This window comes from Carya illinoinensis, chromosome 13, assembly GCF_018687715.1.
Source record: "Carya illinoinensis cultivar Pawnee chromosome 13, C.illinoinensisPawnee_v1, whole genome shotgun sequence".
Taxonomy (NCBI): Eukaryota; Viridiplantae; Streptophyta; class Magnoliopsida; order Fagales; family Juglandaceae; genus Carya; species Carya illinoinensis.
Window position 1 is genome coordinate 33,956,755 of NC_056764.1, and position 126,110 is coordinate 34,082,864.

The 126,110-nt window shown below is 36.7% G+C and overlaps 8 protein-coding genes, 3 long non-coding RNA genes and 2 pseudogenes across 24 annotated transcripts; 5 read left to right on the forward strand and 8 right to left on the reverse strand.

Moving 5' to 3' along the window:
- Positions 1-2,110: 2,110 nt before the first annotated feature.
- On the reverse strand, positions 2,111-13,669 carry LOC122292282 (annotated as a pseudogene).
- Positions 7,946-9,755, reverse strand: LOC122292289. The gene is made up of 2 exons (XR_006236896.1): positions 9,405-9,755; positions 7,946-9,253 (listed from the first exon to the last, which is right to left on the reverse strand). It is a non-coding gene; the product is annotated as an uncharacterized LOC122292289 (long non-coding RNA).
- A 12,256-nt stretch (positions 13,670-25,925) lies between the features above and the next one.
- On the reverse strand, positions 25,926-29,744 carry LOC122292288. 2 transcript variants are annotated; one of them, XR_006236894.1, is made up of 3 exons: positions 29,274-29,744; positions 27,281-28,397; positions 25,926-26,347 (listed from the first exon to the last, which is right to left on the reverse strand). It is a non-coding gene; the product is annotated as an uncharacterized LOC122292288 (long non-coding RNA). The 2 variants fall into 2 exon arrangements; XR_006236895.1 differs by having other exon boundaries at positions 25,926-27,206.
- Positions 29,745-44,835: 15,091 nt separating this feature from the next.
- Positions 44,836-45,645, forward strand: LOC122291187. The gene has a single exon (XM_043098826.1). The coding sequence runs from the start codon at positions 44,836-44,838 to the stop codon at positions 45,643-45,645; it is 810 nt and encodes a 269-aa protein (XP_042954760.1).
- A 15,338-nt stretch (positions 45,646-60,983) lies between these two features.
- LOC122292284 (GPI mannosyltransferase 2-like) lies at positions 60,984-68,261 on the forward strand. 13 transcript variants are annotated; one of them, XR_006236891.1, is made up of 7 exons: positions 60,984-61,428; positions 61,540-61,645; positions 61,952-62,044; positions 62,134-62,329; positions 62,819-62,985; positions 63,603-63,665; positions 64,184-68,261. XR_006236891.1 is itself a non-coding variant. In XM_043100536.1 (5 exons), the coding sequence occupies exons 1-4, from the start codon at positions 61,095-61,097 to the stop codon at positions 62,291-62,293; spliced, it is 693 nt and encodes a 230-aa protein (XP_042956470.1). In that variant the 5' UTR covers positions 60,984-61,094; the 3' UTR covers positions 62,294-62,329; positions 62,819-68,261. The 13 variants fall into 13 exon arrangements, 4 of the variants coding, with proteins under 4 accessions (XP_042956470.1, XP_042956472.1, XP_042956474.1 ...); XR_006236892.1 differs by lacking the exon at positions 63,603-63,665 and having other exon boundaries at positions 64,184-64,282; positions 64,436-68,261; XR_006236885.1 differs by having other exon boundaries at positions 62,819-65,517; positions 67,970-68,261.
- A 75-nt stretch (positions 68,262-68,336) lies between these two features.
- On the reverse strand, positions 68,337-69,814 carry LOC122292286. The gene is made up of 2 exons (XM_043100541.1): positions 69,404-69,814; positions 68,337-69,041 (listed from the first exon to the last, which is right to left on the reverse strand). The coding sequence occupies exons 1-2, from the start codon at positions 69,454-69,456 to the stop codon at positions 68,516-68,518; spliced, it is 579 nt and encodes a 192-aa protein (XP_042956475.1). The 5' UTR covers positions 69,457-69,814; the 3' UTR covers positions 68,337-68,515.
- A 2,254-nt stretch (positions 69,815-72,068) lies between these two features.
- LOC122292281 lies at positions 72,069-77,150 on the reverse strand (annotated as a pseudogene).
- A 3,748-nt stretch (positions 77,151-80,898) lies between these two features.
- LOC122290710 (non-specific lipid transfer protein GPI-anchored 6) lies at positions 80,899-82,105 on the forward strand. The gene is made up of 3 exons (XM_043098314.1): positions 80,899-81,478; positions 81,557-81,652; positions 81,782-82,105. The coding sequence occupies exons 1-3, from the start codon at positions 81,136-81,138 to the stop codon at positions 81,925-81,927; spliced, it is 585 nt and encodes a 194-aa protein (XP_042954248.1). The 5' UTR covers positions 80,899-81,135; the 3' UTR covers positions 81,928-82,105.
- A 765-nt stretch (positions 82,106-82,870) lies between these two features.
- On the reverse strand, positions 82,871-84,451 carry LOC122290711. The gene is made up of 2 exons (XR_006236542.1): positions 83,748-84,451; positions 82,871-83,670 (listed from the first exon to the last, which is right to left on the reverse strand). It is a non-coding gene; the product is annotated as an uncharacterized LOC122290711 (long non-coding RNA).
- Positions 84,452-89,447: 4,996 nt separating this feature from the next.
- LOC122292674 lies at positions 89,448-92,155 on the forward strand. Its single transcript, XM_043101140.1, has 2 exons — positions 89,448-90,200; positions 91,857-92,155. The coding sequence occupies exons 1-2, from the start codon at positions 89,715-89,717 to the stop codon at positions 91,899-91,901; spliced, it is 531 nt and encodes a 176-aa protein (XP_042957074.1). The 5' UTR covers positions 89,448-89,714; the 3' UTR covers positions 91,902-92,155.
- A 1,581-nt stretch (positions 92,156-93,736) lies between these two features.
- LOC122292916 lies at positions 93,737-96,815 on the forward strand. Its single transcript, XM_043101478.1, has 2 exons — positions 93,737-94,375; positions 96,558-96,815. The coding sequence occupies exon 1, from the start codon at positions 93,847-93,849 to the stop codon at positions 94,372-94,374; it is 528 nt and encodes a 175-aa protein (XP_042957412.1). The 5' UTR covers positions 93,737-93,846; the 3' UTR covers position 94,375; positions 96,558-96,815.
- A 2,205-nt stretch (positions 96,816-99,020) lies between these two features.
- Positions 99,021-104,917, reverse strand: LOC122292336 (F-box/kelch-repeat protein At1g55270). Its single transcript, XM_043100634.1, has 2 exons — positions 104,471-104,917; positions 99,021-100,671 (listed from the first exon to the last, which is right to left on the reverse strand). The coding sequence occupies exons 1-2, from the start codon at positions 104,519-104,521 to the stop codon at positions 99,418-99,420; spliced, it is 1,305 nt and encodes a 434-aa protein (XP_042956568.1). The 5' UTR covers positions 104,522-104,917; the 3' UTR covers positions 99,021-99,417.
- Positions 104,918-108,073: 3,156 nt separating this feature from the next.
- On the reverse strand, positions 108,074-115,754 carry LOC122291655 (DEAD-box ATP-dependent RNA helicase 37-like). The gene is made up of 7 exons (XM_043099487.1): positions 115,596-115,754; positions 114,281-115,154; positions 114,094-114,177; positions 110,873-111,115; positions 110,183-110,350; positions 109,800-109,913; positions 108,074-109,127 (listed from the first exon to the last, which is right to left on the reverse strand). Exons 2-7 carry the CDS (start codon positions 115,034-115,036, stop codon positions 108,636-108,638), a joined length of 1,857 nt encoding a protein of 618 aa, XP_042955421.1. The 5' UTR covers positions 115,037-115,154; positions 115,596-115,754; the 3' UTR covers positions 108,074-108,635.
- Positions 115,755-126,110: the final 10,356 nt, after the last annotated feature.

The window sequence follows — 126,110 nt, forward strand, 5'->3', positions numbered from 1 at the left end:
TTGAATATTTGGGCATTGAGGAGAAGTTTACCTCTCTAGGGTAGGATATCCTGGAAATTGATCAGAAATGTTAAATCAAGCACCCATTTTCAAAAAGGCATAACCTGACCTAACCTTCCTTAGCTGACCTGGAGAGAGAGAGAGAGAGAGAGAGAGAGAGAGAGAGAGAGAGAGAGAGAGAGAGAGAGAGAGAGAGAGAGAGAGAGAAGATGCTTGAAAATGGTAATGATGTGTGTGTAGCGTGTGTGTGTATATTATAGATAGACATAAATTTGAGAGAAAACTAAAGCAAGGGAGTGGAGGTGGCGGAGGAGCATAACAACAGTAGAGAGTAGAGATACCTCCCTCATTTCAGACGTTGCGACGGAGAAACAAACCACAACTAGCGAAAATGGATGGAAACATGAGCTTCGACAACCGGCCTGATCAACAGGGGTAAGTACATACTGAGTTTTACCAAATTAATCATTTCCCATAACTACTTTGCTTTTACTTTTCCCTTTTTTCACCAACGGTTTTTTCAATTTATTTGTGCTTCAATTAATATAATTTATGCCATAAATCTTTCATAAGCATTGAACAATGGAGAAAGGTTTTTGGAAGATTTAATGCTTATGTAGGTGATTAGGGTGGAAACTACTAATTAAGGAGGTAATATTAATCTTGTTTTGGTTTATAATGATCAAGATCAGCCAACTGGAAGATTCTCCGGTCTATCCATCCGATTCCTAGACACCATCTAAATTCTCATTTAAGTTTTGGTGAACTTTCTTCATGTACGGTATCATAACTTATGCTCCTCTCCATTTGAGACACATCAAATAATCATGTATTTTTTCATTAGAGTTATATGTGTTCACTTCCTAGCATTGATGAAATTATTTGGTCCCATTCCAAATGCTATCTACCGCAATGTCGCTGGGCTTATTTGCTATATCTCTGGTGTTCTCGCGTGTATTTATCTAGTATTGATCATCTTCCCTGCCTTTGGATGAGCTATTTTATCTTTATTTACCATAAATATATTACTTGATCCATATATTGAATTACTCAATGGTATATCTACCATATTATTCAATTTATATGATTCAATCTATTAATATTTCAATATCCCAAACAATCTTGAAGCATAATCAAGCTCTCCAATTGTTAATGGCAACGTCTCAATGGAGCAAGAGGAAGGTAGCGGTGAGCAGCAGGAGGTTTGATGTCGTATTCTGGCTGTACTGTTATTGCCTTCTATCTAGCTGGCTCCAGGTGGATGGGATATTCTTTTATTTTTCAAAAAAATACCCTTTTCATACACCAGTTACTTCCACTTTGCGTGTTTATTCTATTCTTTATATTATTATGTTTTGAAGTTTCTTGCTGTTATACGATGTTATGCTTTGAGAAAATTTGCTAAGCTCCAAACTTTAATAAACATGTTCATAGGATTAAAATCTTTCTTTGTCACAAATAGACTTGAAATGAAAAGTTTTAAAGGATCTAAATCTTTGTTTGTCACTGATGCTCTACATATATGCCATGTCTGTGTGAAGTAATTGAACAAGATGAATGCAAATTAAAGGTCATTCTAAACATTCGGTAAAAACTGATTCCGAGATCTAGTTTTTGACTGACCACCCCCCAGGTTCCCCATATGAGTCATTGGTACACGAGCTATTCCTACCATATTAATCGATTTTCTTGAAAATAAAAATAAAAATCATTCAAAACGGTTTGATAAGTTTACCAAAAATTATCTAACATATTTTCCTTTATACTATAAAAGCTAATTCAAGGGCCCTCTATAGAAACCAACTTTTAGGAGACACTTGAGTCTGGGAGACAAGTTTTCATAGCAATTAAATTAAACCTCCTGCCTTTCATGCAGATATATATTATCTCTCGCTGCTTCATGAACCATAACATTTTTTCAAATATATATATAGGACTTACTCACCTTCTAACTTTCTGTCGATAAACAGAAAAGAAAGTCTTGTTTTCCGTAAGAAGTCTCCCTCCTTATTCCTGACATTGGTAACCCTCCTATATAAATATATAAATATATATATATATATATATATAATCTGATAGATACGTACCTAACATAGAGTGCCTTCAGATGGACGCAAGAATGAAAATCTTCATACATAGACAATAATACAAAAGGGATAAATGGATAATGCATTCTGTCAACCTACAGGATTCACTTAATGCCATTTACATGGACCAAGAGCTTCTTGCATTGATGAAACGGTTAAGAGTTTTCTAAATTTAGGACACGCTGAATGCAGTTGTTAATAGGGGAAATCTCCCTTATCTTCATACAAATCCTAAATATTATCATCATCTTCCTTCTTGTTATCTGATGAAGTTCTTAATTAGGACCACCTGGTTACAGAACGAGCTGACAGCTGAGCAGTAATAATCATTGTAAGGGAGAGATGTAAAAGAAGGAACTCTTGACAAAGCCTAACCCCCTTTTTTTTTTAAAAAAAAAAAAGAAGAAAAAATCTAAATAAATTAAGAGATACAGAGCCTAGCCCTTGATCATCGGATTGCATGAAGTAACATAGAGGTAAATGATGCAAATCCACGTGCATTTAGACCAGCTCTTAGGTAAGAGGGCCACTACCGACCTTATCATGTGAAAGGGTAAAAGTTTGAAAATAGCAAACTGCCAAGAAGTATGTAGGCTGCAGAGTATGCCCAAATCAGATATGCCCATCTCTTACGTTGTACCATTAGCTTTGAGGCAAACCAATATAGGGGAGGGCTGGCAGACAAAAAGCCTGTAGCCACCTGCCAAAAACCAAATCTTCAGAAAAACCCTATCTTTGAATAATGGCAATCCAGCAAATTTAAAATATACTTGAAAACAGCTAATTCAAAATATACTTGTAAACAGCTAGAAGCAAAACAAAGAACTACTTTTTACTTCTAATGACGAACCAGGGTGCAGCACCCCAAGTGTATGTCCAGAAGTAGATTGTTATACGCAAGTTTTTATTAATTGAAAATTAGCAACATTTTCAAAGGATCCATACAATGGGATTGTTATTCACAAAAGATTATAAGGTAACATCACCGAAATTGTTAAGCTTCTTTCCGAAGACACCAATTAAAAGATTTTTATTTTTATTTTTTATTTATTTATTTTTTTTATAATAGACACCGATTAAAAGATTGTAGTTCCAAGGCCTGCATTACGAAGCACTTGGAAGACAGTTGCAGAGTTTCAGTTTTTTTTGGATAGGCAAGTTTGAAGTTTATTTGGGAATACTCCATGCTTCACAAACTATAAACAAATAAATGCAAGTTTATTTGAAAGCATCTTGTGCTTCACAGAAATAAAGAAATAAAAAGAGACATTTATTTGCAATGTTTTCTTGAGTTATAAGTGGGATATATATTTGCAAAATGGTGCTCAATTATGTAGAACTCAGGTGTTTTTGTTCATTCTCTTTTGTTATTCTATTAGGGGAGCATAAATCAATCAAGGTTCTGTGCACCTCTATTGGGCACCCAATAGACAACCACATATAGCAGGTCAACTTTCTTGCGAGCAAGGAGATGAAATCATGAAACTCTGCATGGGTTATGTAGTCAGTTCCAAACCTATGAAGCTGTAGACATAACCCCCGCGGACCTCCCTATGATTATCAGCAAGCATACCCTTTACATGCTCAAAACTAAGTTGAACCAACACGAGAAAGCAACCAGTGCAAAATAAATTAGTAAGGCCGATTTATAAACGGTATAATCTTCAACAGATCAAAGAAAAGTATAATTGAAGTTAACAGATGAATGAGTCTAACCTGCACATGCATGACAAAAAATGCCGTGGCTGCCATAAATGCCAATTGCAGAATAAATGGGAGACAAGAGACAGTCAAGTATCCCAGCTTTGCTAATGAATCATTTTCCAGTGGGAGAGCAACAGGATCCCCTCTAGTCATATGCTTCCTCTGTCTGAGATTGTGATGCCCTGTTGTAATCAATCATTGGCTGTAAATGTTGTTCATCATAATGAAAAATGAAGGATCACACCTCTAAAGAATATAGTTAGCTCATGTGCCCAATTACACACCGCAAGCATACGCATGAAAGTGTGGGCCACAGTATAAGGTAGAAGACATTAGAATGAGCCGAACACTAAAAATGAAAAAAATATGAGTACGCTTCTGGGCACTCTATAAAAAGAGACCAAAACAAATGTCTAAAGACAGGTCCACTGGTTATCTAGACAGTGACTTTAACTATTCATGATTTGATGTATGATATATTCCCTACAGTGAAAGGATAAGTCAATCAGTGTCAAGAAACACAATTTTTTTAGTAATACCTTGAATCTTAGAAGAAGGTTTACCTGGAAAGCGGGCAATACTTGATCTTTGAACCGTCTCCAGAGAAAGAAGCACAGCTGAAGAATTCTTTTCCTCAACAGAAGCTAGAAAGCCCAGTGAGAAAAAAATTTCAGGCCTTGACTTTGCATAATAGACAATAGAACAAAGTGCCAAAGACAATATAGGAGACGCAAGTAAGAAGTTTGGCAACTGTTTCAGCTGAAAATATCTCAAGAATCCTACCCCCCTGGCATCAAAAGAAACCATCAGTGTGTATAATATTTATATATATAAACGTCTTGTTTGTGTTTTATTATTTAAATAATAATAATATTACGTGAAATAACAGAAAGAGAATTTAAATATGCATAGAGACGTAGTTCACTGCTGCAAGTTACATGGACTTAAAAAAATAACCATTTTTTTTCTTTTTTCTTTTTTTCTTTTTTTTTTTTTTTTTTTTTCCTGAAAGCTAGAGAAGGCAATAAATTTTATGAGGCTCAGAACAGATATGAAAGAATTGATGATGCTCCCAGTGAAACAAGCATTCATTTCGAGATATTTCTGTAAAGCAAGTCTCAACAAGCAAAAGGAAAATTTTAAATCTATCACCCATCTATCTGCATGATAGGTAAAAGAGTTTCAAGCATTACAGCTGCATAAAACGCAATGAGGCAATTAGCAAGGTGAAAACCCATCAACAATAGAAAAAAAGATGGGCATGCCAATAATGACTTTGAATATAGTTGTACAGAAGAGGTAGTCTTGCTTTGCACCAGGGCCTCATTTCATCTAAGGAATGTCCTAGACATATATTGTAGTATCCATATGCTTGAAACGCAATAAATGGAGTGAAAATACATATGCAGTGCAAAACACCAGAAATAAGGACCTGTACCGCCAACTGGAATAGAAATAAGAATTACCAAAATCACCATCTTGCCGTCTGCATCAATGAAAAAACTGAACATAGCCTTGCACAAAAAAGGGAGTAATTTCAAATCAATGATCTCAGACTGTACTACTTTCTTGATAAACATAAAAGAATAAACCAAATAACCTTTGATCAATTGATTTCTTGGTCTAAAATGGTGGATGCTTTTGGCTGACAAGAACTACTCTTTCCATTGTGATAGAGCCAAAAGAGTCTATTGAGATGCATGAACAAATAGTTTTATAAGTTTTCTTTAGACCTTAGTCGGTAAATGTAAAATGATTATATGCATATGTCAAGACTAGAACAGTCGATCATGTAAACTTGTTTTGTAGGAGACCGATTCAAAAAATTCGGTTGCTTGAGCCAGTATCTTACTCCACAAAAAGAAACAATAGCCTCAACCATAAACAGAAAATATGTCAGAGAAACAACACGGTATCTCACATAAGCATGTTTTTTGACAAATACAGAGCCTCATAAGCTTGATGTAGCGTCTGAAAACAAAAATAGCCCGCGTTAAGCACTCCGTTCGACCTGGCACAAGTAGAGAGAGCAAGCAGAAGAACAGCAATACTATTTCCACCTGTGACCAGGTGGTATATCCCTCCAATAGAAAACAGGGCATACAGACTCTCTGAATATCTGTCATAACGGAGAAAGAATAACAACTACACTTAGATTCATCATTTATTTCAAACATCGACTTCAATAGAATGGGCCAGAACATTACATCGCCAAATAAAATACCGATGCTGGATTGAAGCAAAACAAGATGGAAGCCCACAATGCGGAGTCAGAATCCTTCAAAATAATAACTGAAAGCCTGTAAGAGTGCAAAGAGAACGAGAAAAACAACACGCAATTAGAGGAGGGAAAAAAACAGATATAAATGTGAAGAAACCATGCATGTGGTATGTTAAGATAACTCCAGAATCAGATTATGATTAGAAGCTTATCTTCAGTTTTTGTTTTGCTTTGTTATCTTTATCTTAACAGATTGTAGATTGTATTTATCTTACTCATATAGCTTATCGTGTAAATAGATAACTCTTGTAACAAACATTATCTGTAAACTTCTTTATATAGAGATCAATACAATCAGAGTAATTATTCTGGCCTTTCATCAAATCTGTTTTATAGTATTTTTACATGGTATCAGAGCCCCTAGGTTCACACCACCCATCCATGGCCGAATCATCAACTGCTTCTGCAAACTCCTTTTCAATTCCAAATATTGCTCATCTTGTTTCCACCAAACTTGATGACAATAACTATATGATATGGGTCTATCAATTTCTTCCCATCTTGCGCACCAATGATTTCTTGAGCATTGTAGATGGCTCAAAACCTTGTCCCAAAAAACTACATACTATCAACCTCAGATTAAAAGGATCCAACTGTTAACCCTGCATACATAACCTGGGAGTGAAAGGATCAATATATACCGAGCTGGATTATCTCCACACTTTCTTAGAAAGTGATATATACTATCTATGGTCTCAACAACTCACATCAGGTGTGGACTGCACTGGCCAACAGGTTTGCCTCACCCTCAAGGTCTCAGATTAATCATCTACGTCGCCAGCTGCAAAACCTATGACAAGGTAACAAGAGCTGCTCTGATTTTCTTCATGCAGCCAAGACACGTGCTGATCAACTGGCTCTAGTTGGAAAGCCAGTAGAAGATGATGATCTCATCTCCTATATTGTGGGAGGCCTTAACCCACAATATACTCATCTTATCACTACTATCTCATTTGCCACACAAGATAGATCTTTATCTATTGAGGAATTTCAATCAGAATTGCTCAGTTATGAACAACTCTTGGAACACCAAGCTGCAGGCTCAGACAACAGCAACTCTATTGCCTTTTATACTCAAAGGCCCTCAACTCAGAAGAAGAAATCTGATGAAAATCAGGGCACTTCCTTTAGGAACTCTAGTGCACAAAAGGCATTCAAAAGGAATTATCATACTGGGGGTCATTCAAATCAAGGTAAAAGCACTCCCACTTATACAAACCAGAAATCATCTAATCGATCCCCTTGTCAAATCTGTGGCAGGAATGGTCACCAAGCTTTAGATTGTTTTCATCGAATGGATTATACCTTTCAAGGCAGACATCCACCTACGGAATTAGTTGCAATGGTTGCCCAAACCAAGGCAATTCAAGAGGAGGAAGAATGGATGGCTGACGGTGGAGCTAATAGTCATATCTCAGCTTCATTGGAGAATCTCACCATGCAGCAGCCTTACAAAGGAAATGATCAAGTTGCTATTGGAAATGGTAGTGGACTCAACATAACTCATACAGGCACCTCTTCTTTTAAAACCAGAAACTCCTTGCTTCATCTGAAAAATATTCTTCATTGCCCAAATGCTTCAACCAACCTACTTTCCATACAAAAATTCTGTCATGATAATGACTGTTGGTTTAAACTAACATATACTTATTTTCTTGTCAAGGACAATGTAACAGGGAAAATCCTACTGCAGGGACCCAGTGAGAATGGTCTTTATCCAGTGAAGTTGAAGTAGTAAGTCTTCATGAATAAAGAGAGAAGCCATGTAGCCTTTGTTGGAGCTCGAACTACCTCAGCAATTTGGCATAAAAGACTAGGCCATCCTCGTGATCAACTTTTCCAGAGAATAACCACATCACATCATTTACCTGTGTCCCGAACCAATAAAGAATCCACCTTATGTAATTCTTGCCAAATGAGCAAAAGTAGGCATCTGCCCTTTCCAATGTCAACTCATGTAACCAACTCACCTTTAGAGTTAGTTCATAGTGATATCTGGACCTCACCAATCATGTCAATAAATGGATTCAAGTATTATGTTGTGTTTGTGGATGACTACTCTAGCTATACATGGTTGTTTCCTTTTAAATTGAAATCAGACCCCTTTATTTGTTTTGCTAAGTTTAAATGTCTCATTGAGAACCAACTTTCCATTAAGATTCACCAACTTCAAACTGATGGAGGAGGGGAATACTTATCTCATCAAGTTTCTGTCTTCTCATGGAATTCATTATAAAATCTCATGTTCACATACACCTCAGCAAAATGGCATTGCCGAGAGAAAACATAGACACATCATAGAAACAAGTCTCACTCTCTTAGATCAATCCAAACTTCCTACAAGTTACTAGCTTGAAGCCTGTCAAACTGTTGTGTATCTAGTAAACAGATTACCCTCTTCATCCATTCAGTTCTCAATCCCATATACCAAATTGTTTAACCTTAGAGTTGATTACACTCACTTAAGAGCCTTTGGTTGTGCATGTTACCCCTATCTTAGGTCATATACCAAGCATAAACTTGAATTTCGCAGCAAGCAATGCATTTTCCTTGGCTACAGCTCCAGTCACAAAGGTTACAGATGCCTTGATCCAATCTCCTAAAAGATATTCATCTCAAGACATGTGATATTTGATGAACTTCTATTTCCTTCACTGGACAAGACCATTTCTGGATCTTCTGTCAGTAACCATCCTCCTCCAAGTATATTTCTTGTTAATGACTCCCAAATTCATATTGATCATTCTATTGTTGATTGTTCTGGTGTTACTATAAATGATAGCATTTCTTCTCAAAATTCTCATGCAATACATATGCCTTCTTCAAGTAATTCACCAGAGAGCACTTCACAGATCAATACACTTCCTGAACTACTTGGTCAACAATCTCAGCCTACATTAAAAACTCTACCATCCACAAATACCACCTCTCTAAGCCAAGTCCAACCTCCTGAACAACCATCATCTCGTATAATCACTAGGTCCCAAACTGGCAATCTCAAACCCAAAGACTTTTCAGATTTTCAATTATATTATTCAGCCAAGCACCCATTAAAAGCCCTTATTGCAGTTTCATTACCTAGTGAGCCCACTACCTTCCTTCAGGCTTCTTCAAATTCCCTTTGGATGGCTGCTATGGAGAGTGAATTCAATGCCTTGCTGGGAAACAAAACTTGGTCTCTCTGTCCAAGACCACCCAACAGAAATATCATTAGCAACAAATGGGTTTATAAACTAAAAAGTAAACCGGATGGGACCATCGACATGTACAAGGCAAGGCTAGTTGCCAAAGGATTTGAGCACAGAGATGGTATTGATTTTATAGAAACTTACAGCCCTGTTATCAAGCTAGCAACTATAAGACTTCTCTTGGCAGTAGCTTTTCAGTTCAAGTGGCCACTTAAACAACTGGATGTTTCAAATGCCTTCTTGCATGGACAACTTTCTGAGGAAGTATACATGGAACAACCAAAAGGTTTTGTAGACTCCCATTATCCAAATTATGTGTGTAGACTTCACAAAGCCCTTTATGGCCTCAAATAGGCTCCAAGAGCCTAGTTTCACAGTTTGTGTAACACCCCGTTCCCGTAGGATAGAGACGTTACTAACAAACATGATAAAATGCCCGGTAAAGAGACTCATTACTCTGAAAGACCTCATTTATTAAAAGAAACTTAATTGAAATGATATAAATAGTCTTGAAACTTAAGACTAAATAAAGCAAAACATGAGCTAGTCTTAAACAAGACTAGTTATTGAAATGACATAAAAGAAACTTAATCCTTGTGTAAAAGACACTTATTCATCTCTAAGTCCTTATACTAAATCTACTCCTGGCCATCCAGCTCTGCATCATCATAATCACCATCTGTGGCAATCAACATAGAAGAAAACAAAAAGACAAACAACAAAAATGAGTCGAATACTCAGTAAATAATACATCATACCGTAAAATACTATCTAGCTTAGCATAAATTTTGTTTTTAAAGCCTTATCATAACTTTCATATAACATTCATGGATTAACATGGGTGGAAACATTCATAATCATGGCAAACATGAAGCGTGAATGCATGAGTAACTTGTTTATCTTGAATTGTACTTATTTCATGGTGAACCACGCTTGAGTCCATGGCACCACATAACTTGTCATGTAGTGAAACACGCTTGAGTCCGTGTTTCACTTAACTTGCATAACATGAAGTGAAATACGCTTGAGTCCGTATTTCACTTATCCTGCTTGACGTGGAGTGAAACACGCTTGGGTCCGTGTTTCACTTATCTTGCTTGACATGGAGTGAAACACGCTTGAGTCCGTGTTTCACTTATCTTGCTTGACATGGAGTGAAACACGCTTGAGTCCGTGTTTCACTTATCTTGTTTGACATGAAGTGAAACATTCTTGGGTCCATGTTCACTTAACTTGCATGACATGGAGTGAAACACGCTTGAGTCCGTGTTTCACTTAACTTGTGGTAACCACGCTTGAGTACCGTCTTAGCATAACTGTGGTAAACACGCTTGGATCCGTGTTACCTTAAAATGTTTATCTTTCTTGATGCATGATAATTTTCTTGGACTTCTTAGACTTTTCTAGCATGGCATATTCTTGTACATGGCATGGCATAACATGATATATTCTTGTACATGGTATAGTATAGCATGACATGGCCTAACATGATTTAATCATTTTATGACATTTCATGGCATGCATGATCTGAGAACTAATGAACATGTCATACATGATTAGGCTATTTATTACATGGCATGCTTGACTTAAGTTATTGCATGAACAATACATGGCATATATGGTCTAAGTACTACATGAATGAAGCATGCATGATCTGGCTATTTTAATTCATAGAATACCTATCTTAAATTATTATATGATCATATCATGATTTCCATGTGATTTTTGTAACATTCAATCCATCAATCAACAATCCATAAAAGCATAACATATATAGGCTTACTTTCATGTAAATCATCATAATTCATAGAAGTTCGTGAAAGCAATCCAACCTTGACTTGGCTCTTAGCGCAAAGTAGATAACCATCAAAACCATATCATATTATCATACCCAATTATAATATTTACATTACGTGTACATTTATATGAACATACTATTTACCTCTTAGCGCTGCTTCAGAAATCTCACGTCGTAGCTCGTGACCTATACGAGGCACTAGACGTTACTAATCTTTCTAGAAAACGTGTCGTAGAAATCTAATTACTTAAAATCTTACCATAGAGATAATTTAATAAATAAGTAATTAATAAAAAGAATAAATATAATCATAACATAACTAAATAATTTCTAACTGACTTAACCTAAATTCTAGGTTCGTATGTTACAGTTTGTCTCAAGCCTTGCTAGCTCTCGGGTTCACAGCTTCTCTGGTGGACACCTCTCTCTTCATGTTGCACAAACCACCAATTCATTTATTTGTACTGGTTTATGTCGATGACATTATTGTCACAGGCACCCATTTGACTCATATTAATCAGCTTATTCAGCAATTGCAGGTTGAATTCAAGTTGAAAGATCTTGGGAACCTCTCATACTTCTTAGGTATACATGTACATAGGATTGATCAAGGTCTTCACCTCAATCAATCCAAGTACATTGTAGACCTTCTCCATCGGGTTGGCATGGTTGGAGCCAAACCTTATTCAGCACCTTGTACCTCAGGCAAACGTTTGACAAAGTTTGATGGTGATCCCCTTGAGGATATCTCTCTTTACAGACATATTGTAGGGTCATTACAATATTGCACACTTACTAGGCCTGACATTGCCTTTACTGTGAATCAACTCTGCCAATTTCTGCACTGCCCCACAACAGCTTATTTCAATGCAGCCAAAAGAGTTCTCAAATACTTGAAAGGGACAATAGATCATGGCCTTTGGTTTACTCCTGGTTCTTTAACTCTCCAAGCCCATTGTGATTCATATTGGGCTGGGGATCCTATTGACCGAAGGTCTACAAGTGGTTTTGGGGTTTTTCTTGGCAATTGCTTGATCACTTGGCAGTCTAAGAAGCAACCAGTTGTCTCTAGATCAAGTATTGAGTCAGAATATCATTCAATGGCCATTGTCACAGTAGAATTATATTGGTTAAGAATGCTATTCAAAGAGCTTCAGCTACCACTCTCTTCTCCACCAGTGCTCTGGTGTGACAACTTAGGAGCTATTTCACTTGCTTCCAATCCCATCTTTCATGCAAGAACAAAACATATAGAAATCGACTATCATTTTATTAGAGAGAAAATTCTGCATAAGGATATTGAGCCCCAGTACATCTCCACATCTGATCAATGTGCAGACATCTTTACTAAAGGACTAACGTAAGCTCAATTCCTGTTTCTGAGAGACAAACTCATGATCACCCCACTTCCCATGAGTTTGAGAGGGGCTGTTAAGATAACTCCAAAATTAGATTATAATTAGAAGCTTACCTTCAGATTTTGTTTTGCTTTGTTATCTTTATCTTAACAGATTTTAGATTGTATTTATCTTACACATATAGCTTATCATGTAAATAGATAACTCTTGTAACAAACATTATCTGTAAACTTCTTTATATAGAGATCAATACAATCAGAGTAATTATTCTGGCCTTTCATCAAATCTGTTTTATAGTATTTTTACATAGTAGACTTTCACGGGTAGAGTACTTAATTTGAGTCTAAGCAATTGTATATCCTAATAATCCAATGAATTATACATCAACCTATATACAGAAAAATCAGACTGAATAATTTGAACTACAATTCATATGACAAAAAAATGAAATTCTCATACGAGGAAAAAGAAGAAGAAGAAATGCTTTCAAAGAAAAAAATGTAAGTAAATTAAACTCACTTGTAAAAGTTTATTGCCGCGAAGACAAACGTGACGTTATTGATCACATAGCCAGACAGCCCTAGCATCGCTCTATATCCGATTAAAGGTACCAATGGCGCAAATACTGAAAGAAAAAAAAAAAAAAGCTTATTTTTTTAAAATGATGATAAAATAAGATCATTATCTTTGGAATTGAAGGGGAAAAGAAGTCGAAGTAAAATGAAGGAAATGAACATCACAAACCCGTGCAAGAGAGGAAGGAAATTGTGAGGGGGAGGAGAGGGAGGAAGGCATAGGACTGCTCGTACTCGTAGCCCCAGTGGGTGATGCGGAGGAAGTAGATTGAGTCTCACCAATTCTCTTTCCCTCTATGGCAGAGGCCATAGAGGGAAAGAGAATTGGTGGGGGATCGCGGTGGTGGGATAGACAGGAAGGGTTGAGTGGGGCGGAGGTGTCGTAGGGGGTGCGAAGTCTGCGCTAGACGATGGTGGGAGCTAAAAGGAGAAGCCTGGAGAGGATTGACGATCTAAGGACCAAGGATCGGTGGCACTTAGAGCCGAATGTGGGGGTGATTGTCATGTGGGGGCGGAGGTCCGTTGCTGAATGTTTAGAACTACGAGTGAGCACTGGGAGCATGACTATGGCCTCTAGGTCTATTAGTAGCCACCACCTTGGCAGCCATGGAAGACCAATGGACAGCCTCCCTCGAGTCCCTCTTAAAAATAAATAAATAAATAAATAAACCACCAATGTCACTAGACTCTTGCTCCTTTGTGTTGAGCTTTGAACCTCTTGCATCCACATTTTAACGGGCTATTTGCCACTTGTTGGGCCAGAACATTTGGGCCTTATGCTCTTTTCCTTCCGTTTGGGTGGCCTTTTCATTTGACTTTTTTATTTGACTATTTGGTGTTTACTATACTCTTCATCTAAAAATTATTATCTTTTTATTCCTTAAAATTCAAAATTATCAGAAATTCTAATTTATTCCGCCTTAAATTATTTATATTTTTCAAATTCTATCATCCGTATGATCAAACCATCCATATAAATGAAAAACTGATTACACCACACAATCTTAAAGGTCAAATTTTAATCAAATGCACAAATTAATATATATATATATATATAAGTAATTTACTTAAAATTTAGATAATTTGGGTTTTAAAAGGAAAAAAAATGTTAGTTTATGGCTACAAAGAAAAATTCAATTAAAATACATGCAAGTTGTGTGAAGTACTCATAGTTTCTAATGCTACATTCATACTTACTATTCCAAAAATTAAATACATGGAGGCCCACCGCTCAAGAAGTAACAAATAAGTACTGGTATTGATAAATTTCATAAAGAGTTTTTTTATTCACAAGTCGGTAAGGAAGATAAATCATCTATACTATTCATATGACAAAACTTGATTTGTAAGAAATATAATTCTTAAATTTCTCTTCCAAATCATATGATATCATATCGTTAATGGTGAGGAGGGTCATTCCTTCATTCCGGCTTGTAAATAAAAATATATATATAAATTAATTATTATTATTATTAGGTGTGGAGATGCATTATAATTATGATCTCCATCCACTCCTGATTAGAGTGTGGCATACAATCCCCCTCCAACTTGTTTTTATGATAAATATTAAATATGGACATGTGCTCTTTAAGATGTGAAGTCGGAAATTAAATTGCCTCCCATAAGTGTTGAGAAATTAATTAGAAGACTAAATTCACTCCTTTTTCCATCAATTTTTAAATTCAATGATCTTAATTCATACTCTTAATGTCCAAAAACATCACAGATATTTGGAAGGGGAGAAGGATACATTCTCGGCCCAACTGAGGTTGTTTCAGGCTTGGGTTGGTGTTGTGTGGGCCCCTGACAGTAGTCTGATGTGGCCGTATGGTGTCAGTACGTACATCCATGGCCATAAACAGTAAATAAATGCAGAGAAAATTAAATAGAGATGAACACGCAGATTTACATAGTTCGGCACTAAGCTTACATCTACGGGGTTTGGGGAGAAAAGAATCCAATATAATAAACTTATTTTATAATCTCTCAGTGTCTCTCATCCTCACTGTATACTAGATTTCGAAGGTCTCTCTTCCCAGTCTGGACTCTATCACTAGAACCCATCTCTTGAGATTGAAGAAACCTTCCTGGAGAAGCCTTGCTCAAAAGTCCCCCAAGTCGTATGTGCCCATGTCCTTTTATCTCTTGCTTTTCCCTTACTTTATGTTACTTTATCCCTCCTTTATGTCCATTCCCCTCTTTTCCTCCTGACTCTCTGACACATTGACTTCCTTTTCATCTCTCTGCACCATTTTCCTATCTCTTCAGACTCTTCCTTTATCCTCTAGTGATGGCCCTTTGATGGGCTGAGCCTTAAGAACCATTTTGGGCCTTATGATATTTTACTCCCTTACACATACTCTAAATCTATCTTTTATCTCTCATTTCTTTCCCTTTAAATTTAATATTATTGCTTCCATTCGATGAGATGTTTTCTTTAGTTCCAATTTTTCAAATAATGGGCCATCCATTTCGCCCATTTTCCCATCAATTTTAAAATTAACTTAACTATAAGCATTAACATGGTTATTTTTGTGATTTGTATTCCTAGGTCTTGACAGAAACCGCCTCTCCATGGTCGACGGCAGCCTACTCCATGAAAATATTCTCAGAGGCTTTAGATTTTTCACTTATGGGTTCTTCCCTCTCTCTCATTCTTCACCTAGAGCTTCCGATTCTCATAGCTTGTCTCTCTCTCTATATATATATTTTTTAAAGTTTTGTAAGCAGATTAGATGCTCAAAGACTAGCACAAGCAAGCTAAAGACGTTTTGATCTCTCTCGGAGGGACTTTTTTAGCTTTAAACCCTCTCGAGATGAAAGTTCTGGGTTTCTGGTCTTCTGTATCCATAAGAGGGATTTTGGACGTCAGATGCCGAATAATAGCTTCCTCTCATAGTGGTGTATCTCTGGGTTCCTCTTCTCCGTTCTTGTTGCCAGTGTGGTCTGTGTATGGTTTTGTTTATTTTCTCTTGGTTGAATGTGAATCTATGGGATGATTTGGATTTTTTTTTTGCCCTCTTGTTGTTTCTAGATTGAAAAACCTGCATTGTTTTTTTTTTCTTTTTTTTTTTTTTGCTTGTTTTGTTTTTGTTTTACATTTTTTTTCCCATGTGAATCTGGTTGTTGGATTTCTCTTCGTTGCTATGGATTGTTTTTTGTTGTATTTGCTAGTTGCTTTGATGTGAAATTTCTTGTTCGTTCTTATGGGGTGCCAACTGGATGTATTCTGTTGGCCATTTGGGATGAGATCGAGCTTTTGATTTTTTTCATTCTAGCATGGCCCTAGACTGTATGAAACTACAAACAATGGCAGAATGGTCAAATTTAATAACCAATTTTCATCCTGATGTGAGTTTCTTATGCATAGAAAAGGTAGATACTACCAACGAGGTTTATTTATTTCTAAAGTATGGTCAATTTAGGTCATAAATGAAACAGTGTTGTACATACGGGAACTAGGGAGTGGGGAACAACCAGCTTCCGCACATAGCACACCTTCCTTTCCTACGTGTTATTTATTAATTTCTTAAATAAAGTGGTATCTTCTATGATAGAAAGTGAAATGTGATGACAGCATCGAAAAGAAAGACAAGCAGTTTATTCTTTAAAGAGAAATGCTAGAACCCCGCTGGGAGCTACCACTCCCAGTGTTTTTTTTTTTTTTTTTTTTCTTAATGATTAAGAAAATTTCGTTTAATATTATTATGAATTTTTTTATTTTTTTAAAAATATTTTAAAATATTAAAAAATGATGTAAAAAAAAAATTTCTAAGCCTAGCCGGAGACCCAACGGGAGCCCCCAGTAGTGACTCTAGAAGCGTCCTTCTTTAAATGAGTCATGATTTCTCACTCCTAGTCGTAGTCTCCCTTCAAAGACAAGAGAATTGTTGCACAGAAAATATTAGAATAATTCTATTTATCATTTTTATGCATCATTTTTATTTTATTTTATTTTATTCTTTATAATAGATATATGATATATAGATGATAAATAGAACAATTTAATTAATTTAATAAGAATAAAATAATTTTAAAATATGTAAAGTGTGTGGTGTAGGATGATGAGTAGTATCCTTCAAAAGATTAATCTCACAAAATGACTTAGTTTCATGTGATCCATTATATTTATTTTATAATAAAAATAACTTTACAATATGTCGAACAACATCAATCTACATTAGTTTGTATGATTATTTTCATATATTTTTTTTGTGACTAAAATGTTTATATAAAGATATATCTAGGGATAACCTCATCTCATGCATTTTGTCCACAATTTTCTCGATGGTAATTTTTTTTTTCTTTTTATCATCATCAAATTTACTTCCCTGGCCTCCTAAAACTTTATGCTAACTACACTTCTTGTTAGAGGGTTTTTTCCCCGAGCCAAAGGCCTAGAGCTTGAGCACAATACCATGAGGGGCGCAGGCCGACCGAACAATCCACCGGTCCTGGAGCAGAGGTCAATCTACAGCCTCGGAAGCACAAGAAGTTCACTCTGGCGTAAAGCAAGGAGGAACATGCCACCTTTATGAAACTGAATCCTAGAGAACCTTGAGCAGACATGTGGGTGTAGATCGCGAGGAGCCCTTGAACCTTTGACGGGAGGAGAAGGAAGAGCCTTACGGCGCGCATCCCTTGCCAGAGTAACGCAAAGGGCCACGCTGCATTAAATATACCCCTTAGAGAGCCATGCCGCATTAAATGCACCATCTGGAAAACCATGTCGAATTAAAGGAGTATGGTAGAAGGAACTGAGGAGGAGACACCTCCCCCTGACACAAAGAATGGGCATTTGATACCAAGAATCAGGTATATAAACCAATTCCTAGGTATCAAGAAGCTCTCTAGACTCTTTATTTTCTTATACTCTACTCTAAGATGATACTGATTTTGAGATTGGAGACTCCCCAACCACCACTATTGTCATTATCTCACGATGTTTTCTTGTATTCGTAGGCCCAAGACTGAATATCCGAGTTGCTGAAAGCCCAGCCCAAAGGTGTGCAAAACACGACATTAACAGTGGCGCCGTCTGTGGGATCTTCATAAACTTTGTGTGTCCTTCGTATGCATACAAAAAACCTATTCTCAAAATATCTCAGGAGTAGGAGGAAGCAACATCAATGAATATGGAAGCTAGATTAGCAGTGATGAAACAACTGGTAGAGAAATTGACCACTAAGGTGGGTGTCCTTCGAGAAGAGAACAAGTCCCTCAAGGAAACCGCCTACGAATCAGGGCATGATGCAAAACCCAACAATAGTGAGCATGTTAGGTCCAGAAACGTTGCTAGAGAAGGCGACACAAATGAGGAGAGGAAGAATATGTAGAACAAACTTCATAACCACAAAGGAAAATATGAGAAGATGGCCAACAAAATGGGCACCTCATCGTCAATGGACCAGTTGCTTTTCTCTTCTGTGAATTTTATGTCTATTTTATAATATATATACACACATTACACACGCAAACGCTGGTCCTAAATGGAAAAATCTAAAGGAAGGTGATCTAGTGTGGACGAATAATTACTGCATTCCAGATCAAAAATAAAAGAAATGTGATGACAACACCAAAAATAAAGACAAACAAGTTTGGGTCCCGCGTGTAAAATGGTGTTGAGTTAAAAAAAATTGTGAGTCTCACGTGTAAAAAGGTTTTGAATTGGTATGAGTTTAGTGATTTGAAAGTTATGTGTTTAGATGTTAGACTTAGTTTAAAATTAGACTTAACTGAATTGATCTCAATGCACTCCCACAACCAAATTAAACCTTACACTTTACATAAACCATGATTAGCATAATTTTACTTATCAACTTTACACATTACATACTACACCTAATTTTTTTTTCCTATAACAAGTATGTGGTATATGGATGATAAGTAGAACAACTCAATTAGTTTAATAAGAATAAAATAAAATAATAAATAATACAAAATAATTTTCAAATATATAAAGTAAGTGGTTTGGGATTATGAGTAACAACCCTCAAAAGATTAATCTCACAAAATAACATAGTTTTATTTGATCCATTAGATCTATTTCATCCTTAGGAGAACTACTATTTAGTAAGAAAAATGCTAAACTTATAGCTTTCACAACCGGTACCGCATGTGTACCTTTTTCCTATAATTTGATGAAAATTTTAGGGATTTCATTAAAATCACCTCTACATCCGGATTTCCATTTTAGGGAAAGTGTTTATAGGATGTACAGTGATCCCCCATATTTGGGAAACCACCGTACATCCCAAATTATTTTTTATCAATATTTTATTCTAATCATTTACACTTTCTATCATATTTGTTATAGTTTTAAATAATTACGAAAATATAAAAAATTAATTTTAAAAATATTATTATACCCACAAAAAATAATTTAAGTTTTTGTTTAAAATATTCACTAGAGTAATAGTTCAAAACATTAAAAAAAAAATATTGAGTAGTTAAGTTTGTGGGTTAAGTATAGGGGTGGGCAGCGGCGGCTCGTCCCCTGCTACCCCGCCCTCGTCCGCCCCGCCCCCTCAAGGGCAGACGGGCTAACCCACACTGCCCATGCTGGGGCGGGGTCCCCCGCCCTGCTTTTCCCCCGTCCTACTCCGCACTTAATGTTTATATTTTACAAATTGTATATATATAAATATATATTACAATTTGCTAGAGTTGTAAGTCCCACATTACTCAAGTAAGACTCTTGTATGTCATTGGAGTTTTATGTAAAGTTGGCCTAGGGTGCCCATGCCATATACAATCTTGTGAACAAGTCTCACACTTTTGTGACTCTTGTGAAAAAGTCTAACAAATTTAAAAATTAGTAACATAATTTTTATGTTATTAGTTTTTAAATTTTTATTATATATATATAAATTTTTATTTACGATTTAATTATATAATAATTTGGTTCTAAAAAAAATATTTTTAGACCCAAAAATAATTTTTAAATCCAATGGGACATAGTGTTCTTGAAGTGGGCGGGTGGCGGGACGGATGGGATGTTCGCCCTGCCCCCCGGCACCGGGGCGGGGTGCGGGATGGAAATACCACCCCCCGCATATGTGGGGCTGGGGTACGGGGAAGGGATGCCCCCGCCCCCGCATATGCGGGTAGCACCCCTAGTTAATTACACTTTGCCTTATCGAACTTTCACTCAATTCACAATTTGCCTCCAAAACTACTAATTGCATCAAAGTGGACCCTTGAACTTTCAAAACTTCCCAACCCCCCCTTCCGTCTACCCGTAGCATTAAATCTAACAAAATTCACTACAAAGATATAATTTTCATCTAATTTATTATCATTGATCATATAAAATAATATATGCTATCAATTAATAATAAATCATTAATCATTAAATAATTAATCATTAACCGAAGGAGAAGCTAGAGACAAATGACTAAGGCAAGCGAGACTATATATAGGCGTGGAACGCCGATTCGCTTCCCATGGTTCAAAGAACTTGTGTACCTTAGGGTCACATCAGCGCGAAGATTGTCGCATTGTTCCCGCGGCAAGTATAGAAAAGCGTGGGCAGACACCACCAACGGGCCATGTGCACACATGTCACCCTCTAACAGAGGAGACTGACGCGACCTGTCGCCTGTCACATCCCATGTTGGGCACACCGCTCTACCCGTTGTGGCAAAGGACGTACAAAAATGAGGTGAACGCGAAGTGTGGATTAAGAAGCGCACATGGAATAAACATCGAAAGATTAAATAAAATAGCCAAAATAAGGGTTGCCTAGTCACCAATGTCAAAATAATAAAAAGCTTTGAAGATGTCTATGGGTTAAAAAAAAAAAACAGAGAAAAATAGCAAAGCTGAGGGCCCCTTGACCGACTTATGGCTCATCCTCTGACTTGGTAGGGTCCCCCTCCGAAAGCGTCAGGACCACTGTGGGTGCCTCAGGTACGGCTGAGAACTCACTAGGAATTAGGCCCACCCCTATCTAAGCTCCAGCCTCCAAAGCGTTAGGACCCGGCCCTGGAAACTCAAGATCTAGCGAGAGCAGATTGCACTTGGGGTTTGTCAGTAGATATATTCTTAGCGCCTCCTTGCTGAAAAGGAACCCATGGCGCTACGCCTCGTCCCTAACCTACCGCACCCGTGACAACTCCAACCGTTGCTGCTGGGAGATAGACCTCAGCTTCTCCCTTTCAGCCCTCAAGGCCTTGAAGGTCTTTGTACTCTTCGAGAAGGTCTGGCCAACCTGCAGGAACTTATCTTCGGCATGTCTATGGGCAAACTCTGCAGATTCGCACCTTCTAGAAAGAGAGATGTGTGCAACTCGGAGTTCCACGAGCTCCCCCATCCTACTGTCAAGCATCCCCTCCAAGGTCTCATGCACCTTAGATTCGGTGCCATGTCGAGATGGCACATGTCGACCTCCTCCTAGGACTTCTACAACTCAGACTCTGCACGACTCAGGCGTTCTTGCAAATCTAGGGTGGAACCTACATGCTCTACAAGGAACCCCACGTCAGTCGCGGGTTGAAGGGAGATTGTAGGAACCACAGAAAGAAGCGCGTGACCCCTAGGGCTGGAGTACCCCTGATCACCCATCGCCAGGGTCGGCAACCAGCCAATAACCTGTTAGGAAACGTCCAATGAAGTCATGAGAAAAATATTGGAAGGGCACCAAAATTTAGAAATCCGAATTTGGAGTCAGACCTGAGCAGGAACACTTGAAGTGCTCGCCAAAGGAGACCCAAGTTCGTGGCGCCCCGCTATGGATGTCGCAAGAGTCCCTTCCCGGCACAGCGGGGTCTGAGAGGAATAGTCACGGGAGACATGGAAAAACAGGGAGGCTAGGCGCCTTCCCCCTAGGGAAAGCAAAGGGGCATCGCCAGCAACTGCAGGAGACAAGCGAGGGATGCAAACTCGTGAGGAGGATGTCGACTCCCTAATCTCCTATGAGGTGGAAAGCAAAACCCCTAAACGTAGAAGCATATCAATCCCTCCCCCGTCACATCGCGAGTGGGGTTTGTGAGTAGAAGTCCCCATAGAAGACTGACTAGGGAAGTAGGGAGCGTCATCATCATCGAAGTCCAGCTTAATTGGAGAGCTCTGCCTTGGCTTCTTTCCCTTTCCGTCCATTGGGGGACTGATGGACCATCGGCGTGATGGACGACCAGTAGGCCCTAGTGGGATTGAGGAACCAACCTGACGCAAAGCTGCATGCGCGGGGAGGTACTGCTGCAAGCTGCTCTCGCTTAGTAGTGCATTGGACCAAACTTCTTCTGAGTGAGCGATGACCCATTCCTGTACAATCCAAATACAGCAAGTCTCCCCAGACGTTGCCGGCGACCTCAGTAGCCCCTTCTCGGGCACTACACCGCAGTTCGGTCGTATGGGATAGCTATGCTTCGAAGACTGCATCGAAAACGAAGAAAAAGTGTCTGGAGCCGGCGGTCCTCTGGCCATATTCCCGCTCCAGGTGAACCAATGGGTTAGCAGGATCGAAGCCGCCCATAATCTGACTTAGGCATCAGAGGCTCTGCCCAGCTGTCGACCCGACCGCTGGAGCTTGGAGTGAGTTTATGTGTGTGCAGGTAGCAGAGAAGGCCCGAGCCCCAAATGAGTCTGGCCCAAAGGCGTATGAAACACGACTTTAACACATGCAATTAGCACCTAAAGAAATTCTATTGGCACCCAATACATGTACTCAGAACCTGTGAGAGAGAGGTATACGGGTTTGATCTTCAAATATGTAAAATATTTTAGTAAAATATTTTCTGGAGAGTGAATGAGTAAAATATGTAAAGGTAAAATATATAGAAAGAGAGTGGGAGGAGAGAGAAAGAATGAGTAATATATATTTTGAGAAGTAAATAGTAGATATTCAAATATGTAAAGGTATTGTTCATGACTATGTAAATATTTGAAGATGCATAATTCAATGTAGATGAATTTAAGCTCATATTATGCAAATATGACTTTACATATACATATGCATAGACCAATGTGGATGCTCTTCTTCATCTCGGCCTGGTTGGATTCAAAGATGAGATGAGATGAAATGAGATAGTTCTAAATAAAACATGAAAATTATATAAAATATTATTATTATTTTGAGATTTGAAAAGTTGAGTTAGAAGTTGAATTATTTATAACATTTTGTATGAAAATTTGAAAAAATTCAAATAATGAGATGAGATAATTTCCGAATCCAAACGAGACTGGCTAGGTCACTGCTGGAAGTTTTTTTTTTTCATTTTTTTTGTTTTTTATATATTTTTTTAATATTTTTAAATATTAAAAAAATATATATATATAGATGAATACATTAAAAATAACTTTTTTAATTATTAAATAAAAAAATTAATTTGAGAAACGGTAAAATAAAACAGTACAATCGAGACATGATAGTAAATTTATCTTTATCGTATTTTGGTGGGGGCAAACAGCTGTAAAAAATCAAGGCTTTTTCGTCCACTCGTTGCAGTTCTTTAAGGACTTGCAAAAAGTTTCTTTCCAAGAGAAAACAAGACTTGCAAAAAGCAAAAAAGGCTCATTTATTTTTGTTTGGAAGAGGGAGCTGAAGTTGAGGGGGAAGAACCAAAGTAGATGTGCGTCATTAGGCTCACTTTTCTTTTCTTTTCTTTTTTCTCTTTTCTTTTCACAAGTGCTGGCTACTGCTTGTTAACCTCCTTCAAGGATCCACCCTGAATATATCAAAGAATGAAAGCTATACTAATTGAAATTAAAAAAAGGATCTACAGAGGGTCAAAGAATGAAAGTCCCAACAATTATAGTGGAAAACCTTTTATCGTTTTCTTCTTTTATGTCTGCAGCACCTGTTTCCTTGAGTTTTATTTGAAAGCTAAAGAAAGAAAAATGGAAGAAAAGAGATGGATGGTCTTCTATTTATTCAGTTTTTATTTTTAATAATAAAAAATGACTTGATGTCAGCACGTAAGGAGGAGAGTATTTTTATATCGTACGTGTAGCAGAGTCATTTAGTAATCAGAAATGCTATATGTCTCAAATTGGTGTCCCGAATAAGTGTACCGAATCTCCTTTTTTTTATTTAGTGATTAAAAAAGTGTTTTTAAATAATGTTTTATTTTTTTATTTTTATAAAATATTTATGATGATTAAAAAAATGCATAAAAAAAAATGAAATGCACATTTCGGGAGGTTTATTTGGGAGCACTTTTTGGTGACTTTAAAAGTACTTTTTAGTAATTATCATTCGAGTCTAGGAAACAAGTTTCATTATAATTTTTTTGAGTAATGTTACGTACAGTCACTTTTACGTACTCTCTGTGCACTTTACTGATATAATTGGCTGAATTAATTTTTTTTAATACACAATTAATTATATCACTGGAGTACACAAAGGAGTCCACAAAAATGACTGCACATAGCATTTTTGAATTTTTTTTCTTCAATTTTCTGCGCTCCAATACGTAAAAGTGTGGCTAAGAGCATACTAACGACGGCACTGCGGGTATGGTCTTAATGAGTAGAAAGTGGGGCTCCAATTTTGGAATGGTTTGTTTGGAGTCCTAAATTAGGACACAACACAAGTGGTTGAAATTTTGAATTACTAATTATTATCTTGTTAGTCTTGTATTTGAATTACTAATTATTATCTGGTTGAATTACTAATTTGGCTTTGTAGATAAAATAAAACTTTACTGCTTTGAACGATACCATTGAGAAAAGCATCTGCTTTAGTTTTTTTTGCCCAGAAGTAAAAAATCATGTTCATAGCTCTTTTAAGATTTTGTTGGTTTCTACTGCAATGATGACCACTATATAAAGTATGTCACCTAAATTTGAAATCCAATGCACTTTAGAAGTAGTTCACGGAAGGCTCTCTGTGAGCACCTGGGAAACATAAAGATTTATGTCCATCTCCTTCACATGAGTGGCTGTCAAAGATGAAGGTTAATAAACTTGGTGCCGTTCTTGTCAGATGCATGGCAACATTTTCTATTGTGAATGATTAAGATATTACTACTGTTTTGTGCAAGTCCAAAGTTCTTAGAGGAGTAATAATTATTGTAGACATAGAACAAAATAATTGTCGTCAAAATTTTCTTGCAAAGCAAGTCTTTTTCAAGTGAATTGATCAGCATACTAACAAATAAATTCCTCCTAAATTTTGCAGGTGGCTGCAACAACTTGCTTCATTTCAGGCAATGCATTTGCGAAGCACTTGGCAAGAAAGTCTGGGTCGGATGATATCTTTTGCAACCAGTGGAAAAATTGGGGTTTTTTTTTTGTGGGGGGGGGGGGGGGGGGGGGGGGGGGCATCTATTCGAGCTGCAAGTGTGTCGGGAGAAGCTGTTGCAAATGAAGATATTACTTATTTTGTTGAAAAGTTCAAGCAAAATAGCATCAGGATGGAATACTTTATTTTGTATTGTTGTTCTTGCATGTTGCAGCTCATTTAAGTCACTCTCATATTTTTGAGTTCATGTGGTTGAAAGTTTTGTAGAAAACAACCTACTTTGAAAATGCAGAAAATTGACTTGTTAAGACCTTTGGGTTTCTGCGGTTGTGTTTGGATTATTCCATTAAATAGTTGCAAATTGCCATATTAAATTTTTGTTAATGGAAAACCTTTATTTAGTTTTCTTTTGCCACCTGCCTATTTAACTTGTTCCACTTTTGAAATGGCATGTTCAGTTGAGGGGGTTCCATTTTCACTCACAAATTAACCACTTTTGAAATGTCAGTAACTAGAACCATTAACAACAATTTATTTGAACATACAGCTAAAGGTTTTGGTTCAAAGGCCAATATGATCTCACTCATATATGCTTTGTCCTCAACAAGATCCTAAACTACCAAAACATAGAAGAAATACATTCTACTGCAATCTTTTATCAAAGATTGCAAAAACAAACTGCAATATGAGAAGTAGCAACCAATCCATGAATATAATGTAAATGGAAACAAACCACAAGTGAACAAAGTGTTGGCTGTTCAAAGCTGTACAAAAACAAACCACCATTAAGAAAATATTATATTGCACTTTACATAGTGGTTTATTCCCTTTACAGACAAGAAAATATTACACTTCCAGGAATATTACACTTTAAGAAAATATTATCCCCTTTACATATCATATTACACTTCTTGAAAATATTACACTTCAAGAAAATATTACACTGCCATTCTCATATCTGGCATATCCCCTTTACAAGCCCATTGCACAAAATTACATTAAAAAAAAACACTTGTCACGCTCATAGACAAGCAACAATAGACCAACTAATTGCATACACAATGCACGCCCAATCTTCCATCGTGTATACTGAAAGCATCAATCCTCTGCATGCCCATATCTGATTTCATAAACACGTATACGCATAATGCATACCCATATCTAGTTTATACCTGTACCAACAATGCAAAAATCAAATAACTAAACTTAACAATAACTAACAGCTTGAAAAAGTCAAATAAAATGTGATTATTTATACATGTACCAATGAAGGAAAAATAAAATGATAACTGAGCATAAGACATGCTAACTGAACATATTTTCACTAGCTGTTGAAAATCTAGATATGCTAGAAGATACATTTTAATCACTAAAAGCAAATCAAATGTTCTGGTCTAAAGATTAGATGACTCTCTCCTAAGTGGATGAAAAGCACAAATTCATTATCATGGGAGCCACATCCAAATGTGGCCTTAGACTAATCACAAACTAATCATCAGACACAAGTGTAGATAGGGCCCCAATCAAAGTTTTTCCTTGAACAAAAATACAGAAAATGTTCCCTAGAGGCAAGTATGAAGTATGGCCATGCTATTGAAAAAAAAAAATCCATTCATTCAACTACACACATTATATTTTGCATACAAATCTGAAAATAGCAAATGGTTTATATATATATATATATATATATCAGAAGCGCTGCAGGACGGTCGGGCTGTTATAGATAGAAAAGCAGCCCACCATTGAGACAGTGACACATAAGAAAAAATACAATAGACTTGTTACATTGTACCGCACAAGATCACCATTTCGTCTTCATCTCCTACCTCCCGTCTGAGTGTCTTTACTTGATTTCCAAATCTTCCACACAACTGAGCCCCCCATCCCATCACTTGCCACAAGTTTTAAGTCCCTCCAATCTTATTAATTTTCTATTCCTCATTCAATTAATTTCTCTTATTTTACTTGACGTTCACGTTCCAAATCCAAACACAAACACCCACCAATCATTCAAAAGTCAGAAACCCACATCTGCATACAGAAAACCACCATAAACAGAGAGAGAGAGAGAGAGAGAGAGAGAGAGAGAGAGAGAGATTAATTACCTCATAACAAAACCACCTACATACATCATATAACCCCATTTTATACCAAAGACAAAACACACATCATCATCGACAACATCGGCATCATCATCGAATTATTTTCACGTTTTGGAGTTGTTTCGCAATGCTGCAATTATTCTTCAAGGTGGCCTTCTCGGAAGTGCCTTTGATCATACGTGCCATCGATCCGAAGCCTAAATCTGTTCGTGGAGACCGTTGAGGACCTTCTCTGCCAGACAACCGTCCTCACCCTCAGAGCCCACATCTGCATACCGTCACCGTCTAGGTTGAGCTCCGTTACCGTCTGGGTCGAACTCCGTCCTTGCCACCGTCTAGGTCAAGTGCCGTCGGGGATGAGTGTGGGGTGGGATTTGGTTTGGGTTGGGATGAAATGGAAGACGACGGAGTGGGGGTGGGGGCTATATGGGTCTCTGATCAGGTGTATGTAAGTGCAGACTAAATATTATGAACTACTTACGTGGTACACAATCATTAAAAGGCTGCTTAACGAAGGAAAATAGCCTGACCGCTCCCCAGGATTTCTCTCTCTCTATATATATATATATTCTTGGGAAAAATATGCCTTTTACCCACCACAAACTACCGCTCCTTTTCATTTTACACCTTATTACATGAGTTTCAATTTTGGACCCAAAACTACATGTATCTTTCACTCTGTACCCTCAATTCAAATCTAACTGTTAAAAACTTTTTTTTTTTTTTAAACAAGTAGGAATAAGGCCTGAAAACACCATAGAGTGTTGAGCCATTTCTAATTGCTTCGCCAATGTCATCTCCAGCAACTCAAATGTCTGAAAACTTGTATGCAAAAGGATATGGTTATGTACAATTTGATAATGAAGATTATGCTAAAAATGCTATTGAAAAGGTGAATGGCACGCTATTGAATGACAAACAAGTTTTTGTTGGACCCTTTTTGCACAAGCAGAAAAGAGATTCTACTTCAGATAGGAACAATGTATATGATTGTTTGGTGCTCATTAAATTCAACAAATTCTACTCAAAAAAATACTCTCGATGCTGTTTGGTGAGGAAGTTCTGATCATTAAATGCCAAAGTGAGGTGCTTGACTTTCCCTAGCACAAAAGGGTACCAACTGCCATCATACCATAAAGAAAACCTCAGATTTGACTCAATAATCTATACAAATAATCTATAAAGAAAGTCAGGGATTTGGAGAACCTTAAAGATAACATATAAACCACGAAAATCAGAACTATCATGCTTGATAAAACCTACTATGCAAATGAAGCAATTCCTTTGTCATCTCACCAAAAGTGATGATATCCCAACATGAAATTTCAGGAACCTTAAAATCCAACATGATCACGAATTTGATTTAAAATCTTTTGTGCATAGCCATTTTCAGTCCATGCACAAAAACTATTACAGCAAATGAATGTAGTTCAAAACAAAGAATATACAAGGCAATTAGAGCATACTAATGATGGGAAAATGAATTAAAAAAATATCTAAGAAGTGACTGAATTAAAAAATTAGTAGTAAATTAGTAATAGGCCATATATGGGATGTGAAAGGCTTTATCCGAAATAGTGCTTCACGAATAGATTACCCATAGAGAGTGAAGAAAATAGAAATTTCCAACTTCATCCTACAATAGCAGGTTCAACCAGAGTAGAAGGTTTTCTTAAAAAATGGTCAATATCATACTAAGTACTTGATCGAGATTGTCTTCAAATGTATAATCAGAGGATATCGACTCAATTTCAAGGGAGTTTCGCAACATAAATGCAATAAAACTCATCTTTGTAATTCAAGGGAAACTAACTTTGACAAACAGAAAAGAGCAAATCCAGACCCATATACATATGCCTCAGATTTTTGAGCTCAAAATATAGTGAAAAATCATAAAGAGAGAGACTCTTTTCTTTTTTTTTTTGTGAGAAAAAGAGAGCAGCCTCATTCTGCGATCGAGGGAGGGAAGAGAGGCAGAAAAAACTAGGATACTTACCAAAGATGGCATTGCGGAGGGCGTTGGCAGCATCGCGGGGTGGCGCTGGTGGATGGAGGCGCGCGGGTGTTGGGCGATGAGGGGTTCCCGTGAACGCAAACCTCTTGTTTGAAATGGTTTGTGGGGAAAACAGGCTGGGTGGCAATGGGTAGAGGCAGGCTAACAAGTCGCGGGTGCTGGGTGACGAGAGGGACGGCTATGCTTGATGGTGCTACAGCGCTGGGTGACAAGAAGGAGGGGGACGCGGGATGGATTCAAATCAAAATGGGTCGAAGGGTATTCGAAACGCTAGAAGCCAGTTAGCCATGTAGGGTGTGCAATGCATGCTATGCTACAGTGGCTGCTCCCTAGCAAAACTCATATATTATCTCTTGCTGCTTCATGAACCTTAACATTTTGTCAAATATATATATAGAGGACTTTCTGTCGATAAAGGAAAAAGAAATTATTTTTTCCGTAGGAAGTCCTCTTTATTCCTAACACTGGTAACCCTCCTATAATATATATATATATAATCTGATAGATAAGTACCTAACATAAAGTGCCTTCAGATTGACGCAAGAATGAAAATCTTCATACATGAACAACAATACAAAAGGGATAATGCATTCTGTCAACGAATAGGATTCACTTAATGCCATTTACATGGACCACAAGTTTTCTAAATTTAAGGCATGTTGAATGCAGTTGTTTATTGGAGATGTCTCCCTCCTTGATCTTCAAGCAAATCCCAAATATTATCTTCATCATCTTCCTTCTTGTTATCTGGTGAAGTTCTTAATTGTGGCCGCCTGGTTATAGAACGAGCTGACAGCTAAGCAGTAAATAATCATGTTAATACCAAAAAATGCACAATAGTTTGGAAGGGGAAAAAGAGTCCTTCAACCAGCCCGCTATGATGATCTGAGCCTCAATTGGTGTAGTTTGGAGCCCCCGGCGTGGTCTGGTGTGACTGTGCGTACGCCTATGGCAGTGAATGAAAAATAAATGCTGAAAATGTAAAAGAGTGATAGACACATAGATTTACATGGTTCGGCATATTGACTACGTCCACGGGGATTTTTGGGAAGGGGAAAGTCCACTATAATATACTTATTTACAGTCTCTCATAGCCTCTATTTTCTTACTATACAATGGAGATCTTAAATATATTTGTTGGAGAATGTCTTGTCGCTGGAGCTCCTATCATGAAGAAGCTGAAGTTCAAGTCGAAGAACACCCTGAAATCGTATGGATGTTTCCTTTTATATACCCTATCTTTTCGCGTGTCCCTAGGGAGTGATGATAATCGCCGCCTTCCCTTGCATATCTGACATCTTCCTTTACTTTCTGTTTTCTTTGTTTTTCCTCTTATCCTAACACCCTCATTTTGCTTGTCCCCTCCTTGTCTCCCATTCCTCTCTCTTCTTTTGTCTTCTAGTGGTGGGACCTCTTCCTTGGGTTAGGCCAAATAGGCTTACTTTGAGCGTGTATATTTTATCCCCTCTAGTAGCCCATGATTCTTAAGGTTATTTGTTCAAAAAATAACCTTGAGAATTTTAATTTGATCCACTCGTGTCTGCTCAAAATTGTACCACATAGGCAATATTATCACTTAGTGAAACCTAGAAGGGAAGCTTCCATGCAAGCCATTCACATAGAGTATATTCCTCCACAAATTGGGGCTATAAATGCCATTGGCCTATTCCAAATCTAAAAATTTCTCATCTGAACTGAAAGTTACAAGATGGCTTACATTTCCACAATCTTTTTTGGCAAGTTACGGGTCCACAAAAGAAAATGAAAAAGAAGAGAGGAAGAGGAGTTAGGTGAGTAATTTTGATAAATTTTGGATAATGAAAACAGAAATCACATAAGTGGAAAGAAGACATAACATGACGCAAACAGAATCTTCAAAGTACCTTATAAGTTAAGGCTCTTCCCCTTTTAACAGCAGCATCCTGTGTTAGATCAAGGCCCCATTTTGTTTTCCTCTATGTCAGTTTGGTACTTTCCCTGTTAGACACATCACCTCCTCCGAACTTTTTACCTCCTCGAATGATAGGAATTAATGAGCCTGACAATTTGTTTCTTGAAATAACAAATCTAGATTTTGCAGCGAACATAGAAACCTTTTGGCTACTGGTGCATATAATATGCTCATTCCAGACATTTGAAAGTCGTGAGGCTCAACAGCATATGTTGTGTCGACTTTTGCACTCATCTTGTTCAGTTACTTCACACATACATGGCATATATGTAAAACATCAGTCACAAACAAAGATTAAGATCCTTTGAAACTTTTCATTTCAAGTCTGTCTGTCACAAAGAAGTATTTTAATCATGTGAACATGTTTGTTAAAGTCTCAAGCTTAGCAAAATTTCTCAAAGCATAACATTGTATAACAGCAAGGAACTTCAAAACATAGTAATATAAAGAATATAATAAGCACGCAAAGTGGAAGTAACTGGTGTATGAAAAGGGTACTTTTTGGAAAATAGAAGAATATCCCATCCACCTAGAGCCAGCGAGATAAAAGGCAATAATAGTACAGCCAGAGTGCCTAATCCACTCGTGCGGATACACATGATCTAGAGAATTTTACGGAAGCTAATGAAGTCTGCATGATTCCAACCATAACTAAGGTTAGTGCTGGGAGAAGAAACAATTTATTTTCCAGCTACGTCCACAGCATATATGTTGTCCATCATATTGGTTCGAAATACTACAAAGCAACATGCTTAGTTCACTAATTAGTAATCATGCCACAATAGATCCAGACCTTTTCTTTAAATTCACTGCAATAGGCCCTTGAAATCTATATCTAACATTCCATGTTTTCAAATCTCTAAGATTCTTATGCTAATTTGTTTTTCTGCTCTTCCAGACAAAACAAACAAAGGGCATGGTGGTGGAAACCCCCACTCATTCCCTCATTAAAAGGGACTGGTGAGTGGATATTTTTTTGATAAGTGAGACTAGTGAGTGGATATTGATACCTAATGACATTATTACTAGGAAATTGCAAGCATTCAGGGGAGTATTATGAATAGAAGATGTTTCCTATAAGTTCAGCTTTAGAAATACTTATAAAAAAAGGTTTAGCTAATGAAAATAAATTCACATTACGATAGGCATTCATTTTCAGTAGTTGACTAGTTTGTACAGCACCCAAACCAAGCACTTGTTGATTGCTTATAGATTGCATATATATTGTGCCATGTTCCCACAACCACTCAAGTATTTCAAATATCTATTTTTTTCAGATATGATTTATCATTTCAGAATTTTCATGATGCTCAACTCATTCACAAAAGCTTGGATGTGGAACTTTGCCAAGGCAAGGCCCTTCAAACATACCCCCAAGAAGTAAACTTGGGATACACAACTACACTTGCCATAACCGTGTATCAACTAATCTAAGAGAATTCTTAGTACAAAATCGATCCCAGAATGTTCAAGTCTCCAGTTCATCCCAAGCCAACCCTTTGGCCACTAGGTTACGACAAGTAATTTGTTCACAAAGTTTGGTACCAGTAGATATCAATTGATTGAGTAAATATTTTCTTTCATGGGCAATTGAATGAGTAAATCATCCACTACATTCAAATCTTACATGAGGGTCAACACCAAATTATCATCCAAATAAACTCCTCCCCTAGATAAGCCAATTACTCCAACTTTTCACAATTGTAACTCCAAGAAACCTAGCCATTTCTTTCTTTACTTATATTTCATATTGTCGTTCTTTTCAAAATGTTTTTGATAGATGAAATGATACAGAAATAGAAATAGTATAAAAAGGACCAACTTAAATGAACATATAAATATAGTCCCAATATAAATAACGGCATCATGCTAGACACTAGCATTTGAAAATCTCTTTTTCCATATCCCTAAAATTGTTTTTGAATTGTTTTGGTATGATAAGAACAACATGTAATACGAAAAAACAAAAATAAAACTCAATATTCAAATCTTAAATACAATCAATCATTGAAGATACCATGAAACAAGTTGCCCCTCTAACTATGCCCAGTACCAATTTACGGCTCAAAAACTTCAAATTCTACACATGTATTTGCATTAGCTTTCTCAGCAACCAAACGGAAGTAAAATACAAAAATAAATAAAACAAAATATATAGAGAACCATATCTGTGGCACAGAGAGAGAGAGAGTACCAGCAGCAAGCAGAAGAAGGTGTATAGTCTCAGAATGGGGGTGCATGAAAGAGAAAAATAAAACGACGCATTTTGAGTGATATTCCGTCATTCCGATGCCTCCCTCTCTTTGAGCAAATGAAATGATATTACTTGAAGCATTGTTTTTCCGACACTACGAGGCTAGGTTAGGATGGGCTGGGCCCTTCTTCAGAGATTATTCTATTTTGTTTTCATTTTGGGCTAAAGGGGTGCCCATTGAATGTGCAACAAGGGGTGAGCAAAAACTTTAGCAACTCCGACTTTGACAAAATTGAAAAACTTAGAGTTTAGAATCAGAGTCTGATTTGGTGTGAAAAAGATAGTCGAAGTTGGAGCCGATATAGGCTCCGAACTCAGAATATCGACTCCAACTCCTACTAATTTATTTTTTAAATAAAAAATTGTAAAACGACATTGTTTTATATCTAATAGTGGCCCACAGTGAAGTGTTATTAAACAAAACAACGTCGTTCCATTTCAAGTGGAACAATGTTGTTTTAGTCTGGAATGGGGTCCAAAACATGGGACCCTCTTCTCCCCCTCGGCCCTCACTTTCCTGAAACTCCTCTCCTCTCCTCTTCGTTTCTCTAAGTTCTTTCTGCGCTATGAGTCGTCATGTTGTCGCCTCCTAGCCTCATTGTGGAAAGTGCTCTCCAATGTGATATAAGCCCTTCTTTTCTCTATGTACATCTCTGTCACCCTATTAAGGGCCTATTTTTATTTATTCTCTTTATTTTAAATCTGCCTACATTTTCACAATATTTTTATTTTTATGGTTTGAAGATTTAGGAATTGAGGACAAGTTTACCTACCTCTTAATTCTTAAATTGCTCCGTGTCTTCACTAGCTTGCTAGTTGCTGTTTATCATACCTTACAAGTACGGTGAATTTCTATTATGTAAATTTGTTGGTGAATTTGTAAATTTGTTTGTGAATTTGTACCCAAGTTGGATGCTTAATTGAATATATGGTGAATTTGTTGCTTAATTGAATTTATGGTGAATTTGTTGGTGAATTTGTGAATTTTGCTAAACTACACTCAGCAGTGCCCCTCAAGCCTCAGTGAGTTAGGTTATTGATCTTTTCTCATGGTACTCTTCAAAATGTTTGAGTTCGGCAAGTAATTCAATAAAAAAATAAGATCATCAGATGTTACAGTATACATTATAATTTATACACGTATGCTAGATAATTATTAATGCCACAAAAAATGTGGGGCCAACTTAACATATATATATATATATATATACACTAGGTAAGGACAACATGCAAAGCAAGTTTGCCTAGTTGAGAGAAAATAACCTAATAATACATATGAACTATATACATGACAAAATAAAATCATTTACAGATCAATAGTCATAGCATATCAACTATGCATGTCAAAATAAGCTAATATACAACTCAATCATAGTAATGTAGATGATGGCAAAATAAAAGAAAATAATCATATATGTTAACTATGCATCTCAAAATAAAAAGGAATATACGCGTCCATTATAATAATATACCTGAAGCAAATGACCCCGAGTATATTTGTTGAGCAACAATATACTACATCAATAATACTACAAAATACTTATTATGCGTTCACCATATAGTAAACACAGTATAATTCTCTACATGTGATATAGAATTTGATTTAGGGAGGAAAAATTAATCTCAAAGAGTAACCGACAAGAAAGTCCAACCAGAACTTTAAGTTCAATAAAAATTTATGTACTTTAAATTAAAACAATCATCTTATGACAAGAGGATCATTATGATCCAACAACACAGTACCCAGCAGATGTGGTAGTGTCAAGTTTCAGTCCATCCCCAAAATTTTTGTATGAAAGGCTGGTGATAGACCTGCAGCCAAATAAATCAGTAGTCAATTGCCATTGAATTCTTGACTCAAATGATGCCTTCTCAAGTAAGAAAAAGGTGGAGGGTGAAATCACGATTCAAGACCTAAGATTCCCAACAAGAAACAAAACAAAAACAGCAAAAATATTTTTCATTCACTAAAACTTCGCAATTGAACATACTCTTGTTGCATCTACCCAATATAAGGCCTAGAGTCGGGCAAAGAAGCTAAGATAAGGACTACGACCAATTACTGATAGACTCCGCCTAAGTACACATTCTAATTCTTTACAAGCTTTCTTCTAAAAAGATGTCCAATTCAAGGAATTGATTGGTTCGGATAGGGCGATCAAGTGGAATGATTTCACTTACCAGATTGCCACCAAAAAATTCAGCCAATTGTTTTGATTTGAAATCAAGGTAACATCAACTCACATACACTACAGGTAAAAGTGTTGCATAACAACAACAACAAAAAAAAACAATGCCTGATAAGATATGAATGAAATTCAGTGAGACATGAATGACAGAAAGGGGAAAACATCGTCAACTTCTTGCAACCAAAAACCTGCAATTTCTGTGAAATGAAAATGAGGAGTGTTGGCCTATTCAAAAAAAGAAAAATGAGGGGTGTTGGAACCATCAAACCTAGCAACACAAACAGGGGGCCTCTTTTGCAACCTTCTTAGAAGAACTGAAGGCTTTTAACCAACAACCATTTGCACCATAATAGTACCTCCTCAGACAAACTATGCTACCAGTTGATCCTTGCATTCTGTGACAGAGCAGGAGGCATACCAGATACAGGAGAATTTTCTTTCATATATTCTTCTTCACAAAAATTTCCAGATGAAGAAAGCCAGTCCACATCAAGCAAATTTGAGTAGGTACATGCATCACCATGGTCATCATAACAAAGGTTACCACTTCTAGGGCTTTGGTCCTCTAACATATCTTTAAATAGTTGCTTGCGAGACATTGAAGGAGTAAACCTACAAAAGACAACCAACATTTACTGGATGAGTTGCAAATGAAGGCCCCATAGTTCCAAAATAATCGGTAGATCAGCTTCACATGGAATCAAGTTAAAAATGAGAAATCAACAGACCGATAATAGGAGCTAGCTGTGATATCCCGTATTTACGTGTATTTTAACTAAGTAAATTATTTTATTAATTAAGATTATGGGCTTTGTTTTATTAAATTTTAGATGATTTAAGTGGTATTATTTTAAGACTTTTAACTGTAAAATTTAATCAATGAGATTTTTTTTATTAAATATTGTCCATCATTTAAATTGCTCTTTATTTTAAATTGTTTAATTGTTGGATTTTATTATTTTATTTTTATTTAGTCCCAGCGTTTAAATAATTTTATTTAACTCCCCGTTTTAAAATTTATTTTTGTTGGATTAGTTTTCAGACCCAGATTGGAAAGACTAGACGTTATTTCTTTCCCTTTCTTTTTCCTTTTTCTTTTTCCTCTTTCTTTTTCTTTTTCCTCCCCTAGTTTCTTTCTTCCCGTGCGCCGCGCACTTCCTCTCCCTTTCTCTCCATACACTTCTAGCCCCCAACCTGTTGTCGTGCATCACAGTCCGACGACACCACCCAGCCCACGACCTCTCCCACCCTTCGGCAAGCTCCCCCACCCCAGCCTCCCTTCCCCACACTCTCTCTCTCTCTCTCTCTCTCTCTCTCTCCATTGGCCGTGCGAAACCCATTCAGGTAGGGTGTTTTTGTACAGCCGTGTGCCACCAGTTGTCATCGCCGCTGCTCTCATCTCCTTCCCCACCAGCCAACGACCTCAACGCCCCGTTTTTAGCCTCTTCTGCACAGCTAAACTCCTTCATGCATGGCTTCAAGCCGCTCGGTCTTAGTGTCCCAATGCCGTTGAGGTGCCACCGTTGGCCACCAGCTTTTCACCACAACATCATTGGTCCTCCAACCACCCTTCCCTAGCTCCGATCCGCCACCAGTGAAGCCCATCCATTGTATTTTCTGATTTAAGCTTTTTGACCTCCAATCGCCGCCAACGCCGCCACCCACGGCCAACCACCACCACCATTAGTTTCATCAACATCTTTAAGCCATCCCAAGTCTTTGTTTTTCCCCGTTCAAAAGTTAGATTTTTGAGACCCATGGCCCTTATCCAATTTGCACAGTTGTTGCTATCTCGCCTCCTCTAGCACCTCCGTGATCCTTCAAAAATTATATTTTAGCACTATAAGTAATTTTCCAAAGATTTTCTTGAGATTTAATTATATTGTTGCACTAACAATTTTTTTGCAGTTAGTTGGTTGTGCTGGACTTAGAGTCCAAGAAGTATGGAAGTCGGTTGGATTTGAGGATGGTTTGTTTATTAAGATGAATTGTGCTTGCGTGTATTATGTTGTGTTTGGCATCATGATTTTTATTGCATTATGGCATGCATATTTATGCGTTGTACATAAAAATTAGATTTTCATGTGAGAAAAGAATTTGGGTTAATTTGTGATAAATGATTGGTAAGGATTGAGAGAGGGGAAAAAAAGACTGTAGGGATGGTGGTAAGTAGGGACGGTGGTAGAGTCCCACCTGTAATTCTCACCTACGGTGCATGCGGTAGGGATGATGGTAAGTAGGGATGGCGGTAGTTTTGCCTACGGTGTATACGGTAGGGATGTTGGTAAGCAAGGATGGTGGTAGTCCCACCTGCGATTCCTGCCTACAGTAGGAGCTGTAAGGATGGTGGTAAGTAGGGATGGTGATAGTCCCGCCTGTGATTCCTGCCTATAGTGCACGTTGTAGGGATAGTGGTAAGTAGAGATGGTAGTAGAGTCCCGCCTGTGATTTTCGCTTACGGTGCACGCGGTAGGGATGGTGGTAGTCCCGCCTGTGATTCCCGCCTATGGTGCACGCCGTAGGAATGGTGATAAGCAGGGATGGTGGTAGAGTCTCACATGCGATTCTTGCTTACAGTGTTAATTGATTAATAGGCTATTTTCTAGGATAATGACGATTTTTAATCAATGGATATGTGAACAATTTTCTGGAAAAATTGTGGATTTTATGATTGGGCCATTTTCTGAAAAAATGGCGAGTGGTTATTTTTGGAAAATGGTTTTGGGTCTCATGTATATTTCATCATGTGCACGCATATTTGTTGGATGCATTAATATATTTTATCTCTTGGATTGTTTGGTTGATTACTTGCTGAGACTTATAATCTAACGGTATTCGATACCCTGCGGTACTGTTTCATGGTATCGTAAATTTTGATACAGATGATGATGTAGAGCCTGAAGATGCAGCTCCACCAGGGGAGTGACATGTGGTCACTTTGATTCATGGGTTATGTATCACTTTTTGGTTATGTAAATATTACTCTTTACTTTACTTTCGCTGGATAACTGTATAATGTTTTGAAATACTTTTATTTTAGTTTGTGTGTATTTAAATTTCTGGTACTTAGTTGGCTGACTTTTAATCACTCGTTGTGACCTTATTTTACACATTTTTGCATGTTACACACACTGGGAGCACTTATCATTGGGGTGCGTGACCCGTGTTGTCATCATCCCGATGTCATGGTTCCCACATTTCTATACATGGGAGTCGGGACGTCACAATAGCACTTTCATAACTCGAGATCTCTCGCATCAAGGAAGCTCACACCAGGCAACATAAGAGAATCAATTAGCAGTCTAGTGCCACAATGTTTGGCAAGCACCTTTACCAAAGTCTCCTAGTATACCAGAGAACCTATAAAATTCCATTGGAAATATCTTATCCAAGATTTGGAATAAAAAAATTTCAACACGCCCAACATAAGAATCATATCAACATAAAAATGGCTTAAAACTTTTAGAAATGAAGAAAACATAATTTTTTTTTTTTATAAGTAAAAGGAAAACAATTTAACAAACTTTAAAAGCCTTTTGTATGGCTGCTAGGAGTTTTCATCAAATGGGACATAAAGAACCAAATCCTCCACTCAAGTGATATTAATTCAACTATCTAGCCCCGATTCTTTGGTTTTGGTAATTTTTCAAATCCCAGTGCAGCAAAAAATATTAAAAAAAATTTTTGTCTTTCCATTTTATCAGACCAGTGCCAGTTAATTTATAACTGTATCGATCAATGATGCTGAACTGAAAGATACATATACGAATATACCATCAAACTTAAATTGCTATTTTCAAGTATATTTGTAAATTCTATTCTTTCCTTTCAACATAATCCTGATTCTATCTAAACAAAAACCCATTTTAATCTTTTGAAGACATGCAAGAGTCACAAGCAACTAAGCACACCCATAATTAGTCAGGGGGATAAAGTTAGAAAGTTTCACAGAATTCAGGTCATCTTCAAGACTCTGTGTGTCATGAGCAGCCCTCCATACTTCTCCATCCTGCCACACGACAGCATCATTGATAGGCCCCTCGTCAAACATAGAAATATCACAATTTAGTAACAAAAGAAACTCAACAAATATAAAAAATAAAAGATACTTAGGACTTACTTCTACTTGCTTTCATAAAATATCAGTTCTGTTATGGAGGTCTTTGCAGGCCCTTTTCAGGTTTGTATCTTCTACTTTAGTGTGTTTCTAGAAAAACAACATCATGATAAGTTATATTGCAAAACCTAATTAGCTAAAAAAAAATCCACAAAAATCTAAACCTCAATCAAGCAGAGTAATAACTGATAAACAAATACAGAAAATAAAGGCACGGAGTTGAAATTACCGCCATCTTTGAGCCATTCGGAGTATTATTCTCCTTTTTTTGCAAACAAAAATCACAAATCATCAAATCCATAAACAAAACAATACATAAATTCAAAAATGTGGAGAGAGAGAGAGAGAGAGAGAGAGAGAGAGAGAGAGAGAGAGAGAGAGAATACAGAGGAGAGTGGATGGGCACGATGGGGAGAGAGAGAAGGGTTCTGGCTACTGGGGGGAGGAAGGAAATACATGAAATCCAACTGGTCCAAGTCCTCATTATCTCCTACAAACCAATCAAAAAAAACAAAGAAAGAAAGAAAATGTAATTAAATACTAAAAGTAATCTCTCAATTCACATCGCGCACTTCTTCAATTAGGTCTTAAAATCATAAAAAGATTATTTGTAAAAAGAAAGCTTGATCTCAAACTATACTTTAAGGTATAGCTTCTTTTTTGCAAAATGTGCCAAGCCAAATTAGCCGATGTGAACTCGTGTATAGAAAGTACTGGATCTAGAAAATTTATTGAACTACAATTCACCATCGTCTCACACCCACATTGAAAACCATTTTACTCACATATTTTCATTTGAATTTGGTAAATAGATAGCTAAAACATTGCAATAAAAAAAATGAAAGCTTTTCGAAGGAATCACCAAAAAGAACGAATTTCGCTGATAAAACGCATAGATACACATTGTAAGAAGGTGATCACAAACTGAACTTCTCACAGTCACAGCTCGGAAATAGAATAGAGAGCGAATCATTTCTTAAATTTCACACAAAAAAGCGACATTCGGTCTAAGCAAATTCAATAGAAGGAAAGGAGTGACTAAATATTCAACCTTTCACTATTTTTTACCCAAAAGAAGCAAATATCGAAACGGCAATAAACAGCGATTCAAAAATTTTGTTTTCTTTCACATGTACCCCCATCACCCACACCAACCCACCCACCTATATCCCCAAGCCCTCTTTTTTTTTTCATTTTTTAATATATATATATATATATATAGAAATCTAAGGCACATAATATTTATAATAATAATAAATAGTAAATACCCACTACCCTTTTTTTTTAAAAAAAAAAATGTTTTCTAGATTGGAGTGGGAGTAGTAGAACGTGGCTCGACTTTTCTCAACTAAAGGTACATGGAGTTAAGAGGTAGATGATATTGAAGTTTTGGATGCATTATGGGGTTTACAGATAATTTTATATTTGGGTTTTTCTTTTTTTCTTTTTTCTTTATTTTTGAAAATGAACCTCTGTATATTATTGAAACAAACTTAGCCATTACAATCTTTATCTCGACCCAGACTTTGTACAATGAAGTCAAGAACTTCTTCCATCCATATTCTTTCCTCCCCTGATTGTAAAGCAGCCTTTGCTAAAGAATGAGCTACTGTGTTGCTATCCCTATATGCAAATTATACATGCCAATCACTTCTATTACTAAAAACCTGTCTAATATCATGTATCAAATGACCAAAACAAGTCATTATCTCTTCATCACTCTCCACTGCCATAATAACAGCTGTAGCATCACTTTCAAAGATCACCCTCTAGAAATTGAGATCTCTGCAAATCTCCAAAGCTTTCCATAGAGCAATACACTCTACTATGTCTGGTCTCTGAACCATTTTTCTGTTATCACATGCTGCCACCATAGCCTCACCCATCTCATTTCTTATGATAATCCCCATCCCCATCACCCTTTGCTTAACATCCAAATAGGCATCCCAATTAACTTTCACAAATCCTGCTCCTGGTTTCACCCATGTAGACTTACTTGGTCTGGTCTCTATGTTGATTCCTGCCTCTGGTTTTGCACTAGAGTCTTCTGATATTCCTCTAAACCTTCTTTTGTAGTTGCCGATAGCTTCTTTGGACATGAGAGCCTTTTCTCAAAAACTGACTCATTCCTTCTCATCCATACCTTTTTTAACTGGATAGCAACCCCTTCCAACTATTCTTGAGTCAATTGTCCTATCAAACTTTCCCACAACTCCAAGAAACCTCTGCCTGTTCTCTTGCATTTTTGCACATAGCTTTGTTCATTTCCCCACACATCGTTTGCTGCTACAAATTCCCAAAGTACATGCATTATTGTCTCCTTCTCTTCGTAACATATTGGGCAACTGGGATCTTCTACAATTCTTTTCTTAAACAAGTTATTTTTTATAGCCAATAGGTCATTTCCCGCCTTCCAAAGAAATACCTTCATTGTATTCGGCACATCCAAACCATATATTCCTCCTTCTGTCATACATCTCCCCATCCTTCGAAGATTCAACCTTGTATCTTTTCATTCTATCCATCTGCAGAAAATAAGCACTCCTCATAGTGAACACTCCTTTAGTAGATTGACCCCATAACATCTTATTTTCTTGGTTACTCCTGCTAAGTGGCATACTTAGAATCATCTCAGCCTCCTCCCTGTCAAATATCTTATGAACCAGGTCTACTTTCCATTCCCCATGCTGGCCCCTAATAAGCTCTTCCACTTTTGACTCTTTTCTTAACACTGAAATAGGAAATTGAACTGAAAAGGATGATGGTTTTGGCAACCATTTGTTATCCCAAATCTGAATCTTTTTCCCATTTCCCACCCTTCACCTCTGCCCCTCTTTCAATAAGCCACTAGCCTCCCTTATGCTCCTCCAAATCAAAGAAGGCTTTGAACTTACTTTAGTTTCCAGGAAATCAACATTCTTAAAGTACTTTTCTTTATACACCACAACAGCAAGTGAGTTTGGGTTTTGAATAAATCTCCACCCCTATTTGGCTAATAAGGCCATTTTGAAGTTGCTCAAGTCTCTAAAGCCCATACCTCCCAGCCCTTTTTTTCCACCCATCTTGTCCCATCTCCTCCAATGAATCCCACCCTCTTTATTCTACCTCCCCTACCAAAACTTAGAGAGCATTGTATTAATTTCATTACATAATTTCAAAGGAAGCTTAAACACACTCATAGTAAAGGTAGGAATGGCTTGTAGCACAGCTTTTATTAACACCTCTCTCCCAGCTTGGGACAAGAAATTATTTTTCCAATTACAGATTTTCTGCGAAATCCTTTCTTTCAAGTTTTTGAAAGTGTTGTATTTAGATCTTCCAACAAAAGCTGGAAGACCTAAGTATTTTTCATAATTCCCACATACCACAGGCCCTCCAGCTTCCATGATTCTTTTTCTTTCTTCAACACGTGTATTACTACTAAAAAATAAGGATGTTTTCTCTTTATTCAAGAATTGACCTGAGGCCTTTTCATATCTTTGCAGCACCCCTTGCAAACTATGCCATTCCTCGAATCTGGCTCTCCTAAATAAAATACAATCATCTGCAAATAAAAAATGATTTATACTTATATCCCCTCGAGACACTTGAATCCCCTTAGTAACTCTCTGCTGTTCAGAAGCATTGAGCAAACAACTTAACCCTTCAGCACACAGAATAAAAAGATAGGGAGACAAAGGGTCTCCCTGTCTCAACCCTCTTGTAAGATAGAACTTTTCTCTAGATTTCCCTTTGATCAACACAGAAAAAGACATTGAGGAGACACACTTCATAATGAGATAAACCCACCTATCACAAAACCCCAACCTCCTCAACATAGCTAGGGTTGAGCACCGACCGGATCGGAGTCAGATTTGTCATCCTCCGACTCTAACTCTGACTTTGATCTATACATACTCCGCTCCAACTCCAACTCTGACGAAGCTGGAGTGGAGTCGGATTGTATCCTTTTTTTGCTTTTTTTTTTTACTTCATATTGGACCCACTTTTTTAATAAATAAAAAAAAAAGAAAAAAAAACTTTGTGTGGCCTTTCAAATTTCAATTCTTTCAAAAATTACAATCTAAACTAAATAATTCACTTGATTATAACAACAAATTACAAACTAGTAACAAATACCAAAATAAGTTAAATTACAAACATCTAAAAGCTCAACAGATGTTCCAAACTGTTAAGTAAATGTAACAACAAACTTCCAAACAGCCAGATGTTGCTTATCTCGCCCACCTTAAAAGCATATGTTTCTTCTTATTAAAAAAAGAAAAAAAAACAAAACAAAAGAGCATATGTTGCTTCTTCAAAAGGCTTTTTGCATCTAGCCTCGACCAAAAGGACCTGCAGAAATATTTAACATACAGTTTTGTTTAGAGCAATGCAAGAGACGATATCCAACCCAGGTGAACCATATGTAACTATTAGTATATCAAAGAGAGAAACTTTAAAAATATATGTAATGGGCATACAAATTTACTGGCAGTCAGAGAAGGTATGTCCCGTTTGCAAATTATCATGCACAACTTGCATATATAAATATACTTGGGATCTCATATCTCTTCTTTTCATTATTAATAATTAAGTCGCTAGAATTATATATAACGCAATTAATTGACTTCTTTTTATGAGTGAGATGAAATTTTATTGATAATGAAAGAGGATGTTACCCCAATACATAGGATATATATATATATATATATTAATATATGTATATAATTAATCCACTTAACAAACTATGAGATCACTTCTTGTATTTCAAGCATGTTGATAACAAAAAAAAAAAAATCAAGGGTTGCCACAAAAATATAGACAGTATTTTAACTATCACCATAAAAACATATCATTACACCAAATTTAGCAGGAAAATAAAATGTATAAATAAGATGTATAAATAGGAGGATGTGATCCATAAAAGCGGTGTGTTGGTCCTCTCCTCTCGGTAGGGTGAGGTTTTTGTCTCAGGTCTGTTCACTGGACAGAGCTAGTTTCTCATCTCTAAGACCTGGTCTGTAGAGTTCTGTCGAGTTCATTTCTCCACAATGACAGAGGACCTCACAAGAAGATGGGAATCGCTAAAACTAACAGATGAAGAACAGGAAGAGGTAATCCTTTCGGATGAAGCAGTTCTATCATCCAACGTAAAAGGAGAACTCTGCCTCCTAGCAAAAATTTTCAATGATAGGACAGCAAATAGGGAAGCATTCAGATCGACCATGTCCAAGATATGGAATACAAAGGGGTGGCTCACGTTCAAAGAACTAGAAACAAACTTTTTTCTCATAGAATTCCAACTTCTTTCAGATAAGGACAAGGTTTTACAGGGACGTCCATGGTCTTTTGACCGTCATCTAGTTTTCATGAAAGAGTTTGAGGGAACTCTTTCTCTTTCTGAGGTTCATTTCGTCTCCGAACCTTTCTGGATCCAAGTTCACAACCTACCCTTCGCCGGGATGAACAAAGAAATGGAAATGCTGGTGGGCACTGGTCTTGGTAGAGTACTTGAGGTGGAAGATGACACAGAAGGCTACAGATGGGGAAGCTACTTAATAATCAAGGCAGAAATGAACGAAACCAAACCTCTTGTAAGAGGTCGGTTCCTCAAGTCTGGGAATAAGCAGTACTGGCTCTCTTTCAAATATGAATGCCTTCCCATGTTTTACTTCAAGTGTGGTCGGCTCATGCACGAGAAAGGTAGTTGCCAAGAAAGAGTTATAGAGAATCAAACACAGGATCAATATGGGCAGTGGCTTCGTGCAACCCACCTCCCTACAAAAGGTTACTATGTTAAAAGATATGGTGGACTCAAGGAGCAGGAGCATCGGGGTTCAACATGGAGATGGAGTCAATAGGAGGAAGAAGGCAACAGTGTCCACTGTGGCGTGTCCACATCAAAGCCAGGAAATGAGCCACCTAACCTGGCAATGGCAACAGAAGCCTTGAAAGTCAGCATAAGTCGTGCTGAAGAAAACCAACCCAAGGAGAAGTAGGTGATGTCGGGCATGGACACCCCCACACGTGACAAAGGCCCCGAGATTTTCCCAGTACATGAAAGCCCGCACCAAGTTAGGAAAGTCTCCAAAAGGACCCTACCAAGCTCCCCTCTAAGGTAAAGCCCCCGTACCATGCTGCCTATACCTCTGATATAGTTATGTTGTCCACTGAGACTCCTTTTTCAAATGTCAAACATAAGGCAAAAGATGGGGTTCCCCCCTACAAGACCTGTTTTGAAAACACAAAAAACTTCCCTTGCAAATCCATGAAAGGAAAAACTTGGAAAAGGAAAGCAAGGGAATTGCCAACCCCACTCTCAGATGTCACAAACAGAATAAGTAATCCTCTTCCTCACACCAATGCAAAGAGATCTTTGAGAGAAAGAATCAGTACCATAACAAATGAAGCAAATAAAAAACAAAAACTACAGCTCAAGCTTGATTCGAGCAAAACTCAAGCATGCATGGTGGAGGCTGCTTTGCAGCCCCACCAATCCCAATGAATTGCCTGAGCTGGAACTGTAGAGGGCTTGGGAACCCTCGTACAATTCAAGAGCTTCACCTTTTGGTGAAAACAAAGCAGCCTCACTTAGTCTTCCTCACAGAAACTAAGTGTAGCAATGCTATACTGGAAAGAATAAAACTCACACTGGGGTATGAAAACTGTTTCTCAGTTGATAGTAGAGGGAAAAGTGGAGGGTTAGCACTCCTATGGAAAGATATAGTCACGGTGGAAGTGATTAATTACACCACTTGGCACATTTCAGCCTGATAACTTCCCACATTGAAACTACAAAGTGGCAACTCACAGGCTTTTATGGCCATCCGAACTCAGCAAAAAGGCCAGAGAGTTAGCACCTCCTTATGGGTATAAAACCTACTGGAAGCATGCCTTGGTTGTGCTTAGGGGACTTTAATGAGATCACTCACCAAAGGGAGAAAGTTGGTGCTGCAAATAGACCCTATAGACAAATGGTCCAATTTAGGAATGCACTGTCTTTCTGCAACTTATATGATCTGGGTTTCACTGGAGATAGGTTCACTTGGTCTAACAACAGAGGGGGAAGGCAATTTACAAAGGAAAGACTAGACAGGGCATGTGGTAACACTACCTGGCTTAACCATTTTGCAAATCATAAGGTGTCCCATCTAGATTGCTCTCAATCGGATCATAAACCAATTCTAGTTCAGACAACAGACACGAGCACCATAGGGAAGAAGAAGAGGATCTTCAGGTTCAAATCAGCCTGGTCTAAGGAAGAGGAATGTGAGGATATCATCATAAATGCCTAGTTGCTCTCCAACAACACAAGCAGACTACACAGCACTCTACAAGGGCTCAACCACTGCCAAGGAAAACTCAAGGTGTGGAGCAAGAACAAGAGAAGGGATCAAGGGAAAGTATTAAAAGAAAAAACTGAACTACTCAAGCATTTACAGGAAAGAAACCAGGGAGACTTATTAGAGGAAATCAAGGAGGTAAAACAAGACATCAACTACATTATGGACGCTGAGAACCTAAAATGGCAACAAAGAGCAAAACAGGCATGACTCAAAGATGGTGACCGAAACACAGAGTCCTTTCACAAGTGCTCGAGCGAAAGAAAAAAGACTAATTCCATCTACAGGATCCAAACACCATCAGGTCTCTCAACTCAGGATCCTCAAACCATTTGCCTAACTCTGCAAGATTTTTTCAAAGATCTGTTCACATCCTCCCAACCAACAGGTATTGATGATTGCCTAAACCCTCTGCAGAAAGTCATTACAGAAGACATGCTCTCAATCCTCTTTGCAGCATTCACTGAAATAGAAGTCAAGGAAGCAATTTTTAGCATGAATCCTCTCGGATCACCTGGGCCTGATTGCTTCCCTGCCTTGTTTTTTTAGAAATACTGGGACATAGTGGGCAATTGTGTTTCTAAGGCCTCCCTTGAGGTCCTAAGGCCTCCCTTGAGGTCCTAAATGGGGGTAAGTGGTATAACACTTTAAATGAGACTCTCATAGCTCTCATACCAAAGAAGCTAAATCCAAGCCTTGTCACAGATTTCAGACCAATAAGCTTATGCAATGTCCTTTATAAGATCATTGCAAAAACCTTGGCAAATAGGCTTAAAAAAATCCTCCCTAGCATCATATCCCCTACTCAGACAGCATTTGTACCTGGAAGGCTCATAACAGATAATATCATTGTAGCTTTCGAGTCCTTACACACTATGAAAGCTAGATTGAAAGGAAAGGAGGGATACATGGCCTTAAAACTTGACATGAGCAAAGCCTATGATAGGATTGAATGGGAATTTCTGAAGTCTGTTCTGAAGAAAATGGGCTTTCCAGCCACCTAGATAGAGCTTATAATGAAGTGTGTCTCCTCAGTTTCTTACTCCCTCATTGTGAATGAAGAACCTCAACCTGCTTTCTGTCCTACCAGAGGTATAAGGCAGGGTGATCCCTTTTCACCTTACCTCTTCATCCTGTGTACAAAAGCACTAAGCTGCCTCCTAAACCATGCTGAGAAGAAACACCTGATCACAGGCCTACCAATCAGGAAAAATCACCTGCACATTAACCACTTATTTTTTACAGATGACTCGCTTCTCTTTTGCAAGGCTAACTCAATTGAATGGAGCCAACTTTACTCCCTGCTGGAATCCTATGAGAAAGCCTCTGGTCAGAGACTCAATAAAGACAAGACCTCCATCTTTTTCAGCTCAAACACCAGAGAACAAACCAGGGACATTGTAACAAGCATTGCTGGAATTCGTGGAACAAATTCTTATGAGAAATACCTGGGTTTACCAACTCTGGTAGGTAGGGCCATATCACAATCCTTCAAAGGCATCCTAGACAAAGTTCAGGCAAAGCTAAATAGTTGGAAAAACAAAACTCATCTCTCAAGCAGGCAAGGAAACCCTTATCAAGGCAGTCATCCAGGCCATCCCAACCTACAACATGGGTATTTTCAAGCTCCCCAAGCAACTACTTAACTAGCTCAACAAACAAGTAAGAGGTTTTTTGTAACAGCCCGCTAGAAATTTAACGATGAAATTTCTATTGACTTTAAGAATCTCGTGAAGATCTTATAAGTTTTCATGAATCTATTAATCGTATAGTTAATGTTATTACTCACTATGGTATAAGGAGTGTGTTTTTGATTATTGGAGATAGTTAGAAAGTTTTATTTAGACACATGGAAAGATTTTAGCCACCTTACTCTTCCAAGTCTACTCCACATTTGAAAAATATCTTAAGCTGATTTTTGTAGATATTATTGGATAGAATATTTTGAGTTAATCTTTTATAGATATTTTGGGTAGGAGAAAACTATACTCAACTCTCAACTCCAGCCTTATCCTCTTCCTTATCTCGTCCATAAGTATCTCCAGCCACCACCCACGAACTTATCTTCATTTACACTTTCCATTAAAAGATTATCAAACACTCTCTCTCGGACAGCTTTTAGGAGTTCTTTTGCACGCCCATTTCGAAGCTTTGGTAAGTGTTTTATCATAAAGTCTCCTTCATATAAGTTGTTCCTTTTTGAGTCTAGTTTACATAGATATCTTATTTGCCCCATTCGAAGATCATTTGATCAGTCAAATATTGTCTAAACTATAGAAAGGTCATTCTGGAAGATAAACTGAAGAATATGTTATAGTTTGGAGTTTTTGACCAAGCTAATGGATAGATATTGGTCCGAAATTTTTATGGAATATTGTTAACATGTATATATGACTAGCGGTTGAGGATTTTTGCATGATTAAAGGTTTTGATGAAAGATTTTCTTAGATTTAGAAACTTAGAAACTGGAAGAGGAAAAACAGTTTCTGTTTTGAGAAAGTTTAACTCTTTGGTGGTCTAAATCTATTCTAATGACTTTGATAATTTTATTGGAGGATCCTAAGCATCTTATATACATGTTATATTATTATTTTGAAGATATTTGATGTTAGTTTCAAAGATATGAAATTTTATGTAAAGAGATATTCAGATAAGCCAAAGTGTGGATGTTCTTGGCTAAATTTATGTTTTGGTTAATTTTTAACCATGTGATCTTGAATTAGAAGATTATATATGTTTTAGGACATCTTTTTAAACCATGTGATGGTTTGGTTTGAAGATCACATATTTATAAGTCATAGATCAAAAGGTTGATCAAAACAAGTTGGAAACAAAAATCAATAGAAATAGCATATGAGAATTTCGGCCCTATGGAGTTTTTAATAGTTGTAATTAATTTTAAATTTTTCTAAATTGATATTTGAATTGAGGATAAAATTTACATGAGGCATGTAAATTTTGGTGACTTTTGGAATTAGTATGCAAAATCCTTAAATTATGGGTAAAACGGTCATTTTCCTACATGCAGAGAGTAAAATGAAAATTTTACTCTTTAAGTTAGTATTTTTCCATATTTCAATTTATTAGTGATTTAGTGCTAACTTTTAGAATCACTAATTACAGTTCCTCGTGATTGCGCTTAAGGTTTTATAAGAAACGCGGAGATCGAGGTAAGTTAGCTTTTAACTTACTAGCAATCTACTGTGTATGTGTGCTAAGTAAAAGAACTACAGTGTATGTATGTATGTTATCATATATGTCATACCATGCCAAGTTATCACGTAATTGTCTATTATACAGAATTTATTCTGTCATCAATTTTTATCTATTACATAATATATTCTGTCATATATTACTGTACATTACAAGTAAGTCATGCTAAGTATGTCATCTATTACATGTATGTCAAGTCATGCAATATTCACTATTGCAAGTATGTCATGTTAAATATGTTGTCTATTATATGTTATGCCATGTTACGAAATGGTTCTATCTCAAGTTGGTCATGTATTTCAAGTTATGTTCAAGTCACATTATGTTACGTCAGGGTTTCAGTCCTTTCGTATTCCAATCACGTTTCATCTTGAGTACATTCAGTTTCGTGGGGTCCACAACATCTGTGACACATGAAGTATGGGGTCACAGTAATTGTGACGCATACACTACGTACACAGCAATTGTGATGAGTAAAATACATGGAGCCACAACAACTGTGGAGTATGTATTTACACATAGAATACATGGGGCCACAACAACTGTGGAGTATGTATTTTTCATGTTAAGTCAAGTTTGTGTAGAATACATGGGGCCACAACAACTGTGGAGTATGTATTTACACGTAAAATACATGGGGCCACAACAACTGTGGAGTATGTATTTTTCATGTTAAGTCAAGTTTGTGTAGAATACATGGGGCCACAACAACTGTGGAGTATGTATTTTTCATGCTAAGTCAAGTTTCAGATCAAGTTCATGTCAAGTCAAGTTTCATATCATGTTCATGTTAATTTAAGTTTCATATCATGTTCATGTTAATTTAAGTTATGTCAATTATGCTATGTTGTACGCCAAGTTATGCTTTAATTACTTATGAATTTGATTATGTATTTATGCTTTTACTGTCATCCATGCATCATTAGCCTGTGTGGAAGTTTTTTTGTTAACTTGCTGAGATTTGTAATCAAATCTCATTGTGGTAGTCCCAACTGCCATTCCCCCCGAATGGTAGATCTTGTTACAGGACCTGAAGGAGGATCAGGAGCTGATCAACTAGACACAGTCGACTGAACGACGGTGCGTTGTTAATGTTAATATAGTAGTTAAATTACTACTTGTACGATGGAGTTGCATCTCCAGTACTTTTGGATCATAACTATTTTGGACTAGTGTTGTGATCTTAGTTATTCAATGGATCTTTATATATGAAGTATATTTTAAGTATTTGGGATATTTTCTATTTGGTGCATAGTATTGCTAAAGAAAAAAATTATCCACTGCGAATATTGCATAATGTTAGATGCATGTTAGGAATATTGCATCTTATATGTCATGAACGGGGGCAGGTAACCTTGTGTTGCATGTCTCGACGCTTCAAATGTCCGTCCGATCCCAAACGGAATTTGGGGGGCGTCACATTTTTGGTGGGGTCAACAGGAAAGGGAGCACAAAATCCATTGGGTCTCATGGAAACAGATGATAAAATCTAAAAAGTCAGGAGGTTTGGGTTTAAGGGATTTTGAACATTTCAACTGTGCTCTTCTAGCAAAACAAGGATGGAGGATCATCTCCTCCCCCAATTCCCTTGCTGCCAAGGTTCTTTAAAGCAAAATACTTCAAACATAGCTCCTTCCTGAATGCAAAAAGAGAGAATAATACCTCTTTCCTATGGCAGAGTTTCATCTCTACAAAACCTTTGATGAAGGAAGGACTAGTTTGGTGTGTGGGTGATGGTCAATCAATAGAAATCTGGAATGACAAGTGATTCCCTCAACTCTCAACCTTCAAGCCACAGAGTTCAATCAGGTTTCTACCATCAGACTCAAAGGTGGCCATGCTCGTTGATAAGGCTATGAACCAATGGAACTACCCATTGATTGAAGCTATATTTGACATAACAGAAGCTGAGTTACTCAAGAGAATTCCTCTCAGTCCCTATCCTACCTCTGATAGAATGTTATGGAGAGGCACTACTACTAGTATCTTCACTGTAAAGTCAACATACTACCTGAAATCTGAGATGGAAAATCAAAAACATGGCCAATCCTCTACTCCCATAAATGAAGACTTACCTTGGTCATCCATATGGCAACTCAAAGTCCCAATGGCAACCAAGAATTTCCTATGGAGGGTCTGCCTGGAAGCCATTCCAACCAAAGTCAAACTTCACCAAAGGAAAGCTGTTACTGAAGATTCCTGCCCCATTTGCAAGCTTCACCCCGAAACAGTAGCACATGCTCTTTGGATGTGTCCCTCTGCCCAAGATGTGTGGAGTCAATGTAGTAAGAAGATCCAAAAATCTAGTATCCCTTGCTCTTCTTTCAGGACTCTACTAGAAGGATGCCTCAACATTTTTGAAGAAGAAGAGACGGTAGAATTTACTCTCACGGCTTGGAAGATCTGGAAAAGAAGGAATGAAGTGATTTTCAGCAACACTTTCTCTCACCCAAGCTCCATCAACCAAAAGGTCAAACTACTCATTGAAGATCTTAACAAAACCTACCAGCCTGTCCAGAAGCCCTCCCCTTCCTCAAATGATTACCTCAACTGGGAAGCTCCCCCACAAGGAAAACTGAAAGTTAACTGGGATGCAGGCTTGGATAAAACAAACTGCAAGGTTGGAGTTGGGGTAGTGGTAAGAGACTGGGAGGGGAAGGTACTAGCCACTATGAAAATGAATCATAATCTTTTCCCCGACCCTTTTCTAGCTGAAGCTTATGTTGCCCTCCAAGCCTCTATGTTCCTTAAAACACTAGGATGGCAAGATGTGATCATGGAGGGAGATTCTCTACAAGTAGTCAACTGCCTAAAGTCCCAAGATGAAACAGATTCTTATGCAGGCATTTTGATCAAAGCTACAAAAGCAACCTTATACTCCTTCACTGTATGGACAGTCAGACATATTAAGAGGGCATGTAATTCCATAGCACATGCTTTATGTCAAGATGCACTAAGCATCAGTAATAGCATTACTCTTGTCGATGCTATTCCTTTTTGTATCCAATCCTTATTGAAATGAATGAAAACTAGATGTTTTCCCTAAAAAAAAATAATAATAAATAAATAAATAGGAGGATGTTACCCCAGTACATAGGATATATATATATATATATGAATTCACTTAACAACTATAAGATCACTTCTTGTATTTCAAGCATGTTGATAACAAAAAAAAAAAAAATCAAGGGTTGCCACAAAACTATAGACGGTATATTAACTACCACCACAAAAATATATCATTACACCAAATTTAGCAGGAAAATAAAATGTATAAATAAGATGTATAAATAGGAGGATGTTACCCCAGTAAACAGGATATATAATATACATATATTTATATATATATGAATCCACTTAACAATTATAAGATCACTTCTTGTATTTCAAGCATGTTGATAACAAAAATAAAAAAATCAAGGGTTGCCACAAAACTATAGATGGTATTTTAACTACCACCACAAAAATATATCATTACACCAAATTTAGCAGGAAAATAAAATGTATAAAAAGGAGTGGATAGTAACTCATACCTTAATATGTCAAATTGTCAATCATCTTCACGAAGTAAGTTGGCCATAGAAGTGGTTAATTCTACATTAAGACGTTAAAGTATAGGAGGTTAGTATCACAAAATGTCAAAATCAACATATATAACAACTTTAAAAAAATCTCTGAATACATTACCTTAGTCTAACTTATAGCTCTTTGCATCATCAATGGCTTCTGAATAATTTTGACTGAAGCATGTAGGAGTGGACTTCAATCAGTTTTGCGTGCACACAAGAGCCTCTATAGTTCTAGGAGCCAAAGAACTCCTAAACGGATACAAGACACGACCTCCTGTGCTAAATATTGACTCAGATGCAACGGTGGTGATTGGAATGACCAAGATATCTTTTGCCATTAGAGCAAGAACCGGATATTTGGTGGAATTGACTTTCCACCACATTAAAATTTCAAAACTCTCCATCTCAACATCCTCCAACAAATACCGCTCTAGCTCCGACTTACAATCCATCAAGGATGCTGATTGCCACTCTTTATGGTACTCTATCAAAAAGTCCAAGGGCTCATCTATACAGGTGCTACTACTACTACCCCCCAATGATGCACTACCTAAACCTTCACCACTCCGAGCTTTCGTAGACCCAGTTACGCACCTACCACCAAACTCTACATATTGTTCATAGACATATTCCATATCCCTCTTGAGGAGTTCAACATATTCCCCACCCCTCTCATCGCCCAATGTTTTCTTGAACCAATATGCTTGAGTAACCAATTTATATCGTGGATCAAGAATGGCAACAATAAATAACAACTGATTTATTTTTTCAAGATCACCGCAATATTTATTATATTTTGTCTTCATTCTCAAGGCCATTGAACTCAAGCGTCGATTACGATTGTCACAAAAAGCATTCAAGTGTTTATAAATATTAATAAGCTCTTGAAAATATATATTTGATGTGACATATAGTGTACCAGAAATACGTAAGGTGACATTATAAAATACCTGAAGAAACTTCGAAAAGTTTCTTATGGTCTCCCAATCATCAGGCCCAGGAGCTCCTATACCATTTTTCCAATGCTCATCCTCAGACAAATAAACTTGTGAGTAGGGATCCTCATCAAGTAAAAGTTGGAAGGCTTTTTTATACTTTTTGGCCTTATCTAACATAACAAAAGTCAAGTTTCATCTAGTAGGCACGTCAAGACTCAAGAAACTAGAACATGGAACTTTTAACCTATCAACACAAGACTTGAAAGTGACAAGTCTTTAGGGAGAAGACTTCACATACTTAATCAAATTCCGAACCCTTATGATTGAGTCATCAACATCTTTCAAACCTTCACTCACAACATGGTTTAAGATGTGTGCCGTACACCTCATGTGAATAAACTCGTGAACTGCAATACAATCCTCACTTCCTATTTCCCTTGTTCTCAACCAATCGATTGCAGAGTCGTTAGAGGTAGCATTGTCCACCGTAATTGTGTGGATTTTGTCAATTCCCCAATCAAGCATACACTTCTCCAACTCCCTCCCAATTGTTGCCTCCTTGTGGTCGCTAATCCGAACAAATGAAATGATCCGCTTATGCAACTTCCAACTACTATCAATGAAATGATCAGCCACACATATGTAATTAATATTTTGAATAGAAGTTCAAGTGTCAGTGGTCAGGCACATTCTTTGTTTGGTGGTCAAAAACATTTTCTTCAAACTATCATTCTCTCTCAAGAATCGCCTTATACAGTCCGTATTATGGTAAATCGAGAAGGAATAGGAAACCTAGGATTGATGGATTTAACAAATTCCCGAAACCTTTCTCCCTCAACAACCCTAAAGGGTAACTCATCCACTATCACCATCCTAGCAAGGGCAGCCTAGACTTTTTTTTTTTTTTTTTTTTTTGTACTTGGTCATCCCTAAGCTCTTCTCCCCTTCCCCTCCTTTACTTCTTGCTTTCGGGACTAAGAATATTTGACTCTTATCCAACAAGTATCCAAACAATTTTTGGGGCAAAGTTGAATGTGTGCTTTCATGGCCGAAGTGCCTTGCCTTTTGGGATGGCATTTCCATTGCCTCTGACAATGGTTACAAGTAGCTACAGGCTCTTTGGGATCACAATCGGGTACTCTTGTGAAGTGGGACCATACCCCATACCTATTTTTAAGATTTCTACTACTAGGTGGGGGGCGAGGGTTAGAACGGAAGACACTAGGAGTGCCTATCGAAGAGTATATTGGTCCGCTAGACTCATCGACTATGGGACTGGGAGCATTAATAGGTTGTTTTGGGGTTGGGATGGCAGGACAACATGCAACTGTGGATATAAGACTGCTTGTGCCTTCTATGTCCATGATTTAAGAACTACAACACAACAAACAAATTAGGTTAAGATATAAGTATAATTGTAGTTTCTTCATTCAAAATATCCCAACAAAAACAGCCCCAATATTAATAACTCAAATTAAAACAGCCCTAGTATAATCACAGTTTTATCCAATCATTCCTTGCAACAACACAAAAACAGCCCCAAACTCATTCTATTTTAGTTACACAGATTTTACACAAACTCATCAACTGCAACATACATTATTGAATTTAACTAACTATATAAGGTATAGTTATATAAATTCTATATAATCAATACTTTAGTTATTATAAATTAGTATTACATGTTACATTATACATTAGTATTACAAAATACAATGTTATTATGCATTTTAGTATTTATACATTATTATTACTTGTTATTATATTTATATTTATATGATTAATACATTGGAAAACATTTTTTTTTTATAAAGTATGTACGATGTCGGAGCGGAGTCGGAATGTGAAGTCAGAGTCGAAGTCAGGGGTGAAGTCAGAGTCGGATCGGAGTGGAGTCGAAGCCAGTGGACCTTTACCTCCGACTCCTACTCCAAATTTTCATGAAGAAAAAACTCCGACTCCGACAAGTTTGTCAGAGTCGGAGTCGAATTTTTGAATTTTTGCTCAGCCCTAAATATAGCCTCAACATACATCCATTCAATATGATCATAGGCCTTAGACATATCAAGTTTTATGGCCATATTACCCAAACTCCCTCTCTTTTTGGTTTTCATAGAATGTAACAACTTGTAAGCCACCATGATATTATCTGAGATCATCCTCCCAGGCAAAAAAGCTCTCTGAGTATGAGCAATGATCACAGACAAAACCTTTTTAAATCTATTAGAGATGGTTTTGGATATTAACTTGTACAACACATTACATTGGCTGATAGGCCTATAGTCACTCACCAACAAAGGCTCTTTAATCTTTGGTATCAGTACTATAAAAGTGTAATTTAGTGAAGGGTTCCAAGAATTACCATTCAAAGCTGCCAGGACAGCATCACTCACCTCATCTGCAACTGTACTCCAGTGATGCTGTTAAAAACATGCTCCAAACCCATCTGGGCCAGGTGACTTTAGGGGTGCCATCTGATTCAGTGCTTCTTCTACCTCCATTCTAGTGAAAGGTTTGGAAAGTTTCTAATTCATCTCTTCTGTAACTCTAGGCTCCATGCACCTCAAGCACTCCTCCATATCATCATTTGTGGGGTGGGTTGTTGTGAACAAATGCTCAAAATAGCTGCTAAATGTCTTTCAATCTCATTACTTCCCTGAACCATTCTATTTTGGTCATTAACCACTGAGTTATAAGGTTCCTCTTCCTCCTTTGATTAGCACAAACATGGGAATATTTCGTGTACCAATTTCTTTTAGCTCTTTGTCTCCATCTCACCTCTTTTTATTCCAGCAGCAATCGTATCTCATTTTTTACTCCCCTTATTTCACCAATATTATCTTTGTTTTTAGCTTCTTGTAAGAGTTTCAATCTTTCAGTTTTTTCTTTCAATTCCTTAGCATCCTCTTTATTCCTTTGCCTATTCCATCTTTGAAAAGCCTCCTTACTCCTTAATAGCAAAGCATCTACATTATTTAAAGAATCCCTACTTACCACCTCCTTTCCCCATACATTCCTCAGCACACCAACACATTCCTCCTCTAAGGCCCAACAAGCTTCATACTTAAAGCCTTTATTTTTCACCCACCTCCTCTCTCTCCCCTTCAAGGCATGAACTATTAAGGGTTTATGATCAAAGGTTCTTGCAGCAAGCACCTCCACCCACACTTCATTATAAACCCGAATCCAAACAGGATTAGCAACAACCCTACCTATCTAGTCATTCCTTAGTAAAAGAGTTGTCTTCATGCATATTACTCCAAGTAAATTTATCACCCTTCCACCCTAGATCATGTAAACACCCTTCCTCTAACACTTCCCTGAACATGGCCATCTGCCTTTCAGCCCTTGGTTTTCTCCCCCACTTCTCATCATGAGTAAGAATTTCATTAAAATCACTAACAATACACCACCCATTCATCCCTTCAGGTTTTAGTGAATTTAATAACTCTCAAGATTCCTTCCTTTTCCCTACATCAGGTTGCCCATAAAATCCCGTGAACATCCATTTTAATTTTGTTTCCTCATCTACAACCCATGCATTAACATGTCTTTGAAAATAGTTCACAATCTCCACCTTAACCAAATCATCTCATAACATCAGAATCCACCACCTCTACAAAACTAACTGCACTAGAAAACAGCCTACAAATCTCAATCTCCTTCTCAGCAATCAAAATTACCTTTACTACATTTAGTTTCCATAATGAAAATAATCTTGGGTTTATTTTCCTCTACTAACTTGCAGAGGTCTTGAACTGCCCGAAGATTCCCCAATTCTCGACAATTCAAGCTCAAGAGTTTCATAATAAGAGTTTTTCTTATTGATTTTAGAAATGGATTCTTTGACTATTATTAAAACTATTAGTTCAAAAGAACTAAATTTATCTAGAAGAGGTTAGTGAATGCAGAAATTCAATGTCTTCTTCGTTAGTTCAAAGTGTATGACGTGATTCATGTTGGCAGTGGCGGAAGCAGCAATTTTTCTTAGGGGCTAACTTTTTTATCGCATAAGATGTTTATGTAAAATAAAAAAAAAATATTATAAAATCATGTAGATAATATCTTGAGAATTTGTCAAACAACGTAGAAATAAAATTTTAAAAACACAACTTAATGTCTGTTTTTAGATTTTTTACGACAATATTTCACAGAATAAATTTTATCCATTATTATTTTTTTAAATATGAAATATTTAGAAATTGTTTTCTTCATTGAAACTATCAAGTGATCTTTTAGAATGTCATCTTTCATTCTAATGTCTAAACTAGTTTATCAAATTTCATGCAAAATCTATCTATTTTGGTGTCACATTACGCATAGAATGCTACAATTGAGACATTTAAACTTTTCCTTGCTCAATGAAGTTTAAAGAATAAAACATCTCCACTATTTTTTATATAACTAATCAATCTTAAATAATTTTTCTTATATTTTCACTTTAGATTTTATATTAAGAAACTTAATATAGTATAATAAAAAACTTTGGGGTCAATGTTAATGGTTTATTATTTCTACTAATCTTAATTTTAATTTAATTTTAGTGGGACCACATCCTTAAAATTAGATAATATATAGAAATTATACAAAATTTAGGGGTTATAGGAAAAAATTGGAGAGAAACATTTCTATGTATATTAAAATTTTAGAAAACACATGGAAATAAGGAAATTATAAATTTTTTAGGGGTCAATTTCTATAGACATGGAATTATGAATAAAATTTAGAAGCTATTTTGAATTTAAAAAAAAAAAATTAAGGGGGGGAGGGGGGGGAGGGCTAAGCTCCATGTGGATCTGCCACAACGTGTTGATGGACTAGAATGAAGTCGCCCACATACTCGCAATACATGCTTGTTTTGAGAAAAACACTATAATGGTGGCATGAGTGTCAAAGTTCAATCCAATCTAGAGTTTTATTGGATGCTGCTTTATAATTGTACTTCTTTGTAATTCTATGTACTGTATTTCATTATAAGAAATATATTTCTAATTATATATAAGAAATATATATAAGGATATGGAACGAGTAATATCCTTATGGTAAATAAAGATAAAATAGTCCATCTAAAGATAGTAAAGATGATCAATACTAGACAAATACTTGTGAGAACTCCCAAGATGTAGCAAGTAAGCCTGGCAATATGGTGGTAGATAGCATTTGAAATGGGTCGAGATAATTCCATAAATGCTAGGAAGTGAACACATAGAACTCCATTGAAACAAAACATGATTATTTAGTGTGTCTCAAATGGAGAGGAGTCTAAGTTTTAATACTGTACTTGAAGAAGGTTCACCAAAACTTGAATGAGAATTTGGAAGGTGACTAGAAATCAGATGGATAGACCGAAGAATCCTCCAACTCGCTAATCTTGATCACTACAAACCAAAACAAGATTAATGTAGTGTCCTTAATTAGTAGTTTCCACCCTGATCACCTTTAACTTTTTTTTATGTATTTGTGTGGTGTGATCAGTTTCTCATTTATTGGTTTGATCTTACGGATAATAGAAATTGAAAAATATAAATAATTTAAGGTGGAATAAATTAGAATTTCTGATAATTCTGAATTTCAAGAAATAAATAGATAATAGTTTTTGGATGAAGAGTATAGTAAGCACCACGCAATAAAATAGAAGAGTTAAATGAAAATGCCAACCAAACGGATGGAAAAGAGGATAAGGCCCAAATGTTCTGGCCCAACAAGCAGCAAATAGTCCGTTAAAATGTGGATGCGAGAGGTTCAAAGCCCAACATAAAGGGCCAAAGTCTAGTGACATTGGTGGGGTTTTTTATTTTATTTTAGAGCATTGCTACTCATAAGCCTCATACACCACACACCATATATTTTTTATTTTTTAAAATTTTTTTAAATTTTTTTTTTAGATTTATTTTTTTTAAACTAATTCAATTTTTCTATTTATTATTCATATATTAAACATTTGATAAAATAAAAAAATTTAAGAAAATAGATGGTGTGTGGTGTATGGGCTTCTGTTTAGAATTTTTCTTTATTTTAATCAAGAGGGACTCGAGGGAGGCTGTCCGTTGGTCTTCCATGGCTGCCGACGGGTGGCCACTCTAAACGTTCAGCAACGGACCTCCGCCCCCACATGACGTTCACCCCCACATTCGGGTTTTTTATTTTATTTTAATCAAGAGGGACTCGAGGGAGGCTGTCCGTTGGTCTTCCATGGCTGCCGACGGGTGGCCACTCTAAACGTTCAGCAACGGACCTCCGCCCCCACATGACGTTCACCCCCACATTCGGCTCTAAGCGCCACCAATCACTGGTCCTTAGATCGTATATCCTCTCCAGGCTTCTCCTTTTAGCTCTCACCATCGTCTGGCGCACACTCCTCACCCCCTACGACACCTCCGCCCCACTCAACCCTTCCTGCCTATCCCACCACCACGATCCCCCACTGATTCTCTTTCCCTCTGTGGCCTCCGCCGTCGAACGCGGCGTCGTGTGGGACTCCGTCTACTTCCTCCGCATCGCCCACTGTGGCTACGAGTACGAGCTGTCCTACGCCTTCCTCCCTCTCCTCCCCCTCGCAATTTCCTTCCTCTCTCGCACGGGTTTGTGATGTTCTTTTCCTTCATTCCACTTCAACTTCTTTTCCCCCTCGATTCCGAAGATAATGATCTTATTTTATCATCATTTTTAAAAAATAAGCCCTTTTTTTTCAGTATTTGCGCCGTTGGTACCTTTAATCGGATATAGAGCGGTGCTGGAGCTGTCTGGCTCTGTGATCAATAACCTCACGTTTGTCTTCGCGGCGATATACTTTTACAAGTGAGTTTAATTTACTTACATTTTTTTCTTTGAAAGCGTTTCTTCTTCTTCTTTTTCCTCGTATAAGAATTTCATTTTTTTGTTTTATATATATATGAATTGTAGTTCAAATTATTCCGTCTGATTTTTCTGTATATAGGTTGATGTATAATTCATTGGATTATTAGGATATACAATTGCTTAGACTCAAATTAAGTACTCTGCCCGTGAAAGTCTACTACATGCATGGTTTCTTCACATTTATATCTGTTTTTTTCCCTCCTCTAATTGCTTGTTGTTTTTCTCGTTCTCTTTTCACGCTTACAGGCTTTCAGTTATTATTTTGAAGGATTCTGACTCCGCATTGCGGGCTTCCATCTTGTTTTGCTTCAATCCAGCAGCAGTATTTTATTCGGCGATGTAATGTTCTGGCCCATTCTATTGAAGTCGATGTTTGAAATAAATGATGAATCTAAGTGTAATTGTTATTCTTGCTCCTGTTATGACAGATATTCAGAGAGTCTGTATGCCCTGTTTTCTATTGGAGGGATATACCACCTGGTCACAGGTGGAAATAGTATTGCCGTTCTTCTGCTTGCTCTCTCTACTTGTGCCAGGTCTAACAGAGTGCTTAACGCGGGCTATTTTTGTTTTCCGACGCTACATTGAGCTTATGATGCTGTATTTGTCAAAAAACATGCTTATGTGAGATACTGTGTTGTTTCTCTGACATATATTTTCTGTTTATGGTTGAGGCTATTCTTTTTTTTCGTGGAATAAGATACTGGCTCAAGCAACCAAATTTTTTGAATCGGTCTCCTACAAAACAAGTTTGCATGTTTCACTGTTCTAGTCTTGACATATGCATATGATCATTTTACATTCAACAACTAAGGTCTAAAGAAAACTCATGAACTATTTGTTCATGCATCTCAATAGACTCTTTTGGCTCTATCACAAATGGAAACAGTAGTTCTTGTCAGCCAAAAGCATCCACCATGTTAGACTAAGAAATCAATTGATCAAAGGTTATTTGGTTTTTTCTTTTATGTTTATCAAGAAAGTCGTACAGTCTGAGATCATTGATTTGAAATTACTCCCTTTTTTGTGCAAGGCTATGTTCAGTTTTTTCATTGATGCAGGGCAAGATGGTGATTTTGGTAATTCTTATTTCTATTCCCGTTGGCGGTACAGGTCCTTATTTCTGGTGATTTGAGCTGCATATGTATTTTCACTCCATTTATTGCGTTTCAAGCATATGGATACTACAATATATGTCTAGGACATTCCATAGATGAAGTGAGGCCCTGGTGCAAAGCAAGACTACCTCTTCTGTGCAAGTATATTCAAAGTCATTATTGGTATGCTCTCTTTTTTTCTAGTGTTGATGACCTTGCTAATCGCCTCATTGCTTTTTATGCAGCTGTAATGCTTGAAACACTTTTACCTATCACGCAGATAGATGGCTGATAGATTTAAAATTTTCCTTTTGCTTGTTGAGACTTGCTTTACAGAAATATCTCGAAATGAATGCTTGTTTCACTGGGAGCATCATCAATTCTTTCATATCTGTTCTAAGCCTCATAAAATTTATTGCCTTGTCTAGCTTTCAGAAAAAAAAAAATGGTTATTTTTTTAAGTCCATGTAACTTGCAGCAGTGAACTACCTCTCTATGCATAGTTAACTTCTCTTTTTGTTATTTCATGTAATATTTTATTATTTAAATAATAAAACACAAACGAGACGTTTATATATATAAATATTGTACACACTGATGGTTTCTTTTGATGCCAGGGGGTTAGGTTTCTTGAGATAGATCTTTTTTTTTTTTTTTTTGAGTAGGTTTCTTGAGATATTTTCAGCTGAAACAGTTGCCAAGCTTCTTACTCGCATCTCCTATATTGTCTTTGGCACTTTGTTTGATTGTCTATTATGCAAAGGCAAGGCCTGAAATTTTTTTCTCCCTGGGCTTTCTAGCTTCTGTTGAGGAAAAGAATTCTTCAGCAGTGCTTTTCTCTCTGGAGACAGTTCAAAGATCAAGTATTGCCTGCTTTCCAGATAAATCTTCTTCTAAGATTCAAGTTATTACTTAAAAAAAAAAAAAAAATTGTGTTTCTTGACACTGATTGACTTACGCTTTTTTGAAGGGAATATATCATACATCAAATCATGAATAGTTGAAGTCACTGTCTAGATAACCAGTTAGACCTGTCTTTAGACATTTATTTTGGTCTCTTTCTATATAGTGCCCAGAAGTGTACTCATATTTTTTCATTTTTAGTGTTTGACTCATCCTAATGTTATACTGATAAAGTGTAAAAACTGCATAATTATGTTGCTAAAGTGACTAAATTGTTTAACCAAAAAAATGAATTGAACACTTAATTATGCAGTAAATTATAAACTGGAGTCAATGAATTATGCAAGTAGAACTTTTAATGGAGCCCAAAGAAATTATTCTACCACAGAAAAAGAATTACTTTCTGTAGTTTTTGCATTAGACAAGTTTTGAACTTATATTCTTGGATCTCGTGTGGTTATTTTCACTGACCATACAGCGTTAAAGTATCTATTGTCGAAGAAGGATGCCAAACCACGATTGATCCAATGGATTCTTCTTCTCCAAGAATTCAACCTTATCATCAAGGACAAAAAGAGTGCTGAAAACATAGTTGCTGACCACTTGTCTCTACTTACATTTGCTGAAAATGAGCACACTATCCCGATCCTTGACTCTTTTTCTGATGAGCAATTAATGTTAGTTGAAAATTTGCCTTGATTTGTTGACATAGTTAATTTTTTGGTAACAGGACAAATTCCGGCCCATTGGAGTGCTCAAGACATATGAAAATTCAAGCATGAGATTAAGTCATTCTTCTATGATGATCCTTATCTGTTTAAATATTGTTCTGATCAAATCATAAGGAAATGTGTGCCTGATCATGAAATACAAGCTGTTCTTTCCTTTTGTCATATTGAGGCCTGTGGGGGACATTTTTCTGCACATAAAACCGTTGCAAAAATTTTACAAAGTGGATTTTATTGGCCTTATATGTTTAAAGATGCATACATTTTTTGCAAGACTTGTGAGCTATGTCAAAAATTAGTCATAGTCACTAAGAGGAACATGATTTCTCTACAACCCATTTTGGTCATTGAGATTTTTTATTATTGGGGGATTGATTTTATGGGGCCATTTCCATCTTCTTTTGGTTATTTATATATCCTCGTGGCGGTTGATTATGTTTCTAAGTGGATTGAAGCCATTCCATGTAAAACAAATAACCATAAGGTAGTGCTTAAGTTCTTGAAAGAAAACATTTTTGCTAGATTTGGCATGCCTAGCTATCATTAGTGATAATGGAACCCATTTTTGCAACAAACCCTTTGCTGCCCTCATGAAAAAATATGGTATACATCATAAGGTTTCCATTCCATATCACGCTCAAACAACTAGGCAAGTTGAATTAGCTAATAGGGAGCTTAAGCACATCTTAGAAAAACCAGTCAACCCCAACAGAAAAGATTGGTCTTTAAGGCTGACTGATGCACTTTGGGCTTATAGGGCAGCCTTTAAAACTTCTCTTAACATGTCTCTTTATCGCTTGATATATGGAAAAGCATGTCATCTTCCCGTTGAGCATGAACATAAGGCATATTGGGCTGTTAAACAATTCAATTTTTCCATTGACCATGCTGGTTCTATGAGAAAATTTTAGATTTCAGAATGGGATGAGCTTAGGCCAGATGCATATGACAATTCCAAATTGTCAAATGAGTGCATGAAGGTGTTACATGACAAGCACATCCAAAGAAAGAATTTTGAGCCCAATGAACAAGTTTTGCTTTACAATTCTCGCCTCCATCTATTTCCAGGCAAATTAAGATCGAGGTAGAGTGGTCCTTATTTAGTTAAGGCTGTGTTTCCATATAGAACTGTTGAGATTACTAATCCTCAAAATGAAAACACTTTCAAAGTAAATGGCCAACGATTTAAACATTTTTAGGCAAAACTTTCACTTGAGGATACTTCCATTCCTTTGGAAGATCCTACTTATTCTCATGATCATTAGTTCATTTTTGTTCTGCTTTAATTTCTTTTCTTTTCTATTTCTGTTTTTGTTTATTTCACTTCTATGTTTTGTTCCTTCCTTTGTTTTCTTTTTTCTTTTTCTTCATTCTATCTTTTCAGGCTCAGCACTGTTTATTTCTTTTCTTTTCTTTTTTTTCTAGTTTCATTTTTACTTTCATGATCCTCTTAGCCATCTCAGGTATTTTCCTTCGGCCTTATTTTCTTTCATGCCTTATTTTATTCATGATTTGCAGTGAGGACACTCCCCATTTTAGTTGGGGGGTAAGGAGAGTCTTCTACCACTTAGTCTCTCAGGATTTATAATTGTGGGGTCTAAATATTTTCTGGCGTTTTTATTTTTTCCACCCTTAAACTATCAAAAAAAAATATTTTATGACTACCAAGTTACTGTTTTCACACTTCTCTACTTAAGATCAAATAATTGCAGTCTTGGGCCACACTAACTCCCATTGGTATTGGTTTAAATTCAACACAGGACCTTATGATAAGTCTTAGCAACTCAAACTTGGGCAATGTATTTCAAAGCTATTGATTGATGACCCTAATAGACACAAGATAAATACTTTTGTTGTTTGATTGATGTCAATCAGTGGATTTCACCCAAGCAGCTAGCAATAACTCTAATGAACCATATCTTAACGATAAAAAAAAAAAAAAAAAAAAAAAAACATCCTTTAGGTAGTCTAGTGGTAAGGGCCGACTTGTGGAAGTGTGGGTAGGCGCACATTCATAGGTCTGATTCCCCCTAGAAAACCAAGAGGTGTGGCGACCTAGTGATAAGGGCTTATTTGTGAAAGTGTGGGTAGACGCACATTCATAGGTCTGACCCCCACTAGGAAGAAAAAAAAAAAGAAGAAGAAGAAGAAGAAGAAGAAGAAAAAAAAAGGAAAAAAGAAAAAAGAAAAGGGCGTCTTTCAAAGTGCATGAAAGCCACCAAATAATGGTTTTGAATTGGAGTAAAGACCTTTTGGTTTTTCTTGAAAAAGCTGCTAGGCTGATACTACTGTGAGAGATCTTGAAACCAACAAATGGAAATTTGTTCACACACTTGATGCACTCAAAGATCTGCAGCTTAAATTCATTTCCCTTGTTTGAGTTCTTGAGAATTTTATAAGCCTTTGTGTTGAGCTATAACCTGACCTAACTACATTCTAATACCCAAGACTTCAAAATGATTTGATCTTTTGTAGAGATTTTTGAGTTAAGTGGCTCACTCTTGGATCATTCATTCTTTGATTGCATTATTTGCTAGAGATTAGCAAAAAGCTAGTTGGGGGGTGTGATAAAGTGTAAAAATTGCATAATTAAGTTGCCAAAGTGACTAAATTGTTTAACCAAAAAAATGAATTGAACACTTAATTATACAGTAAATTATAAACTAGAGTCAATTGTTAAATCACTTGACTGTCTCTTGTCTCCCATTTATTCTGCAATTGACATTTATGGCGGCCACAGCATTTTTTTTTCATGCATGTGCAGGTTAGACTCATTCATCTGTTAACTTTGATTATTTTCTTTGATCTGTTGAAGATTATACCCTTTTTAAATAGGCCTTACGAATTTATTTTGCACTGGTTCCTTTCTTGTGTTGGTTCAACTTAGTCTTGAGCATGAAAAGGGTATGCTTGCTGATGATCATATGGAGGTCCGTGGGGTTTATGTCTACAGCTTCATAGGTTTGGAAGTAGGACTAGATAACCCATGCCAAGTTTCATCTCTTTGCTCACAGGAAAGTTGACCTCCTATATGTGGTTATCTATTGGGTGCCCAATAGAGGTGTACAGCCCACTTGATCGATTTATGCTCCCCTATTAGAATAACAAAAGAGAATGAACAAAAACACCTGAGTTCTACAAAATTGAGCTTTTGCAAAGATATAGCCCACTTTTAACTCAAGAAAACATTGACAAATCAATGTCTCTTTTTATTTCTTTTAAAGCACAAGATGCTTTCAAATATACTTGCATTTATTTGTTTATAGTTTGTGAAGCATGGAGTATTCCCAAATAAACTTCAAACTTACCTATCCAAAAAAAAAAAAACCTGAAACTCTGCAACTGTATTCCAAGTGCTTCGTAATGCAGGCCTTAGAACTACAATCTGTTTATCGGTGTCTATTTATAAAAATAATAATAAAAAAAAAAAATCTTTAATTGGTGTCTTTCTGAAAGAAGCTTTTCAAGTATGTTTTAAATTTGCTGGATTGCCATTATTTGAAGATAGGATTTTTCTGAAGTTTGGTTTTTGGCAGGTGGCTACACGCTTTTTGTCTGCCAGCCCTCCCTTTATTGGTTTGCCTCAAATCTAATGGCACAACGTAGGAGATGGGCGTATCTGATTTGGGCATCTCTGCAGCCTACATACTTCTTGGCAGTATATTATTTTCAAACTTTTACCCTTTCACATGATAAGGGCGGTAGTAGCCCTCTTACCTGCAGGCTAAGGGCTGGTCTAAATGCATGTGGGTTTGCATCATTCACCTCGGCTTGGATTGATTTCATATGCAGAACGATAAGAGCTAAAATCAACTTCTTTTCATGTTAGCTTGATATAAATTTTACTTCAGCATTTGGTTAAAGGCTAAAATCATTTGCGAAATAAGTACGTATGGCCAGAAAATCATCTCAATTGAGACCACTCGTACATTACTAGAATAAATGTATCTCAAACAACCAACAACATCAGCGTATTAAAAGAAAATTACAATTACCTCACATGAGTAGAATAAAGCAGTACTAATGTAGTTACAAAAACTCACACACAAACAAGGAAGCATTATTATATGTAGAATACGGCATCAAACTTCTGGTTGCTCACCGCCACCTTCTTCTTGCTCCACCGGGACGTTGCCGTTTTCAAGATTTGAATCATTTGAATCATAGATATTGAATAATATGGTAGATATACCATCGAGTAATTTTTTGATATGTAGAGTAATATATGGATTGAGTAATAATATTCTTATGGTAGATATAGATAAAATAACCCATCCAAAGGCAGGGAAGATGATCAATACTATACAAGTACATGCGAGAACACCAGAGATGTAGCAAATAAGCCAAGCGACGTCGTGGTAGATAGCATTAGCATTAGGAGCATTAGCATTAGGAATGGGTCGAGATAATTCCATCAATGCTAGAAAGTAAACACATATAGTTCCAATGAAAAAAGACATGATTATTTTGTGTGTCTCAAATGGAGATGAGCTTGAGTTTTGATATCGTACTTGAAGAAGATTTACCAAAACTTGAATGAGGATTTGGATAGGGAGTAGGAATTTGATGGATAGATTGAGGAGTCTTCTAGCTAGCTGATCTTGATCACTGCAAACCAAAACAAAATTAATGTAGCGTCATTAATTACCCTAATCACCTTCAACTTTTTTTAAGTATTCCTTTGAAATATTATACGCCATGGTGCTTGGTGCTTTGAGTTGACCATAATAAATTAATTAATTGCATTAATAATAATAATAATAATAATAATAATAGAATTTTATACTTTACAACTCTATTTTGAATTGATAGGATATAATAATATATCTATTTTGCATTAATGCAAATTTACTTCAATTCTGGGCATAAATTATATTTATTGAAGCATAAATAAATTGATTAAAAAAAAAAAAAAGGAAAAGTAAAAGCATAAGCATGGATTATAAAAAAAGCATGGGAAATGATTATACCCCTGTTCGCCAGCAGCCCCGCCAGCTGCCCTATTCCCATTCATTTCAGCCATATTCCCTCTCGCTATGTCGTTCGCTATATTGCCTACACCCTCGCCTTATAAATAGGCAAATGAGATAGGCAAATGACTTCGCCATGGTGGTGTTCGCTACTCTGTTCGCAATCAGGATAGTATAGTAATTCGCGAATGTCTAGCAGATGTCGCGAATGTCTAGCAGAATTATTCGTCGAATACTAGGAAAAAGACAGTTATGATTGCTTATGGAAAAAAATAAGCAAAAAATTACTTATGGAATGCTTATGGAAAAAGACATGATTGCTATGGGAGTGAACTCCCGGATCTCGGGAAGAAGACAGTTATGATGCTTGTCTGCTTATGTGGAATGCTTATGGAAATCATGTCTATGGGAGTTCACTCCGCACACGATTGCTATGGGAGTTCACTCCGCACACGCTACTATTTTTATATTGCCTACGCTACTATTTTTATATTGCCTTTCCTCGCCATGTGGCACAAATCCGTTCGCTACGGACAGAATCAGCTAGCTGAGGATAGTATAGTAATTTGACAATACTGGACTGGAGTGGACTGGAGTGGACTGGAGTTGGATTTGGATTGGATTTGGATTGGATTTGGATTATGATTTGTTCGCTACGGACAGAATCAGCTAGCTGAGGATAGTATAGTAATTCGACGAATCAGCTGAATACTGGACTGGAGTGTGGACTGGAGTGTGGGCTGGGGCTGGAGGCTGGGGGCCGGAGTACACTCCGGGGCTGGCGGTCTACTGACAGCTAGCTGAGGATATCTACAACTCAACTTTTTCCTCGCACAGAACCTGTTTTCCTCGGACAATGCGTGTGAGACAGAATCAGCTAGCTGAGGGGTCATAGTATACGATAGGACCTGCGATAGTATGATGATAGTATGAAACGTACGTGTAACATTGTCACATACCATGTGACAGCTTCATGATCAACAGGGGGTACATATTAATATTGCTTTTACTTTCCCTTTTTTTTTTTCAATTTATTTATGCTTCAATAAATATCCCTTTTATTTCTCCAGTGTTCAATGCTTATGAGATTTTCCATCGTTTATAACTAAAAACCAGTAAAAAAATTAAACAAATTTAAAAAATTATGATGTGTGAAAATTAGAGAGGTTTTGTAGCATTGCTCTTATTATTAATGCAATTACTTAATTTGTTATGGTCGAAGCACATTGGCTAAGTACCAAAGAAATCAAAATACTTAAAAGAAAGTTGAAGGTGATTAGAATGGAAACTACTAATTAATGACGGTACATTAATTTTGTTTTGGTTTGCAGTGATCAAGATCAGCGAGCTGGAGGATTCCCCGGTCTATCCATCCAATTCCTAGCCACCATCCAAACTCTGGTGAGCCTTCCTCAAGTACGATATCAGAACTCACGCTCTTCTCCATTTGAGACACCAAATAATCATGTCTTCTTTCATTGGAGTTATATGTGTTTACTTTCTAGCATTGATGGGATAATTGTCGACCCATTCCAAATGCTAATGCTATCTACCGCAATGTTGTTGGGCTTATTTGTTACATATTTAGTGTTCTCACATGTACTTGTCTGGTATTGATCATCTTCTTTGCCTTTGAGTATGTTATTTTATTTCTATCATAAAGATATTACTCAATCCATATATTATTAAATTACTCGATGGTATACCTACCATATTATTCAATATATATGATTCAATCCAACAATATTTCAATATCCCAAACAATCTTGAAGCAGAATCAAGCTCTCCAACTATTAACGGCAACAGTTGCCTTCTATCTAGTTGTACTATTATTGCCTTCTATCTAGCTGGCTCCAGGTGGATGGGATATTCTTCCAGTTTTCAAAAAAGTACCATTTTCATATACCAGTTACTTCCACATTGTGTGTTTATTATATTCTTTATATTACTGTGTTTTGAAGTTTCTTGCTGTTACACAATGTTATGTTTTGGGAAAATTTGGTAAGCTCCAGACTTTAACAAACATGTTCACAGGATTAAAATTTTTCTTTGTGACAGACAAACTTGAAATAAAAAGTTTCAAAGGATCTAAATCTTTGTTTGTGACTGATGCTTTACATATATGCCATGTGTGTGTGAAGTAACTGAACAAGATGAGTGCAAATTAAAAGTCATCTAAACATTAGGTAAAAATTGATTCCGAGATCTAGTTTTTGACTGACTGACCCCTAAGGTTCCCCAATGAGCCATTGGTACACAAGCTATTCCTATCATATTAATCGACTTTCTTGAAAATAAAAATAAAAATAAAAATCGTTCAAAACGGTTTTGATAAGTTTACCAGAAATTATCTAGCATATTTTCCTTTCTGGGAGACAAGATTTCATAGCAATTGACCCAAATTAAACCCCCTGCCTTTCATATGGATATATATTATCTCTTGCTGCTTCATGAAACTTAACATTTTGTTAAATATATATATAGGACTTACCTTCTAACTCTCTGTCGATAAAGGAAAAAGAAAGTCTTGTTTACATAAGAAGTCTCCTTATTCCTGGCATTGGTAACCCTCCTATATCTATCTATCTATATATATAATCTGATAGATAAGTACCTAACATAAAATGCCTTCAGATGGACGCAAGAATGAAAATCCATACATAGATAACAATACAAAAGGGATAAATGGATAATGCAATCTCTCAACTAACAAGATTCACTTAATGCCATTTACATGGACCAAGAGCTTCTTGCACTGATGAAAAGGTTAAGAGATTTTTTAAATTTTGGGCACGTTGAATGCAGTTGTTAATAGGGAATGTCTCCCTGATCTTAGCAACTCATGATCAGTTGTTTACATGTATGTATGTATATTATCCCACAAGCATGCAGCAGCCTTTACAAAAATCAGTGGGGAGAGAGAGAGAGAGGCAGCAACGAATTTGCCTGAACAAAGCCAAACCAGGATCAAGCAAAAACTGGACCCGAAATGGAACTGTGGAGTTAGACGTGGGCTAGAAATAGTCGAGGATTCCCAATCTTGTACCACTGCTTTTTGGGTCTATGCCTGCTGCTGCTGCTGTAGAATGCCTACACCCCCAGAGGTACGATATAGAAAGACATTTTCTCAGTCTAATGCTGCAACAAAAGCCTCATCTCAAACCTACAGGAATGAACAGCTTCTCTATCCTGTAAAAAAATATAGCTTCACATGATGCTAATTTTTTTATTTTATTCAGTTTTTGGCACAATGCTAATTTACGTACAGAATCAAAGGCAATCTTGCTTTACCGCTAAGACAAGAAGTTGATTTTAGCTCTTATAGTTCTGCATATGAAATCAATCCAAGCCGAGGTAAATGATGCAAACCCACGTGCATTTAGACCAGCTCTTGGGTAAGAGGGCCACTACCGACCTTATCATGTGAAAGGGTAAAAGTTTGAAAATAGCAAACTGCCAACAAGTATGTAGGCTGCAGAGTATGCCCATCTCTTACGTTGTACCATTAGATTTGAGGCAAACCAATAAAGGGGAGGGCTGGCAGACAAAAAGCGTGTAGCCACCTGCGAATAACCAATTCTTTCAAATAATGGCAATCCAGCAAATTTAAAATACACTTGAAAACAGCTAATTTAAAATATACTTGAAAACAGCTAGAAGCACAACAAAGAACTACTTTATACTTCTAATGACGAACCAGAGTGCAGCACCTCAAGTGTATGTCCAGAAGTAGATTGTTATAAGCAAGTTTTTATTAATTGAAAATAAGCAACATTTTCAAAGGATCCATACAATGGGATTGTTATTCACAAAAGATTATAAGGCAACATCACCGAAATTGTTAAGCTTCTTTCCGAAGACACCAATTAATTTTTTTTATAATGGACACCGATTAAAAGATTGTAGTTCCAAGGCCTGCATTACGAAGCACTTGGAAGATGGTTGCAGAATTTCAGTTTTTTTTTGGATAGGCAAGTTTGAAGTTTATTTGGGAATACTCCATGCTTCAGAAACTATAAAAAAATAAATGCAAGTTTATTTGAAAGCATCTTGTGCTTCACAGAAATAAAGAAATAAAAAGAAACATTTATTTGTCAATGTTTTCTTGAGTTATAAGTGGGCTATATATTTGCAAAATAGTGCTCAATCAGGTGTTTTTGTTCATTCTCTTTTGTTATTCTAATAGGGGAGCATAAATCAATCAAGTTGATGTACACCTCTATTGGGCACCCAATAGACAACCACATATAGCAGGTCAACTTTCTTGCGAGCAAAGAGATGAAACTCGGCACAGGTTATGTAGTCCTACTTCCAAACCTATGAAGCTGTAGACATAACACCCACGGATCTCCATATGATTATCAGCAAGCATACCCTTTACATGCTCAAAACTAAGTTGAACCAACACGAGAAAGCAACCAGTGCAAAATAAATTAGTAAGGCCAATTTATAAACGGTATAATCTTCAACAGATCAAAGAAAATAGTCAAAGTTAACAGATGAATGAGTCTAACCTGCACATGCATGACAAAAAATGCTGTGGCAGCCATAAATGCCAATTGCAGAATAAATGGGAGACAAGAGACAGTCAAGTATCCCAGCTTTGCTAATGAATCACTTTCCAGTGGGAGAGCAACAGGATCCCCTCTAGTCATATGCTTCCTCTGTCTGAGATTGTGATGCCCTGTTGCAAGCAATCATTGGCTGTAAATGTTGTTCATCATAATGAAAAATGAAGGATCACACCTCTAAAGAATATAGTTAGCTCATGTGCCCAATTACACACCACAAGCAGACACATGAAAGTATGGGCCACAGTATAAGGTAGAAGACATTAGAATGAGCCAAACACTAAAAATGAAAAAATACGAGTACGCTTCTGGGCACTCTATAGAAAGAGACCAAAATAAATGTCTAAAGATAGGTCCAACTGGTTATCTAGACAGTGACTTTAACTATTCATGATTTGATGTATGATATATTCCCTACAATGAAAGCATAAGTCAAATCAGTGTCAAGAAACACAATTTTTTTAGTAATACCTTGAATCTTAGAAAAAGATTTACCTGGAAAGCGGGCAATACTTGATCTTTGAATTGTCTCCAGAGAGAAAAGCACAGCTGAAGAATTCTTTTCCTCAACAGAAGCTAGAAGGTCCAGTGAGAAAAAAATTTCAGGCCTTGACTTTGCATAATAGACAATAGAACAAAGTGCCAAAGACAATATAGGAGATGCAAGTAAGAAGTTTGGCAACTGTTTCAGCTGAAAATATCTCAAGAAACCTACCCCCCTGGCATCAAAAGAAATCATCAGTGTGTATAATATTTATATATATATAAACGTCTCTTTTGTGTTTCATTATTTAAATAATAATAATATTACAAGATATAACAGAAAGAGAATTTAAATATACACAGGGACGTAGTTCACTGCTGCAAGTTACATGGACTTAAAAAAATAACCATTTTTTTTTATCTGAAAGCTAGAGAAGGCAATCAATTTTATGAGGCTCAGAACAGATATGAAAGAATTGATGATGCTCCCAGTGAAACAAGCATTCATTTCGAGATATTTCTGTAAAGCAAGTCTAACAAGCAAAAGGAAAATTTTAAATCTATCACCCATCTATCTGCATGATAGGTAAAAGAGTTTCAAGCATTACAGCTGCATAAAAAGCAATGAGGCGATTAGCAAGGTGAAAACCCATCAACACTAGAAAAAAAGATGAGCATACCAATAATGACTTTGAATATAGTTGTACAGAAGAGGTAGTCTTGCTTTGCACCAGGGCCTCATTTCATCTATGGAATGTCCTAGACATATACTGTAGTATCCATATGCTTGAAACGCAATAAATGGAGTGAAAATACATATGCAGCGCAAAGCACCAGAAAAGGACCTGTACCGCCAACTGGAATAGAAATAAGAATTACCAAAATCACCATCTTGCCCTATGCATCAATGAAACAACTGAACATTGCCTTGCACAAAAAAGGGAGTAATTTCAAATCAACGATCTGAGACTGTACTACTTTCTTGATAAACATAAAAGAATAAACCAGATAACCTTTGATCAATTGATTTCTTGGTCTAAAATGGTGGATGCTTTTGGCTGACAAGAACTACTGTTTCCATTTGTGATAGAGCCAAAGGAGTCTATTGAGATGCATGAACAAATAGTTTTATGCGTTTTCTTTAGACCTTAGTTGGTAAATGTAAAATGATTATATGCATATGTCAAGACTAGAACGGTCGAACATGTAAACTTGTTTTGTAGGAGACCGATTCAAAAAATTTCGTTGCTTGAGCCAGTATCTTATTCCACGAAAAGAAAGAATAGCCTCAGCCATAAATAGAAAATATGTCAGAGAAACAACACGGTATCTCACATAAGCATGCTTTTTGACAAATACAGCATCATAAGCTCGATGTAGCATCTGAAAACAAAAATAGCCCGCGTTAAGCACTCCGTTAGACCTGGCACAAGTAGAGAGAGCAAGCAGAAGAACAGCAATACTATTTCCACCTGTGAACAGGTGGTATATCCCTCCAATAGAAAACAGGGCATACAGACTCTCTGAATATCTGTCATAACAGGAGCAAGAATAACAACTACACTTAGATTCATCATTTATTTCAAACATCGACTTCAATAGAATGGGCCAGAACATTACATCGCCGAATAATAACTGAAAGCCTGTAAGCGTGAAAAGAGAACGAGAAAAACAACAAGCAATTAGAGGAGGGAAAAAAACAGATATAAATGTGAAGAAACCATGCATGTAGTAGACTTTCACAGGCAGAGTACTTAATTTGAGTCTAAGCAATTGTATATTCTAATAATCCAATGATTTATACATCAACCTATATACAGAAAAATCAGACTGAATAATTTGAACTACAATTCATATATATATATATATATGACAAAAAAAATGAAATTCTTAGACGAGGAAGAAGAAGAAGAAGAAGAAACGCTTTCAAAGAAAAAAATGTAAGTAAATTAAACTCACTTGTAAAAGTATATCGCCGCGAAGATAAACGTGAGGTTATTGATCACACAGCCAGACAGCCCCAGCACCGCTCTATATCCGATTAAAGGTACCAATGGCGCAAATACTGAAAGAAAAAAAAAAAATTAGTTTATTTTTTTACAATGATCATAAAATAAGATCATTATCTTCGGAATCGAAGGGGAAAAGAAGCCGAAGTCAAATGAAGGAAATGAACATCACAAACCCGTGCGAGAGAGGAAGGAAATTGTGAGGGGGAGGAGAGGGAGGAAGGCGTAGGACTGCTCGTACTCGTAGCCTCAGTGGGCGATGCGTAGGAAGTAGACGGAGTCCCACACGACGCCGCGTTCGACGGCGGAGGCCACAGAAGGAAAGAGAATCGGTGGGGGATCGTCGTGGTGGGATAGGCAGGAAGGGTTGAGTAGGGCGGAGGTGTCGTAGGGGGTGAGGAGTGTGCGCGAGACGATGGTGAGAGCTAAAAGGAGAAGCCTGGAGAGGATCGACGATCTAAGGACCAGTGATTGGTGGCGCTTAGAGCCGAATGTGGGGGTGATCGTCATGTGGGGGCGGAGGTCCGTTGCTGAACGTTTAGAACTACGAGTGAGCACTGGGAGTATGACTATGGCCTTTAGTTCTATCAGTAGCCACCACCTTGGCAGCCATGGAAGACCAACGGACAGCCTCCCTCGAGTCCCTCTTGGAAGGATAAAAAAAAAAAAAAAAAAAACACCCGCCAATGCCACTAGAATCGTGCCCCTTTGTGTTGGGTTTTGAACCTCTCGCATCCACATTTTAACGGGCTATTTGCCGCTAGTTGGGCCAGAATATTTGGGCCTTATGCTCTTTTCCTTCTGCTTTTCCATTTGACTCTTCTATTTGACTGTGTGGTGCGTGCTACACTTTTTATCTAAAAATTATTATCTATTTATTTTTGAAAATTCAGAATTATAAAAAATTTTAATTTATTCCGCCTTAAATTATTTATATATTTCAAATTCTATCATCCGTAGGATCAAACCATCTATATAAATGAAAAATTGATCACACCACACAATCTTAAAGGTTAAATTTTAATCAAATGCACAAATTAATATATATATATATATATAAGTACATTACTTAAAATTTAGTTAATTTGGGTTTTAAACGAAAACAAAAATGTTAGTTTATGGCTACAAAGGAAAATTCAATTAAAAAAACATGCAAGTTGTGTGAAGTGCTCACAGTTTCTAATGCTACATTCATATTTACCATTTCAAAAATTAAATACATGTGGGGGCCCATAGCACAAGAAGTAACAAATAAGTACCGGTATTGATAAATTTCATAAAGAATTTTTTTATTCACAAATCAGTATAGAAGATAAATCATCTATATTGTTCATATGACAAGATTTTATTTGTAAAAAAATTTAATTATTAAACTTCTTTTACAAATTATATCATATCAAGTTAATGGTGAGGAGGGAGTCTGTCCTTCGTACCGGCATGTAAATAAAAAATATATATATATATAAATTAATTATTATTATTATTATTATTATTAGTAGGTGTGGAGCTGCATTATAATTATGATCCCCATCCGCTCTTGATTACAGTGTGGCATACAATCCCTTTCCAACATGTGTTTATGATAAATATTAAATATGGGCATGTGCTCTTCAAGATGTGAGGTCGGAAATTAAATTGCCTTCGTAAGTGTTGAGATGTAAATTAGAAGACTAGATTCACCCCTTTTTTCTATCAATTTTTGAATTTAATGCCCAAAAACATCACAGACATAAAAAAAGGGAGAATGATTCATTCTGGGCCTTATTAAGATTGTTCCAGGCCTGGATTAATGTTGTGTGGGCCCCTGACAGTGGTCCAATACGACCTTATGGTATTGGTGCTTACATCAATGTCGGTAAACAGTAAATAAATGTTGAGAAAATAAAGAGAGATGAAAACGCAGATTTACGTGGTTCGACACTGGGCCTACGTCCACAAGAATTTGGAGAGGGAAGAACCCATTATAATAAGTAGGGCTGAGAATTGGCCAGTCCAAACTGGACCAATTCAGTCCAGTCCAAATATGGGAGGACCGAATTCATTCGGTCATGTCCGCAGTCCAGGGATTTTTCACTCCGGTCCAGACCGAATGAAATTTTTTTTTTTAAAATTATATATATTATTTATATAAATAATTGTATAAATTAATTATATATATCACAACAGGGATTTTTCACTCCGGTCCGGACCGAATGAAAAATTTTTTTAAAAAAATTATATATATTATTTATATAAATAATTGTATAAATTAATTATATATATCACAATATTACATAAGTATTATATTTTTTAATTTATAACTATAATATATAGTATTTGTAAATATTAATAATTGTACAATTTATTATATAATTCTCATTTAATAAATCACTTAATTTTAATTTAGTATTTTAAATAATTTTTTTATTAATCTATTTTAAAAAAAGATTGGAAAGACTGGACCAGACCGATAGCTACTGGTCCGGTCCAATCCCTAGAGATGTCCGGTCCAGAAAAATGATGGACCGTGCTCTCCCTATTAAGCTTATTTTATAGTCTCTCATCCTCATTGTACATTAGATTTCTAAGGTCTCTCTTCCCGGTCTGAACTCCATCGATTGAACTCCTCTCTTGAGATTGAAGATGCTTTGCCCAAAAGTCCCCCCAACTCGTATATGCCCGTGTCCCTTTATCTTTGGCTTTTCTCTTATTTTATGTCACTTTATCCATCATTTATGTCCCCTCCCCTCTTTTCCTTTTGACTCTTTGACAGCTTGACTTCCCTTTCTTCTCTCTATCCCATTTTCCCCTCTCTTCGTTGTCTTCTAGTGATGACCCTTTAATTGGTTGGATCTTGTGATATTTTACCTCCTTACACATATTCTATCTCTATCTTTTATCTCTCATTTTTCCCCCTTTAAATTTAAGATTATTGCTTCCATTCGATGAGATGTTTTCTTTAGTTCCACTTTTCAAATAATGGGCCATCAATTTTGCCCCTTTTTCCATCAATTTTCAAATTAACTTAACTATAAGAATTAGCATGGTTATTTTTGTGATTTCTAGAATTTCTTGAATTAATTTATTAACAGCTTTGACCCTTGTATGAACACAGCTCATTTGATGCACATAATCTGGGTAATACAAATCCAGAATTTCTGGGTTCCATTTTTGTTCTCTCTCTTGGCAGTAGTTTCTTCTGATTTCCCAACTCCATCCTTGACAGATACAAATCCCTATGACCACGTTTCTTGGAAGAGTCTGGACCATTTAGCATTAAAAGCTTTTTAGATAATTATTCACAAAATGCATTGATTATTTGCCTAGGTGTGTGCTTTAGTTACTTGCATTGTCCATTTCAAGTTGGGTCCCCCCCATTGAATAAACTCTGGTTGAGAAGGTATAGCTCTAACATTCTTAAATTTGTTATCATTGTATCATCATGTGTTCTGCATATTAGATGCATGAGATGGGATCATTTGCAGTAAAAAGCATTTTCTTAATAAAACTTTATCCGAGAAATACAGTAAATTTCGTAGGATAGCATTGATGGAGCATTGTTTCCAGATTTCAAAAATCACTGCAAAGTCCAATACCCTTCAAGATTCCTTCAACCTGGAATGACAATGGAATATGTATGTCTGGGTGTCAAACTCATTTCAACCTATCTCAAACCAATTATTGATAGGACCTACAACTTTTTCAATTTCCTATCAAAAGTTAAACATATCTGGATCTATTTCTTACATTCAAACACATTTCAATAGGACCCACAAAACACTACTAATTACAGAACAACTCAGATTATTTGAGATCACCTCAACACCCAAACACAGCCATTTAGAGCATCACGAGAGAAACGGAGAATGTTTTTGTTCTGTACTTGTTAAATAACAGTGGGAGACAAAATTGGACCCAGACACCATTATTAATGTGTTGGCAATCACGGATTGATCCAAATTATCACGGATTCATTCAAATTTGATCACGGGTTTCCAGAACAAAGTAGCCGTTTCTTTCTTTGGTTGAATATAATAGAGAAATGCTTCTGTCTCTATGCTGTTATCTTAAGAAAGTCACACACAGGACAATTGAGTACGCCCTTTTATTATCCAATCACTCAACTCAACTTTGAAAAAAAAAAGTATAAGTTACTAACTATCCAGTGTACTTTTGGATCTAGATGATCAAAATGGATACTTTTTGTTAGGAGATTGGGTATTGGATCTCAGTAATCCCTTACTTGTTAGGAGGAATGGAGTAGATCTCAGTAATCTGGACACCTTGACTGTTACAAGTATACTAAAATCCAAAAACCAAGGTGTCAAGAAATTCTATTACTAATCATAAAACGATTCGAACTCGAGCAAGGCATACCAAAATAAAAGCTAGTACATCCAATAGAGAGCTGCTCTCAGATCAAGGGAATATATACATGCCTAGCTGTTTAACTACACTGATATTAATTGTAGGTAAGTTTTGTGTACAGCCAGTGCAGAGTCTGCCCATTCGAGGACAAATCATCTCCTTCACATGTGAAGTGTCCAGTGAGACTTTAGAATAATTAACACCCCCACTACTTGCCATTCAAACTCCTTTTTTCATGCTGCCCATATTCAATAAAGCCACAACCAAAGCAGAAAAGACATAGAGCATCTCTCTTCTTGTCTACCTCTTTCTACACATCAACATGGGCTCCAATAACGCTCCTTTGGCATTCTCATACACCTTGCTGCTGTTGCTGTTGCTGCTTCTTGGCTTTGCAAGCTCAAACTTGGACAAAGATAGAGCAGAATGTGCAGATCAACTAGTCGGTCTCGCCACATGTCTTCCTTACGTCGGTGGCGATGCCAAAACTCCCACCCTGGACTGTTGCACTGGCATCAAGCAAGTCCTTGAGAAGAGCAAGAAATGCCTGTGTGTCCTAATCAAGGACAGAGATGATCCCAATCTTGGCCTCAAGATAAACGCAACCCTCGCACTAGCACTTCCTAGCGCCTGTCATGCACCCTCTAACATATCCGAGTGTGTTTGTGAGTATTATCCACACGCATTTTTACAATTTTCTTCGCATCCGAATTGATTGCTTACAATATTGGTGATGAATTCAGCCCTTCTGCATTTGTCACCTAACTCAACGGAGGCTAAAATATTTGAGGGACACTCAAACAGCACCAAAGGGAGCAGCACTACAACGGTTGCCAGTGGTAGTCACTTTTATTCTTGTCTATAGTTCGATTTTTGTTGATTTTTACACATGAATTATATCCTCTTGTATATTTGCTATGTATTTTCCTCTTCTTTTTTATTAATCTGTCTCCTTTTGATGGTTTAAGTTAAGGGGAACTCCACCGGCAATGGATCAAGTAGTGCTGAAGAAAAAAGCGATGGTGGGGTGGGAAAGATGTGTTTGGGAGCTGAGATTGTTTGTGGAATTGTACTATGGTTTTTCACACCCTACCCACCCTTTTATGTTTGGTAGGCGCCCTATATTGGTGATAGATGTATCTTTATATTGTCACGGGTAGATTGTGCTGGATCCCTCTTTTTGTGTCCAAAATTTATTTGTCATGAATTTCCAACTACATTTGATATGTAAGAGACCCACATGGAGTAATTTGAATACTATGATCAGTGTCACAGTGTGTTATTTTCAACTATTTAAGTTCCAAAGAGATTCTGCACTGGAATGAGCGAAATGATTGGACGTTTGAATATAAGGAGTCTTCATTAGAAGAAGATTATTTTTTGTCGGCACTCTTTTTCTATGGGCCACAGCTGTAGATTTTCGGGGCCTCGATTTTCATGAATTTCTTTTTTCCATATCCCTTCTTAAATAGGTGTTACCTTTTGTATACCATCTTGTGTATTGGGTTATATTGAAAACAATTCAGACTAACATGTCTTGGTCAAGCTCAGTCTTCAAACGGCTCTTTCCTTCCTAACAAAGATCCCACATATCACGGCACCACTCCTCTTGACCGTTGTACAAATTGATTCTATACAAAAGCTGTCATTGAACATATCTCCTAAAAATCATCTCTAACTAGTACTTCCCAGTATAGCCTCTCATATTTCCTTTCTTGTACAACTAAATTACTGCTTGTAATAGTATGTCCTTTCCTCTGTATATATATGAAATATGACCAATACGCTAATGTGTGAGATTTCTTATAATAAAAATAAGACTGCTTCTTACTTTCTTCTGGCTATGCCTATTCATATCAATATAATCGTTTACTTCACACACACACACACACAGAGATCTGCACTGGAATGTCCAAACAAAATTTTTGCAACTAACGATCTGTTGGTAGCCACCTGGAAAGAAGAACTTTAACCAAATTTTCCTTTTGATTAGCCAAGAAAGACAAAGTTTAAGAGAATAGAAAAAGGCTGAAAACTTTTTGTGTGGCTCTGGTTGCTACAGCTGAATTGCTACAACTCTCATCAACTTAAGAGAAAAACTCCCATCAGGATGAATTTCAGGTACATTGCTAATTGTTACAACTGCCAGAATGGCAAAATGAAAAAATTCTTTCTTTTTTTGTTTCTGGTGAAACCGTGAAATGGCTTTGTAATCTGCAGAACTGGCCCATGACTATGGAGAAAGATTATTCCATCCAAATTAGACACTGCCTCATCATACCCGTGGCCGTCCTTGAGTCTTTTCTAATCAATTTCTCCAAAGTAGCTTTGCAGATCCCAACCTATGCAGCGCGCCAGCCTTCTCAATCCACACCAAAATATAGTTGAGATCCCTTATATGTGCCCATGAGAATTGATGGTCAAAGTAAAGCTTTCATTTGCAGCTGGTCATGAGCAAGCATTGAGACGCAATGCTAGCAACAGTAATAGTGACCATCATGAATCAAAAGCATTCGAAATTTAAAACAAACTTATCTACTGCCAAGATAAAGAAAGACAATTTTATGTGATCCGTCAATATGGTTTTTACTTGAGTTTTTGTTCTGTCCAGGAAAACTGTCAGGCCATGCCATGATGAAGTCAAGATGACGATTGAGTCTAAACCTGTTTGCACCTTTATATTGCATGCTCCAAACAGTAGCAACGACAATGTTCTTGCTTCATAAAAAAGCATATATATACTCCATCCTCCATATTTAAGGTGGTATGGTCTGAACTCAACGAACTTGAATAGGCTCAGAGGAGATCAAAGGAAACAATAAAGTTTTGTATAGAGAAACGCTTCCCGACGGTCGGGCTGAAAATCCCACAAAAGCAGCCCTCCATTCAGCTAACTCCACGTAAGAAAATTCACTGTAAAAAAAATACACTCACCACAGAGAGTCATAGTCGTATGTAGCGTAGCCTTTTTGTCTTCTCATTTGCACCGCCCGCCCCTCTCTTCCTCACTTCATCCCTTTGCACTGCCCTCAATCCGCTGGTTCTCCTCCTACTACTACTTCGACATCACCGAGATCGACAGAGTCAACATCAACGAGCTCTACAATGCCGTCCAGCTTTACCTCAGCTCTGGAAATGGATTAAACTGAGTAAATTAACTTTTTTGGTCCATTTTCATGGCTTTCCAGCCACAAATTCTATCAACTTTAATTGGATTTTTTTTTTCAATGCAAAGGTGAAGTTCTGGGTTTGAGTTCGAATCAATCTTGAGAACTCTACCCAGTAGAACCAAAATAAAATCCAGAAAAATGAAAACGAAACTGAACAGTCTCACCCATGAAAAATAAAACTAAGCCTGAAAGAAAAGTCTAAAATGAAGAAGAAGGAAAAACAGTGAAAGCCAAAAAAAATAAAATATAAAACTAGAGCCAAAACATCAAAAAAAAAAAAAAAAATCATCTAAAGAGTTACCCAGCGTCCGCCCAACAAGAAACCAACACTGAAAGCAAAGTCTCCGGCAAAAAAATGAAAACCGAAAGAAAAGGCTAATGAAAGAAAATGAAAATTGGAAAAAAAAAATGAAGCCGCCGCACCAATACTGGAAAAAAATAAAACTAAGGAAAACTAAAACTAATAAAACCAAAAAGAAAATGAATGGAATGAAAATAAAACTCTACCCAGCAGAACGAAAAAAATAAAAACTACCAAGTGAAAAAGAGAAAAAGAAGAGAAGACAGAAAATGAGTTTGTCCTTTTTTAATATAGTGCTGCTTCAGAATAACTGTGGTGGAAGACCTACGTGTTACCATGTGATTGGCAGGCTATTATTTGGCTAATAGCAGCCGGACCGATCCTAAGGATTTTCCTTTTGTATAAGGTGGAACTAATGGTGTTCTTTGTGTTAACAAGCAAGCAAGGAATTACCCTCATGTTAAGATCTGAATATACTTTCGGAGGAAAATATCAAGTACAGTAGCACTCCAAAAATAGTGGCATGCTTTTGCCTTTTTAGGTGCAAAATAATACACCATCATTTGAGCATCTGGTTGGAAGTTGGAACTTTGAAGTAGCGCTGGTGCCTGGTAGTCAGGTCACCCAAATCTGTCCCGCTCAGCAAAATCACCTGTCCTGTTGGGGAACGAGCAGGCAACCTACCCATCCAAATTGAGCAACCTGACGTTGGGCTGTTCATCCGAGCCGGTTTTTATCCGGCCCGAACCGAAACCCGGATAACTGGGTGTCCGGTTGCAGTTTTCGGACCAGATTTAATCCGATCCGAAACCCACAATTTGAAACCCGAGTATACCCGATCAGGGTATCGGATTTTAAACCCGGTTCCAGGTTTAAAACCCGGTACCCATGTTTTTTTTTTTTTTAATTCGAAAAACCGTATACTGTAAAACCCTCGTTCGATGCTCACCCTCTCAGTCTCTACGCCGAAAACTCTCTCAGTCTCTACGCCGAAAACCCAGCCGTCGTCTTCATCCTCAGTCTCTGCGAAAACCCAGGCGTCGTGCGAAAACCCAGCCGTCGTCTTCATCCTCAGTCTCTGCGAAAACCAAGCCGTCGTGCTAAAACCCAGTCGTCGTGCGAAAACCCAGCCGTCGTCTTCATCCTCAGTCTCTGCGAAAACCAAGCCGTTGTGCGAAAACCCAGCCGTCGTGCGAAAACCCAGCCGATTGTAGTGTAGCACATCGGAGCACAGATTGTGTAAATCTGTGCTCCGATGGTCTATGACACCAGCGACTGTAACTTTGCAAGTTAAAAAAAAAAAAAAAAAAATGAAGAAGAAGAAGAAGAAATCCGGGTAATACCCGGAACCGGATTTCCGGGTTTTTAAAAAACCCGGATGCACCCGGATTTCGAACCGGGTCATAACCGGATAGACCCGGGCCGAAACCCAGTCCGAATTTAAAAGCCGGGTTCCGGGCCGGGTACACCCAGATACCCAGTCCGAAATCCGGATGAACAGTCCTAACCTGACGTGCACGTTTCATAGATTGACCCGGCACGAGCTGTTTATATATTTGGATCATGTTGGGTCCTAACCCGTTAGAATCATAAAAAAATGAATAATGAATAGAGAGAACACAAATATTCACAAACATTCTATTTCGTCCCATCGTTGGATAATACACAAAGGAAAAAGCTACTCTCCCGCCTCATTCTTACCGCTTGATGTGATCATGACATTATGCGATTAAAAAGAACAAAAAGCCAGAGAAAGGGATGCCTTCGTCCTCGAGCTACTGAAACCAGACACTTGAAACCAAACTATCGTGAGCAAGACATAAACATTAACACCACCAACAATAACACCACCATATGCTCCAGATATGCCTCTCAACATGAAAAGGCAGCCGTTGGAAACCCAATAAGCTGCCCAGATCTAGATTACAAGCCACCCTTGAAAATTTCCGCAAACTTATAGATTTGCGTCAAAGGTTGAGCCATCAAACACATTAGGACCATAATTAGCATGCTCCAATTTAAAAGTTGATGACCGACATGAGAGAGCCCAATCTCTTTCATGAGGCTGAGAGGCATTGACTTAGTAAAATGGAGAACCCAAAATCATGTATAAGATCAGGAGGCTGAAGCTTGAGAGCAAAACCCAAATAAGAAAGCTGATTGTTGGAGTGCAATGGGGTATTTGACAGATGAAATAAGAGAGTACCGAAACAACAGCACTCCCCAAGTAAACTAAGAACACTTTTCTCACCACAATAAGCCATTTGCATGATATCTGAGGTGATGTCAAGTTCACCAGCAACAACGCTAGAGGAGTGTTCTATTTCTCTAATTTTTTGTTCTTTTTTAATTTTTAATCATTTTAACACGTGGCATGGCCACATGAAGCAGTAAGAACGAGCAGTACAAATGAGGCGGCCCGGTAGCAGCTCTTTTATGCAAAAGTCAAAAGGAAAGCTGAAAATGGATGCTATATGTTTTCAACTCAAAACCTCATTTCTAGCAAAAGATCATGCGAGAACTAAGTTTATGAAATTTATGTTTTAGTTATTTCTATGGTATTTTTCTCTTGAATTTACTAAACCTAATTAAGTGCACCCTTAATCTTATGATTACATGTCGTGTTCACGTTAAACTCACGAGTAAGTGTATTTGACAACCGACGATAGTTGATATGAAGTTACCTATAATTTTATGTTAGTGCTTCCCTTAACTAAAGAAGAAATAGGTTTTCAATCAACTACCCAAAAGAGTACAGAGTAGTGCTTCTAAACAGCTTGTAACTTGTCTCCAATCCGATCTCATTGGCATTAGTTTATGAAAAACTTTAGGCATATTTTGACTAATATACCTCTTTTTGCATTTTTTTTATCCACTTGAAATTTTGGATTAGTTATCTCCTCTATAATAATATTTTATTTTATCTACTTTGTTAATTCATTTTTTTTAACATTCCTTTATTTTTCATTTTCATAATTTCTTAGTATATAAATAAATAAAAGTATTTGTATTTAAATATAACTTTTGTGAGCCATAAGGATGTTTATAGGAAGAGAAGTGTTATTTGAAGACTTTTACACAACATATTATCCACAAGACATAATTTGATTTGTAATATTTTGTTGAACCCAAGATTTCAAGTTTTGTGTAATTATATATTTACACATGGATTTTGATGATAACAAATGAATTCAAAGAATAAAGAAGTCTCAAGCTCAAGTTGTCTACACAATGGAGTCAAGCACATCAAGGAAACAAGCATGAGCAAGAAGGGAACAAGTTCACATTAAAATTATAGAGTAATGTTGTAAATCTCTTCAAAATTCGAAATTAGGATTAATGCTCAAAATTAATATTTTATCATAAAGCATTAAAATACATTTTCCACATGTGCATGAATATTTTTGAAAATTAAATTTGAAAATTTTGAAAGATGATTGATTGTCATCTTTTGCATATGCATGCCTTGATTAAAGGGTTGAACTTTGAAAATATTAAAAATGATTGATTGTCATCTTTTGCATGTGCATGCCTTGATTAAAGGGTTGAACTTTGAAAATATTAAAGATGATTGATTATCATCTTTCACATGTGCATGTTTTATTTGAATTTTTTCAAAAGTGATTGATGCTTTTTTAGACTTATACAAAAAGTAAAAGATTAAGTTTGAATTTTTTGAAAATGAAAGTGTGCTCATTTTGTCATATGCCAAAAGTAAAAGATTAGGTTTGATTTTTTTGAAAAAGTGAATGATGTTGTCTTTGACAATTGAAAAAGAAGAACCTTTTATTTGAATTCTTTGAAAAAGTGAATGATGTTGTCTTTGACAATTGAAAAAGAATAACCTTTTATTTGAATTTTTTGAAAAAGTGAATGATGTTGTCTTTGACATGTGAATCTTTTTAAATTTGAATATGAAGTCTCATATGCCTATAAATAGATCATTTGAGAGCTTCACATTTACAACACTAAAAGCATACAACATTCATTCAAAGCTTTCATTCTCTGTTCTCTAAACATTGAGCCTTAATCCTTGTTCATTTTGAGAGATATAGTTTGCGCTGTATTGTTCTTATTTCACTCGTTGAGGAGTGTTTTCTGATAACCTACCCACTATCAGCTTTTGTATCAGAAAAAGGGTGTGTATAATCCTTGTGTGTGTAGAAAGTATTCTACATGGGGAATAGTTGAATCACCATGTGTAAGGTGATTGCAAGTGTAGAGAGTGTTCTACACGGATCCTTTGTAGCGGTGTTGTTCAAAGGTGTAATAGGTTTCTATCTCCACCTGAAGGAGGTTGAATAGTGAATTTGGGAATCCTCAAGGGGTAGTTTGAGGCGAGGACGTAGGCAGTGGGGCCGAACCTCGTTAACATACTGAGTTTGCTTCTCTCTTACCCTTACTCTTTATATTTATTGTTATTTCATATTTTGTTTATATTTTATATTATATATTTGATTTATAATTGTTATTTTTTTTTAATACAACTCAATTCACCCCCCTCTTGTGTTAGTCATCTGGGCAACATATTTAAATTTTAAAATTTATCTTTTGAATCAAATTATACCTATCTACGTAGATAGTGTGTAGTGTAAAGACATTCTTCAAGTATAATTATTCTTATATGAAATCATTATTTATCTCAAAAGTTTAAACTTATGTGTAGAGGTAGATTTATTTATTTGTATTATATTTTAACATTCTTTCTCACGTGTGTGCTAGACTCTCTCTCAATGACCAATATGTGAGATATTTAATTAAATTGAGTAAATTGTAAAGTTAGAATTCAAATTCAAAACCTCTGTTTTATACCATGTGAAAGCACTACTTATCTCAAAATTTTAAACTGATAAAAAAAAAAATATATATATATATATATATATATAATGCATGTTGACTTCTCTATGCCTAATCCAATGGAGGCACATTTTAGATCAAAGTAGTCATGTTATTGCTTGCTGGATCAAATGGCTATACCGATGCCACGTTGCAGTGTATTGATTTATCATATGGATCATATTAATTTATAAATTTCCTTTTATAAAATATTTCTATCACGGCAGTTCTTCTCTTATTTTAACGAAAGAAAAAGGAAAAAAATCTAAGGGAATCCTAGGCCTGCAGCTGCGGGATCCATTGAAACCTTTCACAAAGCTGTTTGGAGGAAAAAACTGTGTTGGTCATGTTGGAAGAAAAGATAAGGACGGGGCATTTATTGGGAAAAAAACAGATTATAGGATTCTCAAGTAAATGAACAAAATACTAACCCCTCCCTATGGTTCCGACGCCCCAGGCCCCCATATATAGCCCCACCACCCACCAAACGAAGAATACTCTCCGTTCTGGCCGGTGTCTTTTCAAAACTCATTCGGACAAACAAACAAACACTTTGCCTCCACTTCGTCTCTGGAAAAGAATTCGCCAAAAAAAATGGCTCTAAACCTGAAATCCCGTCTAGGTCTGATCCATACACTCCTCTTCTTCCTATTTACCGTCGCGACCCCTTCGCTTTCCCTCTCTGACTCCCCCACAGTCTACGAAATTCTCCCGCAATTTGGGCTTCCGGGTGGGCTCTTACCCGACTCTGTCGTCAACTACACCCTTTCCTCCGAAGATGGCCGATTCGTCGTTGTTTTGTCGAACCCATGCTACGTGCAGTTCGATTACTTGGTCTACTACGACAAGACCATCACGGGGAAGCTCAGCTACGGGTCCATCACCCGACTCAAGGGCATTCAGGTGCAGAGGTTCTTCTTGTGGCTTGATGTGGACGAGATCCGGGTCGATTTGCCACCATCCGATAGTATATACTTTCAGGTGGGGTTCATCAACAAAAAGCTCGACTTGGGTCAATTCAAGACTGTCCATTCCTGCCGCAACGAGGTGTCGGGGTCTTGCACCAAACGGATTTTTGAGGTATTGGCTTCTGTTGCGGTGTATTTACCGTCTTGAAACCCTGATTTGAACTGCTACCTTTCCTTTGACTCGTACTGGTTTCGATTATCGCGGGAAGTTTTTTTAGGGTTACATGTTAGTTAATTGTTATGGTGGGTTGATTTTAATCTTCATTTGTAAATCGTAGCAAAACTATTGAATTTTTAGGTGCTGTGCGACTAAAAAGTGTGGTTGAATGCTAGATGTTTTCGATAGCATGACTCTGCGGTGGCTGTTAGTGAAGGTAAACTAGCTAGAATTCAGGGTTGAGCCGAAGCTAAGGCTATTAGCAATTAATTACCCCCGAAGACTTGGATACATTTCGATAGATTTTATCATTACGCCTTTATTCTTGCATTGTTTTCATGCCTAAACAGTTAGTTTGATCCTTTCTTTTTCTAATTTTGATAAGGGTATTTTTCTTCGAAGGCCTCTTTGACCTTGTCTCAGTTACGTGTTGGACTTGTCTGGCCTGTAGGTTTCACTAGAGTAGAAGGTGCTATAAATGCATATGTAAGGTGTGTACAATATTCATTCTTAGGTCCTTCTGAAAATTGTGAAACTCTTATCTGGGAGCGTTCATGATGGGAGGGTGTGAAATTGTTATGTTCATGATGCAGTATTGATCAATTTTGGAACAAGGAAGACTAGGAGACTGGAATACTTCTGCTTTCTTACATGATATACTCATTGGTCTTGTCTGCTTAAGATCAGTGGTAATGTTTGTTCCAACCAAGAACTGAGGTGCTGGGCATATAGACATTAGTTTTAAACAGACTGTTGTCTTGTCTTTCCAAAGCCTGAATATGCAGTCAAAATCTTCTTTATGTGAAAGTTTTGGCTCTCCACTGGTGTCTTCGGAGGGCCGTAGCCTTATGGTAATTTGTACTAAAGGAGGCCACCAATTTGATTTCATGGTTAGCAATACCAATATTGTTCCTGGGAAGTACGTCAAGGGTGCATTTGTACCTTTGTTTCTTGCAAATGAAGAACTGTGATTTTCCTGGACAATTATATGTTATCGTTGATATTTTCTTCTGAATGGAACTGATTATATGCACTGACCTTATCATAGTTGGTGTTGCAGTATTAAGGATTACATTGTCCTCTTAACCCCTAGGAGTTGGCTCAAGTGATAAGGGCCTTAGTCTTGGAGGTATGCTCCCAAGGTTTGAACCTTTGGGTGCAAACAATTTCTGGGGCCACATACAATCAGTGAAAAGCCAATGATTTATCTTATTGATGTTTTGAGGGTGCTTTACACAGTAAAAGACATGTTGCGGTTGCATGGTCTCCAAAACAAAAAGTTTTGAGCTTCACATGGTTTCTTGAGTTTCTTCAAAGTATAAACTTCTATTGGGTTTTGTACATCGTCCAGTTTAAGTTGACGTCTTAAGTATTCTGAGTCAATTATAAACTAAAAATGATACTATAAATTGGTGAATATATGCCAAATTATGAGACCAATAACATCTGCTGAGTGATGGGTTTTTCAATGAGTTTTTATTTGGACCCTATATTTCCTTGCCCATTCTTATGTTGCCTTATTCAGATTAGAATAATTTTGTTAAAAATTATATAATGATGTGATTCAAGATGCCGAATTTCCATGTTGCCTAATCTTTTTGCTTCTTGCAGCTCCCCACTCCAGTGAATGAAATTGAGATGCTAATTACAGAATAGGCGTCAAAGAGTATGCCTGTCCAATGATAGAGTGGCACAGAAAGGTGTTGTGCAATTATCAACCTTGTAGTGCCAGATGATACAAATAGTTACTGTTGTAGAGACATATCTAAAGCAGACATGTCGTGTATATACTGGACGAGATATGATCTGGTTAAAAATGCATCCTATTTCCTCTACTTGAACTTGTACTGTATCTGTATGAAGTGGATGAACGAAATAGCTAATAAGATTTTACCAACTGTGCCAACAAAGTTCCTCTCAGCTTATCATTTTAATGTTTATTCATTTGAATTTGTTGTGTACATTTTTTACGCTCTGTGTCAGTGTGATTGTGTTTGTGCTTGTGCTTGCTGTTGGATAATTCTGAGCGTTATGGAAAAAAGTTTAATTTCATTTGTATCCGAAGTTTGGAAGTTCCCAACTCAACATCCAAAGCCAAAAGGATGTGGAAAAAGGGTCTGAATTCTTGTGTAGAAGCCTTTCTTGATGGAAGTACATTTCGTGTAGGATGCGTGAACCAATGTCTCTATTAAACTGCTTCCACCTAATTGCTGAATCACCACCCCACCCCCCCCCCCCCCCCCAAAACTGCTCCCATCACACTCTAATAAACCACCCAAAAATAATAATAATAATAATAATAATAATAATAATAATAATTAAGAAAATAAAAAATAAAAAAATAAAACCCCTCATTCCTGGAAGCTTCGCAAATCCAGCATGGGCAAACAGCAACTTCTGCTTGTTATCCGCCAGAATCATAAGCCATACGACTCCATTCAAAGGCGCCCATGTACCCATTTCGAGCCCCGATGTACGCATATGTCTAACTTACTTTTAATTAATAACTTGTACACAACTATATAATAAAATAATATTATTTTAAATCTATCATTAAAATAAAAATAATTTATATAAATATTAAATTTACATGATATAATATAGCAAGTTGAAAATATGAAGCAGCTACCAGTATTTTTCAAAAAATACAAAACAATAATTAGTGACTGACGTACAACAAATTATTTTGACCGTCGTTTTATTAGTAATGGTCCATTCACCTAGCTAGTCTTTCTGATTGAAGGCTCCATAGAAATGGCTTTGCTTAAGCAGGGATGTTACGTAATCGTTTCTTCCAAGCAACTATCAAATTCTATTTTATTTATTTATATATAAATATATATATATTTATAAAAATAGAAAATAAAAACAAATTAATTGTCTAGACCTCTTTTACACAGCAGCTATATAATAATAAAATAAAATCTCTAGAATCAAGGTTGAAGAGACGGGATATCATACGAAAAATTTTACTTATCATCTCTTATTACTATGTATGTTTAAATAAAAAAATAAAAAAAATAAATCTCTTATTAGTATGTAGTGTGGAAACGATAAGTAACATTTCGCGTATTATAAATTATGTTTGTGGCTGTAAAAATCATAAATGGATTGTAAAACTAGATTGTTGATGTTTGAAACGCTATTGTTATGTTGAATTTTTTGTTAAATCTTTAATCAAAGTTGAATGGTTATGATTATCCATTTCTTAGAATAGGGGATTGTGACGATTGAAAGGAAAATAACAAAATTAAAGATATATATAACATTTATTCTTTCTATCGATTTACGATTATATACTTCCTTTTATTTATCAGTTTGAATTTAACGATAAAATGAGAATAAAATGTTATATAATATTTAATAAAATATATTTTTTACTTTTATTTTAAGTTGAAATGATTTCTTAATCAAATCAGATTTTTAATTTGATATTATCTTTAATATATATATTCCTAATTAAAATTTGAAGGATGGAATGATGGATTAGTATAAGAAATGGAAGGAATGAGATCCTAATGCTCGATGTTCTTCCCCCAGATTAGTTCAAGTACATATACTATTATCTCACAGCCTCCACCTCGGGCGAAACTTTTCATCAATGGCTTCTCCACGCAAACTCATCTCCCTGATCTCTCTCCCCCTTGTGATTCTCGTCCTTTTCTCCGAAACCCATCTATCTTTCTCCCTCAGAAACCCAAAACTCAATACCAACCGTCTGTCCTCTCCCCTCCAACCCGTCGCAGACGTCCATGACCTCCTCCCCCAGTACGGCCTCCCAAAGGGTCTCCTCCCAAACAACGTCAAGTCCTACACTCTCTCCGATGACGGTAGTTTCACCATCGAGCTCACAAGCCCTTGTTATGTTCAGTTTGACCAGTTGGTTTACTATAACAAGAAAGTCAATGGAAAGTTGAGCTATGGGTCTGTGTCCAGTGTGTCTGGGATTCAAGCCAAAAAGTTGTTTCTTTGGGTCTCGGTCACTGGGATCCAGGCTGATAAGGATTCGGATTCGATTGAATTCTACGTCGGTGCTTTGTCGGAGAAGCTTCCGGCAAAACAGTTTGAGGACGTTCCGGTTTGTAAGAGCAAGGCGTGCACTACAGGCGCACACCCGGAGTCGATATGAGGTGATACTCTGTTTTTCTTCGCATTTGTTCTCTCATTTCGTTGAATGTATGTTACACTTTATGGGTTAATTAGAATAGGTAGAATTTTGTTTCTTTTCAATTTTTTAACAATATTTCGTGGTGGAATTTCATATTTATTAACTTGAAGAGTCGGATGAAGAATGTTGCAAACATTTTATTTGAAAGATATAAACTTTAATAAGCTTCCAAAGGAAAGTTATTTAGATGAATAGATTTGTTGGGGATTTTGGCTTTTAGCTATCGATCTAATTTTTGAGAAGGTTATCTAACTGCAAATATCTGTTGGATACAATTCCTGATGAGAAAATATTCATTAACAGGATACATTTTATGAACAATGCGATGGTCTCTTCACCACCACCACACCCCCCCCCCCCCCCCCCCCTTTTTCTCTCTCTTCTCTTTGAGTCCATGAAAGATTTTATTTTAAAACATGTGAAAAGCAAAATATGGTTTGCCTCCTAAAAATGGGGCAAAAGACAGAAGGAACAACTCTATTGATCTATTGGTTGGGATCACAAAACTAATTCAAGGATCAAAACATTGTTATGGTAGTGCATTAAGATTTCAGGAGTGATATTTAGGAAGTACTTCCACAACCACGGTGTTCTAATCTCCCTAATGGCCGTAATGGGAGTGCAGTTCTGAATCAGGAAAGTGAAGTGTGCAGGACAGTTCTACGGCTCCTCTCCATCAAGTATTATTCCATCCAAAACGTGCCTTTGTTTTTTCATTGGGCGGAAGTGGGGAAGGGTTGGACTTGTAGTATGTCTTAAAGCTTTGGAATATGACTATCCTCGGAAGTTAGAACATTCCAGGATCAAACATTCTGTTGGTTGCTATCATAAAATCTAGCTCATTAACATAAATCCTAAAATGAAAAAAGTCTTGCAAGGCTATATATACACTGGATTTCTGATTTCACATATGATTTTCTTTCCCATGCCATTTCCTGAACCTTAATCAGGGGAGATTAAACACATGTATCACATTTCTCTCTTGTTTACTCCTTGTGTACTTGAGTTCACCTTTTGCGCTTATCAATAACATTTTTTTAACTTATAATAAACATTTATCACATTTGTTATGTTGTTTTTTTCTGAAGTTCATCTGCTTTAATCATTTTTGAAATATTGACAAAAGTGTGCTCTAGGAAGATAGAGCGAGGCTTCTACAACGTAATAAATGATTACTCGTGGGATAGGCACTGTTCCCAACCTGAATCCCCAAAGAACTGGTCTTGAAGTTGCTTGCACTAATCCAAGGCTATCTCCATCATGTATCTTCCTATTAGGCTCTCATATATGACAAAATGGATATATACTTGCACTTATATAGGTACCAACCCTTTGAAGGCACTTTAGAGCCTAGGTCACATTGAAAGTTCATCTTGTTGCTGGCAAATGGATGGGTTTGGGTTAGTTCAAAGAACAGTAGAAATCAGGGCCCTTTCCAATTTATGAGTTATTATTTAAAGGTGAAGGTCAAATATTGAGCTGCTATCATATCATGTCACTATTGGTTATCTTGTGCTTATTTAGCTGTTTATTTTGCAAACTGACATATTCATTTTAACATGAAATTTCCTATTGATGAAGAATAGCACGTAGAAATCTTTGATATATCTGTTGTTAGTTGACCTTCGAAGGGGTTTTTGAAAGAAACTGTAACTGATTGTTTTTTAACTTGTCTAGTTAGAGCTTATGGCAGAGAGCCAGAATTTTCAAGAAACAAGTAGGTAACATGGACCAAATTAAAAGATGACGAGAACAGCTACTCCGTATTCTGAATCAATATAGTGTCACTTTATCCTATAGGAAGAAAAGGAAAAAGATGGGCTTGTGTGTGGGGGAGGAAGCAGGGATGGGTGGGTGGTAAAGGATCGTGTGTTTAGGCTGTAAGAAACTTTTTCTGTTCTTATAAAAAAAAAACCTTTTTCTGATCTTGAATAATTGGGTTATGACAAGGTATGCCCAACATGCTGAACATACTGGAACTACCATTTTAAGACAGATATTAAGTTATTCCATTTGGAATACTGGTATTATATGCTATACACGACCACTTCATTAAAGTTGCTCTCAAAGTCTCAGATAGTTTTTTTTTTTTTTTTTTAATATAAAGCCAAAAGTCTCTAATAGTTTTTCTGATTTTATTGCAGGCGAAGAAAATCTTTACATGCTTATGCACACCACCCATTCAGTTTGAAGCTCTCCAAGTTCGGCAATATGATGGGGCAACTGAAGCGCATATGTATATGTTTATATAGGTATTTGAGATGTTGGATGAACTGTGTACTTGTTTCCATAAATACTGAGACATTGATCTAGAAATAGATCTCCTCCTCCTCTAAGATCCATTATTAAAAAATTCAAAGTTGCATTTATATACTCCAATGTTAAAGCCGTGTTATTTTATATACGCAAATGCTTACTGTCACTCTGCGAGGAATGTGGTGGGAAAGAGGGGGAAGCCATGTTGAATATGGATGGGTATGCGTGGCAAAAATAGTCATTCCCCTGGTGGAATTCTAATAAAAAGGAAAACAAAACAATCACTTTTGGACCATTTTGGCGATGAACTTGTCATTGTAGTGATTGGAGTTTGAACCTCCTCACCTCTCTCTCTCTCTCTCTCTCTCTCTCTCTCTCTCTCGGTGTAGTAAGTAATTTGCTAAAATCAGACACTCAAGATTGTTGGTTTGGATGTCCAAACCCAAATTATCTCATTTCATTTTATATAATCATTACAATTTTTATAAATTTTCACACAAAATATAATAAACAATTCAACTTTTTCAAATCTCAATATAAAATTAATATTAAAAATTAATATTATAATAATATTTTATTCAACTTTTAACAAAATATTTTATCTTGTCTCATCTGATGTGTAACCAAACGAAATTATTTTCATGCAACTTAAAAGAATTGAACTGAGTAAGCTTTGTGTCAATGTTGATAGTTAGAAACTTTTGAAACCCATATTAATTAAAAACTAGAGTTTCTTTTTCTTTTTTTTTTCCTTCTTTTTTTTCCTTTTCAAAGTTTCGATTCATATTGGAGAACTCTGTTGGTGGTCATAGACTCATAGGACGTCGAAGTTGAAGCCTTCTGGTCAACAATGGCTATATGTGAACCTGGTTAGTTTGTTGCCATTGCGCGTTTCCTCCATTCATATGGCCTCTCCCACTACATGTGAATAGGCATGGGAATGCTAACTTTGGGATCTCCGAATATTAAAAACGCAAACCTTTGCAATTTTATTATTAAGTTAATGCTAAGGTCACCATTTCTGTATATATATATATTGATAAAGAGCAATTTGCAAGTTGGCAATAAAATAGAGTATTAAGTTGGCCTTTTCTGTATGGCCTCAGGAGCCAGGGATTTCTTTAAACTTATGAACAAGCAAGCATAACGCGGAATCTTTTTAAATTCCTCGCTTTGCTTTCACCCATACCAAACTCGTGCCTCTAATTGAATCTATAAATACATGTGTGGGCTGTTCTCTTCACACCACACCAAACAACCTTGGGCACATCTTCTCTCTCCCTCTCTCTCTCTCCTTCTCTCTCTAAAAGTTCAATACCAAGAAAAGAAGCCAATTGTGGACTATAACTTGTCCAGATAGCTAGGCAGCTGCAATGGATCATGAGAGAGAGGTATCTAGCAGTGGTGGGCAAGGGTTGAACAAGGATAAACATAATAATGCAAGGAAACAGGTCATGAAGAGACAGATAATTATGGATGATGAGCGAGACATAAATCAACTAGCTGATTCTTTTATCAAGAACTTCCGCAACCAGCTTAATATTCAACGAGAAGAGTCTTTCAAACGGTTTCAGGAGTTGATATCCCGAGGCGTTTGAGTTATGTTTCAAAATATATGCATTTGTGTGGCAATAAGGATTGATTGAAGAGGTTCATCTGTACTCCGCTCAGGCTACTTACGTTTTCTATGCTTCCACTTTCGAGTGTTTTTCTTTGGATGAGTATTTGTGACATTTTTTTCACCCATGATTTTAGATAGCGTCAAACTCCGAACTTTGCAAGTTCTACAGTTGTTTCACATTTTTCAGATCTCGTTTGGGTTTCAAAAGAAGCCACTATAGTGTTAATGACGAAAAACAAAAGTTGGAAAAATTGACTCCATTGTCATGCTCAGCTTTCTGCCTTTTTTTAAGATCTTTTGGTAGTAAGGAGGCCAGTGTTGTAGTAGATTTCCGCCAGCAGATTGGTTTCATATTTATTGTTCATCATTCAAGAGGAACTGCATGGGAACCACCCTGGACAATAACATGCCCCAAACCAAGATCCTGGATGTGATCATCCTTTCAAGTAAAGCCCAGAGCTCTATCGTGACTACTTTCTTTTACACATGGCTATCAATCTATAATCAATATCTTCGGTGTCAACCGGACCAATTTTATAACTTTGTAGTAATTTTCAATTTATATGACATCAAATGATTGATACATATCAGAAGCTCAAGCTGAAGAGTAAGAGGAGTTGGACAAGGATTTTTCAGCAATATATAACAAATATTTTTTCATCATAAAATGGTAAAGAGAGAGAGAGGGGGGGGGGGGGGTGGTTGTGGGGGGTGGAGGAGATAATGGATATACACGTAAAACCTTTTCACAACTAAGTTTTAAATGAAAACTAATGATGCATACTTGACTTCACATAGCATCTTCAAGATGACATATTACTAATATTAGATCCCACGACAAAAGACAATCACCTAACCCAAAGAAGAAGATTTACAAGTATCCGCTCCCTCATGAGCGTAAGAAATTCCCCAAATTCTATTTCCGAAACCATAGAAACCACCCTTGCCAGGTTATTGCATGTAAAGCATGCTCAGTTATGTCCGGTCTCAAATCCCTCACAAGAAATGAGCATGGAGATTTTACTAACTCAATGTTTTTCTCATAGAGTTCCATTGAAAACAACAATTTCTATTCTAAATTCCCATTCCATGGAAGTCTTTCAATAAGCAAACCATGACTCTGATTCTCATGCTTGAAGCACCTGACAGTGCACAATGTGACTCTTCAAACCACTCCGACCTGCTATACTTGACCATAAATTTGTTACAAGAGTCCTGAAATGACCTTTCCCAGCAATAATATTTTCCCAAAGACGAGGGTTGCTCTCCACCTGTTTATCCGGACTTGAAACATCAACTAGGCTGATGCTCATGTTGTTACGGATAATGCAAAGCTTTCCATTAAGGGAAACAAGAGCAGCAGCCTCAAGAGCACGAGAGCTCCCTAGATGGAGCTTGCTATCTATAAATTTGTCCCACGAATCTGTGGTTCTATTATAAACTCGAAGCTTACATCCATCAAGGCAATCCAAGGCATAGAGCTGTCCATTTAAGGAGATACTAGGGTTCCGCCAACCTGTGACCATGCCATTACTAATAGGGGTCCAGGTATTAGTTTCAGGAGAATAGGCATCACTCATGACCTCACGGTGAGACCCAAGACCTTTTAGAAACCACATTCCATTGTGAACAACTCCAATAAATGGCACCATAGCCGTGCTCATCTCTGTAATAAAGCTCCAACGACCCTTGTTGGGGTCATAAACTTCAGCAGAACGGAGAGTCCTTTGGATTCCTTCACATTCTCCACCGGCCACATAAAGGCAGTTATTTATGACACAAGAACCAAAAAAATGACGTTTTCTAAGCATGTCTGGTGCCCTATGCCATTTATTTGTCCGGGCACTATAGAAAATGACCCGTCTCATGGATCCCTTTAGTGGATCTTTTCCTCCAAATAAATACAGGCGGCATCCACTAAGAACGGCACAGCCAAAACCCAGTGCTTCAGAATATTCCCCAGGAACAGGTGGAAGTGGCTGCCATAGCTGGTAGGTAGGATCAAAAGCATGCCAAGAAATCCTTCCATCACGATCTCTTTTGATGACATAAACCCATTCTTCAGCCATCCCAAGGCTTTTCCTAAGGGAATAAAAGAAATTTCCAGCCAGAAGACGATACCATCTCCTGCAAACTAGACGAAGCTTTCTATGTTCAATACGAGGAACTCGGATCAAACAAGCAATGGCAAGATCATCAGGTAGGCCAGGCAGGAGGGGTAGCTGCACTCGAGTCCTTTCTCGTCGTAAGTTTTTGCTCTTGTGTGCATTAGGATTGATATCAGGCTGAATGCAAAGTTTTGATCCCGGGACAAATTTTTTTGCCCCAGCAACAGTTTTCAAGCCTGAATCTACTCTGCAATAGCACGATACAGAATCAACCTGCAAAAATTCCATGTTAGGATGCAAGACACATCAAGATGTATATACCAAAAATGGTGATAAACATAACCCTGCCTCAATGAGCATGTTTGTGTTAAAATATGAGAGTTAACACAAACAAGAGTGGAAACAAATGAAGCATGGTAAATTATAGAGTGCCTCACACCCAGATGATGGCAGATCTTATATTAGTTTGCCAGTAAAACAAGGCAACGCAGTATCTGCTGAAAAAGATGCACAATTACGCGTGGCTCATTCTCTTATGAGCACCATGAAATCTCACAAGCAAGGAAGGAAAGAGGCATCATCATCACTACTGTCAGTACTTTACACACAAATGTTAAGTGAACAAGAGCATTTGATTCATATAGCAGCGTTTACATCCCTTTTCATTTTCTAAAGCAAATCATAAGTCAAGGATATGAATCACCAAGGCCCTTTAGAATATATCCCCAGGATTATTGATCAGAGCTTGGAGTCTCAATTGGTTCTATTTGGAAGGGGTAGAGACTTTAGAAGATTTTATTCACAAGTGCATGATATTGAACCAAAAAGGGAAGACATTGCAACTTTCATAGAGCTTGGATGTTGGTTCTTATCTTCGTTACTAAGTCCAAGTGCTAAAGGCCTGTATCCTAGCTCAGGATGTGCATCTTCTTAGATTTTACTTGTTAGTTCCTGGATGATGTTGAAAGATAGAGAAATTGGAATTTTAAGTCATTAACTGTCTACGGAAAGTCAAAAATGCTTGATCCAAGATAATCTTCCCTATGATAACAACAGAATTTAAACAACTCAGCTAGTAGAGGAAGTTAGAGCTAACAACCAGTCCACAAAGTGCTTGAGCGTTCCATTGAGTCTAAACATTGTATATGTATATAAATATAAAAAATATAGACATAGCCACAATTGATCCTACATGACCTGGAAATTGTTTACTCTTATCCTCGCATAAGAATCCCTACAGATGCATCAAGTTACCCTTCCTTTTATTTGTAATATTTCTTTAAAGGGAAATGCTATATACTATATTCTCTTCCCACTCTTATAGTGATGATGTGCTATTATCTATAACCCTCATCAAGTTACCCTTCCTTTTATTTGTAATATTTCTTTAAAGGGAAATGCTATATCCGGTATACTACACTCTCATCCCACTCTCTTATAGTGATGATGTGCTATAATCCATAACCCTCGAATTTGTTATTTTAAAAGACAAGAGATGGACTAATGCTTGAGAGAGTAGCATATAGTATAACTCCTCTTTAAAATATACAAAAAATTCTCTCATCTTTCTAGCATCCCCTCTTTCATATATATTCTAATTTTTACAACCTCTCATATTTGTGGCCATTTTCACCCTATGTCAGGTGCTCTTATCAATTCCAACAAAGAAACCCAAGCCCGCATCTATTCATGATTCAATTTGATTTTTTGGTTTTTTACAAGCTGGCAACCAAAGTACATGGGTAGCACACAATAGAAAATTCTCATGGATAAATTTCAAAAGCTTTAAGTAAATCTTGAAGTGCATTCCATCCTCCAAAGAGATTAACAAACAAAAGTACTTCCCGTAATAATCAAACTCTTAACCAAGAAAAGAGGTAAGGCATACATTAATATTCATTCATGATACAAACCATATTATTACATTAACAAAATTAATATTAATAATCAACAAAGCCGGAACAAAACAAAGAAAGAAAGAAAGAAAAGGGCCATCATCCAAGAGACCTGTGTCTACTCACGGACACAAATAGAGACAAAAACTAAATCGTGAAAGAAAACAATGACAGATACATAGACAAGAGAGTTAACCATCATCAGAATTTATCAGTAGGCAGATACATTGACAAGTTGTTGAAGGTAATTACATATACACATAGAAAAGGGAATCAAGAACAAGATGCAATACCATGAACAATTCATAAGGTTTTCAAAACTTCGTTTGAATGGAAAATGACAAACTTTTAGGAATTGATAATATTAATAACCAACAAACAAAATAGAAGAAGGTTTAGGGCCTTGCAAAAGTAAGACTATCCACCAGTAATGGATGAGAAGAGCATACATCTGGGCAGGTATCCACAAAAAGGTGGTTGAGTAAGGAAAAAAAATTAAATTAAATGCTAAGAAAGAGAGGAGGAAAGAAATTGGAAACACTCAAAACTGAGTACTGTTACATCCCCCATAATTTCAACATAAGCATGGGATTTCTAAGCAAAATCTCAACACCTAAAGGATCAGTAACATAGAATCATTTACTAGAAATACAAAATTCTGTAGTAACATAGAATCATTTATTAGAAATACAAAATTCTATATGGGAGGAAAAAAAACCATATATGGGGTTTATGATAGTAAAACAAGAAAAAAAATAAAAAATAAAAAAAATCCTCTCGGTGTAGCTCCTAACAAGTGCATATTTTTATGATAGTAAAACAAGAAACCAGCCAAAACACACCCCACGCTATTTATATCATCCAAAAGCATTAAGATTGGCACATGATGTAGACCACATTGCCAATGGGTTCCTGGAGAAGTTCGGGGACAATTTTATGATCTTCTAAATTTACCTATCAAAAAAAGAAGTTTGTCGACAAAAGGCAAGGCTCAAAATGGGGTAAAAAAAATTCAAAGATCGCACAAGTAAGTTGATTGACCCACACTCAAGCATTTATTGGGGGAGCCCAACAGGGAGTTTGTGAGATGCCTCCAAGATTAATGCCCTACCAAATGGCACTTCTAGATGGGTCGTGACGCCCACATGAGACTCTCGTTCAACCATAATTAGTAGCTAAATTTCACACGAGATGCATGTGACCTCCATTCAATCAAACATATGTTAATTTGAAGATTTCTGATTTTTCTTAGAATTTCAATGTAATTTGATATCTTCACATAATCTAAGTATGAGCACTACTATTCTAAGGTCTCTACACGACACACTGCTTACCTAGCATAATTTGATTTGAAAAATAAATTTTAAAATTTGAATCTTACAAATCAAATATTAGCATTTAAGTGATATGAATTGTGTGCTCTACAAACCGGATTGAGATTAGAATAACTCTTTTAAGTACTCCAAGGTTGGTTTTGCCCAAATAACTTTTTCTTTTTTCTGATTTTCAACCAACAGAATCCTCTTGAGAGAGTTTTTTTAATATTCATGTGATACCAGATTAGTTCTTTGGGTTTTCAAAGAGCTGCGATATCTTTGTGTTAGCAGATTCAACTTCTCACCGCACCACATCAACAAATTAACAAGTTTTTCCCTTTAAACAAAAGAAACATTTACCCCAAAAAAAAAAACAGAGAATCAATCATCCGGTTTATAAGAGAAAATATACAGATCTAAAGACCCACTTGACTATCAGCAAAAAGCAATATACTTTATGCTTGAATAACTGCACAAAAAAATTCAGCTGTAACCACATAAAACAGCATTGAGAAGTCACTTGCAAGAGCAATATAGAATTGAAAAGCCAAACAATTCTCAGACACCTCGGCTAGTAAATTCCACAAATTCCCTGGATATATTGCACTACAACCAAAAATCTCCTTGTCGATATCTCCAAAAACCCATAAAAGGAAAATCCCAAAAGTGGGAATGCAAGTGATCAAAACAACAAACCCTCGAACACACATGCCCCCAAAATCAAGAGTTTTAAAAAACTCCTCGAACAAATGCAAAAATTTAACAACAATTCCATCTAGGTGTGCCTAAAAGTTGATGAATTTGTCGAAAATTGATACAGATTAAAAGATTAAAAAAAGGGTATTGATCTAATAGACTAACCAGTGGAGGTTGAATTCGGATGCCCCTTTGAGCATTCGAAGATTGTTCCATCTTAGAAGCACACTCTCATAGAGAAAGTCAACCGCCAAACCAAGAATCAAGAATCAAAGTTGGAGAAACTTCGCAGGGTCAGATCGAGAGCCCTTTCGTCTTTGAGCTTCGCCTTTACGGCCTTAAATCTGATCCAAAAACTGCCCACTTAAAAAAAAGAAGCCAGTCTTTTTGTTACCTTCTGTCCAAATGCTAACACATGGACACCAATCTACCTCTTCCAACTTATAACAACCACCATGACAACAACAAAGAAACGTGAGGGTCTCTCTCTAAGAAGTAAGGCCACTCTCTCTCTCTCTCTCTCTGTGCAAGTCTACCGCGTTTCTCTCTCCAGCAGAAGAGTAAAGCCGGACCCATTGGCCGCACCAACTTCTGATTTTCATAAATTGGTGAGAATCTTATTCATATTAAGTTATTATAACTACCATTGAAATATGTTTTTAAATGAAATTTCATAGTGTAATTTTTTTTTTAATTTAATTGCAAAGGTCTTATAACAGGACAAGGAGCTTTTATGAATTGATGTTGTTGTTGTTTTCTTGCCATTTATGGGTCAAACCCAATTCTGAGGGAAAGGAGAGGGGGACAACTCTTGAGGTTCTAACTTTTCAAGATCCATTTGGAATCGAATTTTGCCTTTCTATTTATTTATTTATTTTTCCCTTTCCCCTCTTAAAGCAGTTTTGTATTAAAATTAAAAAATTTAAATTTAAAGATACAAGAGAAAGAGGTGGGATACTAGCAAAGGGAACAACTACAGCTAAAGATCATAACTAGTGTTCTATAATCAATTGTCAGGGCGTGTTCCATAGAAAAGATCTATCTCCACGTCTTCAATCTAGAAAAGTAGAAAGTAGAAGAGTAATTCTCTATATAACTGTGAAATGTGTAAGCAACACATAATCGCTTTGAAAAAAAAGTACGATCTATTATTAAAAAATTAATTTTTTCATGTGAGTCTCATATTTTATTTATTTTTTTCAAAATGATTTTACAACGGTTACATAATTCAAAATCGCAAATATCTTTTCTCAAAGTAGAAACACAAGAAAATAGCTAAAATTGGATGAACAAGAATCTTCACTACACATCCAAATGACAACCAATATTAATTCAAGATGTCGATGCCAACTAGATATTTTTTTTAAAAAAATAAAATGGTGGGCTAAAAATTTCTAAGTATTTTTTACATTTTTCTATTAGTTTCCTCTCATTTGGATAGCTACATTGTTCCTCTATCCATATATATTCTAAAAGATAAATACTACATGAAAGTCTTACACTACATATCTTCATCTAATCAACATGTGATTTGTCATTTTTATCGTTCTAAATTTAAACACACTTTTTTTTATAGAAAACATATACATATTTAAGCATTAAAAAAATGACAAAAGTAACAAATTACATGCTAGTTAGATGAAGGTACGTGGTATAAATATTTCATGTAGAATTTCTCATCCTAAATTACCTATATTATTTTTTTACAAAATAACTCTAATTCTTCTAGCTTATTTTGCGGATTTATGGCTAGTTTAAAATATAATGCTCCTGTGATAGAGAAAGATATCAGCTCTAAAGAAAAATCAGTCACAAAAGAGCTGATGAAGGAAGTTTCTTGATGATCAATGCCTCACAAGTCTTTCATGTCAACGTACAACAAGGTCCCTATCTATTTTATGTTGGATTTTGAATAAAATCCGAAAGCACCAAAATCTCTTATCAAATCCACTTAGAAATATAATAAAAGAGCATACCTATAGCCATTGAAAAGAAGAATGCAGCGGTATGATCTTTCCTGCCCAATATTCGCTATTTGGTAAAAACTCATAGAGATGAGATGTGTTGAATTTGGAGTGGAGATCATGGCCTTATATAATACCTCGAATTTCAATTTTGTCTATCATAAAATAGGTCCTTAATGGGTCTCTACATGTGAATTAAGGCCAAACTACTTTTATGCTCATGATCTAACCAAAATCATAGACTTCAAGAGATGAATTAGCCTGGTTATGTCACTTTATTGATAACAATTATTGGGCCTTACAAACATTATCATTCCAAACAGCAATTATATAATGTAAAATTCCTAATCTATGTAGTTACATTCATTTAAATAATGCTAACATTTTAATTTCAAATTCCATGAATTAATCATCTTAACGACTTGTTAAATATTGTTCTCCATTTTCCCTGAGCTCTTTCTAATTTCTAGCACATTTAATTCATATCAACACATACATAAGGGTACATTTGGGTAGTGAGAAGTGTTGAAAATAGTTGTGAATAGTAGTAAAAAAGTAATAATAGAATATTGAATAGTAGTGAAGAGTAATGAATAACAGTAAAAAGTATGTGAAAAGTAATAATAAATAGTAGTAAAGTTTTTAATACAGAAATACTTTGGGACCTGAATTTGAGTCCCCAAGTAATGTCCCGAATGAGTTTTTTCTTTTTTACTTAATAATTAAGAAAGTGTTTTTTAGTAATGTTGTGAATTTTTTTATTTTTTTAAAAAATATTTAAGAATATAAAAAAATGAATGAAAAAAATTTAAAAAAAATTAACTTATTCTATGAGTTTTCAAGCTACATCAGTGGATGTAGCTAAACCGACCTTTACACCTCATCCTTGGTGGAGAAGAGCTATTAATTAATTGGGAAATTAAATCACGATTGACCTAAACTCACACGAATTGATATATTTTGATTAAAAGTAGTCATGCATATCTCATCAACTTGAAAGATTAATTAGCAATAATTCATGATAATAACAATGACAATTGTCTAAACAATAATAAGTTTGAAAACCATCGGGGCCAACTTTATACTGACCTAATCCAAGATCATATAAAGATGCACTAACTTCATTTAATTATGTGGGAGGATATTATGATTCTAATTCTTAATCATTTTAGAGCGCCAAGATCGTAATGATGTGATCAAAATACCTTAATTTACTTGTTTTTTTTATTGGCACACCTGCGTATGTCAGAGGATTAATTAACCCAAAATAATAAGAATAAATAAATGAAAATATTATGACGAGAGACAAACACCCTCCTTTATTACATATATTATTATATAGTAATGATATCTTCCCACCTCATTTACTATTACTTTACCATCCAGCTATTTTTTCTCTTCTTGCATGATCTAAAAGAAAATAAATTCAATCAATCATCTTAATCATATAATTTAATTAAAAATAAATTCAATTTTATAAAAATTAACTCAAAAAGCAAAAGAATGTCACCTAAAATCCTAAGAATAGCAGCACCCACCTAATCATTAATCCAAGATTGAAGAAGAAGACATCACCAAATATGTCCCAGTTCTATAATGAAAATTCCACTGGCACTCACAAAACTTCCATAACTACTTCTAAAACAAGAAAACTCGTCCTTTTGCTTCTTTTTCTCTCTGTCTATATGCAAAGGGGACAAGTGTATACTGCTCTCAAAGCACTCATACCACGGGAATCAATACATGGAAAGGCATAATAATATAAATAAAAGCAGTTTAAACTGGATAGGTCAAGTGTTCTATCTCACACAACAATAGTTTCCATAACAATTATCAGATTTGTTTCTCATGATATTGAACAAAAATTGACGTCATTTGTTCAAATGGTTCGGTAAAACCAAAATATTACAAAAACCTTAAAAATCCTTGACAAGGGGAAGAAGAAAATACCAGGACCAGAGCCTCATCAATATACCCCCCCAACATTTTGGGTTGAAAAGAACATTGCCTATGAGACAAACAAGATGTAGCAGAAAAGAAGCCCTATTCCCCCCACTACATATTCTACAACCCATGACCCACCAAAAAGAAGGGTACAAAAAAAAAATTCCCAATAAAAAGGCAAGTAATCCCTAATGTGTTAATAGTTTCTCACCAACACCTACCAACGTACACCCATTCCTGTGGCACCAATACCAAGCAAATATCTCCCCTCCCTTACGTTATAAGCACCTCTAACGGTATAGAACAACCAAAGCTAAAACAAAAACTAACAAAAAAACAAAAAGATGAGACATAATGACCCTATTATAAAAGGTACAAGTTCACAACCATTGCCTAGACACAACTGCTTAAGAAGTCAAAAATTAGTCCCATGCACTGGTCACCCCTGGACCATATCCTCCACCATACCCACCAGAAGAAGTACCATATCCACCGCTGCTGTTGCCTGCACTGTAATAATCAGAACCACCCCTATTGAACGAGCCCTCCCTTCTGAAATCACGCCCACCAAATCGACCTCCGCCAGAACGACGGTTCCTCCCTCCACCAAAAGAAGACCGGGCTGCATACCGGGACAGCCAAGCAGGCACTTCTTGATTTGATTCTTGCATTAGCTCAGCTAAAGCCCGTGCCATTGACGAATTATTCTCATTGAAGAAGGCAGTAGCTAAACCTGATTTACCAGCTCGCCCTGTCCGTCCAATGCGGTGAACATAATCATCAATATCATTGGGGAGATCAAAGTTGACCACATGGGCAACATGGGGAATATCAAGACCACGTGCAGCCACATCAGTTGCAACCAAAATTGGGGTGTTTCCACTTTTAAAGGACCTCAATGCATGCTCCCTTTCCTGCAGAAATGTAAAATAAACAACGAAAGGAACAAAACACAGACCTCACGTGAGGAACAGGGCACATCACGCTAAAAACCTGCCTATATACAGTCCATAGTGAGACCCTCACCCCTGATAAACCTCCCTAGGGAAGGATCCTTATCATGGATATCTTTAGAAAATGTCACAGTGTTGCATGTGCAAAAAGAATGGGCAAATCTATAGACCACCTTCTACTCCATTGTGAGGCTCATTTCTTTGTAGCGTAACTTTTTCTGTCAAGTTGAGTTCGTTTGGGCAGCTTACAGAGAATTTAGCAAACCAAGTTCTCGTGATTTTCTAGTCTATTTTTCTACTTCTAATTAGGTGCTCCTCTTATATACTTCCTATGTCATTGGATTAAGCATTTTGCATTTCTTAATAAAACATTAGATTACTTATAAGAAAAGATCATTATATTAAACACACATTCACCAACCACAGACAAAATGTGAATTTTCCTATTTGCTAAATGTGACTCAAAACAAAGATATCCAACATATAAGTAGGCCTACAGCAAAACAACTTTTATTTTTTGGATAGATAATCAAGAAGTATATTCATAGAATTAGGCAAGCCCAGGTACACAGGAAGTATACATGAGAAACACCTAGCTAGAGGTTACAATAGACCTACAGCAAAACAACTAACCTGTTGTGATCTATCACCGTGAATAGTAGTTGCAGGAAAACCATTAAGACATAACCAATGTTCCAGCGAATCAGCTCCCTTCTTTGTCTCCACAAAGACTAATGTAAGAGCTTGCTGCAACAACGGGAGGTTGAAAGTCAAACAACTATATGTTTTGGTTATCAATTTCAAGCACAACCATTTTTCTTTCCCTCAACCCTAGTAAGAGGCTTGTTGATTTGAGTAATAAATTGTAAACATAAACCATCTAAGGCAATAAACTGTCCACACAATATGAATAGGAAAAGTTATCAGCCAGCACAGAACCCACCTGACCAAAACCCTCTGCTTTCTCTGGGAAAAAAATGAGATAAAATATAGAAATGTTCTTTCTGCAATATTACCTTTCCCTGTGAACCATTTGCCCTCTGTGCATGAAGAAGGTCCATGAGGTGACTTCTTTTGTCAGATTCATGAACAAATTCCACTCGTTGGACTATCAAATCAGTACTTGAGCCCACTCTTCCAACAGCCAAAAAAATATAATTTGCAAGGAAATCAGAAGCCAATCTCTGCACATTAACCAAATTCATACAAGTATCACATTAATGTCACTATAAGTATCCTACAAGCTGGCCCCATCACACCAATTTGCTGTCAACGATTAAAAAAAAAGGGTATCCAACCAGAATCTTCAGCAAGGCTGTACAAAATTCTTTTTGCACGTGGATATATAATCTCAAACCACTCTGTCCCAGTGCATATCAGGCATATGATAAATGCCATAGTGCCATTGCATAGACATTAGTTGCAGCTGCTGACAAGTAATTTTTTGATCGTGTTTAATGCCATAAAAGTGTTACACCTCCATGATTAGCCCCCACAGCCCCCCCCCCCCCCCCCCCCCGGGCCAAAAAGAAAAAACCCCCGAAATAACCCCACCACCCGCAACCCCCAAAAGGGACCTCCAAGAAAAAGAAAAAGATGAAATGGCCAACACTCCAGCAGCACAGATATAATTGCCAGGAATTCATAAGCATCGGTTGGAAAGCATAATTCGAGTTAAAAAAAAAAATTCCAACAGAGAAACAAACCTGTATCTCTTTGGGGAAAGTAGCACTGAACAGCATAGTTTGTCTTGCACCAGGTGGAGGCATGTCCATTTGCTCTACAATTTTCCTTATTTGAGGCTCAAAACCCATATCCAGCATTCGATCTGCCTCATCCAAGGCTAAATATCTGATCATCTGTAATGAAACTCTGGCCCTTTCCAGCAAATCAACCAACCTTCCAGGAGTAGCCACAAGAATATCAACACCTCTCTCCAGGTCCCGCAGCTGAACAAAATTGTAACTCATTAGGACTGCAAAATCCAACAGTACAAACTGGGATATAATAACAGGAATTTTAAAGGGGCAACAATATGCAGAAAAGGAGGAATAAACTTGCAGAGCTGATTATAGCACGTAACGGTATTCAAAAATCATCATGATGAGCATCCACGAAAAGAAAAAACAACAAAAGTATGCATGTAATACAGCCAGTTTATACCCAATATCCATCAGTCAACAGAAGAATCCTACAAGAGTGGTGCATTTGTTCATTAGATGATGTCAAGAAATCTAGTCCTTTAGGCCGGTTGGTGGGACTATCGATTCAGCTAACCAGATCTAATTCATCACCAGACAAATCAAGTTCATCCAATAAAGAATATTTCATGTTGAATTCTTAAGAGTAGAAATCACAAGAAAGAAATGTGAAGTGCCAAGTAATTTGTAACTTTGTAATTACTAATGGTGATACCTCCACAAAATAAAACCAAAAATGCACTAGTGAAATAAAGACAAGATACTTAAACAACAGTCTCTAGACATACTTTAGATTTGCCAAGGTTCAACCATAATCAACTTTGGACAACCCAAAACCCCACTTTATAAGTATCCCTGAACATTTTTCCCCAAATTACTTTTCTAATAAGTAATTTTTCCCTTGATTCTTTTATCTTCCCTCAAAACATTGATTCTTTTAGCTTCTTTCCTAAAAAAAAGACCAGCGAAATAATTCTTATAATTTTTTAACACTAGCAAGGGATGCCTTTTACAACATACTGGAACGGAAAAAATGGAGCTCCACTTACATCACCCCCCTATGACAACTTGTATTCATGATATAACAACCATGAAGAGAACATAACAAAAAAGGCACATATGCTACTAAATTGAGCAGGCACTCTAACACATATTCTTACCAGTACTTCTCCAATGCATAATTGCACAAACCATATGTCTCACACATACGACGTAACCCTCTAAAAATGAGAATTTCCAATCTAGATAACGTGGTACACAGTTGTTGCACACTCCTAAACGCAAGAGAACAGGAATGAGCGAAACAACAAGGCTCTATTACCTTAATTTTGATTCTTCAGGTATTAATAGACTTTTTCCCAAAACAAAAAATAGTGATTCCAGGCTTTGTTAAGTTAGTGTATCTGATGTTCATCAATTGTACTTAATTTACTAAAATGCACAAGCCTAATTCCAGTTATCTGTATATCCTATGTTTTCAAGATTAAGAAGCACCTATATATCGATCAAAATCATGAGAGCTTGCCTAGATTTGGATAAGCAGGTAGGTAAAATTGTATGGCCAATAGTAAGTGCAGATGTTCCATACAAAACTAATTTGATAGTTGTTTGCAGCACTCTTTTGGAGAAGCACCACCACAACTTGCAACCCACGGCAAACGATTTTTTAACATTTAAAATGCATACCACAAAAACATGTGCATGCACAACTTCTGGTAACCTATGGCAAGAAGATCATTTCACATTTAAATATCAAGAAAACTGAAACATGTAACAGAAATAAAGTTAACAATCAAAACAGAAGGCACATGTAATCACGATCATCATGATCAGAAGGCAAAAATTGTTTAGAGCATTTTTGTGGGGTGGTATGGGAGAGGAGAATAAATTTCATCTTGTGAGTTGGCATAGGGTGTGCTGCCCGATTGAGAATGGAGGATTGGGGGTGCGAAATGTGAAGAATTTTAATAAGACACTGTTAGGGAAGTGGTTGTGGAGGTATCACATGGAAGGGGATTCATTGTGGAGAGAGGTTATTGATCGAAAGTTTGGATGTGATTGGGGGGGATGATGCTCTAAGAAGGGTAGGGGATCTTATCGTGTGTGCTTATGAAAATATATCAGAAAGGGGTGGGACAGTTTTGTAAAACATATTAAGTGCGAGGTTGAAGAGGGTGAAAGAATTCGTTTTTGGTTCGATGGTGTGGTGAGAGAGCTCTTCATTCTGTTTTCCCGGTTGTTTTCAGATTGGTTGGAAATCAGCAGGCTGCTGTTTCAGAGGTGATGAGTCGTGCTAATGGCACTGTGCAAAATGTTATTTTCACTAGAAATGTTCAAGATTGGGAACTTAATGAGATTGCAGATTTTTTCAGTTTCTTGTATTCTCTGACTCTAGGAGGAAATGAGAGGGATCGAATACTGTGGAAACACGCGGGGAGCAAAAAGTTCAGTTAAATCTTATTATAAGGTGTTATCTGCAGCAATTCTCTTTTCCGTGGAAGAGTATTTGGAGTGTTTTTGTGCCGTCAAAAGTTGCCTTTTCTACTTGGACAGCCACACTCGGGAAGATTTTGACGGGTGACAATTTGAGGAAACATGGCATGATTGTTATGGAGTGGTGCTTCATGTGTAAGAAAAATGGTGAATCGATTGATCATTTACTCTTACATTGTGAGGTGGCTAGGGAGTTATGGGTTGGTGTTCTTAGTAGAGCTGGGTTGAGTTGGGTTATGCCAATGAGAGTGGCAGATCTACTAGCATGTTGGAATAGGCAGCATAGTAGCTCTCAGTTGGCAGCGGCGTAGAGGATGATTCCTTTGTGCATAATGTGGTGTTTAAGGATGGAAAGGAATGAAAGGTGCTTCAACAACAAAGAGCGAAATGTAGAGGATATCTGCAAATTGTTTGTCTTCTTTGCTGCAGTGGTTTTCGGCTATTGTCCTTAAGGGAGGGAATGCTCATAAGTTTTGTTTTCTTTTCAAGTTTCTAGAATGTAATTAGGTGTTTCTTTTGTATACTTCCTGTGTACATGGGCTTCACCTAGTTTCATTCAATAAAGTTTCCTATTTATCAAAAAAAAAAAAAAAATGAAATCATGACCATAACTTCGAATAAGGGTGAGTAAAAGAAGTTGAAAGAGAGAATCAACGAACCGTAATCAGGTTGCAACAACAGAAGGGTACAAAAATTACAAGGCAGGAGAAAATAAAAGTAAGTCAACAAAAAACCTGTTGGTTAATTGGTGCTCCTCCATAAGCAACAACCACTCTTACACCTGTCTGATATGAGAATTTCCTAGCTTCCTCGTGTATCTGAAATTTTCCACAATATTTAAAATCTGGTGATAATTAAAAAAAAAAAACACTAGCATCAAATTAGAGCATGTAATGGAAGAAGTCATATAACTAAACTCACTTGCATCGAGAGCTCCCTAGTTGGAGAGAGGATAAGAGCAAGTGGGTACACTGTTCGTGCCCCACGGGGCGGTCTCTGTACACTTTGGCCCCTCATAATCCCACTGATGATAGGGAAGCAAAAAGCAGCCGTCTTGCCAGAACCAGTCTGGGCACAAGCCATTAAGTCACGCCCCCCAAGAGAGATTGGGATGGCATGCCGCTGCACAGGAGTTGGCCTCACATACTTGCACCTGCGAATATTCTGATTGAGTGCTTCACCCAAATCAATCTCCGCAAATGTATTCACAGCCGGAGGAACATTTTCACCACTTGTCTCCACTGGGATATCCTCATATGCATCGAAGTTGATGCCGGTGTTCTCCTGCTCAGAAAATGGCTGTTCTGTGTCATCATCATCTCCAAAAGGGTTCACTTCCCGATCTCTCCCACGGTCCCAGCCACCACTTCTACCCCCCCATCCACCACCACGGCCACCACCACTGTACCCAGATCGACCATAATCATTCCTAGGAGCACCAGACCATCGTGACCCACCATGTCCGGACCGGTCATTACTTGAAACAGGCCCACTATTAGCTGGTGCAGGTGTGTCGGCAACAGGAGGGCGATTTCGAAGATGTGGAGGAACATATGTGCTCCGGGAAGGAGCAGTTGTGGGCCCTATGCCGCCATTGCTAGCAGAAGAAGACCCAGGAGCTGCATTCTCGGCCACAGAGTTTGCAGCCAAATCTGCCCATGAAGTTCGCGTACTCATGACAAAATCCCCAGTCAACCCAACACTCAAATCAGAACAATTAACAGCCTAAAAAATCTCTTTGCTGAAACCAGTATCTCGATTCTCCACCAAATTGAACGAGTGAATTTCAAAATACCTAATAAAACAGATAAAAAAAAAAATCATAAATCAAAACCCATAAGCCACAGTGAAATTTAGATCTGATAATCTGCAAAATCAAAGAAACCGCGATCAAGACATGCATCAGATGCAAAACATCAATAGGCCTATGACAATGCACCGCTTGATCACCAAGAAAATGCCCCAAAAAAACACGAAAAGAAATTAAAGGCCATTTCAACCTCTGAAATCTAGTATTCCCTATATACCACTTGCTCCAATTCCTGGATTTCCTCACCAACGAAACAAACCCAATCCAAAAGAAAAAATTCACGCCCCCGATCTAGAATGGGGGAAAAAGGCAAAAGAAAAACTGAAAGGAACTAAAAATAAAATTAATGAAAGAATCTATGGTAAAGCGAGAGAAAGACAAACATCACAAAAGAGAGAAAGATAGGAACAGAGAGAGAGAGAGAACCTGAAGGACAGAACTGTAGATCCAGAAACCCTAATCTCTGCTAACAAAAGCGCCTCTATATTACCGAACAACAAAAATATCTATCGTAGCTGGTTTTTCTCTCTCTCTCTCTCTCTCTCTCCTGCGAATATTAATAAAACTATTAAAAATAAATAAATAAATTATGTGTGCGTGTATATATATAGAGATTAGAGAGTGGTGCGTGTAGAAAACGAATGAGGTCCGTACATATTGCGGCTGGCGTCATATTTAACGGAACGAGCGGTCTCTACTCAACGCCACCCACAACCAAACACCCCAATTTACCCTTTCTTTATTACTGCGCTGTAAATCCAGGCATTATCTTATTTACCAGCAAACGACTTCACGCTACTTTTCTTTTACTATTCTGGCGCCTTTGTCTTTTGGTCAATGTTCCAAAAATCCGAATCGATTCTGAGTCAGATAACAACCGATTCATATAGCCATCAATTCAACAAATTCAATTTGATAATTTATGATTATTTCAATACGGATAGAAATTAGAAAGTATCATTTTTTTAATTCTTTTTAATTTTATTATTATTAAATTAATTAAATTCTTCTACTTATCATTCATATTAGTGTGCGGTATAGGTGTAGGGGTTAATAAATATAATTTTCCTATTTTTGATTTCCAGCTTCTATGAGATATTGCATTACATGAGGAGTATAATTGAGTACAACAAAATTTATGATAAATTATTTTTTTCCTTTTTCTTTTTTAATATATAAATACACACACATATCTATATATATATATATGAAAATGATACATGGCTCCTTCAAAGTTATTGCTTAAAATTACCATTTAGATATTTTAATTTTTTAATTATTTTCTTAATAGTTAAGAAAGTAATAGTAAAGTTGTATATTTTTTTCTTAATAGTTAAGGATGTTAAAAAAATATTTAAAAGAAAATCAAACGCACTAGGAGTACACCCAGCGGTACATACTCAACAGTCTCTAGCATTGTCCATGTAGATATTGCGTTGCATACAAACATGTACATAGAAACGCATTAGGCTGTAAAATCTCCTGCTAAGCAGATTAAAATCAACGAAAAGACACATTAGAGTAAGGTTATTTGAAACAAAACAAAAAAAAAAAATGTCCTTTAAGATAAATTATTTGCTACAATTTTTAAATCCCCGTGTATAACTTTTGTGCATGCCATGCACTAAATGTAGGAAGACAAAATTCAATGTCACTAATAAGCTAGGAATGATAGCTTTGAGTACATGTTAACTAAAGTATAGTAAGTAATTCCCTACTCTTACAATAAACTCAGTAGCTACAACATAATGTTGTGAAACAAATGGCCACGTCAGCATTAATTGCTATATCTATAGTTTGAAAATCTTTATGATCAAGGTTTATGATATGTTTCGATATTTTGAGTATTTTGTAAATTTGTAAATAGTAATAAAATGATTCGAGTGAATATGTTTTCTTATGTTTTGAGAAAAGAAATAAAATGTTGAATAAAAATATTATCAAGTCAAAAGATTATTTTAATATTATTTTTGTTTTAAAAATTGTAAAAATTGTATTGATTCTTGTTTCTGAATAATTATTAGTAATTAATTAGATGAAAATTTTAAAAATTTGAAATTGAAAAGTATTTTATATTTAAGTGATGCTTCGGAATGAAATTATAAAAAGTTTTTAGAATTTTGAAAATTCTCTTAATGTCCGAACATGCCGTTTATAATTACATAACCCAATACAAGTAACCTATTGTAATCTAATTGTAGGATTGATTCAAAGAATAGACCATTATGGTGGTCATCCGATAGCTCTAATAAGTAAATGCACGTTTGGGATTGCGGCATGTAATGTAGCTTTTAGCTTCCGGACTTTTAGTCGTAGAGTTCAAATAATAAACTCTAATATTAAAAATATATTGGATTGTAATACCTAGTACATGAAAAAAATTTCTCTCTCTAGAGAACAAAGCCGATAGTCCTCCTAAGAGGGAGGAGGGAGCCTCGGCTCCCCCTCCCTCCCATCCCTCTGTTTACTCTCGTCTTTGGTTTAGATCGTTTTTAGTTCTAATAATAAGGCTGGAGGTGGTTGTTTTATCGGTGGATTTAGGCTTTTTGGTGTATCTCTCACGCAGTGGTATTTCTGTGTTCTGGTGTTTATTTGGCCTCCGAATCGTGAGCTCTGCTCTCACCTTGGAAAGCAGAGGTTTGTTCACGTCCGGCTCTGCTCTCACCAAACCGAAGCATGCTTCGCCGGACTATTTTATGGACGTACGCTGAGCACATTCGCCGGACTGGGAGACTGGACGAACAGCGGCATGAGGGCGTAGTTGCTTGCGAGTGGTTTGTGGAAGTCGCTTGTGAGTGGACCGTGCCTTCCGGAGTTGCGTGCGAATGCGCCGGACTTTTATGGACGTTTTCCGAAGCATGCTGAGCAGATACACCGGACTGGGGTAAGACTGGGCAAACGGCGGCATGAGGGCGAGGGCCGGGCCGATCTTTCAGTAATCTTGTGAGGAGGCCTTCCAGTACGCTGGTGCAGGGGACTCGGCGGGGGATGATGCAGAGGAAGGAAAGAGGAGATACGGGTGGCGGCGGCAGTTTGTTTTTGGAAACCCTAACGAGTTTGGGCCGGGCCCCACTAGCACTTAGTCTGGGCTTTTGTCTCAGGCTGGGCCATTTGATTTTACAGCCCATAAGCCAGTTTTATTTGTTTTTGTATTTGTTTTTTGTTTTTTTAGTTTAGTTTAGTTTAGTTTAGTTTTTTAATAAAAAAGAAATGGGTTTGTGTCCCACTCCTCTTTTGGAGGTAGAATGTGGGTGTTAGTCCTACTCCCCCTTTGGAGGAATGTAGGTGTTTGTACTCTTCCTCCTTGGGAGAAGAGAGTGTGGTGGTACTCCTCCTCCTTGGGAGGATGGAGCTTGAGTGTACCTCTTTTCTTTGGAAGAAAGGTCGTTAGCTCTGTTTTGACAGAGCGCTTTCTCTTTTGACTGCAGTCAAGAGTGAAGGTGTTAGAAGTTTAGACAATGTCCGTCACAAAGAAATTTGTTGACGGGGAAGCTCCTGAGCAGTTGCGTTAGTTGACTTATAGTCTGGTTTTCCTGTATTGATAAGTCACAGTTGTAACTTCGTTTATGAATGAATGCAGTGAAGCATATTCCCATAAAAAAAAAAATATTAAAAATATATTTATTATTTAGTAACCATATGTATAAAATACTTTTAAACATATTACATTTGTTTGTAAATAATATAAAAATGTGATTTTTGAAATAGAAATGACATAAAAAGGTCTTTTGAGGTAGTATCGTGCTTGTGATAAGATAATATGGAAAAACTATAATCATTTGAAAGTTGTATATATTTTTTCATCCATTGAAAGTTTTCTTTCAAATTGGAACTACCTTCTGCATTATTTGAAAAATTACATTTGAGAAAAAATGATGTTCTTCCTGAAATGTACTTTTTAATTTTTTTAGATTAAAAAAAACGTTAATATATAACAACTAAAATAATTTAATTTTACCGTTAAAAAGTTTTTGAAACTATTTAAATACTTTTTACCACTCCTAACGAAATTTCAAACAAACCCTAAGTCTCTAAAAATATTAGGAAGAGCTTAATATCAAGGTCCGTATAAAAGTTTAATGTAATCCAATCATAGCTTATCACCTCATGGTTACACAAATTTTGAAGTAAACCAAATCACATAAAAATAGCATTGCTTGTTTTTACAACCATTCTCATCTAATCTTATTTAATCTTTCAACTTTTCTAAATTTTTACACAAAATATAAGACCTCGTTTGTTTTTGCAAATGAGATGAGATGAGTTGAGATAAAAATTAAAAATTAAATAAAATATTATTATAATATATTTTTTAAAGATTATTTTTATTTTAGGATTTGAAAAAGTTGAATTGTTTATTTTATTCTGTATGATAATTTAGAAAATTTGTAATGATTATATGAGATGAGATGAGAATGATCGTGAAAAGAAACAAAGCCGAAAGTTCCAACAAAAAAGCTGATAACCCTAAATTATTTTTAAAATAATTTATTATCACTATTTTAACTGCTACTATGAGATTATGAGAGACTGTTGAAATAATCACTAAAACAATTAATCCAACCGTTGCTTTAGTGGCAGGCGACGACTAGAAAATCCACCAAACACCGTAATAGTCAAGTCAACGCAGAGAAGACCAAAATTGATGTTGACATTGCTAGAATTGGTGTTGGAATGGCCGGATTTGGACAGAGTTGGTGCAACCTTTGACGTTGGCATAGGTGCGGTGGTGGAGGCTGGGCGTTGGACCGCCATTTCTAAAATTGAAATATTTTATTTATCTTTTATTTTATTTTTATGGAATTGATTGAGTGTATGCAAGCTTATTTTACAATCAAGAAACTAGCTTATGTGTTGTGTTTTTATTTGAGGACACCCCATAGTAACAAGGCTAAGGAGATCAAGGAAGAGGGCTCATGGCATCTAGGGTTTTCAAAGTGTTCTAAAGTGAAAGGGGAAGAGTATCGAGGAACTGAGGGACTGATCTGCTGTGTACTTGGTGAAATTAGTCAATTGAAATGAAGATATAGTGGGTCAAGTCAAGCCTCTTGGGCTCAATAATTTTATTTACAATTAGGTTTTGTTATTGGGTTGGGATCTTGTTCCCACTGGACCATCTATGTTATTTGTGTTGTTTCTGGACTGGCTTTTAGCCTTTAGCTTATTTTGATTTTGGCCTTTATAGCCTCTATTTGTCTTATTTATTTCAGTTAGTATCCTGACAGCAGATATGCTGGTCAATGTCCTTTGATTGAGTTATGTTGAATGACAGATGCAATTTATGTCTTTTACTGATTCTCTTTCTATCTCTCATTTTCCCATTATGGAGGATCTCCCCTTTAAATAGAGAAAAGAAACCCCAGCCTACTAGGCAACTATCTGGTGTGTTACAAAAGTGGTATCTAGAGATAAGCCATGTGAAAATCATCTGTGATAATTTACAGACCATGGCAAAAGACAAAAGACTTAAGGAATTACAGGAGGGGTTGAATGCCTTAAAGAAAACAATAGATTCTCAATATAAAACCTTGGAGACCGAAATGCTAGTGCTAAAAAGGCAAGTGGATATAGTACTACAGCAGTCGATAGTAATAACGGGTGAGCTGTAGAGGAGAGGTCATAATCAAAGCCCTAGAGGGTCATCATCTGGACTGAATACCAACGAAGATGAGGGGAACCTGAGGCCTGTTAAAGTTGTGCAGACAAAGAATGTGCGTCTTGATTTTCCCACTTTCCATGAAGAAGATCCAACTGGATGGATCTATAAGGTACACATTTCTTTGCTTTTCATAATACCCTGCCACAACATAAAATTAAGTTAGCCTTATTCCATATGGAAAGTAAAGCCTTAACTTGGTTTCAAGGGTTGTAAGAGTCGGGTCAAATGGGTGATTGAGAGATCTTGACTAAAGCTTTACTGGCTAGATTTGGCCCAAGTGGGTATGATAACCTGGTTTAGACTCTGTCCTATTTGAGACAAGGAGGCAAGATTGATGAATACAAGGATCAGTTTGAATCTGTATCAAATAGAATGAATGGCTTAACAAATCAATACAAACTAAGTTTTTTTCTTAGTGGCTTGAAGGATGATATCAGATTAACCATGAGAATGATTAATCGATCAAACTTGACTACTACTTATAGTCTATCTAACTAAAATACAAGAAAAAAAAAATTGAACCTTTCCTAAAAACATAACAGATTTAGCCTTGTGTACTCACCTGACCCAGATATACTTAGAAAACCGAGCCTACCTAAAAGTGAACCCTCTAAAACCATTCCTAAATTGAACCTACAGATTCACAAAATTTACCAAACCCAAATGAAGAAAATGAGGGACAAGCGGCTATGCCATTATTGTAACTCGAAGTGGATACTAGGGCATAAATGCCAAAATCCCAAGCTCTACTTACTAGAAGAGGTTTTGCTTGAACTAGAAAATGAAAGGGTTAATGAGGAACTGATTGTTGAAATTGATGAGCCAAAGACCTCCAAAATAGAACCAGACAACCCGATAAATGCAGAAATATCCTTCATGCCTTAATAGGATCCCAAAAAGACAATGTGTGCGATGGGGAAGATTGGACCTCAATGGGTAACAATCCTTATAGACACAAGGTCAACTCGTAACTTTTTGGACCCAAATGTGTTAAATAAAGTGAAACTGCCCATTAACCAAGGGGAAAGGGTATGGGTGAAGGTAACAAATGGGGAAGTACTCCCAAGTGAAAGGAAGTGTAAGGGAGTGTGTGTTAAAATTCAGGGTACCAATTTCATAGTAGAAGTGCATGTACTAGTCTTGGTTGATTGTGATATGGTGCTCAAGATCTAGTGATTGCAAGATTTGGAAACTGTTTTGTGGGATTTCCAAAAATTAACCATGAATTTTTTTGTGAAGGGAAAAATAGTGCAGTTGCATGGGTTGGCAGCCACTAAATTGATAGAAGAATGACCTTTAAACAAATTTAACAAATTGAAGAAGAGGGAAATAGTTTTACAAGTCATGGAGAGTGAAAAGAACCAGATTGAAGAACCATATGACCATACCCCAACAACCATCCAAACCTTACTCAAACAGTATCCAGAAGTGTTTGGTGAAGCTAAAGGCCTACCCCCCACCCAATCCCATGATCCTGCTATCAACCTCATACCTAACAAAAAACTACTTTCTATGCGACCTTACCATTATCTATGCTTTCAAAAAGATGAAATAGAAAAAATAGTGTAAGAGCTGTTGCATTCGAGAGTAATAAGGCCCAGTCAAAGCCCTTACTCTTCCCCTATTTTGCTAGTTAGAAAGGTGGATGGGTCGTGGAGATTGTGTGTAGACTATCAAGGCCTTAATGCAGTCACAATTAAGCACAAATTTTACATACCAGTTGTGGAAGAGTTGATTGATGAGTTGCACGGAGCTAAGATTTTTTCTAAACTGGATCTCAAATCCGTTTACCACCAAATCGGAGTGAAACCCTCAAATATACACAAAACAACCTTTAGAACCTATGAGAGTCCCTATGAAGCTTTAGTTATGCCCGTCAGGCTAACTAATGCCCCTTCCACCTTTCAAAGTCTAATGAACGAGGTGTTCAAATCTCATTTGAGGAAGTTTATACTTGTATTCTTCAATGACATACTCATTTACAACAAATCTAAAATTGACCATTTGAGGCATTTGTAGGTGGCTCTTGAGACCCTAAGGGAGCACAAGTTACATGCTAAATTCTCTAAATGCCAGTTTGATTGTAATGCGATATCCTACTTGGGGCACCTAATTTTTGCACATAGAGTATGGGTAGACCCTGAGAAACTAAAAGCCATGAAGGACTGACCCATTCCCAGGTTCATCAAAGCCTTACGAGGATTTTTGGGGCTGACCAAGTACTACAGAAGGTTCATTAAGGGTTATGGGGGAATTGTAGGGCAGTTGACCAGAATGTTAAAGAATGAGAGTTTTCAATTGAACGAGGAAGCAAAAGTGGCTTTTCATAAATTGAAGGAAGCTGTCTCTTGCCCCCCGATACTCGCACTACTAGACTTTGCATCAACTTTCACTATTGAGTACGATACTTCAACCACAACCATATGGGCTGTTTTAATGCAACAAGGGAGGCCCATTGTGTATTTCAGCCAAGCCCTTAAGTGAAGGTAACCACACCTATTCACCTACAAGAATGAACACTTTACTTTAGTGAAGACAGTGGTAAAATGGAGGCTCTATTTATTGGGTGGTATCTTTAAGATTAAGACCGACCAACAAAGCCTAAAACACCTCATAAATCAAATAGTGGGGACCCCGATTCAATAGAAATGAGTATCTAAATTGTTGGGTTACGACTTTGTAGTGGAATACAAGAAGGGGATTGAGAACCGAGCTGCTGATGCAGTATCTCGGTGGGACCAAGTTGAGGAGGAGACCTTGATGTTAATTTCATTTCCAATAGTGGACTGGCTAGAGGACTCTAAGGCTACCTATATTGTTTACCCTAAGATACAAACTCTTATCTCCCTCTTCAAGGAACATAAGTTGGGTTTTGAGTACACTATGAGGTAAGAATTGCTGCTATACAAATAGAGTCTGTACATTCCTCAGAATGTTAAGTTTAAAACTCAGTTACTAGAGCAGGGCTATAATAGCCCATGTGGGGGTCACTCGGGGTTTGATAAGAATATACAGAGAGTAAGAAGGGATTTCTTTTGGCCAAGTCTTAAGAATGATGTCAAGCAGTTTATCAGAGGTTGTGACCTCTGTCAGAGGATTAAGTCCTCCAATACCCTCCCCAGTGGGTTATTATAGCCCCTGCCGATACCCATTTAGCCATGGACTCATATAACCATGGATTTTGTGGAAGACCTCCCTAACTTTGAGGGATTTAATAGCATATGGGTGGCGGTTGACAAACTCACCAAGTACAGTCACATAGCTCCCCTCAAACACCCATACACAATACATGACATATCTAATTTGTTCCTCAAGCACATCTTCAAGTTACACAGTCTCCCTCTCTCCATAGTCTCAGATAGAGATAAGACATTTACTAGCCAATTTTGGCAAGAGTTATTTCATCTGCAAGGGGTTCAGATGGCAATAAGTACAGCCTATCATCTTGAAACTGATGGGCATACAGAGGTTATAAACAAGACTCTTGAAAACTACCTGAGGTGCTTCTCAGGAGACAGACCAAGGAACGGTATCTTGGATACCATTGGCAGAGTGGTGGTACAATTCCACTCTACACTTATCAACTTATCTTACACCATTCGAGTCTTTATATGGTTACCCCCCTCTCCATTGTTTAGAATTTATACTTGGAATTGCTAGGGTTACAGCTGTGGAAGAACTCCTCCAAAACTGTGACAAGATTTCTCAATTACTCAAACACAATCTATAAAAAGCCCAAGATCATATGAAAAGGTATGCTGATTTGAGAAGAAAAGAGAGGGAATTCATTGAGGGGGAGTGGGTATATCTCAGGCTCCAACCATATCGACAGTTTACGGTGGCCCTCCGTCATAGCAACAAATTAGCCCCAAAATTTTTTGGGCCTTTCCAAAATTTACAGAGGGCAGGATAGGTTGCATACAGATTGGATCTCCCCTCCTCCATGCAGATCCACTCCACTTTCCATGTATCTTTGCTCAAAAAGAAGCTTGGATCGTCCACCATAGTTGTTCCTGATCTACCCCCCATGGATGAAGATGGAGTCATTCGATTAAAGCTCGAGGAGATCCTAGCCCATCATATTGTGAAATCTGGAAACCGAGCCAAAGTAGAACTTTTGGTGAGATGTAAGGACAAGAAGCAAGCGGGGCCACCTGGGAGACGTACTCAAAGCTCAGATAAGACTTCCCTCACCTTGCGGGCAATGTTTTGCAAAGGGAGAGAGAGTTGTAACAAGGCTGAGGAGATCAATGAAAATGGCTCATGTCATTTAGGGTTTTCAAAGTGTTATGAAGTGAAAGGGAAAGAGTATCGAGGAACTGAGGGACTGATCTGCCGTGTACTTGGTAAAGTTAGTCAACTGAAGTGAAGATTTTGTGGGTCGGATCAAGCCTTTTGGGCTTGGTTGTTTTATTTACAATTAGATGTTGTTATTGCGCTGGGATCTTGTTCCCACTAGGCCATCTATGTTATTTTGTGTTGTTTCTGGACTGGCTTTTAGCCTTTTAGCTTATTTCGATTTTGTTCTTTATGGCCGTTGCTTGTCTTATTTGTTTCCGTTAGAATCCTGACAACATATATGCTGGTCAGTGCCCTTTATTTGAGGTATGTTGAATGACAAATACAATTTCTATATTTTTCCTAATTCTCTCGCTATCTCTCATTTTCACCGTTTTGGAGGAGCTCCCCTTCAAAGAGAGCAAAAGAAACCTTATCATGCTAGGAAACTATCTCGTGTGTTACGCACATCCATATTTAAATTAATTGAAAAATGGCTTAATTGTTTTAAAAAACACAATAAATAAACTAAAATAATACCTAATTTAGAATAAAGTAACTAGTTGATGTGTTGTGATTTTACACCACATTCCGACTCAAGTTTAGAGAAATATTTCATTCACAAATGAATCTAATAAAATTAAACTCATAAATTGACGCGAGTTGATATGATACGTTAGATTGTAAAATTCTTTTACAATAAAATAAACATAACATATTATATAAAATTATACTAATTTATAAGTTTATTTTAATAAAATATTTTTATAAAAAACCATGATATCATTATACTCCATTTATTCTATAATAGAAATTTGGTTATAAATATAGTAATTAATCTATTTTATCTACGAAAGTTCATGCACATCCTGCAATTCTAATAAATTTATCATTTTAATAGTCTGACAAAATGTTTTTTTATTTATTCAAATAATTGACGTAAAAACTCAAATTAAAATTATATTATATAAACTGATTATAAATTAAAAAGAAAAACAATATTA

Excerpts from the sequence above, each read along its gene's own strand:
- LOC122292284 (XM_043100536.1), top strand. The coding sequence starts at position 61,095 with ATGACGTTCACCCCCACATTCGGCTCTAAGCGCCACCAATCACTGGTC. Across the intron at positions 61,646-61,951 it reads GCGGCGATATACTTTTACAA|GCTTTCAGTTATTATTTTGA; the intron begins GTGAGTTTAATT and ends TCACGCTTACAG. Across the intron at positions 62,045-62,133 it reads GCAGTATTTTATTCGGCGAT|ATATTCAGAGAGTCTGTATG; the intron begins GTAATGTTCTGG and ends CTGTTATGACAG.
- LOC122291187 (XM_043098826.1), top strand. The coding sequence starts at position 44,836 with ATGACAGAGGACCTCACAAGAAGATGGGAATCGCTAAAACTAACAGAT.
- LOC122292286 (XM_043100541.1), bottom strand. The coding sequence starts at position 69,456 with ATGGCTGAAATGAATGGGAATAGGGCAGCTGGCGGGGCTGCTGGCGAA. Across the intron at positions 69,042-69,403 it reads GGGGCTGCTGGCGAACAGGG|TGATCAAGATCAGCTAGCTA; the intron begins GTATAATCATTT and ends TTTGGTTTGCAG.
- LOC122292916 (XM_043101478.1), top strand. The coding sequence starts at position 93,847 with ATGGCTTCTCCACGCAAACTCATCTCCCTGATCTCTCTCCCCCTTGTG.
- LOC122292674 (XM_043101140.1), top strand. The coding sequence starts at position 89,715 with ATGGCTCTAAACCTGAAATCCCGTCTAGGTCTGATCCATACACTCCTC. Across the intron at positions 90,201-91,856 it reads GCACCAAACGGATTTTTGAG|CTCCCCACTCCAGTGAATGA; the intron begins GTATTGGCTTCT and ends TGCTTCTTGCAG.
- LOC122291655 (XM_043099487.1), bottom strand. The coding sequence starts at position 115,036 with ATGAGTACGCGAACTTCATGGGCAGATTTGGCTGCAAACTCTGTGGCC. Across the intron at positions 109,914-110,182 it reads CAAATGGTTCACAGGGAAAG|CAAGCTCTTACATTAGTCTT; the intron begins GTAATATTGCAG and ends CCGTTGTTGCAG. Across the intron at positions 109,128-109,799 it reads ACGGTGATAGATCACAACAG|GAAAGGGAGCATGCATTGAG; the intron begins GTTAGTTGTTTT and ends ACATTTCTGCAG.
- LOC122292336 (XM_043100634.1), bottom strand. The coding sequence starts at position 104,521 with ATGGAACAATCTTCGAATGCTCAAAGGGGCATCCGAATTCAACCTCCA. Across the intron at positions 100,672-104,470 it reads TCCGAATTCAACCTCCACTG|GTTGATTCTGTATCGTGCTA; the intron begins GTTAGTCTATTA and ends GAATTTTTGCAG.
- LOC122290710 (XM_043098314.1), top strand. The coding sequence starts at position 81,136 with ATGGGCTCCAATAACGCTCCTTTGGCATTCTCATACACCTTGCTGCTG. Across the intron at positions 81,479-81,556 it reads TAACATATCCGAGTGTGTTT|CCCTTCTGCATTTGTCACCT; the intron begins GTGAGTATTATC and ends TGATGAATTCAG. Across the intron at positions 81,653-81,781 it reads CACTACAACGGTTGCCAGTG|TTAAGGGGAACTCCACCGGC; the intron begins GTAGTCACTTTT and ends TGATGGTTTAAG.